This window comes from Arachis ipaensis, chromosome B8, assembly GCF_059453495.1.
Source record: "Arachis ipaensis isolate K30076 ecotype BB chromosome B8, ASM5945349v1, whole genome shotgun sequence".
NCBI classification, from domain to species: domain Eukaryota; kingdom Viridiplantae; phylum Streptophyta; class Magnoliopsida; order Fabales; family Fabaceae; genus Arachis; species Arachis ipaensis.
In genome coordinates this window covers 131,514,541-131,642,687 of record NC_142443.1, presented here as the reverse complement: position 1 = coordinate 131,642,687, position 128,147 = coordinate 131,514,541, and the positions used below count along the sequence as shown (strand labels likewise).

The 128,147-nt window shown below is 34.9% G+C and overlaps 8 protein-coding genes, 1 long non-coding RNA gene and 1 pseudogene across 16 annotated transcripts; 4 read left to right on the top strand and 6 right to left on the bottom strand.

Moving 5' to 3' along the window:
* The first annotated feature begins 14,271 nt into the window (after positions 1-14,271).
* Positions 14,272-23,950, top strand: LOC107613051 (folate-sensitive fragile site protein). Its single transcript, XM_016314887.3, has 11 exons — positions 14,272-14,560; positions 14,647-14,714; positions 15,623-15,704; positions 15,840-15,923; positions 16,403-16,442; positions 17,181-17,226; positions 17,655-17,713; positions 19,743-19,810; positions 21,621-21,704; positions 22,476-22,540; positions 23,517-23,950. The coding sequence occupies exons 1-11, from the start codon at positions 14,505-14,507 to the stop codon at positions 23,579-23,581; spliced, it is 717 nt and encodes a 238-aa protein (XP_016170373.1). The 5' UTR covers positions 14,272-14,504; the 3' UTR covers positions 23,582-23,950.
* Positions 23,951-43,988: 20,038 nt separating this feature from the next.
* On the bottom strand, positions 43,989-46,153 carry LOC107612921 (uncharacterized protein At5g64816). Its single transcript, XM_088496149.1, has 3 exons — positions 45,995-46,153; positions 44,902-45,206; positions 43,989-44,597 (listed from the first exon to the last, which is right to left on the bottom strand). The coding sequence occupies exons 2-3, from the start codon at positions 45,202-45,204 to the stop codon at positions 44,472-44,474; spliced, it is 429 nt and encodes a 142-aa protein (XP_088352275.1). The 5' UTR covers positions 45,205-45,206; positions 45,995-46,153; the 3' UTR covers positions 43,989-44,471.
* A 2,676-nt stretch (positions 46,154-48,829) lies between these two features.
* LOC107612920 (nuclear transcription factor Y subunit A-1) lies at positions 48,830-54,483 on the top strand. 2 transcript variants are annotated; one of them, XM_016314708.3, is made up of 7 exons: positions 48,830-49,157; positions 49,750-50,034; positions 51,267-51,382; positions 51,618-51,689; positions 52,139-52,303; positions 53,212-53,617; positions 54,128-54,483. In XM_016314708.3, the coding sequence occupies exons 2-6, from the start codon at positions 49,767-49,769 to the stop codon at positions 53,566-53,568; spliced, it is 978 nt and encodes a 325-aa protein (XP_016170194.1). In that variant the 5' UTR covers positions 48,830-49,157; positions 49,750-49,766; the 3' UTR covers positions 53,569-53,617; positions 54,128-54,483. The 2 variants fall into 2 exon arrangements, with proteins under 2 accessions (XP_016170194.1, XP_088353347.1); XM_088497221.1 differs by having other exon boundaries at positions 49,129-49,569.
* A 3,134-nt stretch (positions 54,484-57,617) lies between these two features.
* Positions 57,618-63,234, bottom strand: LOC107613529 (TATA-box-binding protein). Of its 4 annotated transcripts, none has more exons than XR_015896658.1 (11): positions 62,930-63,234; positions 62,367-62,448; positions 62,106-62,193; positions 61,794-61,865; positions 61,475-61,525; positions 61,143-61,187; positions 60,959-61,051; positions 60,384-60,485; positions 60,214-60,287; positions 59,733-59,843; positions 57,618-57,713 (listed from the first exon to the last, which is right to left on the bottom strand). XR_015896658.1 is itself a non-coding variant. In XM_016315570.3 (10 exons), coding segments are annotated over exons 2-10 (603 nt in total). In that variant the 5' UTR covers positions 62,444-62,448; positions 62,930-63,234; the 3' UTR covers positions 59,621-59,842. The 4 variants fall into 4 exon arrangements, 2 of the variants coding, with proteins under 2 accessions (XP_016171056.1, XP_020965525.1); XR_015896659.1 differs by having other exon boundaries at positions 62,672-63,232; XM_016315570.3 differs by lacking the exon at positions 57,618-57,713 and having other exon boundaries at positions 59,621-59,843.
* A 4,353-nt stretch (positions 63,235-67,587) lies between these two features.
* LOC148549874 (protein FAR1-RELATED SEQUENCE 5-like) lies at positions 67,588-69,059 on the top strand (annotated as a pseudogene).
* A 14,248-nt stretch (positions 69,060-83,307) lies between these two features.
* LOC107611529 (RAF-like serine/threonine-protein kinase PRAF) lies at positions 83,308-83,816 on the top strand. Its single transcript, XM_016313444.1, has 2 exons — positions 83,308-83,428; positions 83,542-83,816. The coding sequence occupies exons 1-2, from the start codon at positions 83,308-83,310 to the stop codon at positions 83,814-83,816; spliced, it is 396 nt and encodes a 131-aa protein (XP_016168930.1).
* A 2,160-nt stretch (positions 83,817-85,976) lies between these two features.
* Positions 85,977-86,804, bottom strand: LOC148549873 (uncharacterized). The gene is made up of 2 exons (XM_088495825.1): positions 86,115-86,804; positions 85,977-86,030 (listed from the first exon to the last, which is right to left on the bottom strand). Exons 1-2 carry the CDS (start codon positions 86,802-86,804, stop codon positions 85,977-85,979), a joined length of 744 nt encoding a protein of 247 aa, XP_088351951.1.
* A 7,258-nt stretch (positions 86,805-94,062) lies between these two features.
* LOC107624661 (uncharacterized) lies at positions 94,063-95,641 on the bottom strand. The gene is made up of 4 exons (XR_001616933.3): positions 95,341-95,641; positions 94,834-94,878; positions 94,565-94,714; positions 94,063-94,374 (listed from the first exon to the last, which is right to left on the bottom strand). It is a non-coding gene; the product is annotated as an uncharacterized LOC107624661 (long non-coding RNA).
* A 4,668-nt stretch (positions 95,642-100,309) lies between these two features.
* Positions 100,310-104,549, bottom strand: LOC107614426 (uncharacterized). Of its 3 annotated transcripts, XR_002352971.2 has the most exons (9): positions 104,371-104,532; positions 104,140-104,206; positions 103,920-104,041; positions 103,215-103,350; positions 103,024-103,103; positions 102,741-102,939; positions 102,084-102,197; positions 100,692-100,886; positions 100,310-100,610 (listed from the first exon to the last, which is right to left on the bottom strand). XR_002352971.2 is itself a non-coding variant. In XM_021109865.2 (8 exons), the coding sequence occupies exons 2-7, from the start codon at positions 104,198-104,200 to the stop codon at positions 102,097-102,099; spliced, it is 699 nt and encodes a 232-aa protein (XP_020965524.1). In that variant the 5' UTR covers positions 104,201-104,206; positions 104,371-104,532; the 3' UTR covers positions 100,592-100,610; positions 102,084-102,096. The 3 variants fall into 3 exon arrangements, 2 of the variants coding, with proteins under 2 accessions (XP_020965524.1, XP_016172124.1); XM_021109865.2 differs by lacking the exon at positions 100,692-100,886 and having other exon boundaries at positions 100,592-100,610; XM_016316638.3 differs by lacking the exons at positions 100,310-100,610; positions 100,692-100,886 and having other exon boundaries at positions 101,731-102,197; positions 104,371-104,549.
* Positions 104,550-111,147: 6,598 nt separating this feature from the next.
* Positions 111,148-119,021, bottom strand: LOC107613055 (carotenoid 9,10(9',10')-cleavage dioxygenase 1). 2 transcript variants are annotated; one of them, XM_016314897.3, is made up of 14 exons: positions 118,578-118,935; positions 117,144-117,214; positions 116,951-116,965; positions 116,498-116,609; positions 115,654-115,753; positions 115,244-115,306; positions 114,660-114,770; positions 114,394-114,578; positions 113,796-113,934; positions 113,411-113,528; positions 113,201-113,302; positions 112,738-112,989; positions 112,259-112,370; positions 111,148-111,327 (listed from the first exon to the last, which is right to left on the bottom strand). In XM_016314897.3, exons 1-14 carry the CDS (start codon positions 118,788-118,790, stop codon positions 111,304-111,306), a joined length of 1,617 nt encoding a protein of 538 aa, XP_016170383.1. In that variant the 5' UTR covers positions 118,791-118,935; the 3' UTR covers positions 111,148-111,303. The 2 variants fall into 2 exon arrangements, with proteins under 2 accessions (XP_016170383.1, XP_088352169.1); XM_088496043.1 differs by lacking the exon at positions 116,951-116,965 and having other exon boundaries at positions 117,136-117,214; positions 118,578-119,021.
* Between the last annotated feature and the right edge of the window lie 9,126 nt (positions 119,022-128,147).

The window sequence follows — 128,147 nt, the reverse complement described above, 5'->3', positions numbered from 1 at the left end:
GAACGGTTGCCTCAGTAACAAAGAGACACGCGCGCAGGAGGCACGTCCCTCCCACAGGTAGCCGACCTGTCGCCAAGCGCACGAAAGAAGAAGCAACGCGCCCCCAACAACCCTCGCGATTATTGCTGGCGCGTCGGGGGCACTGTTACAGCCTGGCCCAAACCATTTACGGGCCGGCCCGACCCGGGCACCACCCGACCCGAACGGTCGGATGTGAGACGCTCAGATGCCGACCCGGACACGCGTCCCTGACACGTGTCTCTGACAGCTTCGCTACAGCTGTGCAAGGGAGGCCTCGAAGAAGGTGGGCCTGTCCCTGCAGGGCCCACCTCTGACACGGTATATATGGGGAAGAACCTGCCCTTCCCCCAAGGTACGTCACATACCAATCAACCCTTATTCGCCTGCACACTTGACTGACTTGAGCGTCGGAGTGTCTTTGCAGGTGACACCCCCCTTTCTCACACGAAGTGCTCGGGACGTAGTCTACCCCAACCCGGCAACTCAGGATCAGGCGAGATCCCCTCCATCAATCAGGATACCAACCCGAACCGTCCGGTACCCGACCTACCGAACAAGAGGAAACATTTTTCTATACAAAAATGCTATCTGTACACTAAAATCAGCCACTAAAATCACCTACCAATGTATTTGTATATAAATACATGTGTGCTTTAATTTATTTTCAATGTATATTTGTATTCCAGTATGTATTTTATACTGATGACTGACTTTGGTGGTTGATTTTAGTGTACACGTAGCATAACTCGTTTCTGTGTTTGTAGCAAATTTGGGTGTAAAACGGAGATATTTGGGTGTAAAATGAAGATATTTGGGTGTATTTTTATTTTGATAAGTTTTGTATAATTCAAAACTCTTCCTCTCTTCCTCCTCATCTTCTACTGTTTCTTCTTCTTCATCTTCTTATTTCATATTCTCATAATTCTTTTTGGGAAGAAAAAATCAAACAAATAAAAAAATATATATAATTTTACAAAATCAAAAGAAAAAGGAGGAAAAACACGACGATGAAGATGAAACACGCGAAGAAAAAAGAGGAGAAACACAAAGAAGAAGGAGAAGAAGAAGAAAGAAGAGGAGGAGGTGGAGGAGAAACGCGAAGAAAAAATGACAGTTGTGGTTTTCATCGAGGAAGAAGAAGAAGAGTCATTCATAATTGTGAATGTGCGCTTTAGAAACGTCATGCGCGTGTTAACACGCTTTTATGGGTGAGCGTAGCTTCTGTTGGGTTTGGCCCAACTTGTAAAACTTATAAACCAAAAAGACTTGTATGTGTAGTATAATTGTTTTAATTTTATCTTTATTGCTAATTTTTTAACACTCAAAATTATCCCCTTTTTTTCCCCTCTCTCACTTACTCACCCTCACACTCACACTTAGGGGTGGGAGCCACAATCCTATTTGCATGTGCTCAATCCGATCGGATAGAGTTACCAACCCGATCCAGATAGGATTAAGCATATAGTGGGTTGATTTGCTTGTCAAATAGGGTGTGAATTGAGTATTGAACCAAAAACCTTTCATTAATATAAAAAAATTTTAATCACTAAGTCAAGATCTTTAATTGGAACTTTTACACTTTTGTTTATATAAAAATCAAATATGTTTAATGATATATAAATACCAAATTACAACTCCAATATCTCATCAAATTATTGAATATTATATTTTTTTATGAGCCGCGGATAGGGTCAGATACCTACAGATTGAGGATAAGTAAAATTAGGGTTGATATGTTATAAACCCGCGAATAGAGCAGGGTTCAGCTTTAGTGAAAAAAAATCTGCAAATAGATTTAAGGTTATGTCTAAATCCTACCCTATCACATCTATTGTCACCCATTCTCTCTCTCATCTTCTCATTCTTCTCTTGTCTTGTACATGATTGCTACCATCGTCAAAAGCTAAGTGATGACGACAACAACGATGGCCAAGAACAAGTGTGAATAGTTAGGCGTATTCTGCCCTAGCTCATGGTTCTCTTTTTGTACTGGGTTCTACATCTGCAATATTCTTAGATACTATCGCATTTTTTAAGAAGACGATGAGTAATCACAAGATCATAGTTAGAAGTAGGGATTGCAAATTTGTTGGACTCACGAGTACCCACTTTGCCCTACCTAATCGGGACGAGTAATTATCTGACCCGGTGCGAGGTGAATTTTTTGCAGCGCGGGATCGAATTTAGGAAATACTATATAATAATAATAATAATAATAATAATAATAATAATAATAATAATAATAATAATAATAATAATAATAATAATAATAATAATAATAATAATAATAAATAAAATAATTAATAATATTTCATCATTTTTAAATTTTTTTTTTAATTTATGTTATATATGTGACGATAGTTATATAAATTTTGAAATTTAATTTTATTTGTTAGATTTTAATAATTATAGAGGCAAGATAGAGTGGGTATTCACAGGAACAGGGGGTTAGGGTTTAATTTTTTATTATCCATTGGTAGAAGTGTGATGAATTCTATGCCAGTTATTATATGGCGGGACGAATTTAAACAGAATCGAATAGGACAAAAACTCACCCCTACCTGCATTATTACCCCTATCTACATTTTAATTGGTTTTACGACAGTAAATCCAACAGTACTCAACATTTTTCTTATAGTGTCTTCTTTCAACTATCTATTTATCTATTCAATTAAGGGGAAAAACTTCGACCATGGTCAATATGGTGTACTTGCACTTGAAATAAATTCAATTTAACATATTAATTAATGTTATAATATTAATTATATACCGATGATACTAAATTTAATAACTTTTTTTTACCAGCTACAAACATAAAAGAACACCACTAACTCAGTAACTCTTAGTTGGTAAAGAACAATATCGTATATAATTATTACTAAATAAAGTAACCTAACAAAACAGATGTTGTTCGAGACACATTCACATAATATAAAGGAATGGTTAACCACCAAAAAGTCTCCCGAAATATTTTGTCACTAACAAAATGACCCCATTTTTTGTATCGACAAAAATACCCTTTAATAATTTAAAAACGTGCATGAAACACTCATTCGTCAAGAGAAACGTTTTTCGTTAACGTGAATATCTAATGTGGCAAATAGAAAAGCATATATGGCAAACGGAGCTGCCTAGCTGATAACCTATTCCCAAATTTTTTAATCCTAATCCCCAATTTTCAAAATCAAAAAGTCATCTCTGTGAAGGTGGTTCCCAGCAATAGTAGATAGGGTATTCTCTCTCCTTCATCTTCTTCCATCGTGCTTTCTCTTTCTCTCCTCTTTATCTTTGTGCTTTTCTCATTCCTATTCTTTCCTTATCGATGTCTTTCTCTCTTCTGTGTAGTTCTTCTCTTTCTTTTGTACATTAATGGTGGCTCCTCCATTTTTTTGTGCGAGCTCCTTCTTTTTTTCTATGCCACCTTCCTCTTCTTCTCCTCCAAGCCTTTATCACCTTCTCCCAATGTCGTCGAAATCGAATTAGTATTCTATTTAAGCACTTGCAATAAAAATGGTGATTTTGGTATTAGAAATTGAGGATTTTTTTGTGAAGAAGGTTTTGGAAGTTTAGGATGAGAGTGGTGTTAGGAATTTGAGAAATTTAGAATCTCCATCATGAATCATTTTGAAATTGGGGTTTAGTTTAATTAAAATATGTAAAATTAGTGTTTTAAATTAGAAAAATAAATTGTGCATGTTTTATTCTTCAATCTAATATCTGTTTTTGTTCTTTTTTGTAATTTTAAAGAGGAGGTCAGTGATTGGCTGTGTTGATAGTTAGGAGTTGAGAGAGGAAAAGTGAGTGTAAAGAAGTGAGAGAAGAAAAGAAAAAGAGAATATAGAGGGGGATGGTGCTGCGGCGGCGGTGGTTTGCCGGCAGATATGTCACGGATGACATAGGTGTTGCGGATGGGTGAGTGAGTGAATTGGCGGGTGGGTGAGTGAGAGAAGAGAAAGGGAGGAGAGGAAATTGGGAAAAAAGAGAAGAGTGTGTAGGCAATGTCATCCTCTCGTTTGTCACATTAGACAATCACGTTAAAGGAGAATATTGCTCTTGACGGTGTTCCAAGATCAGATGTGGGCTAGTGGCAGCGGCGCTACTAGAGCGGCACCGACATCAGTGCCTAGTTCGCCGCCTCAGCAGGATCAGGGGAATGACGACGACTATTTAGACTGTTTCATTATATTTTATTTATTTGATTTTTATTTTTTTGTAACTTGATATTTAATTTACCATATTTGGTTTCTATTATTTAGAATTTGACTATTAATTGTGCAAAAAATAAATTTACCTAAAAAAAATTAACCACCTATTTTGTTTAAAATAAAAAAAAAAACTAAATTTATCAGGTGAAGAATCTGACAATAATTAGGCGAAAAAGAATATAGTAGAGCACCAAAATTATTGGCAGAAATTTTCATTCCGCCAGTAATGAACTAGTTTTTAGGTAAAGAATCCATTGCAAAATCCGATAATAATTGGTTACCGGCGAAGGTTATACCGTCGAATTAGTTTCGACAAAAAATTTGCCAATAAATATATTACCAACAGATAATTTTTGTTATTCTGCCGATACTCAATATTTTTTTGTAGTGGGTGTTTCGTGCACGTTTTTAAATTATTAAATGGTATGTCGATACAAAAAATGGGAATTATTTTTGTCAATAACAAAATATTTTAGGAGTTAATTCTGTCAATAATAGAATAATTTAGGGACATTTTTTATGGTTAAATTAATGGGTCATCTTTTTTTTTATCTTTTTGAAAAATCTAAAATCAAACAAGATATCTCAATTTTACATATTTTAATATTCTCATTTATCAAATAAATAATTTAAATTATTCAATTTGATAACTACATATATGCATTTGTGTGGTCAATAAAGCTCAAGCTAAGAAAATATACGAAGAATTGCAAAAAATTTTCACTCGATACATTTTTTATATTATCATATTTTTTATTAATTATTTTTATAATTTGATCTATGAAAAGATAAAAAATTTTATTTTTATTTTTTTTTCATTTTATAGAAAAATAAAAACTTTTTTAAATTTAGATTTATATTTTAGACTATACTTAACAATAACAAACAAAAAAATCCATGACACTTGAATATCATACTTCTTTAGTAAATAACTTACCTCTATTTTGTATTTAATATATTTTATTTAAAACATAATGATATTATGATGATTACCGTATGGATTAAGATGTCACAAATTATTTTTTATATTGAGATGAAAATGATATTTTTTATTATCATGGGATATAAAGGTATTAATCTCAATTATGGTACTTTTTTATTTAAACTATAAAAATTGGACTCTCTAATTTTTAGGAACAAAAATCGGATCATTCAACTTTTTAGAAACAAAAATCAGAGATTTATAAACTTTAAAATAAAAAATTTACAACAAACAAAATAAACTCTCTGATTTAATTATTAAATTTTTTTAAAAAAATTTCTTATAAAGTAATCGGACTATCCTATTATATAGTCCCATACTAAAAAAATAACTTACACAAAACCAACATAATCAAACTGCACACGGTCTTTTTTGATGAGATAATTCTTGTGAAAAGGCCAAGCGACTGGGAAAGGGTTGCCTCTGGTCAGGTGAGAGGTCACCATAACTCCTAAAAGGGCAAGAGGATTGGGTATTAGGGATACTTCTTGTGCTAACATGGCGCTTCTGGAAAAGTTGGTATGAGATTGTCTAAATAATTGTGAGAAGTTGTGGGTGCAGGTTCTGAAGCATAAATATCTCAAAAATCAGTCTGGTATGAGCGGAAACAATAGAAATTCTTCATCGGCTACCTGGAAGAACATTGTTAGTGCCTATGAGCATCTCAAGGAAGGGTTTCGTTAGAATATTGGGGATGTCCACAAATCAGTTTGGTATGATGAATGGACTCCTTTGCTTTGCAACCTGGTTCCTTATGTGCATATTTCTGAATCAGATTTCATAGTGGCTGACTTGTGGAAATGAGTGACTTAGGAGGTTGATAATCTTACCACGTCTATTCCGCATGAGATTAAGCAGTTTATTTGTGGTCTGAGATATCCTAGTTCGACTGAGTTAGAGCCACAGTAGGAATGGTGGCCTGCAGCAACAAAAAAGTATAGTGGAAGGAAGGGTTATAGATGGTTATTAGAGAAAACCTTAAATTGAAATGCCAATAGTAACTGGAATTAGTTGTGGAATACAAACATTTCAGAGAAGTTCAAATTTACTATGTGGCTCGACTTACATGATGCTCTACCAACTAAGACCTTTCGATTCAAGCGGCATTTAACTTCTTTAGATATGTGTAAGAGATGTAACAAGGCGCAGGAAACTATGGAGCATTACCTTAGAGACTGTGAACGATCAAAGGCAATTTGGCTATGTTGGATCCTAGGATCCTGGACTCGACGGCATAGGGTGTGTTTGGCAAACACGTTGGGGAGGAGAGAAGCCCGTTTGAGCTTCTTGAAAGTTTCACTTTGATGTTTGGCAATTTTTATCCTTGTGAACGCAGAATTGATTTTGCCTCTAAACCCACGTTTAGGAGAAGCTCAAATTTGTAGCTTCTGCATTTCACGTTTCACGTTTCACGTTTCACGTTTCACGTTTAGGAAAAGCTAAAATATTTCTTTTTTACCAACCCTACCCTTCATTTTCTTTTATAAGAATGATACTAGTAACTATTATCTTCACAGTCATTCTTTGTAGTTCTTCCTACTTCTTCATAATTTTTTAGTTCCATTTTTTTTCATCAAAATCGTTCAGATTTATTTCAATCACTGACAAATTGAAATTTTTTTATTTTTATTTGATTTTATTCATATGAATTTTATTTACGTTTTATGGTATTTTTTTTGTTCATATGATATATGTTGTTGGTTTTATGGAATTTTTATTATTTCTTATCTATATAATTTTTTTCTATTCTTTGATGTACTTTATTTTTGTTTTGTATTAATTTTTTTTATTTTTTATTCTGAATTTGTAAAATTTGTAATTGTAATTATTATATACTATGTTTATTATCAAAATTTTGAATAATATAAATTATGATCCTATAAAAAAAGGACAAAATAAATAAAAAATTAATTATAAGTAACAATAGAGTCATAAATAATAAAAATTTATAGTGTAAAATAATACTAAATTAAAGAGTACTGACGATACTAAAAAAAATTATAGAATATTTTCTTTTTGTGTGACATTATAAAATTTATAGTACTCTCTTTTATATTTTTATTTTTTATTGTATTTATTTTATTTATATGATAAATATTTTTTATATTATTTTTTATAGTATTCTGATTTTGCATGTATATAAAATTGATGTCTATTTTAGTAATTTTTCATCTAAAAGTGATTTTGAGTAGTATAATCCAAACAACATTTATTTTACTATAATCAATTTTGATATAAAGATTACCAAACATAAATCACGTTAACCCAAACTAACTTATCATCAAAATCAATTTTACAAAATCAATTTTATGCAAACTTTGGTTTGCAAACTGGAATCCAAACACACACATAGTCATTGAAGTAAATATCATATTAGGCTGCATACATCACAATTATTTTTAAGTATAACCTTCTCTCGAATTCTGAGTTAACGCAAGGGGTTAGGGTTAGGCCCTGTGTATTCAAATGATGCAATCAAGTTAGATTGAAAAAAGGTTACATGATGAGATGCACCTGTATCTGGATACCAAGCTGGGTCAGAGATAGTAAAGAAAATCTTGAAAATTTTGATCCAAAATCTTATGAAGGAATGTTTGTTGGATACTCCACCACTAGCAAAGCGTTTAGGGTTTACCTCAAAGAACATACAACAATTGAGGAACAAAGCTATAAAGAATGGGGAAGATAAGAATAGGGAAGATTCATTGGAGTTGGGAGATGTTGCTCTCTTTGGATCAAATTCAGATAATCTTATCTTCAATCATGCAACTCATTGTCCAACCAAAATGATCATCTCTTCTTTCTCTACATAATCATATGACTTATCAAGGTTGGAATCAAGGTGAGTTGGCTGCACCATCTCCCTTTTGCTTCGGTTTCAAGGAAACATGCTTAAACATGTGTTTTCTTGATGTTCTTCCTTAGGAATCATGCTTAACTTGACTTGAGGGTACATTGAAGAGTGGTTTCGAAAGGCCTTGGCTAACAATGAGGCACCTTTTGGTGCAGGGCTTTGGACTAATACACAAAAATATTCCCAAGATTTTTTTCTAGCAGACAAATCAGTTCTGGACTTACTTTCTCCATTTGTGCTTGACGAAAACTGATGAAGTGGCGCGTTTAGACACCACGTAGACTATTACGTGTTAGGGTGACGTAGATGGACGAATAAGTCCCTATCCTTGTCATCAAAACGACGTCATTTTTATCTATGGCGCCTCCTTGTATTTGTTCTCTGAAAATAAAAAAATCCCACATTGTTCAAATTCTGAAATTGGACGTGTTCCAAATGGCAAGTAGTGGAGGAGGCTTAGCCACCACGGAGGGAGATTCGTCCATGAAAACGCTGGAAATTTAGGTTTAAATAAGGAGGGTAAAACCCGAAATGCTTATGTGATCTTTTTGTAATTATCTCCAATTCTGTCACCATCGTGAATCTAAGAAGGTTGTTCTTTAGGTGTCCAAGGTATAAGATAATTAATGCTACTTTATTATTAGAATCGAATCATTTAGATATAAAATCTTGTGCACACAATGAGGGTTTATACATTACAGAAAAAATAATCCTATATTTGCAAGTTTTTTTGCGTGGGTTGACATGGTTTTTAACTTCAATACAAAGAATGTTAGTCTGAAAGAAGTTATTGTTGTTGATAATTTGGTTGGTGGTTTTTGAGTGTTGAAGATGCAAGATAAGGTGGTTGCATTAGAAAACAATAAAAATACAGCTGTGAAGAAAAACTGAAAAAATAATTGCTTTAATGTGTACTTATTGTTTAGGTTTATTGTGTTAGTTTGTGTAGTTGTGTTTAATTGTTCTACAAAATCTTATATTTATATGTTTCTTTTGAATTTATGAATGAAATCAAACTATTATGTATATTCTGTAATTTTTAGGGTGATTTTTTTTAGTAAATTTGTGTTGAATTCATAAGAGTAGTTGCATGTTTCAAAACAAACATAAATTAGAAGTGTATCTTCCAATTTGCTATCATAGGTAACTAAGCAATGAACCAATACTTGAATTAAGAAAAGACACAATTGAGTACCGTAATTGAAAACATATTTAGTCACATACATTCAACACTATAAATTCATGAAAGATAACAACAATAGAAAACGAAACTGCCAATTTAATGCAAGGCAGTAGCATGAGCAAGCATGGAGTAGTTTCTCATCACTTTTTCCTAGGAGCCTTGAATCTTGAATTTGGGATGAACTGGAATATTTTTGACATTGTACCTTTATTAGCAACAGCAGTGTTTCTACCGAGACTCCATCACTGTTTCTAGGAGGTGGGACAGGTGATGGTGTGCTTGGCTGCACTGGTGATGGTGGAGAATGATGTGATCTAATAATAGGCAGTTTAAGCTCTTGCATGTGGTAGAACATTAAATTCCAATGCAAGATTCTGTAAATTGCAAAACTAAAAAATATAGTTATTATATACTCTACTAAAAGAGAAACACAACATTGCAATTTTGCAACAACTCACCACATTTGGAATTGAGTTAATGTTAAGGTGAAAAGCTTGATTCTGACCAACATTTTCACCACCATTTTGAAATAGTAATAATATATGGTTTAATAGATGTCCAAATCAAACCACCAAGAAAACTAAAACAAAGACAAATTAGTCCCCAGAAAATTAAAAATAGTCATTTAAGTTTCTAGAAAATTTTAAATAATCCTATTCAGTCTCCTCGATCAATTTGGTTCATGTTATACGTGAGATTGTAGTGCTGATTAGAAAACATGGATCTCACCTGTCCCTTGGTTAGAGGTTCCAGAGCTGGTTCCAGTATCAAACCGTTTGAGTATGAGAGATCATGAATGGTAACGATTAATGAAATGTGGAATTCAATCAACGTTAGTGACGATGGTGATGTGAGAGATGAATGTTCCAACAAGATATGGCTTTTTCTGTAAAAAATTGAACATAAGTAGGTGTATGGGATCTTTTACCCTGATATTAAGTGAAATATATGAGAGAAGAGACACTTTTCATATCCCTCTCAAACGATGTGTTTCGTGCCACAGATACAAATGACATTATTCGGTTGATAAGAAAAGGGTTAAGTACTGAAATCGTCCCTAAGGTAAGGGGCGAAAATCAAATTCGTCCCCGACCTTTTTTTGTTATTAAAATCATCCTCAACGCTACAAAACATTATAAAATCGTCATTTTTACCAATTTTATTTTTTTATTACCAAATTACCCTTTATTAAAAAATTATAAAATAAAATAAAATAAAAAAAGAAAAGAAAGGCTGAGGGAGAAAGAGAATCGGGAGAAGGGGAAAGGGGGGGGGGCGAGAAACAGAGGGGGGTGGGGGAAAAAGGAAGAGGGGAAGGGGAAGGGGGGAGGGGGGACGGCGTCGGCGAAGGGGGGAAAGGGGAAAGGACGCGGGGTGGGGGTGGGGGGAAGGGGAAAGGACGCGGGGTGGGGGTGGGGGAAGGGGTGTGGGGGAGGAGGAGTGGGAAGGGGAAAGGGGGGAGGGGATCGCCGCCGTTGGAGGAGCCGCGTGCTGTCGCCGCCATCGCGCCAGTCACCGTCGCGCCTTCGTCGCCGCCATCGCGCCAGTCACCGCCGCGCCTTCGTCGTCGTTCCTCGCCGCCTCCACCTCCGCCATCTTTTCTCCTCGCCGCCGCCACCGGTCTTCATTACCGCCGCCGATCTTCGCTGTCGCCGCCGCCGCTCTGCTCCTCGGGGAAAGGGGGAAGGGAACGCGAAGGGAGAAGAGGGGGGAGGGGTTTCGGGAAGGAGAGGGGGAAGGGGAAGACTCCTCGCCGCCGCCACCGGTCTTCACGGACGCCGCCGATCTTCGCTGCCGCTGCCACCGCTGCACCGCCGCCCTGCCGCCTGTGATCCGCCACTCCTCTTCTTCTTCTTCTTCTCCTGTGAATTGGATTTTTGTTGTAAAATTTCTGAATTTTTTGTGAATTGTTGCTGAGTTTTGATTATTGTTTATTGCTGAGTTTTGCTGAGTTTTGATTATTGTTGTTGCTGAATTTGTTATTGCTGAGTTTTGTTGAGTTTTGATTACTGTTGTTGCTAAGTTTTGAGTTCTGATTTTCTGGGTTATGTTGTTGCTGTTGCTTGATGTTTTTGGTGTTGGTGTTGGTGTTGGTATTTGTGGTGGTGGTAATGGTGGTGGCAGTGGAAGTGGTGGGGGTGAGAAAGGTGAAGAGAAAAATGATGATGATGAGGATATTTTGGTCCAAGAATTTGGGGAAGGATGATTTTAAAGCGTTTTTGAACGTTGATGATGATTTTAATAATGAAAAAAGGTTGGGGACGAATTTGATTTTCGCCCCTTACCTTAGGGACAATTTCAGTACTTAACTCATAAGAAAAATGAGCTTATTTGTCCATTTGTGTCACCCTGACACGTAACGGTCCACATGGCGTCTAAACGTGCCATTTCATTATTTTCTATCGAGTACAAATGGAGAAAGCAAGCTAGGGACTGATTTGTCTACCGGAAAAAATTTTGGGAATGTTTTTGTGTATTAATTTTTTTTGAGATTGAAATATCAACTTTTAAAATCTTCAGAGACTGATTTGAGTAATTACTCATTGTTTTAATAAAATGTCCGCTTTTAATTTTTCTTGAGAACTAAAATATCCAATTGTAGTTTGATTTGGTAAAACTTGTACTTTTCAAAAGTAGTAATATCTATATTTAATAAATTAAATTAATAATAGCTTTTATTAAACACAAATAATAACAAAAAATCGATATTAATATAAAAATTAAATTTGGATAAATTAATAAATGATGTTATATTAGACTTTTTAATTTTGATACAAACTAATTTTTAAAAGCTAACTTTGAAAAACTTGTAAGCATAAAAATGAGCTTTTTAATTTACCAAACAACACAAAATGAGGTGAAGCACCTATTCAAGGAGACTTCTACTGTGGTGAAAGAATATCAAGGTCCTTAAAAGACCAGGATCTTTATGTAGTTTTTTTTTTAATTTTAGAGCTCATTTGATATTAAATCAATTTAAAATTAAAATATACTTTTTAATTTATTTGTACATGTGACACAACCACATTTCACTCTTTTGACCGTCAAAATGATCATTTCACCTTCCATACAAATAAATCTCTATTATATTTAATTTATTCTCCAGTTTTTTTTTTTTTTGACAAATCCAATTATAAATTAAAATTACATTACATAAGTAAATTATAATTAAAATAACCTTTCATTTATTAGTGACACACAACTTTATAATTTAAATAGTATCTTTCATATAATAATGACAAATAATTTATCATAAAAGGTATTTTATTCTCTTAAAATTAATTATAAAAAATTATTTTAGTATTTTAAAAGTTAAGTATAGTAATATTTTTATTTTTTACTATTATATTAAAATTTTTAATTTTAATATAATCAAACAATTTTAATTAATCTTATAAAAAAAAATTAGTCTTTTTCATGCTAATGATTAAAAGGGTATTTTAGTATTCTAAATATGAATTACAAGAGTTTTTTTTTATTTTTATTTTTAGATCATATTCAAACTTTTTAATTTTAACACAATCAATAATATGAATTAGGTTTTTTTTTTTTGAATTAACCTTCAAAGATTGTTTTGTTTTTTTGAACATCAATTATAAGGGTATTTTAGTCTTTTTCAAATTAATACTAAAAGTCTCTTTTTGTTTAAGTTTTAAAAAGAAAATATTAGTCATTTAAAATAATCTAAAAGAGTATTTTACTCTTATTAAAATCAAATTTAAATTTTCAACCCCAAACTATTTATTCATGTGAATTATCCAATTATCTAGGATAATAAACATAATAATACCAATATCTTTTTCCTTATTAGTCTTAAAAAAATGTATGAATAATATAAGCTGATATTTTTTTGGTAGGAAAACAATAATAAAAATTATTAATTAAGTTAATTGCATAATAAAAAAATATGAATAATTTTTTAACTAATAAAAAACAAAGTTACTATTTTTTCATGATACAATTTTACAAAAAAAAAAAAGGATAATAAATCAACTTTTAGTAAATTACACGTCAAATATTACTATTACATACTAAAAATATATATATTATCAAATATTTTAAAATAAATTAATTTATATTCATACTAAATAATATTTATTTAAATTATAATTTAAATTCTTGTGTAAAGCACGGAAAATGAAACTAATTTTATATGAAGAATGCATGTATGGCTAATATATTTTTTTATTAATTTTGAAAGGACTAAAATTAAATTATGATCGACATATATATAACCTATTTGTCCTTAATTAGTAATTATTATATTAATTTAAAATAAAAAAATGTTGAAATTTTTTCATTTTAAATATATTAAAAACAATTAAAGACTGGATTATATTTACTTAACTAATAATATTATATAAACAATAATTAGAGTAATTAAATAATATTACAGTATTTTTAATATTTATATTACTCATGATATATATAATTACTAAAATTTATCTACTAATCTCTTTGAATATATATAAATTACATAGTTTGTAAATAAGGGTTTTAGTCACCAAAAAAAAAAAAATAAGGGTTTCAAATTAAATATTTACTTTCGTTAATAATTTTGTTGAAAAATTCAAATTAATTATATATTTTTTTGGTACCAAACAAATAAAGCAAAACAAATAAAATTAATACTAATTTTATTTTATTTTTATCAATATAAAAAAATAAAGGAATAACTAATTATTTTGATATTTACTTATATATATTAGAATAAATATACTTTTTGTCCTTAAAGTTTGGCAAAAATTTTAAAAATACCTCTAAATTTTATTTTGTTTCAATTTTGTCCAAAAAATTTTCGATTTGTATTAAATATACCCTCGACAGCTAAAATTTCAAAAAAATTTAAGACCAATCTAACAATATAAAAAAATAATGTAAAAAATTTTTAGAGCCACAAAAATAGTATATTCTTTCTAATCCTTAAAGAACCACTTTATACTTTTCTCAGCATACACAAATCCCCTATTCAAATAATTTTACCAAGCCTATATCAAAGTCCAAACCAAGCCTATATCCGAGTGAGTCCTCTTTTTTTCCCGACGACTACACCTTCTCTTTTTTTTTTTTTTTTTTGGTCAGGAAGACAACACCTTCTCATATCTACTTTAGACCCTGTTGGGCTTCAGGAAACAGTTATAATTAAAACCCACGGGCCCAAAATCGCTTCCATCAGGCCAGCACCACTCCGGAACAAAGGGCAACCGGCGGCGAACAGAGATCGACAAAGGCAATCTGAGTCGTCGAGGGAGAAGAAACATGGCCTCGTTTGGTTCTCTAAAATCCACGATATTCGAAAGAGAAGAGAGAAAACAGTGCGTATTTTTTCTTCTTTGTTCTTTATTTCTGCGTCTTATTATTTTCTTGTTCTTTAGGGTTCCATAACGTGAATGTTTTTCAGGCAGTATCAGGCGCATATTCGAGGCCTCAATGCATACGATCGCCACAAAAAATTCATAAAAGATTATGGTATGATGATTCCACATTTCAAGTTATAACTATACAGCTTCTTTTCAATTTGACTATTATTATTATTGTTGTTTTGCTTTGTTCTTCTTGATTGAATTGTGAAAGTGTAGGAATGTGTTCATCTTTAGTGATCTTTGATACTGTCAATTGCTTTATAACCAAGAAGAGTTTATATTATTATGTGTATGTTTTTAAGAATTTAAATTGGTTGCCCAGTGTAAAAAAGTTTTATGAATGATTTGGTGCTTTATTTCCGTTACCTTAAAAAGTTTTACAATTCAAGAATTTTCTTGAATGCTTGTTTAAGATTCTCTTTTAGTGGATAGAAATTATTAAGCTTGATTTTTTAAATAGCACCCTCAAATAATTTTTGTTTATAAATGGACAAAAGGAATTAATCAAATCCTGAGCATTTTGATTTGGTTGGGTCCTTATGTCCTACAGGAAAATGGATGATGAACAATCTCCTCCTCTGAGAAAGAAAGGAGGCTACAATCATCCTGAAATTTAAGTAAAACCCTGTTAGTGTTCACAACTTGTTCTTATGTTTTTTCTTCTGGTGCCATTACCAATTCAAGAATAATGATGCTCTAGAGTTAAATTAGCTTGTTGTGTTTCTTCTTCTGTTTTCTGTGTTCTGTTAGTGGCAACTTTTAATTTGCTTCAATTTTCTGCTGGAAGTTTGATGTGAAACACCTTTCCAAAAAGTATTGATATTTGGTAGGGTATTGTAGTAAGATTTCTTCTATTGTTGCTGTTGTTTCCGGGAAGTTTTTGTAGCATTTCTGTGTAATGTAATCCTAAGTTCAAGTGCTCCAAGTTATTTTATTTTATTATCTTGGTACTATTTCCAACAAGAGACTTTTCCTTATCTTAGATTTTTTAATTTTTATTTCTTGACATTACAGTTAGTTTCTACAGGCAAGATAAACCTTCAAATATAAAGTTGCCTATCAAAACAGATCAAGACACACTAAGAGAAGGATACAGGTAGGATTATCATATTCACAGCTTATATTAGCTAAAACTGTACAGGCATTTTATTTTCTATCCTTATCATTTCTTCTCTCAACTTGTGTCATATATGACAAAATCTTAATTCTGTTAATCTAAATCTATTGCAAGATTCATACGCTCCGAGGAAGATGATATGGATTCATCATGGGAACAAAGGCTGGTGAAGCGTTATTATGATAAGCTTTTTAAAGAGTATCCTTTAGAAACTTTGATCATTTTGTGCTAAAACTGTATATACAGTAGGAATGCTGGTTTATTTTATTTTATTCTTTTTTCAATTACTTTTTGTTGGTTTCATATTATGAATTTGTTTTACTTATTTGTTAAAAAGATTGTTGAAAATGCAAATTTATTGAACTATTTCAACTTGAATTCAGATGGTTGCCTGTAATATGTCAACAATTCTTATACCAGGCCTTATATTTTTTATTAGACTACCAGGCCTTATATACACTTTTATTTTATGAATGTTTATTTTACAAATCTTTATTTTTTCCACAATGTGACCATGAGGGTTGTTGTGGCCTTGAGCTTGTTGTTCACTTGTTTGTTATTGATGAGAAATATTTATTTATTTATTTTTCTTTTACAATAAGTTTATTAAATATACCATGAGTTTTGCTGTGAATTTTGTTGCACTTGTTGGCTTGTTTACCTTAAATCTTTTCAAGATACTGCCTTGCTGACATGTCGCAGTACAAGAGTGGTAAGGTAATTGTCTGCAACATATATGCTAGATTGTTGTGCCATTATGGTTGTTTAGGGTGGTAATCCGAAATTGGTCACTCTTCAATTGATTAGATCACCATTGGTTGAGCCCTTGACAAAAATTTCTGTTTCTTTACTTCCCATATTTCATATTCCTCCATATGAGTCATTGTTTGTTTATCCATGTAAGCAAACAGAGTGCACAGAAGGAGTTCATGCTGATTCAATCTCATTGGACGGTTTTTTTGTTTTTTTTGTTTTTTTTTTTTTTTTTGAGGTGGTGTGGGTATGTCAGTGTATCAAATTTACACTTGGGTCAGAATTTATAATACGTTCCTCTACCTTTGTGCTAAGTGGCAGGGTGGATATCTATTAAGGTTCTTGCAAGCTATACATCTTGTTATGATTATTTTCATTGTAAGGTCCTCGGTTAAGAAGCTCCGTTTAACTTTGGTTTGGCCTTTTGATTGATCTCCATTTTGCTTAAGCGAAAAGCTGTTTATTGGTAATGAGGAGATGTGTAACGTGATAACTAGGATAGTTGGTGATAGAGGATATTTTGAGAATCTCGTCCTAGGATATCTTTGTAATATCCTCTCTTGTATAGATTGGGTTAATGTGTTTTAGATTTGCCTCATGTCTAGGGATGTTGATGAGGGTTTTTCTCAAGTCAAAATAATTTAAGTGATCTAAAGTACATCTCAAAGGATCACTTGTTGATGAATGGAATTTTCTTTGTAGATTGGTCTCAGGTGGAGGACAGAGAAGGAAGTCATGTCAGGCAAAGGTAATAATTATTCACTGGCTAGTTAAACTTAATATCCTCTTGCTCTTTGTCCCTGTCTTCCTGCAACTCATATATTGTGCGTTATTTCTATAGACTTCACTCAATTTTTTTTTACAAACGAACTCAACTATTCAAGAGAAAGAGCAAAACCCTCATTTTGTCATCCAAAGATACAAGCGTAATCACCTTATCTCTCATTATTTACTAGAACATTTTAATTCCAGTTTTTAAGCTTATCCGGGAACATTTTTTTATTTACAAACTTTCAAAACTTTGGCGGGACACGATATAGTTGTGCTGGAGATCATTTATAAACAACGTAGAATCATTTACCTTGTCCTTTTCTAGATTTATTCTGCTTGCATTGCTGCAGAAGTACTTGTCTTGGTTTGTTTTATAGTTCTAAACTTTCATTCACAACTTTTCAGGGCAGTTCATATGCGGTAACAAGCATTGTGATGAGAGAAATGGATTAGCCAGCTATGAAGTAAGTGCTTATTTATTGAATTTCTGTTGAAAACTCTGATAGGTATTTTCTTATGTGTGTACTAATGTGATACAGAATTAAAACCCATGAATCCTGTCTATGGTTGTACTAGACTCCAATCATAAGAGAGCTAGCTATACATAAATTGAAATACTTAAGAATAAGATATGATTTTAATAAGATGTTACCTTAAAATTGGTATACAATTATCATTGGTCTTAACGAACATTATCCGGACCTATTATGCATAATTTTCTCAATCATCCGATCTTGTTAGAACTGGAATAAAAATATGGAGAAAAATTTAAAATGAATCTGTATTATTAGGTAGCGTTTGGAAGAGAGACAAAGACTGAGACTGAGAGACAAAGATTGAAATAACTTTCAGTATTGTGTTTGGTTTAAAGTGGGAGACAGAGACTGAAATAAGAATGAAGCTCTAATTTAATTTGTACAAAGGGTAAAGTTGGAATTAATTAATTGAAATGGGAGTATTTTAGGTATAAAATGTTATTAAAGTTTTAGTCTCTGACCCCAAAAATTTCAATCCCCTGCGTCCCTACTTTTTGGAAGTACTGAAATATTAAAATTTTAGGGACAGAGATTGAAATTTTAGTACTAGTCTTTGTGCCAACAAATATGATACTGAATCCCAATCTCCCAATCTCCGTCTTAGTACCTCAGAACAAACGCTACCTAAGATTGGATTAATCTTAAAGTGCCAAGATCCCTAGAAAGACTACACTAATTTAAGAACAGTTAGAGCTTCTGAACTTTCAAAGGTGCTAATGAAATGCCAAAGACTCCTAACTGATTCCATTCTCTCCTGATTTGTATTCCCTATGTAATGTAACTAATTCCTAAGTATCAAGCTCCTAACCAGATCTATATAGCCAACTTGGTGGAACATGATTTGGTAGCTGTTCTTTTGAACCTATGATGAGCTTGACTCCGTCTTTGGGATTGTTCAAGGAATCAAGAGATGAAAACTAATAATGGAAATTGTGCAAGAAGGAAAGAAACTGAGAGGAGAGAAAATGTACTGAATGCTATATCAATAATGATAGCTCTAAATTTGATAGGGTATGGTATATTGTTACAATGTGTATACAACTTTGAATCTTCTATGCTTGCCATTAATTTCTCACAACAGGAACTTGCTCAATCATGACTTACCTCAAAGGAATCATTGAAACCTACTTGCCTTACATGTAACTTATCACTCTCTAAGATACTTGTAAATATTCTAACAGTTACCAATTGATCATTTTTCATTAGTTCATCAAGATGGAGATGAAAAGAAGATTGTTCCAATTGAGGGCTTAGTTTGATGAGCTTCTCCACAGATTTTTTGAAAGACTAGCAATTATTTTAATGTTTAGGTGTCATATTAAGATCTTATTTATCCTTAAGCATTCCTTTTTTTTTTTCCCTGAAAGATGAAGAATGTAACTTCTCAGAAAATATATTCTTTTTTCCTACTTTCCTTGTGGCTATGCTTTTACCAAAAAGTTTTACTCAAACATAAAAGAATAGAAGTACTTATAATTTAAACAAAAAAAATATTTTACAATAATAATAAGCACTGAAATAATAAGCACTAAAGGGATGGGGCATTCCTTAGCAAGCATTTGGGGAGAGACCCCTTGAATAGGACCTTGATTGGCTTGATCTAACTGTTTTAGTGAAAGTATGGTTTTAGATAGAGCCAAGTGGCAATGACATCAATGCATGTAACAAACTCTGACTTTTAGGATGGGGATAATGCTTGGTTTTTTGATGTTGTTTAGCTTGTTTCATGATATTATTCTATCACTGGCTTCTACGTAGACATGATGCATAGCCGTAATTTGCATATTACTTATTAGGCGCACAGCACCGTAATTTTTACCATTTTGTTTGGCTTGTTTTGTTAAAACGTTGTTTTATCCTTCATCGATCAATTCTATCACCGGGCAATGCACAGCTGTAATTTGCATATCACTTGTTAGGTGTCCCACTAAAATTTACCATTTATTTTATATTACAGGTTAACTTTTGTTACTTCGAAGCTGGAGAAAACAAACAAGCATTGGTTAAATTGGTAGCATGTGAGAGGTGAGTTGGCACGATACATGCTGGTTTTATTGGAAATTCATTTGTATTTTTTATCGTGTCGTTTTACATATCTCCTTCTGAATGAGGCTCCCCATCACATTTATTAAGTGTTTCTACCCTCTTAATTGTTGCTTATGTACCTTTTACATACTGATAATGATTGAAATTCCTATCCTTGGAAGTGATTGCTGGATTAGGATTGCATTGATGTCTAAATCTTTTCTCGTCTTCTGAATTTACCTTTAAGAATCAATGCTGATGTGATAAGAATACAATTTAATGCATGTCTCAAGAAAATTTACTTCCATATAGATTTTAAAATATTTGTTTGACACTACAAAGTTTGCTTTCTACAACAATACCTGAACAAGAAGCCATCACTTGAGCACTTCTTGGTGACATTCCGTAATAGAAACTGAGTTTTCCAAATGTAATATCTGCAGGTGCCCTTCAAACTAGTCAATTTGTCAAATTCCAAATCCCAAAATTACCATGACTCCCTGGACGAATAGTTGTTGGCTGTAGCTTACCTACTTTTGATGCATAATCATTTAAAGGTTGTTTCATAGGGTTTTTGTTCACTGTGATTTATGTGTCTGATTTGAATTCACTTGAAACTGGGCCTTTTTAAATGGGCCTGAATTTCTAGCAAATAAGATAGAAATGTGGATAACTTCACTAAACCAATATCAAGGTAATATTTAGAAGAGAATGATGGAAAGACACCATGAAGAAAACAAACACCTAGAAAATGAAGATATGCATATTATTGGATGCAAGAGTGCTTAATCCTCTCTCTCTTTGTAAGTTCCTCATTTCATCCTTTTTCTTCACATTTCCTGCCCCTTCCTTATACCTTCCCTAACTATCCAACTTCCTACCCAAAACAACAACAACGAAGCCTTATTCCTCTACGTAGGATGGACTACATGGATCAAACGATGCCATTATGCCCTGTAATGTATCATGTCTACGGGAAGATCGTTTATACTTAAATCTCTTTTGACCACTTCATTCAAAATCCTTTTAAATCTTTCCTTGCCCTAATCACTGGTCTATTTTCCATTTAGCAGTTTTCTCTCCACAGGCCCAAGCACCTAAGATGGATTCTTCAATCTTTTCAATAATAAGTGCTTCGCTGACTTTCTCTCTTATGTCTTTGTTTCCTATATTGTCCATTTGTGTATGACCACTAATCCATCTAAGCATTTTTATTTTGGCCACACTAATCTTATGTTCATGCATCAATTGTTGCCCAACACTTTGTTCCATACAACGTTTAATGGCAGGGCAATAAACTTTATACTTAAGTTTTAAGGGTACTTTTTTGTCGCATATAAATCCCAAAGTACTTTTCCATTTTGACTAGCCGACTTGAAACTTATGGTTACATCATCCTGTATTTTTTTTTATTGTCTTAAATAATATAACTGAGATGCTTAAATCTCTCGACCTATGGTGTGTGATATATTCCTACCTACTCTGTGACCTTTTTTCTCTTTGCACCATCAGATTTACTACCTACACTGCTCCCTGAGTAGTTCAAATTTACACTACATCCAAGTAGTTGTTGATTACATTACAAAATTGGCAGTTAGGGATTTGAGGTCTTGCAGCTTTTTCCAGTCTGAATATTTCCTCCTTAGTGTACATCTGTGTTACGAATGGGGTCTATCGGTATACTATCAGCCCTTTGGGTAGGAGTGTCTCCTTCAAAGACATTAAGAGCTTTGCTTGACATTTTTAATAATTGAAGGTTTTATGGAAGATAAGATTCGTTTCAATTTTTCACTTGATTAGTTTTTAATAGATGTGCAGAGAAACTTAACTACAAAAGGCAAAAAGAGAAGGAACAATTACAGAAAAGAGTACAAGAAGAGGATAGAAGAAAGAGGTAAGGAGGAATCTTTCTTTATTCGTTCACTTGCTTCCTCTTTTTCTTTTCCTTTTGTTTTAAATTCATTTTAACCTTTGGTGGTATTAAAACTGGATCAGCCGGTTCAATTGGAAAACCGGTCATTGGCCTAGCTTGGTTTTGCATTTGAACCAACAGCTGTCAAATGTATTGAAATAAGTGTAAACAGGCCGGGTTTGGGACCAATTCGGTTTATGAACCACTATTGTTGTGAATGAGTACAATGCACATACAAAATTCTGCATTAATTATATCCATGGCCCATGATTGAACCAGGGTGCTGTAACATGTCAGTGATATGCACCAACCACTTGGCTAGCCTGCTTTTTGAGATATAAAGTCTATTTTTCATATTAATTCAGAATTGAATTATATTTTATATATTCATTTAATTAATTAATTCAATTCAATTTAATTTAGTTAATTTTTATTTATGCAATTAAAGTATTCACCTAATGATCCACTGACTGGTTGAACTAATGACCCAGTGGCCCTACCTTAATTGTCTAGTCGGTTTTTATAACTATGCTTTGATGATATCCCAGCATTGCTGGACTAATCCTTTCGGTTCTTTGACAATTGACATACCCTGAAATACCATTGGACTTGATACTGAGGAGGGCCCTGATTAATTGGTGCTTTTCCCCTGCCTCCCAGGCTTGAGCCAAGCCCAATTAATCATCGTTATTGGCTTATTAATTCACTTGTTATTGACTAAAAAATATGGAGACTTAATCTTTTCAATTTCAGGAACCGGTCAAAGAGTGCTGATGATCTAGATGAGTTCCAAGAAAGCAAAGATAGAAGACGGAAAGGTTCAGTTTATTATTTTCAACTGGAATGCCATTTTTACCTGATGGTGGGATAATTTCGGTATATTTTTAGATGGATTGATATGATCATTTTAGCACTTTAAGCTCTTTCTTTGTGGAAGGGGCAGGGAATCACTAGAGGAACATAGCACGAATTGTTGTGCCTAGTAAAGGAATTAATGCATTTAAAAATGGTTTAATGGTTAACATTGCATCACTGTTACTGGGCCTTGTAACTAAAAAAAATGAATTGGTAGGGTTGAGTCTTGTCTTTGAAACGATTACTTTTTGTGCTGTATGGGTTTTGTTGACATTGGGTGAAGAGCATTCAAAATGTAGCTTATGGGCTTCATTCTCAGTTGTGTTTTGCCGCTCATCATGTCATCATTTGCTCTCATTAGTCATTACTTAAGTTTTATCTAACGAGCATGAGAAGCTTGGTATTAATTCCGGTTTTGCTATATCGATGGGTCAAATGTATGTTTTACTTTCTTTGATTAAGATGGTGAAACTGGTAGAATTTTGCATTCGTGGTTTAAGTAGGATGATATGGAGTTGGGGTTGCACCAATTATAGAGAAGATGGTGGAATTTTGTCTGAGATGGGATGGACGTGTTTGGAGAAGGTATGCTGAGTATTGAGGCTCCAATTCAAAAGTTGGATCACATGAAAGGTAGTTCTGTAGTTAGAGGTAGAGGGAAACTTAAGAAACATTTAAAGAAAATTATCAAAAGAGATGTGATTCAAAAATAACATGATTTATGATAAGGCACTTTAGCATTGTTTGATCTATGTATAACAGATCTCATATAGCTGGGATATGGCTTAATTGTTGTCTTGTGATGGATGATTGCTATACACTTTGCCTTCTTCCCTTAGAAATGCCTGTTTCTTTTGTCTTAACATTTATATGCTTCAATTTTCCTTTTTCTTTCTCTTCTGGTTCATAGCTATAATTCTTTTCTACATGCATTTACAGGTAAAAAGGCTGCCATTGATGATGAAGATAACTTCGACGAGTTTCTCGAGGAGATGTTCCCCTGATCATGATTGGCTCAGGAATGCAAGAGATACACAAGATTAGGCATTCATAGGACAGCCATTCTTACTGATAATCAGTAAAACCGCTCAGAGAATGTTGTGGCAACTATGATTATGTATATCTATAATATGGTAGGTAAATTTTTATTGTGCACGATACATTGAATGGCTTACCTATGTAGTGTAAATAAAGTAGCTTTGCAAAAGGAACTAATTACTTGGTACTGGGAAAAACCACATTTAGTATGTGTATTGAAAAATTTATGACTGCTGGGACCAAACAAGGGGAAGGGGTTGTTATTCCATTTGGGAGTAAGATATTCATCCATTTTATAGTGATAAAATAACTATTATTATTTACAAAGAGAAAAATCTTTTTTTTTTTTTAGTTGTTGCGAATATGTATTTCGAGTAAATGTTCAAAATGGTTTATGAATTTCAAATCGCTATTAAATTTAGTCTTTGATTTTTAAAAATGACCAATTAAATCCCTGAAATTCGAAAATGTGCATCTCTGTTAGTCCTTTGTAGAAGTGCTGTGTAAACGTTGATGATGTGGAGCGTGAATTGCTATGTGGGCGTTCCAGCTGTATGCTGATGTGTACTAAGGTTGAATTTGATTCAAATTGGTATCTGGAATTGCTTAATAATACCCAAATTAGTCCATTTTTAACTATAAAATCCTAATCTCCAAATTATTGTCTTCTCTTCTTCAACCTCTATGTTGTCTCCTTCTCTTCTTTGACTCTCTTTCTCTTCTTCGCCCAAATACTCAAATTGATTTCTCGTCTGCGTGAGTGATGATGGGTGGTGGTTGATGGGTGGTGGCGAGAGAAGCCAAAGTAGCTCAAGTAGGAACAACTCTGCAGGGAGACCTTATGGGCAGCAAAGGAATGCGCAATCGGGGAGGTAAGCACCGTTTTTTGCAATTGCAGGCTTCGAACGGTGATGAAGTACTCAACGACGGCAGAGAATCCTGGTAGACCATTTTATGGTTGTCCGAACTATGAGGTAAGGTTATGGCTGTGAAGAAAATGTTAAGATGGTTTCACTTTGAGTTTAGATTCACCTGCGTTTTTTACTCTGCACTCTGCAGTATGGAATCCTTTGTAATTTTTTTCATTGGGCTGATGGATGTGAAGAATCAGTTTGTGCAACACTCATTCCACAAGAAGTTTTGCATGAGTTAAATTGGAGGATGACAAGCTTGAAGAGTGATATTAAGACCGTGAAGATAATGACAATAGTGCTTCTCGCTTTTGTAGTTACTTTTGGTGTGTGTTTAGGTTTTAGCTTGTTGGGATTTATAGTCAACAAATGATGATTATGTTATCAAATTTTAAATTTCTTAAGTAGTATGTAATGTCTTGATCAAGATGGAATAAAATGAAGATGGGATTCACAGATGGGTCTGCATCATCTTCAGAGTCTGGTGGAGTCTTCAGTTGATCAGATTTTCAACTATCATCAGAAAAAGTCACTGCCATACATATTCATGCATTACATCACCGATAGAAAAAGAATAAAATCAATACATATACTTAAATGGCATTAATTATAATAAAAAAATATACTTTACATTGCAAGTTTTCTTCTTTCTCATTATCATATACCTCCTTCTCATAATCAGATGCATCCATTGAAGGGGGACAAAAAATATCTTCATCATTAATAGCATTTTTCTTGCTTTTATCATTGTCATTGTCAGTCTTCCTTTTTCTCCTATTGCTGGAAGGACCAACATCATCATCGTTGTCATTGCTTGAGTCCACACACTCAAGTGGCATGTGTAGCTTGTAGAAACTGTCCTCTGCAGATTCATAAGAATCAGATGAGCTATCAACATTTAAGTGAATTGGCTCCTTACTTACTTGTTTCCTCCAGTCTTGTGATTTTGTGATATATCTTCTAGGCATTTTTGTAGATGTGTTGAGTTTAAAGTTAATAGGCTTGGCTTGTTTCTTTGATGCACTAGGTTTCTTGGTTTGTGCATTATTGGTTGAGGGGGTGGGTTGAGAGAAGACTTTGTGAGATATGAGTTTAGAAGTAATAGGATTTGGTTGGGATAGAGATTTAGTGGACTTGGCCTGTGAACAAGGTTTGGAGACATTAAAATTGAGGGCATTGGATTTTGGTGGAATGGGCTTAGAGGCAGTAGGCTTGGGGGCATTGGGCTGGGTCGCAGTGGGCTTGGGGGCAGTGGACTTGGGGGCAATGGGCTGGGGGCAGCGGACAGGGGCAGTGGGTAGGGGATAGTGGGCTTGGTGTAGTGGATTTCAATTCAACTTGGATAAATGTAATTGGTTCTTCAAGTTGACTTAATATTGTGCTGGTTTTCTTCACAGCTTCAACACCTTCTACTCTACCTTCTTCCATGCTTTCTATTCCAACCTTCTGGCTTATAGCATGATCATCGTCATCTTCAGTCTCAGACAACTCTATTACATCAATTATATCAAGAACTGAAGGTCTGTGCTCAAAATAGATGTGGATGATGACGTTATTCTCATGGCAGTGCTTGATCATACTAACAAGGTCCTGGTCCACTTGCAATCTCCTAAGACCAAACTCCAACTCATCTTCAGGGTCCAAAAACCAACATGCTTCAGCCTTGTCATACCCCAATTCTCTATAATAACCTGTTACCGCAAACACGTCAAGATAGTCTTCATTGATTGCAACCCATTCATCATACAAGTCAGATGTGTAGATAAAACTTTCACCAGGATTTGTCTCAAACTTTCTACCATGGTGAAAAACAAGTTTCAATTGATCAGGCATTTGAAGGTTACAGCACAATGCACCAAGCAAACAGCATTAATCATTTTGTCGCAAAGCAACCATGTTGCAAAAAACAAGAAATCAACACTATATTTGTAATAAGAACGCATATATTTACTTCCTATTGACTATAACTTAAACTAGATTATGATTTATGTGGTTACAAGGTTCATATCAGAAACCCTAAACCCTAATATTTGTGCCATTAACAACTACAATATTCTACACCACTCACTTATGTATACAACAATTCATTCACACATAACTATCAAGAACCCTCAATAGAATACAAAAAATAGAAGAGAAGGACCAACATGAACTCTTACCTCTCACCGTCAGCAGTGTGTGAAGGTGATGCTTCGTCGATAAGTCCTTCACTGACCAGAGAGAATAGATTCTAAGGATGATCGCCGACGAAAAAGTGTGAGTGGGAAGTATGTGAGAATGAACGGACAGAGAAAAAGAGAAAGCTTTTTCGAGGTTTTGGTGGGAAACGTTGAAGTGGAGGGGGGACCAGCAAGAATTGTTTATTCAAAGGGGAGAAGATGTTGAACGATGTCATTTCACACACTTAGGGCATTCTTTCTCTCAACGACATCATTTAATGGAATGTCCACATGGCAGTTCACGCTCCACATCATCAACGTTTAGACGGCACTTCTGCGAGGGACTAACGGAGATGTACGTTTTTAAATTTCAGGGATTTAGTTGATTTTTTTTAAAATTAAAGACTAAATTGAATACAATTGAAATTCATGGACTATTTTAGGCATTTACTCTATGCATTTCAGTTCTTTGAACATCTAGAATATTTAAAAACAGCACAAAAAATAAATTAAAAAAAAAAAGAAAATCTACACATTAAGGTTGTGTATTATGCTTGACTACTGAGTTTGAGTTTTGATTTGATATAAATAGTTGTTAGTGGGATGTGTATTTGGAGGATGGTTATTAGGATTAGGAATTCATGGGAGATTTGCCTATAAAATTAAGCAAAGTTCCATAGTCAGTAGGACAACAGTAGAAGAACACACCTTTCCCGTCTTGTGATTTCCATTATCCATAGAAAATTTAGACTGAGGTGTCAAACATCATATTTGCAAAAAGAATTACTAAATATTTTTTGCAAAAGGAGAAAAAATATATATATTATTTTTAAATGTAGATATTACTTTCCAGACTTTTTGTTTTTTGTGTTGTAGTAGTAATGGTGTTTTTCAATAATATAGAAATTTGGTAGATTTTTATTTTGTACGGATACCATAAATTTGATTTTTAGATTTGTGGTTTTCTTTTTTGTTTTAATTTATAAAACCAACCTACCAATTTGTTTTACAGTTAAAAAAAAATTCAATCCACACAATACCAAAAATCAGTTCTATAGTTTTTTTTTTTAATTTACAAAATAGATCTATCAATTTTCTCCTGATCACCTAAATCGGACTCTAGGTTTTCTTACTTTCACAATTCCGAATTTTTAATTTGTGAATTATAATTTAAAAAAGAATAATTTTTTTTATATTTATAAAAAATATGCCAACAATCCATAACAATAGATAACACGTAATAAAAATTTATTACCAAAAAAATTAGCCTACTTTCGAACATAGGAGGGAGTAACAAATCCGTCCCTAACAAACATTATCATATCATATTCTAATGGAGTTGAGAGATTACATAAAACATGCATCTTTTGAAGCAAGTGTATTTGGGTATTATATATCAAAGCATTTTTGTGAACGTCAGAAACTAATCGTGAATATATATATTCGTCTTTTACATATTTTTCTAACAGTATAATTAATTATTAAAATAATCAAAATTTAAAATTTGAATAATCATTTTGTTTTCAATAAATTATTCAAATATTTTTACAATAAAATAATTAAATTTTATATGAATATCAAAAATTAATTATTAATTAGTCATCATAGTATTTCTATGAGATTCATATTTTGATTATTATACTATTTATGAAGTTTGATTATAATTATGGATGATATTATTTTCAATTCTAATATGCATAATTGATTTCTAGTGATCATATAACATGATTGATTTTTTTCATTTTCTTTACCTTTTGTTTCATGCTGCGGTTACTCCATATTTTATACAAATGGTTGATTAATTATAAATTGTTGGAGTCATATACTATGGTATAAAGGAAAAATTAAATTATTCTTATATTGTTGGGTATATTAGTATGAGAAGATGATAAAATCTTATATTTGTATAGTGATTTTAATGCACAATTAGATCGCTTTTTTTAGAAAGATATTTGTTCCCACACTTAGTTGTTATAGGGTTGATGACAATACTCTCCCAGAATACAATGAAACCTAAAAATTTCTTAATTAGCAATAGTAAGAAATTTTCAACTCTCTTGAACAAAGAAAATCTCTTAATAGTTGATTAAAATATACACTTAGTACTTCTAAATAGTGGATAAGGACTTGTTTATACATATTGCACGTAGCAATTATGATTAGTTATGTATACAAATGGTTGTATCTTTTTTATTAGCAATAGATACAATATTTTGAACATACACAATTCTTAAAGAGTTGTCTCCCTTTAGCCAATAGACACAATATTTTGAACATACACAATCCTTAAAAGATTGTGTCCCTTCAACCAAATGGTACTAAACGGTTACTAACCATTTATTAATATTAATAATATTAATAATAATATCAATAATATTAATAATATTAATTAATCAAATTTGTAAATACCCCACTATTTACAAAATTTAAATGTCATACAAGTATATGCATAAAGAATGTGTCACTAAGATTAAACATTCTTTTAGTGTAAATTTTAAAGTTCTAACAAAGTAATAGGTGTCTAATCGATTAAACCTATACTCCATATGCTAGTACCAAAAATCACACACATTACTTATACCCTCCAAGTTCAAGAGTTTACAATTTTAAGCACTTATATGGCTTGTGCTCGTCCTGGTTTCATGAATATTTACGAGAATAAAACCTCTAAAATTCTCGATTAGAGCGACACCACTCTTATATTCTTATAGGTGGAATCTTTTGATAGATAATATTATCATTTCATTAAGAGTTTAAACTCACCCTCCTAATTTATTGTAAATAGCACTAAATCCTATACTTTAGTGCTTCAATTGCTAAATAACTTATTATTACCCATTAAACCTTGAAACTAGTGGTCTACTAGAATAAGGTTGGGTTCCCATCATTTAGCAATAATAGGTTTTAATCTCATTTTAACAGTAGTCTCTTTGATTTTATCCCTTGACAAATCTTTAGTCAAAGGGTCTGCTAAATTCCCTTGAGATCTTACATAAGTGATGGTAATTACACCATCATCTATTAGTTGCTTCACAAACTCATGTCTCAAACTTATATGTCTATACTTTCCATTATAAACCTTATTTAATGCTCGAGACATGGTTGATTCACTATCACAGAAGATTGAAATGGCTGTCGTCTGCTGTGACCACAGCTTTATATCATATAACAAATTTTTTAACCATTCCGCTTCTTTACCTGCGGCTGATAAAGCTACAAATTCAGCCTCCATAGTAGAATGTGTAATACATGTTTGTTTTTTTGAGGTCCAACTTATTGCTCCACCACCTATGATGAAAATCCATCCTGAAGTGGATTTGTTGTCACTAAGATATGTAATCTAACTTGCGTCGGAATGACCTTCTAAAACTGCGGGATAATCACTATAATGTAATCCCAAGTTTATGGTTTTCTTGAGATAACCAAGAACTCTTGTTATAGCTTTCCAATGTTGATTGCTAGACTTTCCTGTAAACCTTGATAATTTGCACACAGCAAATGCTATATCAGGTCTAGTACAATGCATTGCATACATTAATCTTCCTATAGCACTAGCATGTTCTAATTGTGCTATAGGTCTTCCCATGTTTCCTTCTAATTTAAGATTAGGATCATACGGCGTATTGGATTCTTTAATTGTGAGATGATCAAACTTTTCCAATACCTTTTTGATATAATGAGATTGACTTAAAGTAAAGCCAACTTCATTCTTATGCACCTTTATGCCTAATATTGTATCAACTTCATTCAAATCCTTCATCTTGAATTTAGAAGTTAGATACTCCTTCGTTATACGAATTCCTTCTAATTTGTTCCGATTATTAACATATCATCAACATATAAACAAATGATTACTCCATAATCTTTAGTAAATTTTGAGTAAATACATTTATCCGCACTATTATGTGAGAAGCCATTTGATAACACCACTAAATCAAACTTCTCATGCCATTGTTTAGGCGCTTGTTTTAGCCCATACAAAGGCTTAATTAATTTGCAAACTTTCTTTCCATTTTCGGGTAACACATAGCCTTCCGGTTGCTCCATATAAATTTCTTCATTAAGATCTCCATTTAGAAAAGCCATTTTAACATCCATTTGATGTATATGAAACTTATGTATGGATGCTAATGCTATAAGAGACCTAATAGAAGTCATTCTTGCCACAGGTGCGTAGGTATCAAAATAGTCTAGGCCTTCTTGTTGTCTAAACCCCTTGGCCACTAACTTTGCTTAAAGGTTTGTAATGAACCATCAGTGTTATACTTTCTTCTAAATACCCACTTACATCCTATAGGCTTTGATCCTGGAGGCAAATCAACCAAGACCCAAGTATTGTTAGATAATATTGAGTCTATTTCATCATTTATTGCTTCTTTCCAAAAAGCAGAATTCTTTGAAACCATAGCCTCTTTGAATGTTTGAGGATCACCTTCTATGTTCATAATAATAGGAATCTTGTTTGTTACAGAATTTCTAGTTTCTTCTACCAAAAAAGGTGATAGCCTGAGAAGAAATAAAATCTGGACCCAAGTCCTTTTCTTTTCTTACTCTCAAGCTCTTCCTTGGTTCAATCAACTCTTGGTCGCTTAGACGTTTATTATTTTGATTATTTATTTCTTGTGAAATATTAGTATCATTAGAAGTTGAATCATTGATAAATTTATTTTCAATAAATTCTACTTCTCTTGATTCAACAACTACATTAGACACTAAGTCTAATATTCTATATGCTTTAAAATTTTGAGCATATCCTATAAAAGTCCCTTTTATGCCTCTTGGCCCAAATTTGGTTCTCTTTTGATCAGGAACTCGATAAAAGGCTAAACACCCCCCCTTTAAGATAATTTAAATTAGGTTTCCTTTCTTTCCAAATTTCATAAGGAGAAACCTTTCTATGTCTTGATGGTATCCTATTATGGATATGACATGATGTCAATAGTGCTTCATCCCACAAATTGTAAGGCAATTTTGTATTTAGTAACATTGAATTAACCATATCTACTAAGGTACGATTTTTTCTTTCCGCCAAACCATTTATTGCGGAGTATATGGAGCGGAAGATTCATGCACAATACCATGTAATTCACAAAAGTGATCGAATTTATTAAAAAAATATTCTCCACCTCGATCACTACGAAGAACTTTTATTTTCTTATTATGCATATTTTTTACTTCTATTTTATATTTCTTAAATATTTCAAAAACTTCATCTTTATTTCTAAGCAAATACACCTAAGTAAATCTAGAACAATCATCAATAAAAGTTATAAAATATCTTTTTCTTCCTCTAGTAATATTTCCATTTAGTTCACAAATATCACTATAAATCAACTCCAATAAATGTGTATTTCTTTCAGCTTTAGGAAAAGGTTTCTTAGTAATTTTGGGTTGTATGCAAATATCACATTTTTTATTAAAATCCTTGTTACTAAGATCAATATAGGTATTCTTTTGCATATATTCAATTGATTTGTAATTTAAGTGTGCTAATCTACTATGCCATAAATCACAAGAATCAACAACATACAATGAAACATTCACTTTATTGATACTAAGTTTAAACATGCCTTCAGTACAATATCCTTTTTCCTACGAATACTTCATTCTTAAGCAAGATCACTTTATCGGATTCCATTACAACTTTGAATCCTTTCTTACACAAGAGACTAACAGAAACTAAATTTTTTCTCAAATCTAGAACATGAAGTACATTTATTAAACTTAATTTCTTTCCAGATATAAAATTCAATTCCACAGTTCCTTGACCACAAACTTTGGCTGAGTTGTCATTGCCCATTAAGACCTCTCTATTGTTCACTTCTTCATATGTTTTTAATTGGTTGCGATCATTGCAAACGTGAACAGTAGCCCCTGAATCTAACCACCATTCAAGTGATTTTCCTTGTGTTGCTATGTTAACTTCTGTAACCATGCCAATATGCATGTTTTGTACTTTTTCTGCAACCATAGCAATTAGATCCTTCTCTTCCACTAAATTGGTCTTTGGTGCTTTCTTTTTCAGAAGTCTACATTCTTTGATATAATGTCTTTTCTTGTGACAATGATAACACTCTCTTTGTCTCTTCTTATCTTGCTTTAAATCTTTAGAGAACTTTCTTTTCTTCTTATCGGTGTTGTTTTCACCAATATGATTCACTTTAGAACTTTGAGAAAGATACACAGCATCACGTTTTCGAGTTTCTTCCTCTATATGTATATTCCTTAGTAATTTCTCAATTGTGAAGTCCTCACCGAGATGTAAAAGTTTCTTCCTATAACCATTCCAAGATGAAGGCAATTTTGAAATAATTGCTCCAACTTGTAATGATTCAGGGATCACCACTTGTAGATCACAAAGTCTCCTTACAAGAATTTGTAATTCATGAATTTGATCTATGACAGGCATAGTATCATTCATAATAAATTCAAAATATTTCATCATAATAAACTTATCTGTTCCTTGTCGTTCGGTATTGTACTTTTCTTCCAAAGATTTCTAAATCTCTAATGGTGATTGAATTAACATGTAGAGATCATAGAGTCGGTCGGATAAAGTATTGAGAATATGACCTCGACATGCAAAAGTATCTTCATCATGTTTCTTCTTCAATTGAACAATCTTTTCCTTCTTTTCTGGTGTGGAATTTTGAGCGGCATCGGCAATTGGTGTAGTCTTTGGGTCAATCACATATGCAAGATTGAGAACTGAAAGAAGAAACATCATCTTGTCTTTCCAACGGTTGAAGTTCGTTCCATCAAAGCGATCTAATTTGATGCACTCTTGATTCATGACCTTGAACGTAGTGTTTTGATCTTGTGCCATCTTCAAGAAATATCTCTCTAAAATTGTTGGGTATATTAGTATGAGAAGATGACAAAATCTTATATTTGTGTAATGGTTTCAAGGCACGATTAGGTCGCCTTTTTTAGAGAGATATTTATCCACACACTTAGTTGCTGTTACGGCCTGGCCCAAGGTCCCCGCGGGTCGACCCGACCCGAGCTCCACCCGGTCCGGCCACGCATCCTGTAACCGACCCGGACACGCGTTCTGTACGGCTCGCACACAGCTATGGGACAGCATCCTTTAGAATATGGGCCTGTCCCCATGGGGGGCCCACCACTGACATGTATATAAGGGGAAGACTAGCTCTCCCCCCGAGGTACGTCACACATTACACTACCTCTTCCGCCTGCACATTACTGACAAGAGCGTCGGAGTGTCTTTGCAGGTGACACCCCCCTCACCACGAGGAGCACGGGACTTCGGGACCTCGCATCCTTCGATCGGCAGTCCACGACCTGACGAATCCCTACCAACATCTCGGATCTCAATCCGAATCGTCCGGTAACCAACCTACCGAACAGTTGCTATAGGGTTGATGACAATACTCTCCCAGGATTCAATGAAAACCTAAGAATTTCTTAATTAGCAATAGTAAAAAATTCTCAACTCTCTTAAACAAAGAAAATTTCTTAATAGTTGATTAAAATATACACTTAGTACTTCTCTTACTGAAATAGTGGACAATGACTTATTTATACATATTGCACGTAGCAATTATGATTAGTTACGTATACAAATGGTTGTGTCTTTTCTATTGCCAATAGATATAATGTTTTGAACATATACAATTCTTAAAGAGTTGTGTCCCTTTAGCCAATAAACACAATGTTTTGAATATACATAATCCTTAAAAAGTTGTGTCCTTTCAACCAAATGGTACTAAACAATTACTAACCATTTATTAATATTAATAATATTAATTAATCAAATTTGTAAATACCTTGATAAATTATTAAAAGCATTTGATTTCCTACTTTCGCATTTTACAAAATAAACATTATAGAGGTTCTCAAAACTTTAATTATTCTTTCAAGCTATCCTGTCTAAGCCCCGAATAAAATTGGCTGGGATAAAATTGTATTAAATATATGCAATAAAATTGAAAATGCGTGAACAGAAATATCCTATGTTAACAGAAAAAATAATGGGCAAACAAAATTTTTTATGTAAAAAGTGAAATTTTGATATTAGCAAGTAAATTATGTCATACTTTTATGTTAACGGAGCAGGTTTTTTTATCACTTTTAGGCATTTTTAACACATTTAAAAATTATTTTAGAATATTTTTATTGATAACAAAAATCAAAAATATTTTTGTAAACATTATAATAATTTGAATGCATTTTTAGCTGTTTATTCTCTGATTTAAAAGTAAATGTGTTAAGCCACTTGGAGAATGCAGAGCGGGTAAGCTTACATGGCCATCCAAGTTATAGCAGCAAGAACAATTTCTTATGTTGTTAACTAAAAAATCAATACTATAAAGAAATGAGTTTTATTTTGGCGCCGCAAATGTGAGTGGTGACTTAGAAACCATAAGTATTAAGAAACAAAGCTGAAAGCTACTTTGTCTCTAAACATTTCTATGGCTTCAATCAAACGCAGTCAAGATTATGCAGAGAAAGTCAATGCCTTGTGAATTGATAAAAAATAAAGCATCCCTACTTGTACACTAAAATTAGTCGTAAAAATTAATTATTATTATAAAACATATGTTAAATATAAATAGATATTAAAAATAAAATAAATTATATATATTTATTTTTAGTAATTGATTTCGTAATAGTATTTTTGATATATATATATATATATATATATATATATATATATATATATATATATATATATATATATTGTATATTTTGCGCATATAAATTAAAAATTTGAGACAGGGACACCTAAATTGTATCCGTCACAATTATGTATTGTAACTAACATGATCATTATGAGTCATACCTAAATAAATAATAATACTATAATACTTCTCTTTTGTGCGTTCATACTTCCCGAGATGCCAACTCTTTAACATACCTAACCTAATTATCTTAATTATCTATGACCATACAATAATAACCAGGGGTAGAACTTTTGTGGTATAATTTAACCTTAATCAAACAGTCTTGGGTTAATTAATACACCTGCCAAACTATGAGAGGTCTTCACCGGTTTATGCCTGCGATTTTGTCCCCCGAGCCAATTCAATATTATTTTCTCCTGCTACACTTTCTAGGTTAGGAAATGTATAGTATGATCCTTATAATATGATCTTTGTTCTTGTAAAAATTGACCGGTGTATAACTCGTCCGTCGATAAATATTTGTAAATTTTATATTAGAATAAGGTATAAATCAGCAATGAGAGAATAAGAAGATAGGTATCTACAAAAGGTATTCCGACACTCAAGTCAGTAAGTGAGTAATAAACTTTGCAAAATATAATGTGTCAAATAAACATTTTACCTCTCTTTTATATTTTAGAATAAAGCATCGGCAATTATACTCTCAATAATTTGCATTAATAGAGAGTAATAATATATCAGTGCGTTACAATATTTCTTTTAGTGCCCATTATTGATAACTGATCTATAATGTATACTGACGAGTTATAGCATTAAAGACGAGTTATAACGGTCATATCACATAATTGATTTATAACGTATACTGTCGAGTTATAGCATTAAGGACGAGTTATGGCGGCCATATCACAACCCCAAGCTTAGCCTGACTATATTTTGATAAAGCAGGTTGAGCTTTTTTAGTTATAACTCGGCGGTCTGAGTTATAGGTATATATGGAGTCCCCAGATCAACTTACTTTATTAAAATAAAGAATAAAATAATTTAAATTTCAGACGTGATTTAAAGTTAACGTGTATTGAAAAGTGTAGTAGTCTTGTTATTGATTGTGCCTTTGGTTTTTTCAATGTAATTTTGAACAGTTGATTTAATAGATGCAATGATTAGGGTTTTTATGGAACTAAATAGTTTCTTAAATATGGCATTTAGTTTATGTTTGAAATCCTAAAAGGATTCATAAAGGCAACATTGATTTTCTATTGAAGCGTTTTGGAGTCTTAAAGACATGAGTAAAAGAGGTTAGTTTGTATTACTGCCACGGTTTCTTCTCCTTCTTTTCGTTGTTTTTCTAAAAGAATTGTAGGTAAGGAAAAATATAAAGTTGAGGATCACAACTCTTATAACTGGGTAAGTGGGAATGTGAGAATTTGGGGTTCACTGTTTGTTGATGAGGGTAGTATTGGTGAGATTGATTTGGTTTGGACTTGTTTGAATTTGACTTGGTAGATATCTGAGTAATTGATAGATTGATATTTGATTTAGGCAATAGTTGCCGTTGGTATATTGGTCCCTTATGTTTGTTAGGGATGTGATAGTAGAGTGAAAATATCTCATCTTTGTTTGATAACTGAGTTAGACAATGGTTTGTTTTAGATTGCCATTTATTGGTCCCGTTGCTGAGACAGGTTTGATAGAAGTGAATTGGTTGGACAAGAATATCGCGTTAGTTCATCTTTGTTTGGTGATTTGATTGATAATTAAGTTTGATTGCGCATGTGTAAACGATGCGACTTTGAATTGAACAATTATCGCGAATGGATAAGTGTTTGTCCTCGTTTGATATTTGATTGAATTTGTTGACTGTTGATAGTCATAGTTCGGAAGATAGTTGATATAGATCTGATGATAGTTGATACAGATTTGACAATGATTGATATAAATCTAATAATGATTGACATAGATACGAATAGATCCGGTAATAATTGATATAGATCAGAAAATAGAGATAGTAGATATAGATTGAAAAACAGAGATAATAGATATAGATAAAAAAATAGAGATAACAGATATAGATAAAAAAAATAGAGATACCAGATATAGATCAAAGAACAGAGATAACAGATATAGATCAGAAAATAGAGATAACAAATACAAATAAGAAAATAGAGATAACAGATATAGATCAGAAAACAGAAATAAAAGATATAGAATGAAAAACAGAGTTAATAGAAATAGATTGAAAAACACAAATAAAAGATATAGATAAAAAAACAGAGATAGTAGATATAGATCGAAAAATAGAGATAACAGATATAAAACGAAAAATAGAGATAACAGAAATAGATCAAAAAATAGAGATAACAGAAATAATAGATATAGATCGAAAAATAGACATAATAGATATATAGAAAAATAGAGATAATACATATAGATTGAAAAATAGAGATAATAGATATAGATAAGAAAACAGAGATGATATATATGAATCAGAAAATAGAGATAACAGATGTAGATAAAAAATAGAGATAATAGATATAGATCAGAAAACAAAGACAATATATATAGATCGAAAAAGCAGAGATAATAGACATAGATTGAAAAATAGAGATAACAGATATAGAACGAAAAACAGAGATAACAGATATTAATCGAAACACAGAGATAATAAATATAGATCAGAAAAATAAATATAGATTTGAAAATAAAGATAACGATATAGATAAGAAAATAGAAAGAATAGATATAGATCGGAAAATAGAGATAATAGACATAGATTGAAAAATAGAGATAATAAATATATATCAGAAAATAGAGATAATAGATATAGATAAAAAAAGAGATAACAGATATAGATAAAAAAATAGATATAATAAATATAGATTAGAAAACAGAAATAACATATATAGATCAGAAAATAGAGATAACAGATATAGATCAGAAAATAGAGATAATAAATATAGATAGAAAAATAGAGATAATAGATATAGATTGAAAAACAGAAATAACAAATATAGATAAAAAAATAGAGATAATAGATATAGATCGGAAAATAGAGATAACCGATATCGATCGAAAAATAGAAATAAAAGATATAGATTGGAAAATAGGGATAACAGATATAAATCAAAAAACAGAGATAACAGATATAGATAAAAAAATAGAGATAATAGATATAGATCGAAAAATAGAGATAATAGCAATAGATTGAAAATCAGGGATAACAGATATAGATCGAAAAATATAGATAACAGATATAGATAAAAAAACAGAGATATACATCGAAAAATAGAGATAACAAATATAAATATGAAAACAGAGATAACAGATATAGTCTAGAAAACAGAGATGACAGATATATATCCAAAAACAGAGATAGTAGATATAGATTGAAATATAGAGATAATAGATATAGATCATAAAATATATAATAGATATAGATCAGAAAACAGAAATAATAGATATAGATCAGAAAACATAGAAAATAGATATAGCTCGAAAAACATAGAAAATAAATATAAATCGGGAAAATAGAGATAATAGATATAGATCGAAAAACAGAGATCATAAATATAGAATAAAAAATAGAGACAATAAATATATATCAGAAAACAAAGATAACAGATATAAATCGAAAAATAAAGATAACAGGTAGTTAAAAAGAACTTTTGAATCGATCCGAATTTTTTAAACCCGTCGATTCACCAGTTTTAACAAAAATTGACTGGTCTAAATCGATTCTTATTAGTTTTATTTCTTATTCGATTCAATGTCTAATTTAGACAGGTCTTATTCAGCAATTTGTCAATCTTACCATCTAAATTAGTTTGATTTTTATATCTATGCTTTTTATGGGGTTTTTTTTTTTTTTTGGGTTAAATGACATCAAATGAAATTTGAACCCAAAATTTCTAAACAAAAAAAAAGACATATACCATGTGAATTACAGTTCGTTAGCCCTTTTTATTTCATTTAATTCTATAAATAACTAATCTTAAAATAAGGCAATCAATGATAACATATTTTTTGTGAGTTAATAGTGAAAATCGTCACTGAAAGATATTTCGATCTCCATTTTAGTTTTTGAAAGACAAAATTAATCAAAATTGTCCCCGAAAGATACACGACTTGGTCACGTTAAGTGCCATGTGGCATGATGACGTATTAATGTCACGTGTCACAAGATAATTGGTTGACGTGTTAGATCAGTGACACATGGCGTGGTGTCAGATCAGTGACATGCTTGACATGTAAAAAAGTTATTTATAATCAAATTAGTCCTTGAAAGTTCATACGTAAGTCATTTTCATCCCTAAAATTTTAAAAATTAATCAAATTAGTTCTTACATAATTTTTTTATTTTTTCTTGATAATATTAAATTTGAAATATTTTTTGATACTACTAATTTTAATAGAAATGTAATTGACAAACAAAAAATTAGTAATTGTATCTTTTCTTCTTAAAATTTTTTTCAATAAAATTATCTCTCCTTTAATTCTTCTCAAAATCTCTTTTATTCTTTTCTATTCTAAAACCTTTTCCTTTACATTATTACATTATTACATTTTGATACATTATTACATTTTTAAAACCTTCTCAAAATTTAATTTTGAGTATATATATATATATATATATATATATATATATATATTCCAGCAAAATGTAATAATGTAAGAAAAATGTTTTAGAATAGAAAAGAATAAGAGAGATTTTGAGAAGAATTAAAGGAAAGAGATAATTTTATTGAAAAATTTTTAAGAAGAAAAGATACAATTACTAATTTTTTGTTTGTCAATTACATTTCTATTAAAATTAGTAGTATCAAAAAATATTTCAAATTTAATATTATCAAGAAAAAATAAAAAAAATTATATAAGGACTAATTTGATTAATTTTTTAAATTTTAGGGATGAAAATGACTTACGTCTGAACTTTCAAGGACTATTTTGATTATAAATAACTTTTTTACATGTCAAGTGACACGTGGTGTGCCACGTATCACTGATCTGACACGTCAATCAATCATCTTGTGACACATGGCATTAACCCACCACGTCATCATGTCACGTGACACTTAACGTGACATGTCATCATCCAACTGATAGAAGGACTAACGTGACCAAATCGTGTATTTTTTGGAGACGATTTCGATTAATTTTATCTTTTAATGACCAAAATAAAAAACGAGATATATTTCAGGACGATTTTTACTATTATTTCTATTTTTCGAGGTAGAGTCCATGTATACTCTGCCCAAAATATTTTACTTCGACACAAATGTCAAAATGATATTTGTAAAATAACAATAAAACTGGAAATTTGGGATTCTTCAAAAAATTCAAGGCGTCAAAGTGCACCCGAAAAAGTATACAAATAATAAAAATTAGTCATTCATATTTAACAGATGCACATATCGTTTTTTCCCCTCTTTTTTCAAATATTCATCTACATTCTTCAATGTTCAAATGATACATCCGACAAAAGATCATCCATGATAGCGCAAACAGCACAACACTCTACATAAGCTATAGCAACTTCAACACTCGCCATCTGTCATCTTGTGTGTATATATATATATATATATATAAAATTTAAATTCTTTAAAATAAAAAATTGATAAAATAAAAAAAATTTAATTACTATTAAATTTATAATTTTTATAAAATATATATTTTAATATCTTAATTTAAAAATAATTAATTTTTTATTTGATCATTTTATTAATTTTTTTAGAGTAAAATATCATTTTTGTCCCAAACGTTTGGAGTAAATTCTATTTGTGTCCCTAACGTTTAAATCGTCCTATTTGTATCCCTAATATTTGTAAAAGTGATTCAATGTTATCCTGCCGTCAATTACACATCATGAGCGCTTTACTTTGAATTTTAAAAATCTCTTCTTGAAGTTAGAATACAAATGTTTGGAATAGAATCAATGATCTATTCCGAAAAATAGCTCATCAAATGTTGAAACTAATTCCTACAACATTTACACAGTTCACTTTTCTAGGGACATAATTGAATCTAAACACAAATAGTGAGTATAATATTAAAATCGAACACATCCAAGTGAGACCTAATTGAGAATGAATACATCCAAGTGAGAATAATTGAAAAATATAATCTGATTTGTTAGTATAATTGATAGTAGGATAACATTGAATCACTCTTATAAACGTTAAGAATACAAATAGGATGATTTAAACGTTAAGGATACAAATAGGACTTACCCCAAACGTTGAGGACAAAAACGATACTTTACTCATTTTTTTATTTTATTAATTTTTTAATTTAAATTTTAATTTATAAAAATTTTATATACACATAAAAATTTAATATTTTTATTATATATTTATATATAAATATATATATATATATATTAATTTATTTTTAATGTATATTTTTATATTTTAATATTATTTTATATGCGACGAATTCATGATCTACACGCGCCTCGTGGCTTCTGCCCGTGTCTCCCTCTGTCTAAGACCTGAGACGACGTTTCACTCCTTTTGCGGGTTAAACGACAAAAGAGCCAACAAAATTCCGCAAAACGACAATACGCCAACGCTAGTGTGGCATGGCCGTACGGACAGTAGGGATGACACGCCACACGTGGCATAAGATTTAAAGTAGGGCGCACTTGCGTCCTTTGTTTATTCTTGCGACACGTTATGGATGGTACTATGGTAGATACTATAATATTGGGAGTAAATACATGGATAGATAGCTCTCTTTAATTAGGCACCACTATTTGTTCTATAGTTTCAAGTAAAAAGATTATCTAGTTCAAATTTGGAAAAATTCTCTTTGATTATATAATGTGTAAATTCGTACCATTATTGATTTATGAAGTATGCCTCGGTAAAGATTCTATAAATGAGGGAACAACCAAAGTTGACCTAGATATATTCATCAAGATAAACTTGCTGACATTAGAAATAATCTCCTAAAAAAAACAAGAATTACAATCCTTCAAAAATGATAAAAAAATAATTGACAATTTTACGAACTATGATTGATTTATAAATTTTAATAATTGTTTTAGAATTAATTAAGAATAACGGGCACAATATCATACTAATACAAAAAAAGGAACACAAAAAATACTAATACCAAAAAGAGATCATGATTACTTGATTAGTAAAGGTTTCTAAGTTTTATAATCTTTAAGGTGTTTATTGATCAAATATTGTGATAGGTATATAGATAGATAAGGAAATCATATATTTTTTTTTTCTTTATTTGCATACGATATCTCTCAATACCACAAACTAAAGATTAATCTATCATGGATTAAAATTTTATTTAAAAATTTATAGTCAATGAATTGCTATATATATAAAATATAATTCAAATTTTTAATACTTAAATAGACTAATGAACGGATCACTAAATTAATTCAAGTTCGCTGAAATCATATAACTTTAATCTAGCAAAGAACGGCACCTTTTTTTTAAAAAAAAAAAAAAAAATCTTTTCTTTCTTTCTTGTTTTTGCCCTCGAAACTATATCTACTTGTGGCCTGGTGGGACTACCTTCGGCGTCAGTGGATTAACATAGCAATAGCATAATTGAATTTAAAGGAGCTACTACTGATCAAATTAAATACATGGAATTGTAACCAAAAATAAATAAATAAATAAATAAATACATGGAAATATCAACCGGGACCAAAAAGAATTATGGAATTGAATGTTCTGGTTTCATGCTCCATGGTATTCTGCTTCTATCATAACAAAGCATGGAATTTATTCTTCACACTTATCATGAATATGTCCCCATACGTAATCTCTAAGCATATGGACATGTCTAATTTATATGTCCAACAATTATAAAGAAAATGATATTGTCACTTTTTTATTGAGTGATTTTTCTTTTTTTTTTTTTTTTTTTTTTTCTATTTTCGTTATTTTATTTTCTATAGTGATAGAAGAAGCTTTTCATTGTGAGGATAATTTCATAAGAATATAGATAAGTGATATTATTAATTAAAGAATAATAATATACACTTTCAAATTATAAAAATCTTTGATATAGATGAACTCTTAGATAGCGTTTATTTTGAGGTATTGAGACGGAAATTGAGAGACTAGAACTCAATATTATATTTGTTGTTAAAATTTCAGTACTTTCAAAAAGTAGAGACATAAAAAACTGAAATTTTTAGAAATGGAGACTGAAATTTTAATAACATTTTACATCTAAAATACTCCTATTTCAATTAATTAATTCCAACTTTATCTTTTGTGCAAATTAAATTAGAGTTTCATTCTTATTTTGGTCTCTATCTCCCACTTTATACCAAATACAATACTAATACTTATTTCAATCTCTGTTTCTCAGTTTCGGTCTCTAAATTTCTATCTCTCTTCCAAACACTACCTTATGGCTTAAGCAAAACTGCTGGATTGTTACTTTCAAAATTTCAATTTTATTATTTTACAAAACATGTTTCTTTTGTAAAGTTGTCTTTATTTTCTAGGTTTTGGGTGTATTTTCCTTGTTATTGATCTTAGCTTCTTACAGTTACTTGGTCTTCAGTTAAAGAAGGTTCCTGCCATCAATTGCTGGATAGTTTTTTAGAGAGGTGAAAGACCAAAAAGAATACAGATTTAGTTGCATTTGAAAATTATTCGAGACAGAAATACAAAAACAATAGATACAGAAACTCATTTAGTTATAGAAACAGAAACAAACACACAAATGTTTTGTCCAAGAGACATAAATAAGAACGGTAAACTTCAGGAACAATAATGGGCAGCAAGAGTATGATCAATATATTAAATAATGTTCTGCTTGGACAGTTAGTATTTTTAGACAGAAGTTAAGTATATTTTTTGTCTCTAAGTTTACAATTTTTAAAAAAACCTCTAACGTTTAATTTCAATCAATATTATTCCTAACATGTTTAATTTGTGTCAAAGCTATCTCTAGATATTTTGATTTGTATCCCTAATATTTTAGATGTAATTAACGTGTAAAGATAATTTTGACACAAATAAAAAATATCAGAGATAATTAAATGAAATTAAACATTATGAATATTTTTTAAGAAAATTATAAAAGTCAGAGACAGAAAGCATATTTTATACTTAAGATAGAAATGAAAATTGAGCAATAGTATGGCAATGTTTCCACACTTCATGCACCGAAGTCTAAAGTTCGCGCAGCACTCACACCCATTCCCATTGTGGCAACATTACATTTTCCGCTGAGCATTTCGCGTTGCCGTCCTCGCTTTGCTTTGTTGCCAATCATAACATAATGCTACAACATTGAACGTGTGTGAATGCCACCAGAAATTACAGATAGAGCAGCAAAAGAAACAAGCATTTGATCATAAATGAACTATGATCTATCTAGTTGACTAATTTCCCATTTGCATTTCCATAGGGTTACCCAAGAAAACTGGGATTATAGAGTTAAAATGATGAAACAAAAACATGCAAATGTATACACAAACTTTTTCATTGCAGTAAATCTGACAATCCATCAGTTAGGAAGATTGAGATGAGAGTTTCAGGCATTCACTCTGGCACCTCCTAAGGCATATGTCATTCCAATTAGGTACCTGATGCTGGTTAACACAAACAGTGCGAGCGCAAGCGTCAGCGCACGCATCAAGGTCAGATACACCACAGACAGTGACACAAGTATCAGGAATGGGGTCCTTTGAGAACGAGCCAACCTTCTTCAACATCCTCTTCGATGTGCATACCCTTTCGCAGACAAAGATTTCATCGGAGCTCCTTTCTCTTCCCCTCGTGCTCTTCAGCCTCTGCTCCTCTGCATTCCTCTTCTTCACCCTAAAAGCTTGTCCTGCAACAACCAAAGGGATTGCAGCACCCAAAAGGGACCACCAAAATTCCCCCATCTCTAAATATACAATGTCAGCTACCTTGCTTCTAATTATAAAATTTCTAGTTCAACTCGTTCATCAGGATTATCCAACAAAATAACTAAACAACAAGTCAACAACAACAACAAAGCATCATCCCACTAGGTGGGATTGGTTACATGGAACAAACGACGTCATTGAGCCCTATTATATATCATGTCTAGAGTGATACTGTTTAAGCGTAGAGCGAATTAAATCAATTGAAAAAAAAAATCCCAAAATCAAAATCTTTAGAGCGAACTAAATTCCTCAAATTTATCAAACAAAGACAAGTACACCAAAGATTTATATAAAGCATATGTCACTGTTCCATCTATCCTAGTAGACTCATAATAATTTCTTTTATTACTAATAAAAAGAATGAATTATTACATTATCCTTGTCTAGAATACGTAAAAACATCGTAATTATAACAGTGAGAATGAAAGTTGAAAAAAATGAAAATGCCAAATCAAGTGAAGCATTTTAACAAACAGATAACGTGCATTCTGGGGAAGAGAACAAAGTAGTGCATATGCATTTGCATTCTCCACATAGATGCTTCAATTGTGCAGGAGTAAGTAATAACAATGCAAATATAATAATAAAAACAAGTTGCAAGAAAGGAATTAAAAGAAGAATAAGCAAACAGAAGTTGGAGAGAATATTATTATGTAAAACAGAACTAAACGCAAGAAATGGGGAATTTAAAAATAAAGAAAGAGAGGAAGTAGAATGAATGAGTGAGTGTGTAAGAGAAGAAAGGAAGAAAGGAAGGAAGGATTACCGGCGGTTGTGGGAGAGAGAGGAATTGAACCGTCGGCGAAGGCCAATCAGTAAAACGGTAAACAACTAAACACAGCTTTCTTTTCTTTTGGACTTCTGATTTTGGGGAAGGATGAAGAGTTTAGAGGTTTGACTTTTGAATAGTAATTTTTATTTAAATTTTTAATCCGAGTAAGACATATAAAACAGGTCTCTATCAAGTTTTGTTCGGATAAATTACTCTAACAAAAATTTGTAATAAATAAGTTTCAAGTTTTATAAAATATAAAATAAAATAAAAATTTTAATTTTGATGCGCCGTGGGTATAAAATAATTTTACACATGGATCTAATTATGTAATATCATATCAATAAAAATAATAACTTTTTATATTAACAGCGTAAATAGTCATAAAAAATGGATGTAATTCTATGACTGCGTAAAACGCTTTACATTATTAGTGCATTAAAATTAAATTCTAAAATTAATGTTTAATGAAATAAAAAATAAGAGAAAGTCTAGAGGCCAACATTTTTATTAAATATGGTCAGCACTTAACTATTAAAACAAAAATGAATAATTCTATACCATTAGATATTATCTCACATCATTAAAAATATTGATAATGGCTAACCGAGGACTACATATCACAAATTTTGCTAGCTCTAACACTCCTAAAAAAATAAATTAGTTTCACATCTAAACATTTATCTCAATTTTTTCAAGTATTGTTTTTTTTTTTCAAAAATAATTCTTTTGGAGATGCTCCTCCATTCAAACCAAACCAAGTCATGTGAGGTATAGACTATAGAGTTTAGTAATATCAATCATGTGTTATTACACAGATAAAATCATAAGTAATATGTTTGATTGGACAAATATACACTAAGATACATATAGAAAACAAAAAGTTAAATTACTTTTTTATTTTTATAATTTTATTAAAAATTAGGTTTTTATGCCAGTTTTAAATTTCTAATTGTATCATGCTATTTAAAAAATTTAACTTGACAGAATCTACTCAAACATATTTATTAGTGGTGTGAGATGAATATAAACATTTTTATAAAGTTTAGGATAAAGTATTGTTTTGGTTTAACGTTTGGAGTGAATTTTATTTTGGTTCCTAATATTTTAATCGTCATATTTTTATTATAAAACGTTTAAAATAATATCAATATTATTTTTTCAACAAATTTTTTATTAATAATTAACTAAATTGATGTACTATTAATAATATTTTTATTAAAATACTCAACCTATTCTCTCACTTTTATTTTTTTAATAAGTCCAAACTTTATTTTCTTACTCCTTTCTTTCTTTTCTTTTTATATTATTAATTCTCCAAAAAATGTTTGAGGAGAAAAAAGAAAAGAGTAGAAAAATAGGATTTGGATTTATTGAGAGAGTAAAAGTGAAAGAAGATGTTGAACAAATATAATTTTAACAAAAATATTATTAACAGCACATCAATTTTGTTAAATGTTGGTGAGCAATTTGATAGTGAGATAACATTATACTATTTTAAACGTTTTGGGATAAAAATAAAAAGATTAAAAACTAAAATAATATTCACTCTAAATTTTGGGACCAAAATAATACTTTATCTTAATGTTTATTATTAAAAAGATCTAAGTTCAAATTTAAAATTAGTATAAGAATTTAAAATCTAATTAAAAATTTAAAAATATAAAGATTAATAGAATAACTTAATTAAAAAAGTATAATAAGATAAAAACATACAAAATAATTATTGTGCCAAGATAAAAATAAACTATTTTGCAAGAATAAAATACATTAGAAAAATATTTTTTTGTTTTATTTAATATTGAAATTGGCAAAACAATTAACTCCAGTGAAAAAAAAAAAAGAAAGTAAAAAAGAAACATAGACAAAACAGATTTGTCCTTTAGTAAATTATCCAAATAAAGACAACAACAACAAAAAAAATATCCTAAAAGAAAAGGATTGTCGACTTATTTTTTTAGTAATGGAAGTTACTGTTTTGTTATCCTTAGTTATGAGAAAGTTGGGTGTTTTAATTCAATATGGTGGTGATTTTTTTTAATTGTAAAAACCAAATTAGAGACTCAGATTTGGGTGAATTAAAATTTTAAATGAAATTTGAGGATTAGATTTTTAGATTGATGAGTTTGAATTTGAGATTGCAGAAGGGTCCAATTTTTAAGTGGTTGATTTTTTTTATCATTAAACAAAATTGTGGGTCAAATTTATAAAATTTAAAAAATAGACTCTCCGATTTCTTCGAATATAACTTTGACAGCGGAATGAAAGTGTAAAACACACTAACTTTTAATAACTACGCAAAACACAACCATTTCTCTAATATAAAATTAAAAATATACTAATCCTACTAGTAAGCAGTTCACATTAATCAAAATAAGAGCAGTAATTTAAATTGGTTTTAATAATATTTGTTTTCAATAAAATTAAAACTAATAAAAAAATTCAGACAAAATAGTTACTAATATTTTAGAATATAAGATAAATTAATCTCTAATAAAATTTTAAAAGTATATTAATCATATAATTTTTTTAATTTTTAAATAATTTAATCTCTCAACCATGTTATTTTTTCAAAATACTAAGAACAAATTGCCAAGAAAAAATATTAAATGATAATTTATTTTCTAATATTCTCAAAAGTCAATGACTCACACATACACACACAACACAATTACACAAATATACCCAAACATGCTTCATTTATAATTTCTTATATTCTACATTGAATAAGGTGACACAAGGATGAAGCTTGATCCACTTTTCAGCAAAGTTTTTATAGAAAAAAAGGGGTTTCAAAGTGAGTGGCCATATCAATTCTTCTTGCATTGCACTCAAGTAAAAGTAATTAGATCATTCTGGTTTCATTCTTTTCTTTCTTCCAAATTGGAGACATCAGAGATCAGACATTGACATAGACCTTTGCGTGAAGTAGAAATAAAATATACTTCTTATTACATTTAGTTATTTAATTAATTAAAATTCATTAGAAAAAAATATTATTCATATAGGTTAATTCTCATTCTCATTCTCATCATTGCATCATGCTCCATTGTGAGTGAGAGAGAGAGAGAGAGAGAGAGAGAGAAAGAAAGGGTCTTCTTATCTCAATCTCAATGTAATTCAGTTCTGAAGAGTGAAAAGCATAGCTCCTACCATAGTAAGTTCTTTACCAAAACAACAAGAAGAAATTGTCTTCTATGCTTCAAACTCATGAGAACCTTAGCTTTGAATCGTATTTGACTAGAGAGTTCAAAAGCGCATTCTACTGTTCTGTGTTTTCTTGTTTTCCTTTTTTGTTTTAATCTTTGTCTATTGCTTCTGAGAAAATCGGAATTTTTCTGTTTAGTGGTTAATGTTTGATTGGGAAGAAAACATGTGAATATTAGTTTGATTTTTTGAGGTTTCTAGTGTAGTAACGGAAATTAAAAATGAAAATATAAAAAGGGTAATCTTTACTTTGTTCTATATAGAAATTTCAGGTTAGCAATAAATAAATCCGATTCCAGGTCAAGAACAAAGAGGGTAGGTTGATCACAATCAAGTTTCTTTGGGGTTTATCTGAGTAGAGGGTAGGTCTTCAAATTCGTTTCCTTTTCAACTTCATAGATGCAACATTCAATTCAGTTTAATGGAGTTAACAGACTGAGATTTATTTGTTTCTTTGTGTGTTTTGGGAATTTAAGTTTGTTTTTGTATATATATGATTTTAGAATGTTTAATTTGTTGTTGTATATTTGTTTTGGTTCCAGGGAATACTTGACTTAAGATGCCAGGAAAACCCGAATCAGACGAATGGCGGGCGAAGCGAAGCCAGCAGATTCAGTTTCAAGCTTCCATTTATGCTCAGCCCTGGTGGCGCGGCGGAGCCGGTGAGAATGCTCCAAAATCATCATCAGTAGATCAGCAGTTGAATGGTTCATCAGCCATGAATGGTGGCACAGTCACAACACAATCAGAGACTAATGAAGTTGTTGGTTTCAATAAACAGATGCAGTCTTTGATTTCTCAATCACTACCTGGAATTGATAACTCAGGTGTCTGTATTTTGGCATAATGCATAGATGTTCTGGTTTTGAGTAAGTATAACACTTTCCCAAATCGTATCGGTCCTGGATTTGGCTTCTCTAAAGTGAGTTTATTGGTAAAGTGGGAAATCCAAGAGGATAACTAACATTTCATCATTTGGTGAGTCCTATACATGATGAAAGCTATTGATTTACCATTGGTTATTCATTAACAGTTAACAGTTAACAGTTAACCCTTTACTTTATCACTTTATGAACATCAACATGCTTACTTTAGAGGAGCCATATTCGTCCCTTTTCTGTCCCATTAATCCCTGCTCAGAGTGTGTGTCTGTGTGTGTGTGTTAAGATCAAATGACAACGATGTCAATTTAAGTATATGTTACACTGTTGAATAGCTTTTTGCTTGTGTAATTGTTTTAAAAAGTTCAACTGTTGGATTAGAAACTTATATCTTATAGATCTATATCTAGAAAATTTCATGTCAATTCATAATCATTTGCTATACTTTTTATATCCTTAAAAATCAACATAATATATATGTTCAGAATATAATAAACCAATAGTTCTTCAGTTGCATGCTTATTGATATGCGATTTCTTGAAATTTGGTATAAATGATCTTTATATATTGTGATTTAATGGTTAAATTGTTAAAATATACTTCCGATTAAGTTATTGCCTATCTTCCACGTGGCAAGAGGTGATTAGTGAGAGGGGAGAATTATTGTTTTGGTAGACTTGAGTTGAAATAACTTCAGGTCAGTTGCAATTTTGCTACTGCAGTTTCTCCAACCAATTGAAGTTCTCACATTTAATAGGACTCTTTGTCATCAATGAGTTCCATGACCTTCAAATTAGGGTTTAATTGTCATAAATATAAGTAACTTATCTACTATATGTAACCTTTTTGAAAGGGAGGAATTTGTATCTCAAATGATGGTTTTTGGTTAGTTAATTGTCTTTTTGTCTTGGTTTTGGTCAAAAGAAAAAAACGGTTATCATTTGATCTATGTAGCCGGTTCCACCTATTGGGATAAGAATTTTGATTCGTTAACTGTCTTTTATTTTCATTTTTTATAAAAAATAATAATAAATAAAGTGCAATTGAACCTAAATAGAATATAGGTAGGGAATTGCATGAGGTGCATAGTAGAATTACCAGGAACTGAATTGTGCTTTTGCATATACACTGGAATGTATGAATATGATATTTATAGAAATTTTGATTGTTGTTCTCAGGTGGAGATGTTACCAAAGAGCACCAGAACATCAAACATGCTTTTTCCTCAACCCCATTTACCATGGGAAAACACCTTGGTCCGAATTCCGAGACTGAAAGCATTGGTCATTCAATTGTAAGACCTTTGGAACTAATTTTTTCAGTCATATGCAACTATGGCATGATCCTTTGTTTACTGAGTTTATAGTGCATAAATCTATTCCATACTGTTAATCTTCTTTTTCTTTGTTTCTCCATTTTCTTATTTTTCGGTTTACAGAATCTGGAACCATGTGTTTGTATAGTATACACATATATTATGTTGGTTTAAAAGTAAAACAAACATAATAGGAGTTCTGAATATGATGCAGGTTTTAACTTCACAAGCTTATTTTGATGCACATTATGGTGGAGGCTTGACACCCTATGGGCAACAAACTATGGTATACTATCTAGGATTTTCCGTACAGTGTTTACGAAAATGGTTATCACTCGAACACTCCTCTCTCTCTCTCTCTCTCTCAGATATTCTTTGCATAAATAGCAGACCATAATTAGGCATAGTTACCAAAATTGCTACATAACAATAATTATGCAAACAAGAAGACATGTCTTATCACTTGTTCACTTAGAAGTAATGCATTTCAGCAATGCTAAAACTGTAACAATAAGCATTGAATGCCTTTTTGTTCTATTCCATTCTGTAAGCCGGATTCTTCACGTCCTTTAGGCGGTAATCGCTGCAAATGTGTTACCTTTCAGGATGGTTTTCCTTTTCTCTAATGGATTTCTGTTCTAAGTTATATTCAATATTCTTATTCAATCAATTTAGTGAAATGTTACTTTATTGATGATTTATTTCTAGTCCTAACAGCTGTTGCCATGATTCTAGATAAACCCTCAGCTGTATGGGATGAACCATGCTAGAATGCTTTTGCCACTTGAAATGGAAGAGGAGCCGGTTTATGTCAATGCAAAGCAGTATCATGGTATTCTGAGAAGAAGACAGTCACGTGCTAAGGCCGAGCTCGAAAAGAAAGTGATTAAAGTTAGAAAGGTACATTTGATATCCAAATTTTGAAGAAAGTACCATCTTGAAATGAATGATTCTATTGCTACGAGAATGGGGAGCTTGTAGATTTTAGAACACTTTAGGAGTTTTGAATATCAGAAGAACGTAAAAGTTCTGTTACTCTTGATATGAGAGTTGAGTTTATGTATTAGGAAAAGTCACCTGAACATCAGTTTATCTTTAAATATGCTTCTCCGTTCCACGACGATTAGTAAGTGGAATGATTCTGCATAAGCATATCTGGTATCAACTAGTCTATGATGATAACATTTGGATCATACTACTTCTGTTACTTGTTTCGGATAAAATCTGAATCCATACTTTTCTGGGTGGGCAACTTATCCATTTTAAGATTACCTTCACAAAGCATAAGTGTGACCTAAACAGTTTGGACTTTGGACACATAGGATTTGAAATTGCTGATATAGGAGGTCCTTTATGATTAGATGGAAATTTTCAATTTTTTTACTTCAAATTATATACTGAGAGTCTAGAAGAGGAACCTTGGAGCAATAGGTGAGTTGTCTCCGTGTGATCTCAAGGTCATGGGTTCAAGCCGTGGAAACAGCCACTGATATAATTATCGGGTTAGGCCGTGTACATTACACCCTTTGGGTGCGGCCTTTTCCCGGATCCTGCATTAACACCGGATGCTTTTATACTGTGTGAGTCTAGCATTGTGTTTTTCTCTGTACATGATCATGGTCATTTAGTGCGGTAAATATCACAAATGACCATGATGCTTATTGAGGCTTCATCATTCCTCACACTAGTAGGTGTTTGAGTGAATGTTTTGCATAACTTTAGATCTTTCATTTGTGTCCAATAAGTGATATTTATTACTACTGATGGTTGTAACTTGTAACTTGTTTCACTAATTTCTTTTCTTTCAGCCATATCTTCATGAGTCGCGTCACCTTCATGCTATGAGAAGGGCAAGGGGTAATGGTGGTCGCTTTCTTAATACAAAGAAGCTTGAAGGCAACAACAACAGTGTAAACCCCTCAATGGAATCCGGAAGCTCGCTTTCCGCGGCTCCTTTACATTCCAACAATGATCACTATGTTGTGTCGCAGTCCATGGTTCACGACATGGAGAAAATGCAGAATTTCACCATTGGTTTCCATGGTAGCAATGGTCTGTCCTCAATGTACCATTCACAGTTTAATGGAAGAAATGAGGGACATTGCTTTGGTGGAGAAAGGCAAGGCATGCTTATGCATGGAGCCCCAAATGGGGCTATTGAATGACACCTCCCCCCAAGTTGGTGGTTCCCTCTGGCACATGATGACTCTAAAGGTAACCTGAAAACACTTTACAACCTTGTCTATTTGTTCTAAAGATTATTGTGGGTAAAAGTATTCTAACATAGTAGTATTTGATACATATACATGTATAGCAGACATGGTTTTAATCCGAAATCAAAAGCATGTCAACAACCTTATCATCGAGTTTTATTTTGATGCACTGATAGTGTTTTACAATGTCGTTCAATCACATCATTCTTTCAAATGACTATTCATTCAGTCAATGTAAAGGTAGTTATTTCTGCGGATGTGCCGTTACGCGATTGAATGCACATGTAAAACTGTTTTACACTAACAGTGCATAAAAATTAAATTCCTTGTCATTTTGAATATAGAAAGTTTTTAGTAATGGAAACAAATATAAGACATACCCATGATAAGAAGTTTTACAAATCTACATGTAAATAACTTTATACTTTGAAACTTTCCTTTACATGATTAAGAGTGTTGTGTGTTTGTCCATTATTGCTTTGAATCCTATATAAGGCTAATATTGTTGCAGATGAAGTTGGTGAGCTTTGTCTCATCCAACTTTGGAGGAGACCACCGTTACAATAGAGAGTTTCATCTCAGGCAACTCATTCTTGGCTCAGTTAAATGGTGAGATCAATAAGGAAGGTTCATGGTTCAATCCATGCCTTCTTTGGTCTCCCTTTATCTCAATTTCCCTTCACTAAATCCATTTGTAAAATGGATGAAGGAAAGAAGAAAAATAACTTTGATTTCTGAACTGTTTGTGACTTGGATGTGGACATATAATATTTAAATATGGGAGATATTAGAAACTTGATTTGAATGTTCATAGAACCGTACATTGACATCATTTGCGTGAAAATTTCATAATATTGTGTTTCTTGACATGCATCTCCCTTAATTGGTGAGTATTTAGTGGGCTATACTTGCATATTTATATGCTTGTGTATTTTTTAACATTGATAGTAATGATTGATGAATGTTATTAAATATTAAAAGTATACATACTATTTTTTTCAAGTCATTATCTATACAATAATAGAGTTGTGCTAAGTTAATTTATTTCAAATCATATTTATGAAATAGAAAAGGTTTTAAATACTAATGTATTTTTAAAAAAGTTATAATATGTACAGGAAAGCAAACTCAATTTAATTTTAAAATCTTATATTTTTATTAAAAAGTATAAATAATATTAAGTTTGTATGACCGAAAAAAAAACCATAATAATTAATCTCTCATCATTTATTTTATAAGTGGGATAAAAAAATATGAGAGAGAAATTATTTAAGAATGAGAAATTACACTTTACTTTCTAAAGTGAAAATTCAAAAGCTAAAGGATTCAAATTTTATAATTAACCATGTTCTTAACCCAAAACAGGTTTTCTTCTAATGGAATGTTTAACACACACAGTCACAAATGTACAGAATCAACAATCAAGTACAAAATAAAAGAATTTTGATTTTTTTTTTCTTTTGCATAACATACATTACTATGAATTTTATATTTCACTTTCTGAGTTTAATCCAAAATTTGAACTCGATACAACCTTTATGGAGGCCAACAAATCTTCTACCATGTCACTGCCTCGGTGACAAAGAATTTTGACATTTGAAACCAAGTTTAACGGCGTGTTTGGTAAATACATTAAAGAGAATAAAAGTGCGTTTAAAATATTTAAAAAATTGTTAATTTTTATATGTTATTTTTAATTTTATAAATAAATATTAATTTTTATTATAATAAAAAATTATAACATACTAAAATAGAGTATCATAAAAAATATTATATAAAAAAGTATAAAAAAAATTAAATATATTTAAAAAAATAACATTATAATTTAATATTATATTTTTTAATAATTATCTATCTAAAAGTAATTTTAACTAATATTATCTAAACAATATTTATTTTATCAAAATTAATTTTAGTATAAAATTGTCAAATATAAATAATGTTGGCATAAACTCACTTCTACTCAAAATCAATTCTACAAAATCACTTTTATTCAAATTCCAATTCGACAAACCTCAATATAAACATATACTGAATATTTATTCTCATAAATTACGTGGCTACATTCACAATTTTTTTTTTTTTCTTAACTTCCTCTCTCTCAATTGCTTCTCTCACAAGTATAATACGTGTAACTCTTATTTATTTATTTTTTTTTCTCTTATCTAGATTTTTTTTTAACCATCTAATTAAATGGATAATTAAGTCATTTATATATTATATATACACTTAATAAATTATTTGTGACATTATCCTTGTGTCATGAATCTCAACTATTGCTCTAAACATCTAATGTCCAAATCTGAAGAATCTCATCACATTATTCAGAAAATCTTTTTTGTTCATAAGCTTTCATGATCTCATCTATCATCTATGCGTACTATATCCATTTCAGATGGCTTCCCTTAATGTATCAAGATTCTAGGACCATAACTCATTTTTTAATTATAATATGACAGAAAATGTGCACTGTCTCCATTTCAGAATTAAAAGTTTCCTTGAATACATACACTGGAAATTAAAGAAACAATTTGATAGATTAGAGCTTAATTCTAAATATTATTTTAGCATTGCTATATATACAAGTTGTATGTGATTCATGTACTAAGTACTAACCAAGAAGTTTTCAATCGCAAGGTAGGTTCATTTATTAATATATTTTTTTTCGTATTGTATTTTTCAATTTAATTTTCATATTCGATTTTCTTTTATTTGTTTGTTTTTCTATTTATACAAACTCAAATATGTTATTTGAGTAATTTATAAATCTGTTGTTACTGAAGGTAAAATTATGTATTGTAATGTTGAGTAAGAAATTAGTTAACTCAAATTTAATTAGAAAAAACTCATTTATACATTTCTTGAATCTACCTGCCACTCATTGGATTCTTTTCCTTGAATTATTAGGTTAACCATAAAAAACCTCCCAAATTATTCAAACGCTAACAGAATGCATCCGAATTTTACTATCGACAAAAATGTCTTCAAATAATTTTAAAACGCGATAAAAATGTCCAACAATAAATATATATTTTAGAAAATGTTTGAGATTGAATTTTGATGCAATTTTTTGCAAGTATGATTATAAAAATGAGATATTATTATCCTTAAAATTTGGTAATTTTTCGTTATATATATATATATATATATATATATATATATATATATATATATATATATAAATTTTTTTAACAACCAATAATACTTTTAAAAAATCACAAAAAATATATACTTAGCAAAAATTACCAAATTTTAAAAATCATAATATATCATTTTTTTAATCATACTTACAAAAAATCGCATTAAAATCCAACATCTAATGTATTTTTTGAAATGTTAAATTTTTTGCAAAATTATCTAATATTAAATATGTATTTTCTCAAAAAATACATTAGAGATTGAATTTTGATACGATTTTTTGCAAGTATAATTAGAAAACTGGGATATTATTATCCTTAAAATTTGGTAATTTTTTTTAGTATATATTTTTTTATTAACAACCAATAATATTTTTAAAAAATCATAAAAAAATATATATACTTAGCAAAAAAGTCACCAAATTTTAAGAATAATAATATTCTATTTTTTATTATATCAAAATTCAATATCTAAGACATTTTTTAAAAATACATATTTACAGTTGGATATTTTTATTACGTTTTTAAATTATTTAAAAGCAATTTTATCGATAACAAAATTTGAATACATTTTTATTGGCATTTAAATAATTTAAAGACATTTTTAGTAGTTAACCCTTAAAAAAATATGCCTCCACATAGAAGCTATAGCTATGGACACATTACAATATTATAATTGTTACAATGATTTAATTAGGCAAGTTTGTTCTCATATAAGTAGTTACATACGGTCTAAATCAAAATCAAAATCAAATGTGTGCAACAATTTGTGGTTGCAATTTTACATACATAAATTTTCCTTTTCTCTTCTAGCTCTTCGATATATTTTTTTTTTTTTCACTTCTCTCACACTTCAAAATCATGTTTTGTTTTGAAATGTCAATTAGAATAGAACAACAATGTGCTTCACTTTACTAGAACATTCAAAACAGAGAAACAACTAAAACAAATGGGTCTTAACTAATATCAATCCAAATGTTTTTTTTGCCTTAGATATTTACATTTCCATGGAACATCATTCCTATAGTGGCACTTAAGAATGGCAACCATTATTATTGTCTAAAAAAAATACACGGGCTCGGAATAAGCCATGTTTAACAAGGATTTTTTTTTAATTATAAATTAAAAAATAATTATTTTTCAAAAATAAAATACGACTTATTCCTATGTACTCTTGTACTTTTCTATATTTTATTTTTAATATACAAGAGTACATGAGAGTACACAAGAGTACACAGAAATAAGTTGTATTTTATTTTTTAAAAATAGTTATTTTTTAATTTATAACTAAAAATTTTTTGTTAAATATGGCTTATTACAGTGTAACATGTATTTTTGAAGACGAGTGTACTTTGGTGTTGGACTGATGCGGTCTCAAAGGTTTATGATGCTCATAGTGGTTATTTGTGGCTCAGTAAGAAGATGTTTAGTTGGGAGAATAGGGATAATTGACTTTGGCTTTGGCGTCAACATGTTTCAAGCACAAATTTTTGGCCTGACTATGTCTTCGGGAGGCTCTTTCCTATTGCATTTCGTTTTAGGAGGGGCATTTCGCACACAGATAGTTGTCCACGATGTTTCTTAGGTCAGGAATCGGTTTTACATTGTATTCGGGATTATCCAAAAGCCCAACTTGTTTGGCAAGCTTTAGGGATCTCCGATCAACCAGTGGATTTGATGAGTTGGTTCTTATATAATAGCAAACAGCGCCCCTTTAGATTCCTTTCTGGTCTATGGTGGATTTGGTGTTCGAGAAATAACGAGATATTTCATTCTCACCAGCATTGGACCACAGACAAGGTGATTGGTATGGCTTTGTCCTTAGAAAAGGAGCTTCGAAATATTTTTGAGTTGCAACGACTATCTATCCCCTCAACCATTAATTGTGATGCTAGCTATACTGGCAGTGGTGCTCGAGTTGGTTTTGCTTGTGTTAGCAGAGATTGAAAGGGAAGGTGGCAACGAGGCTGTCGAGTTGGTTTTGCTTGTGTTAGCAGAGATTGAAAGGGAAGGTGGCAACGAGGCTGTCTGGGAACAATTGAGAGTCCTAGCATTTTGCAAGGAGAGTTGTTTGCTATTTGGAGAGGCTTTCTTTTAGCATGGGACTCGGGACAAAGAGACATTATATGTTCTTTTAGCATGAGACTCGAGACAAAGAGACATTATATGTGAGACAGACTGTGTGGAGGCTTTTACTATTATCAATAATTTACAATATTGCTCTGGATTTATTGATCCTTTGGTGTTAAAAATCCGAGATATCATGTCTTAAAAATGGCGTGCTGATCTTCGGTTGATCTTGAGAGATGCAAATACAATAGCAGACATCATGGCAAAGACTGCAATGAGGACTATTTCTCCCTAAGTGAAACTTCCATTGCCTTAAAAAGAGTTTGAGATTCTCCCCAAATAGAGCTTCCATTCCATTACCTTAGAAGGAGTTTGAGAGTAATATTCAACAGCACCGCCTTTCTTAAGCAGTTTCTTATTTTTTTTTTCTTTCTTAATTTTTGTTTATTTTCTTTTAAGTCACCAAAAAAATATACTATTTATAAATCTATATACTCTTTTGAAAACGATGATGATGATATGGATTAAAAACGTATATTTTAAAAATTTTAAAGAGTTCGGAGAAAAGTACTCCATAATTTTTATAGAATTCGGCAGTGGATCCGGCAAACTTGTCCAAATCCCAAAAAAAAAAAAAACGTGCATTTCAATAATAATAAAAAAAAAACGTGCATTTCAATAATCAAAGCTTTTTTTTTCGGACAATTTGTGGTTGCAATTTTACATGCATAAAATTTCCTTTTTGCTTCTAGCTCCTCGATATTTTTTTTTTCTTTTCCACTTCTCTCACACCTCTCTGCCTCTTCAAAATCGTGTTTTGTTTTGAAATGTCAATTAGAATAGAACAATGTGCTTCACCTTACTAGAACATTCAAAACAAAAAAACAACTAAAACAAATGAGTCTTAACTAATATCAATCCAGATGTTCTTTTTTTTTTTTTTTCTTTTGTTTTGATATTTACATTTCCATGGAACAACATTCCTTTAGTGGCACTTTGCTCCTTCCCTTGAAAAAAAATCTGTCACAATTGATCAAATACTTCATTAGGACCCTCAAAATAAAAAATAAACAAAAAAAAAGAGATGATATTTGTAAAGTCCAGTACACAAGCTAACATGCACTCCGTCTCTGCCCTTGGATGGGGTGTGGAATCTTCTTAAATGAATAAATACCACCACATCCAAAGGCGAGAGGTTAGAGTGCACACTTAGTGTACAAGGCAAACATGAATAACAAAACCTTTTTTCTGGAAAATTTGCTAGAAAGCAAGAAATGTTAAATTGTAGAGTCCAATATCTCTGCAATTAACCAATATTACAGCTACAATTCAAAGTGTAAACCAATAAATAGCAGTAATTATGTTAAAATGAATAGAACCACATCCATACCATTGTTGGTTTTTCCTGAACTCAGTAAGCACGGGATATATGTTCTCGAATGCTGTGTAAGTTTCATCTCTCACCTAGAATATGGAAAGAAAACAAAATAAATAATCTTGGGAACAAGTACATCAAAACCAAAATGAGAAGAACAGACAAAAAATACGAAGGAATATTACCTTGGCACCTGTTAGCACAATTTTCCCAGAGACAAATATAAGCAAGACTATCTTAGGCTGCTTCATACGGTAAATTAGCCCCGGAAACAGCTCTGGTTCGTACTAACACCACAAACAGCAAAGTTGAAGATTTATTCAACATTTTCTTTAACTTGATGACATGGGAATTTATTGAACATGCAACTTGTTTCATGAATACAATACCATTCATTAAGGTTCACTATTTCCCACCATGTTACTCATTAAAATATCATACACAAGAAAGAAATATAGCCTTCTGCAGCGTTCAATGAAACATTGAGCATAGCCAGACAGCAGCAGCATCACATTAATAACTAAACAAAACCAGCTTAAGGTTGTTCAATATCAGTTTTGCATATGGAGTTCAATACATGTCAGATCAACGCTCTCAATAGTTGGAGAAACTAAAATTTAGACAACATATAGTTCTCTATATATAATATCTCACAGGGTACATAATTCCATCTCGATATAATTATTTTTAATGTAGAAGTCATGAGATACCCAAAACCCATTAAAAAAAAATAATGTTAAATAATAAGTTAATAACTTACACTTGAGAAAGCACCATGGGAATATGCAAGACCCTCAAGTCTTATGGGGAACTTGACATCACAAGAGCCAACAATATTCTGAATCTTAAAATCCTGAAGCATGAAATGAGTCAACTAATATTAGATATAACAGTAGAGATTGAAAATACTTCGTAAACATAACAAGATATAACAGAAGTATTACCTTAAATTTGGCCGGGAAACCAAGCTTCTGGATAATTCGAGCGTACTAACGGAAGAAAATGCAAAATTAGACGATGATACAAATTTTTAGGAATAAAGAGCATCCTAACCCACCCACCCCCTCTCTTTCAATATGAAGAAAGAAGGCAAATGGATACTCATGCACATGCAACGAGGATGAAAACAAATAAGAACCTTATTCTACTCCAAACGACAGAATGAGCAGGGTTATAGCCAAACTATCACAAACAACATATTTGACCCGTCTAATTAAAGCTCCATTTCACGGATATTCAGTAACATACAGGATAAATAGAAAAAAATAATGCATACCTTCCTTGCGGCCAATTTAGACTGTTGCTCACTCTTCGCTCCAGTACACACCTAGCCATACCAATGGAATTTAACATTAGGAATGTAAGCTAAAGCTTAAAAGAGACAAATTCAACTAAAGTGACAAGAATCATCCAATCATGAATAAAATCCCAAAGCAAGAGCATTATTGAAATCATGGCAGAATACAATGAATCATAAGATGATCAATTAGCAAAAGTAGTAGCATATAAAAAAATTCACCACCGTTTTATTTGAGGACAGTGATATCCACTACCAGCATTTATAACAGAATACTAGGTTAGTTTAAGGAACATACCATCTTGCCAGAAGCAAAAATGAGGGCAGTTGTTTTTGGTTCTCTGATCCTCATAATCACAGCAGCGAAACGCTATAAAGGATGATAACACAACTATTAGCAGAGTGTACAAGGTTAATTATTGATTTTGGATCAAATATAAACATATGTTTATATGTTTCGAATATAATGTTTATATGTTTCGAAAAGCAAGATACATGGACAAAATGCATGTAGTTCCTAAGCAAACCATAATTATGATAGAGCAAAGTGTTTGTACAGCTTAGAACAATATGCATAAGTTAAATTCAACATCAACTAAGTGAAACTTGCCTTGGGATTGTACTCTGCATTACGAGCTTGAAGTGCAATCGTTTTAAGATCCAACTTACAGTCCAAATTGACCGTTGATACAATATTTCTGGGGTACAAATAATTTGGTTATCAGATTATAAAAGCAAAGTGATTACATATTCCAAGATAAACAACAAAACTTTAACACATAAAGTCAGCTACATAAACTAAACCTCATTAAAGTGTTCTATTGTAAATTATATACAAAGACAAAATTATGAAGATCAGATAGATACTCACTGAAGGGTAGGCACAATCCCAGAAGGGTGCTTGGTCAGATCCACTGGTTGGCTACCCTCCAATCCTTGGTCAGCCATGTACCCTAATAATTATATAACATTACACTCGGTCAGTACCAAATTTTCATCCTCGTTTTTTTTCTTACATAAAAGGAACTATTCCAACCAAAATAATTATTAATATTTAATATATACCCTCTCCTCCCCCACCCCCAAAAAAAAAAGGCACCCAGATCTTAAAATCTCCCCAAAATAAAAAAACTAGGAAAAAGAATGAAAAATCTAATAGCTGAACAAAATTCTTACCACAATACAATATCTTGACCCTTATTCATAACACGAGGAAACATTTTTACCGAAAGAACCCCCAGAAAAATGAAAAGGAACTCAGATCCCATATTTCCCCAAAAAGAATTGAGGAAAGAAACAGTCAAAATAGAAAACCTAACAACTATAGACAAATTCCCAAAAATTCTTTGTTCTCCTTTTAATTAAATATAAAATAAAAAGAGGGGTTGTATATATATATATATGTCGATTGAGACAGAGCAAGCGAGATCGGACCTTTGAGGGCAAAATTAGGTTCGGATTAAGGTTATGGGTAGACGAGAATCTACAAATTTTGAAAAATTGAAACTTAATTGAGGAGGGGAGTGTAAGAGAGAGTGGAGAAAGCGGGAAGGATTCGAAAGAACGGTTCTTTTATATGAGAAAGAGATGCGATGTTATATAGAGGGAGAGAGAAGATAGATTTGGGAACAAGATAGAGAAAGTGAAAGAACTAAGAAGGTTTTGTTCGTTGGCTGTGTGTTGCGGAAAGATCTGGAGAGCTGAAAGGGTAAGAAGGACAAAGTAGCCGCTCCAACCTCTTATTTATAGAGAGGTGTTACTATAAATAACCCTTTCACACTCATAGAAAAAAAAATAATAACCCTTTCAAATCGGTAAAAAATTTGTTCGAGTGTCATTTAAAAAAAATTTTTAATGATATTTAAAAAAAAAATTTTAAAAATAAAAGTAATTTTATTTTTAATATTTCATATAAAATTTTTTTTTATTTGTTAATTATGTTTGGATAAAATAAGATAAAAATATTTTTTGTTTATTTATTATGTAAAAAATATTTTTTTTAAGAAAATTTTTTTAAAAGATATAAAATGTTTGTTTGGGTGTCATTAAATTGATAAAAAAAATTTATTTTTTAGTGTGTTTGAAAAATTTCTAATAATAAAAATAAAAGCATTAGAAAAATAAAAAATATCTTTTTTGAAAAGTTATAATTTACATCTTTTTTTTAAAAAAAAATTTCTTTAAGAAAAAGATATTTTTTATATAATAAATAAACTAAAAAATAGTTTTATCTTATTTTACTTTTGTAAAAGATCTTTTAAAATAATATCATTTAAAAAAATTTTCGAGAATGTCGTCCAAATAAGTCCTTGTAGCTTTTCAAAAAAGAATTTTTTTTCATACTTTTACTTTTACTACTAGAAATTTTTTAAGTGCATGTTTGGGCAAATTTCTAATAATAAAAGTAAAAGCACTAGTAAAATTAAAAAAAAAAATATTTTTGAGAAGCTGTAATTTATATTTTTTTTAAAAGATCTTTTTTCCTTAAAAAAAGATGTTTTTTATGTAATAAATAAACAAAAAAGTACTTTTATATTGTTATATCCAAACATAATTAATTGATAAAAAAACATTTTTACATGAGATATCCAAACATAAAATTACTTTTACTTCTCTATAAGATCTTTTAAAAAAAGATAATTCGAAAAAAGATCTTTTCTTAAAAGTTCACCCAAACAAGCCCTAAACACACTAAAAATTAAAAAAAAAATCATTAAAAATTTTTTTTTATCAAAAGAATAACACCTAAACAAACACAAAATTACAAAACATATCCCAAAACTTCAAAAATTCAAAAATTAATACTTTCAAAAACATAACCAACTTTAAACATTCAATTCTAATCTCTTTTAGCCACTGTGCATGATTAAAAAAGAAAACAGAAGCACATATATGAGGCATAATCACAAATAATTGTATGAAATCCAAAGAAAATCAAAGAAAAAAACACAGAAATCACAAAATAATTAATGAAAGAAACAACAAGGTGGAAGCAGTGAGAGGAGACGAGAGTGGTGGACAGTGATGAGAGTGGAGGAGGGTGGGAGGGAGGAGAGAGAGAGAATCCGAGAGGAGGAGAGGCACCCAGCGACAACGGTTCTACCTTCTACGATAACTTTGAGAGTAGGAGATAAAAGAAGTGAGAAGGGACGAGGGTGGCGGGTGCGAGTGGAGGAGGGTGGCAGAGAGAATGAGAGAGAGGACAGGTAGAGAATCTGAGAGAAGGAGAGGGAGTGATGACAGCGAAGAAAAGCATTCATATTATATTTACTACATTATTTTAACAAGTACAAAATTCTAATAAAACCATTAATATATATAAAACAAACAAAATTAATTAATTTTAGGTGAAAATTCAAATGCAATTGACTTCATGTGAAATTGATAGCTGAGAATCGTTAAATGATTTGATAGATTTGACTAAATTGTCATCTAAAGGTTCTCAGCTATTAACTTCATATGAAGTTAACTCACCCGAATTTCCACCTTAATTTTATTATAAAACAATTTGTTACAAGATAAATGAGTCTTCTTCAAAAAAATTTTCTTTACTTCCCACAAATAGGGATCGCAAAAAAATTCACACCCGTGATGGAGAGATTAACAAAAATTCGCAAAATTTTCAGAAACAGAGACTCACTCTCGCGAATAAATATAGACGAAGTGAGATTAAAGTACCCGTCTATGGGGACTTGCGAAATCTCCACGAAAGAAAACTTACTTAAATGTTCTTATGTATATAAGTTATATGAATTTAATTTTGATGCAATATTAGTGTAAAATCGTTTTATACATGCATCCAATCACATAATACCATATTAGCAAAAATAATTATCTTTTACGTTAATCGCGTGAATAGTCATCTAAAAGAACAGTTATAATTGCACAACTGTATAAAATATTTTACAATGTCAGTACATCAAAATTAAACTCAAGCTATATAAGTAACTAACTAATTTATTTTATTTTAATTTATATGTTGAAAATTTTATGAGTATATTATTATGTTAAATTTATTTTGATTTGATATATTTGGTTGAATTATATAAGATTTTATTATGATTGTGTTAATTATTCTTAACAAAAAATTAAAACTTAAATAATCTCTAATTATCCATGAATATCTACAGATATCTGCAAATGAGAACCTGTGAAACTGTGACAAAGATGGAGTGAAAATGAAGGGCACGGATTCGGTACGCGGGCTCAGTTAGCGCACTAAAACGCCATTTTGGTGTTTGGCGCACCGGTCAGCCAGGGAGCGCCAAAATGAAATCTAATGCTTTTTATGGGTTTTTCTGCAATTTCATATAAAATAGGGGTCATTTTTACGATTTTTAAAATGCATACAATTAACTTAATTGTTAGAATTAGCTGGACACTCAGTATTTGGTTATCAACTATTACTGCCGCCCTATTCCTCCCCTTGTCCTCCGTCGCAATCGTACTTCTTCCTCCCCTTCCCCTCCGTCGCAATCGCACCCTCTTCCTCCCTTTTCCCTCCATCGCAATAACGTCCTCTTACTCCCTTTCCCCTCCGTCGCAATTGCGTCCTCTTCCTCCTCTTCCCCTCCGTCGCAATCGCACCGTCCCTTTCTATCTCCACCACCGAGAACGACTGAAGCCTCCCCACTCAGATAACTTCTTCTCCCCCCCCACCACTCAGTGTTAACGAGTCTGTTCAGGCAGATCCAAGCCCACGAACAGCCTCACCTCTGACGACGACGGAGCCTGATCTGCATTGTCGGTTCTCTTCGGCAGTTGATGGCTTCGCCGTCTCCATCAATGGAAAGAAGGTACCCGTTGTATTATCACCCTTCACTTGATTTACAAATATCCCCCTTTTTCTTCGTCATAGGACTGCAATTTTCTTTGGAGGACATCCCCCAATTTTGTGTGTTTCGCTAAATCACCGCATTGTTGCTGTTTGGCACAGGGTTGCCGGGGATGAAGATACCACTGGGGGCGTGCATGTCGCCGATGAACCAGAAATGTCTGACAGAGCAGAGCACGGAGTTGGATCGTTTGAGGGCGAAGGCTCTGCACGGATGGAGTCGGACAAGTACGACTTTCAGGAAGATGAAACAGAACACGACCATCATGCAGAGGCCGATGTCGACAATGGGGATGCGGTTGAATTGGAAGACAGTTTGGACGGCGCCGGAGGAATGTCTGACAATTATGCGGAAGACGAGTTTTACGCTGTTGATTCCGTGGAGTCGATAGGTTGGATTGATTTTTTGAACTTGAGCGAGGAGGATGTTTTCCGGTTTAATTTCACAGACGTTGACATTGCATTTGAGTTCTACCAGCAATATGCAAAGCACCATGGCTTCGGGGCGAGACGTTCCAGAAGCGAAAAACGCGGCGAAGTAAGGATACGGCAGGAGTTCGTGTGCCACCGACAAGGGTACCGATCCCCGAAGTTCTACTCGATGCCTAACGGGCAAAAGAGGCCGAGGGCCGAGACACGTTGTGGATGCCCTGCAAGGATGCTACTCCGCATGGACGATGAATCAGGACGTTGGCTCGTTGCGTACTTTTCAGACGCGCATAACCACCACGTTCTTGAGTTGCGACTTTCTTCCATGCTTCCAGGCCATCGGAGGATGAGTGAAGCGGACATCGAGCAGATGAACGACATGCGCAAAGGGGGCATTGGCGTCTCCCGAATCCACGGTTTTATGGCGAGCCTAGCCGGCGGGTATCATAATGTCCTGTACACAACAAGGGACATGCACAATGTAAATGCGAAGCAACTAAGGGAGGGTGGCCTAGATGCGGAATCGTGCCTAAGGTATCTCCGAGAGTGCAAGACAAATGATCCAGCACTGTACTACAAGGAAGTTGTTGACGGTGAGGGCGTGTTGCAACATTTGTTTTGGTGTGACGGCACCAGCCAAATTGATTACCAGGTGTTTGGAGACGTGGTTACATTTGATGCAACGTACAAGAAAAATGTTTACCTTTCACCTCTTGTAGTATTCTCCGGTGTGAATCACCACAACCAAACGGTTGTCTTTGCCGCCGCACTGGTGGCAGACGAGAAAGAAGAGACCTATGTCTGGCTGCTTCAACAGTTGCAAACTTTAATGAAAGGGAAGGCTCCGGTGTCCATAATAACCGACGGTGACAGGCAAATGAAGTCTGTGATCGAGCAGGTTTTTTCGGAGGCTCACCATCGACTCTGCGCTTGGCATCTACTCCGAAACGCCACGAGCAACATCGGAAAGCCCAAATTCACCAGGATGTTTAGGGATTGCATGCTTGGCGACTACGAGGTCCGAACATTCGAGAGAAAGTGGTTTGAGATGGTTGAGAAATTTGGCGTCGCCGATAAAAGATGGGTACAGGACATGTACGAGAGAAGGCACAGTTGGGCCACAGCACACATACGGAGAAAGTTCTTTGCCGGATTTCGAACAACGTCAAGGTGCGAGGGCTTGCACGCTGTGATATGACGGTATGTTAAGTCTCGATACAGCTACACTGAGTTTTTACGTCATTTCCAGCGATGCTTGATGTTCGTGCGTGCAAAGGAGGTGGAGGCTGATTTCGAGTGTGCAAAGGGTGACCCTGTTATGACCACCAACCTGAAACAGCTGGAGCGGAGTGCAGCCGAGAACTACACTCGTGCAATATTCTATTTGTTTGTTCCCATTCTTGACAGGGCTTGTGCAATGAGGGTGGTTGACTCTGAAGACAACGGTTCCTATTTTATCCACATCGTCTCTCGATACGGCACTCCGGGGAAGGATTGGCGTGTTGTTGCAACGTTTAATACGAGGGAGGTTCGATGCACGTGCATGAGAATGGAATGTTTCGGGGTCCCCTGCGAACATATAGTTGCGGTGCTTGTTCTTAACAATGTTCATGAGATCTCGAGGTCTTTGATATTGCCGAGATGGACCAAGGATGCAAAACTTGTGGCGGTGCAGTCGATAGGCGTGATTTGGGATTCTGTGCAACTGACGCAACACTGGTGCCTGATGGATTGGTACCGGAAAGTGTGCAAGATTGCATGTCACAGCATTGAAAAGTTCCAATTTGCAAGAGACACAGCCATGCTGATGCTGAAGCACTTCGAGAACGAAGATACAGGGGACACCAGTTTTCCACCCGAGGGGCCACCTACTGAGGGTGGCAGGGGCCCGACGCGGAATCCACCCAGGCGCAATACAAAGGGTAACGGTGCTCATGGTGGAAAGAAAATCCAGCGATGTCGTTTGTACCGGGAGGTGGGACACAACAGGACGACGTGTCCGGGCCGCCGCACAATGGAGTCATCCAGCGCAGTTGCAGATGACATGGATTCGATGGACACTGACATGGTGGGTTAGTCGCTTTATAGATGATCTAGTTAAGTTTTTTGCCCTGTTAAATGGTTCTAATCATTTGTTTTTCACATTGGTGTCAGCTATATGATAACCTATCCGGCGATCTGTATGCGACAGCTGAGATTCCTTCGTTCCAATGCTCCGATAGTGACACGCAGGCTGGGTTTGCTAACAGCGACTTCGCTGGGACCAACACGTCCGGGCCTGTCATGTCTCTCGCCGATTGAGCAAAGGGGGCCTACAGTCGTCACGATGGTGTGTTGCGTCATGATGGTGTGTTGCAACGGTAGGTTGGTCGAATCCTTTCACATTCTCCGGTAGGCTGTAGCCGTACACAGAATATTGTCTGCATTTCATCTGGGTACATAACCGTCTATATGTCGTCGACGTTAAAACAAGTTTTTGCTATGTTGGCTTTCGTTGGTATGTGGCTGTGCTCTAGATAGAACATATTTTAATCGGGATTGAAGAAGTGGAGGTGTGAAGTTGTGTCATGCGAATAGCTGCAAATCCACTGTCAAACCTGATGTATTATTAATCGCTCTTTGTCGACCCTTTTGTTGAATCAGACATGTTAGGGGCATCTTTATAGCGATTCTATGTGTAGTTGATATTTTGTATGTATGGTAAGTGGATATTTTGTATGTAACGTTTATGTGGATATTTTGGTTGTAACGTTCAGTGGATATTCAGATGGACGTCTCCTAAAAAAACTCCCTTCGTCCGCCTCTTTGCAGCAGACATTCGGAACTGGTTACGTCTCGTACTACCTTGTGTGCTAGTTGGAAAATGCATGTGGTTCCATCGCGGTTTTGAAATTCTTTGTAAGGGAACATGGCTTCTGGATGTAATTTAAAACACACGCTTAAAACACCGGACGTGTTGAATAAAATGCACTAAATGAAGCACGGCAAAAAATCTGAATCAATACTAAATGAAGCACGACAACAAATCTGAATCAATAAACAACCACTACTAATTCTCATTTTTAGGGTATTAACAAATCAGTGTGAACTTTCAAAATTCAAACATACAAAACGTAGGTGAAGTGAATCGAATTACATTCAATCTTCACATCATAAAATTACATTCAAACTTCACAGGCACTAATTGGCATACATTTCTAATATTGGGAGATCAGTCTATTTGCAATGCTACGCGCACATTAACAACAGAAATGATTATCGTGTTTATCATCTAAAGTATAAGTTAATGAGGGCAAGGTAGAATTGTATGCCTGGAAATATAATGTAGATTAAAGATACAGATGTATGGACATGCAGGTTGCATCATTGTATTTGACAAACTGAGGCAAGAAAACACCATGAATCGATCGAGTTACTTTGATTGGGTTGGGGGGCGGCGGCTGGGGGGTTTAGGATACAGGAGTTCTCAATATATATGCAGCCGGTAGTCCTGCGGCGCCAGCCGCTCGAAGACACACACATGGCCGTGTCTTAGTTGACATGTTGTTGCTAAGGCACACCAGCCCATTCCAAAACATTCGTTCGTCCTCCCGACATAGTGCGTATACTGAACGGTCCACGCGCCCCTCTCGTTGGTAATCGAAATTGGGCTATCCTCGTATACTCCCGGCAGAGGGGGGACATTCGGCTGGAAGCGATGACATATTTTTTAGGGTGAGAGCAACGAAATAATTGAATAGAACAATAGCACCAGAAATAGTTGCCTTTAAAAATAACTGTCGAGAGACTTACGAGAAAACGGGTTGGCAGTCTGTGCACGATTGGACTAACAAAGAAGGGATTGGTCGATCTGAACCCATCGGCTATGTGCCTTGACTTGGGGGCCGTCGGGTAGCTTATACAAGTGGAGTCCGTCCCCGGCTCGGCATGGGCCAAGTAGTTGATTTCCATTGTATGACTGTTGAAGAACATGACATACATGGTGTTTTGAGCTTCGTGATAACGGAACAGCACCAGCCACTGATCCCTTAGGCCGTAGTGTTCCCGGACAGCGTCCCATCCTCCATGAAGCACGATCCTTCCATTAGGTTCCATATTCCAGCCCACGCGATGATGATGTCCTGTAGGCGTGGTTAGGGTCAGCGGTCGCGGTAGGGACCGGCCATAATCCCGCGAGAACCGTAGCGGGAGCATCTGTAGCGGATGGTGGAAAAAAAAAAGGTTCACAATGTGTCACACATGGATGGATTGATGATTGCAGGTAGTAAAGGAATTGAAATTGGCGTCTATACCAGTGTATCAGGGTCGTTCACCGGGATTATCGCGAAGAACTGGACTGTATAGTTGCCATGTGCGGGGATTGCTGGAAGACTTCCGTTACGCAAGTTTTTGGTACAACGTAAAAGGGCATAAAACAAACGCCTTAGCCGAGTGCATACAGAAAACCCGCTAGAATAATCTTGTTACCTTCCATAGTTGATCTCGCAGTATCTTGCGTCATGGATGGCCATGTAGAAAAACTTTGGTTGGTGATACGAAAATAGCATTGTGTTTCTGATTCGAAGACGATAGTGTTCGTAAAAGGCTCGCCACCCTCCGATGAAGACGATTCGATGCGGATGCTCCTCCTCGACAACCCAGGAGATGCTCCACGACTGACCATTTGTGGTGCTTACCTCGACGGGGTTACTCATGTTCTCCCTGACAGCGTTGGAGAAGGGCACCGGCATTCTTTGCACGAGTAAGAAATCGATATTGATGTGGGCTTGCGTGCGGGGCCTGGGGATAGGGTAGTAGAAAAAAACAACTGAAAACTTACAAATTGATTCTCCGTGTTGGGGATTATGAATCTGAAGAAGCGGAAATCAGCGAGCGTCGGCATTGTGATACCTCGCCTGTGATTTCTTTGATGGTTTCCGGTTCTTTACTGCCGGGAGTTTTTGAGTCTCCAACAATGGGTTCCTTTCTTCGAAAAGTTTGCTTTTTTTATTTTTTTTGGTAAATGAGAAACGTACGCGCATTAAATAGGCGAAACAACTCCCACCTTTTTAAGTTTTTTTTAATAAATAACTATTAAACCTGATTAGACTGGGAATTAATGGGGCATTAACGTTGGTGCAATTACCAAGGGCAATAACCGGATTTCAAAAAAAGCGCTACCCACCGAATGAGTTCAAGATTTAAACATAGCCTTAATTAAATGTTATCATTCAATCATTCATTCCATTGCGTGGGTCAGTGAATAGTCACTTCGTATTGGCAGCCTTGCATTGGCGATGGATGGACGGATTGATGTAGGCGATGAAAGCAAGTAAGTTGTTCATAATTACTTTATTTTTTTGGTATCTTAACGGTTTTTAAATTTTTTTCCCTATAACATAACTTTTTTTTTTGTCATGCTGGAAAATAACTTTTTTTTTTACTGGGTGTTGGGCCAGAGAAACTGACTCGACCCAAAACCCAAAAACCGAACTCGCATAGCGACCCAACCCCTAATGCCCGACCCTATTCGAAGCTACTCTCCTCTTCATCCAAGGCAAAACTCCTCGCTCCGCCGATGTCAACTCCACCTCCGACCGAAGCTCGGAAGACTCGGAAAACTTGATGCATGGTGGCGATGACACGGCCGATCATCCTCAACGAAGATGCATGCTGGAAAATAACATGATATAACATAAAGGGGCCCAACATAAAGATACAATAACAGTAATAGGATATATGGCCCATGATATAATCAGCCCACGAAGACTGTCCGTCGAGTGAGGAGACCCAACAATGTCACATAACATAACCGGTATCAATGCATCCAACAACCAAAAAAATTGCAGTGGAAGGAAAAAAAACGTTGTATTCAGCCCCTTCACACGTCTCTTAGACACGGTTCCCCTGTCTTGGCCGCTTCCGCCGCCTTCGCAAGCAATGGACCGCTTTTCTCGTTGCATCTTCCCGTTAGCAGTGCAATTGCCATTTTGATCCTGATCTTCTCTTCGTCCAGCTGCAATGGTCAATGCGGCGTTTATTAGAGACACACAGTGCAATTGCATTCTACTTGTAGGCAAGCATTAACTTACAATTGGCAGCACCGCGTGGGTGAACCTCCGTCCCATTGCCATCCACTGCATGACCCAAATACCAGAGTCTGTACTGCTGCTGTTCTTTGGCACTCCCGGTGCGGCCATGATGTCCAAACTGGCAAACTCGGGAGCACTCTTAGAGTGTGAGTTTTTATACCCGTCAGTTGCAACGATTCCATCCAGCGCAGTCAGCTGACACAGATTCGCCAAGATAATAAAGATTAGCGTATTCGGATAAGACGCTGAATTAACCTATGTGCGTCGCTTACCATGCATTGTATGACACGTCTCCTCCTTGCCTTTGATTCTTTAGTTGCATTCGTGTCAAATTGGAAGACCTGCCTCTCCGACAAGTCAACCACAGCCAAGAACCAGTACTTCTCACAATCTTCTTCCAGTACTGGCATATAGACCTGCGATTGATGGAAAAAGCTGAATACGATAAGAGAGTCATAATTCAGTCCGCCCAGGTTCAGAACTTGCGTATAATAATCTTATCGGTCGGTAACTTACAAGGCGCAGGTCTTCCGTCGGGTGCATGTGGTCATTGCCGTATCGTTGCGCCAAGATTTCAGGGTGGACGCCCTCCATTACATCGGCCTGGTTACTCAGGGAGTATTCAGAAGTTGAAACAAGTCACCGTGCATGTCAACGGTACATGGTTCGTATTAAAACAGAGAACGTTAAATCTTAGGTATGCACTCAAATAAACTATCGAATTAGGATTTGGGCGTACCGCAAAATTCTAATGCAAGCACCACACCGCTCGAGGGTGATCTCCATCGGTTTCTCCCTCCGATGCAACCATGATCGTGATCAACTCCATTATCTGCAAATCATACCCAACACAAAAAAATCAGACTTCGCATGGAAATAATAAATCAGGGTCAGCGGAAAAATTCCATTAATTCGAAGAGAATACGATGGATTGCCACGTGCCTTCGGGGTTGGTTGCCGTCCGTCTAACAGGCATCCCATGTCAGAACGAGTTGCATGCTGCGACCCGAAGCGTACAACGATCTCCTTGCTGTCAACAAATCGAAGATGTTACACACGCCAGCCCAATTTAACTGCGGCCGTCTGGCACTAATGAGGGCACACTGTAACACCCTCACTATCAGAAGTCACGCTTCCGGCTGCGCTACTCTGATAGTAAGAAGTATTAAAACTAGACATGGGTAACAATATGCTAGTTTTTTTAGTACACAGCTTATTGATGCAGGAAGTAAATTTGGTGAGTTTGAAAATGTCGCAGGTTATGGCATTTAATTTTGTACTGGTGTGTTTGAGCACGTGTCAGGTTGCTAAGTTTTCGAACTAAGACCGATTGTAGATTATTTTCTTCCCTCGTCTTTGTTATTAAAATTTTGTAAGAGAGATAGGAATTGTATGTTTTATATGTATAATATATTGAGTTATTATGTAAGGAGTCTTGTATATGAATCTATGCCTGCTTGTATTTTTCTTAAGATAAAGTATTTATTTTTGGTTTTCTAAAAAATCAGCGATACAGTGTCGAGTCACAGGTTCCTATTTTAGTATTTAATATGTAAAGTAGTTTTAATACTTCTTACTATCAGAGTAGCGCAGCCGGAAGCGTGACTTCTGATAGTGAGGGTGTTACACACACGGTAGATTCAGTCGTTGATGTTCAGATCGAATACTTACGTGGGGTCGGCATGATGGTCGTAGACGTACTTACAGATGTCCATCTCGTGCTGAGAGATGGGCCATGCGTTGGTGGTGTTTGTTCCCTTCTTGGTCAGATTTGACGGGGGTCGTCGCGGAATCTGCTTATAAGTGTCGGCTGTCCGTCCGTGACTGCTTTCCGGCTTCGATGAGCTCTCGTCGGATGACATCATCGTGTTAAAGGGAAAACTGTCTTTTCTGTTTTGCGTTGGCTGCAGTCCATTGCGCCCTGTCGGGTTGTCGGCATTGTTGCTTCGTTGGGGCGATATAGTCCCCCGGTTACCCCCGTATACCTTCTCCTTTAATCGAGTGAAGAAGAATGTGGCCTTGCCACCCTTAGCCCCATGTTCGAGGCCGTGCGTGTTTGACCTGCACATCTTTGGGTACATGGCCCGTTTCTGATCCTCGTCGTCATCGTAAACAGACATGTCGACGTCTCCGCCGCTGCTTTTTGTCAACGACTGATGCAGTCTCTTCCTCATCGCTCCTGGAAGCATCAACTGTCTACGGTTGGGAATGGAGGCGCGTGACATCGGGTTGTTCATGTATTCCCTGTTGGCGACCGGTATTCTTTGTTTCTCAATCCGGTTTCCATCGGACGTTGCGTTGACTTTATTCGCAGGTCCCTTTTGCGCCTCGGTGATAGGCTCTCTGAGACCGCCCACCAACAACCGAATCGTCATCATTTCCGCTTCGACCCTGTCCATTCGGCATTGCGTGTTCTTCAATGGAAAATCGTAACAGATCTGTCAGATGGTTGGAGTTACCGAAATAGTTAGAGCGGAAATTGAGACGGGTGTTACCAACCTTTGTGTTCTCGAGCACCTCTCTCATTATTTCCAGCAATGCGTCGTTTGAAGTGTTGTCGTCTGGGTTCGGTGTTCTCTGGTCCTCCTGGCATTGGGCGCTTGTTAGTACGTTGTGGTATACAACTAACTCAGTAGAATCGGGAGCAGCATAAGCATAACTTAAAAAAATAAATAAATAAAAAGTCAAAACCAGCCAATGCACCACAATCGTACCTGGGCCGTGTCGTCGTTCACGTTGTTGGATGCAGCGGGTGTCCCATGTTCGGCCATTGTTAGTTGCAGTATTGGTCGTCGGCGTCCGATGGGTTGGTCCGCGTTCGTTGTGGGTGGGGATGGCAGTGTTTTGGCGATGGCTTGATTTGTGAAGAGGATGGAATCGGCTAGCTGTTGCCCGGTCAAAAAGTTGGGTCTGCAAACACCTTTCTTGGAGTATGAAGACTGTCAGCTCCATCGAGGCAGGATGCATCACATGTGTTTAAAATTGCACCGGTTAGGCAACCTCGGGTGCCGTCTAATGTTCAAGCCTTTGCAAAGTGCTTCCTAACATAGTAAGAGGTGACCTGCCATTGCATGAGATCAGTATCGTCTGCACACGGCGATACGATATTAAAAACTATAAAGTGTGTGGCATGTGAAGGATAAAAACTTAATATGCAAAATGACAAAAATTCTAATGAGAACATTTAACATTGTTATTATTACGGGAAGTGTAAGGCCAAGGGGCTGATTTTTTTTTTATACTTTTTAAGAGACACAAAACGTCACCGCCGTTTGGTATGTAAAAATAATTTTTAACTTTATTAAAGGGAAATGCTCCCATAAATTTTCATTCTGGTTTATAACCGATCTATTTTCTTCTTATTATGTATTCTACATAATAAATTAATAACGAGGTGTTAAAGTTAATAATCCAAAATGATAAGAATTAATAACTTATAATAATGTTAAGACTGAATTTTTTTTTTTGGAATATATTGTTACAAAGATGTTAAATACAATTTCTTGGAACTTTGATGGATTATACCAATACGGACCTAATATTAAAAAAAATAAAGTTCAGATATACGTGATCGTCTCACACAAGCGGCCGCTCCTTCATGAAACTAGCGAGCCCACCCCCACAATTAAAGAACGTTGAAGGGAAATGTTACTCGGCCACTCCCCTTTGAATGCCGTGACTCTGTGTCGGCTAGCAAAATCAATCTGATCCAACGAAATCTCCGTCACAGAGGTACTGTTAGCACCTGTTGCTGCCCGTCTATGAATATCTTCTCGTACTGTGATCATACGATCACCCATGATCGTCACAGGATTCCATGGAACGCCATACTGACCGGCAACTCCTAGTTTGATGTACGGGACGACACACATCGATTCCAAGTCAATCTTGCACCATATGGTCGACAGTCCTACATGCGGGGATCGTTCATAACCGATTAGGTGTGGGATGCCGTGGAGCACACGCATCGCCTGCACGTGCTGAATTGAGCTACGGTTTATCCTTATCTTGCTCAGACGAAAGGTGACTGCATCCAACACGACCACATGCGTTGCAACCGTGGCATCACGTCCACCCCAGTTGACCCACAAAGCCTTACCAAGGTGGAAGACTGAGCTCGCACCGAGATGACTGAGACGCAAATCGTTAATGTACTTGTGTTTCCAGAATCCATCTGCGGAATTGAAAATATTGCAGTGTAAAAACCTGTTTCTGAGATGCCTCTTTGAAATATGTACGACGTAGTAATTTTCAGCCCCCGCCCGATAACCAAATGTGTATCCGATAACGGCCTGTTTCCATAGGGTGTCCGCCGGATCGTCTAGTTGCCGAGCAACTCGCACCAGTGGGTTCCATACCATCAGTCCCGTATCAAAACCAGCCCGGCTATACCGGACACAGATCATGCCGTAGTCGGAGCCGATGACACTCCACCATCCGCGATGACCCAGCTGTTTTGGCATTGGGGCGGGTACTCTTCCACCGTCTAGACAGTCTACAAGACAGAAACATACTCTTGAACAGTACGTCTCCTGGTCACCCATCTGGAGCAACACCTTCTGGTGTTTCCCGATGTTTGCGATCGTGTTGTCCCTCCTAAACTTGTCAGACGACAGTCGGACACGCCAAGTTGTGCTTGCGGCTCTGCATGTCACCGCCGTCTTCGGGTCAGTCCGGGTGAATATCTCCATCAATATATCGTCCGGAAAGACCTGGTCACCTATCTCACCCAATGACTCCGCCAACTGAGTTGCCATAATCTCAACTACTTTCCTTCTCTGCTTTTTTTTTTTTAAATGTCGTGACTTAGAACGTCCAGAACAAAATGAAGTAAACAATTAAGGGATGCATGTAATATACACTTCCTCACTCTTGCTAGATTGTAGCGCTCTGGCGCGAGGCTGTGCATCATGATGGGTCTGTCACTCACGTCATATCAAAAAAACGTAAATGCCCCTTAAACACAAAAAAATATGAAACACCTCATTAAGTAACATCGTCTTCCAATGAGATTAGGTGACAATAAATTCATTTTATTCCAGTTACAGTCAACAAACGGCCATTGCATTGGGAAGACTCCCACAATAATGACCATGGAAAGCCTTTTTTATTTTTTTAAGACGTTACTATGGGCTAGTAGAAAGAATCCATCCCGCAGACCAACCCAATCTCCCCATAGACCCGGATGCAACCGGATCGTACAAGATATATACGTATGAATTATTTTTTTTTCATACCATTTTTCGTAGAGAAAGATTATACCATTCGGAGACAACGGGCCACATATTTTATGTTAATGGTTTGAACTTTGAATCGTCAGCTAACAACTCCATGGGGGAAGATGCCTTCGCCCTGTGGCTAGGGGCTTTAATCAATCGTTTCCTGCCAGGTTGGCGTCACAGGTGTCAGTCAACAACAAGACCGTTGGAATGCGAAGACATGGTGCCATTACCAGAGAGGTGAATATGAACCCTCGTTGCGAACTGCTATTTCAAAAGCCACTCTATCACTCTCCCCGTGAACTATTGAAGACACAATGCAGAGATCTTCCTCCATAAGCTCGTCCTCCGTCGATGCACCGACGCCTCGTTGTCACTGTGGCGTGACATCGCCAATCAGAACCGCTTGGAGATCTGACTATCCAGGCAGAAGGTTTTATGGATGTTCTGGGTACGGAACCAGCAGGAAATTCTCGTTCTTTCAGTGGTACGATCCAGAGCCGCCGGCTCGTTATTTCGATGTCATTCGCAGGTTGCTGGAAACGAACGAGTGCATTAGAAGCGGGAATACGGAGTTGAAGAAGACAAGACAGGAACTCCTAAACGAGCTGCGTCGTTTGCAACAGAGTGTGCATGAAACAAGGGCAGAGCTCGAGGCTGCCGTTGCAGCCTCTACGGCCATGGAAGACAACATGCTTGCGAGTGTCGCGACGACGAGGAGGCGTGGGGTTGTGATCATCGTGCTGATATCCGTGATCGTCTTGTTGGTTTTTTTTCCCAATCGAAGTCGCTAGCTGAGCCTATTTTATGTTTTTTTTTCACGTCTGGAGAACATAATTACTTCAAATGATTTGTTTAGCCTGAGTTGTAGTGTGGATTTGATTGCATTGGCACTGTGTTTTCAATCTAATTGGATAATTTTTGTTTCTCCTATGCATTCTACTAAGTATAATAAACCGCGATACACATCAATCCATTCGAAATGCACAATTTAAACATACCCAGAATACAAACAACGATTACACTTAGTCCATACGTACTCGCGACAGATTTACGGAGTGACAACCTACTTGCCGCATATTCGATCGAATCACACAATCGGCCACTCCCTTAAGGAACTAGACAACCCACTCCCACAATTATAACGCGCTGAAGGGACATGTCTCTCGGCCACTCACCTTTGAATGTGGTGACTCTGTGTCGGCTCACAAAATTAATCTGATCTAACGAAATTTTCGTCAGAACAGCACCGTTAGCGCCTCCAGCCCGTTTGCGATTGTTTTCGCGTACTGTGATCATATGATCACCCATGATGGTCACATGATTCCATGGAACGCCATACTGACCGGCAACTCCTAGCTTGATGAACGGGATGACGCACATCGATTCCAAGTCAATCTTGCACCATATGGTCGACAGTCCTCCGTACGGAGATCGTTCATAGCCGACCAGGTGTGGGATGCCGTCGAGCACACGCATCGCCTGCACGTGCTGAATTGACCTACGGTTTATCCTTATCTTGCTCAGAAGAAAGGTTTCTGCATCCAACACGACCACATGCGTTGCAATCATCAGACCACGTCCACCCCAGTTGACCCACACGGCCTTACCAAGGTGGAACGCTGATCCCTCGTCGAGGTGAGTGAGATGCTGATCATTTATGTACGCGTGTTTCCAGCTTCCATCTGCGGAATTGAAAACATTGCAGTGCAAAAACCTGTCTAGGACGTGCCTCTTGGACATATGGACGACGTAGTAATTGTCAGTTCCCGCCTGGTATCCAAATGCGTAACCGATGACGGCTTGTTTAAGTAGTTTGTCAGCCGGATCGTCCAGTTTCCGAGCGACTCGCAGCAGCGGGTTCCATAACAGGAGTCTCAAATCAGGACCAGTCGTGCTATACTACACGCAGATCACACCGCAATCGGAGCCGATAACAGTCCACCATCCGCGGGGACCCAGTTGTTCTGGCATTGGCGCGGCTACTCTTCCTCCGTCTACATAGTCCACAATACAGAAAGATTCCTTTGAACCGTATGTCTCCGGGTCACCAATCTGGAGCAACACCTTACGGTGTTTCCTGATGTTCGCGAGCGTGTTGTCTCTCCTAAATCTGTTGGAAGACAGTCGGACACGCCAGGTTGTGCTTGCGGTTCTGCATCTCGCCGCCGTCTTCGGGTCTGTTCGAGTGAAAATCTCCATCAAAAGATCGTTTCGAAAGACCTAGTCACCCATCTCAGCCAACGAACCCAGAAACTGATTTTCCATATTCGAAATTACTTTTCCTTTCCCTTTTTTTCCCTTCTTATGCAGTGAGTCAGACTATCCACAACAGGGGCAATCGAATAAGCATTTAAGGGAACCGTATAGTATACACTTTCTCACATTTGCTATATTGTATAATCGTCGACCGCGTAGAGTTGGGCATCATGATGGGTCTGACCATCTTGTTCCGCGGGTCGTCTTGAGCGGTCACTCACGTCACATCAAGAAACGTAAATGCCCCTTAAATACAATAAAATATGAAATAATGGTAATAATAATAATAATATTAATAATAACAATAACAAAAAAAACAGCTAGCCAGGACAAAGGTAGGCAGGTGGCCTCAAGAAATGTAGCGTGGTTTCCTCTCTCTCTTATAATAACGTGAAGGCGTAAATGTTAAGAGTAATGCTATGGAGCTGAAGTCTTTTAATTTCAGCAAGTGATGAAATGTGTTGGACACATTTTTTATGGACGCGTGTTAAAGTTGGGAGTACACGCGCAGACAAAATTATATTTTTAATATTATTTAGTTCACGTTAATAAAAAATTATATTTTTATATTTTTTAATGAGTATTTATTTGTGACGTTAATAATAATAATAATAATTAAAGTTTGATTTATTTAATTTTGAATATTGCATTGTTATTGTCCATGTTAATAATGTTATTTTTTATTTTTAGATTTTAATTTTTTATGTTAATAAAGAATTAAATTATATTCAGAAATTAAAATATTATTATTTGGTATGTTTTATTTTTTTGTGTTAAATATGCTATCGTAAGTAAAGTAAAATTATATTCAAAAATTAAAAAGGAAAAATAATTAACATTTGTATTTTGTAATTTAATAATTTTGATATTTTATTTTTTGTAAAAAATTTGAAAAATTCAGTAAATACAAAGTAATTAATGAATTATTAAAAGTTTAAAAAAAGAGTGAATTTATGAGAAAAAATATACATACATATACATACATATATATATATATATATATATATATATATATATATATATATTAGGGTTTATGGTTTAGGGTTTATGGTTTATGGTTTGGGGTTTAGTGTTTAGGGTTCATGGTTTATGGTTCAGGGTTTAGAGTTTATGGTTTAGGATTTAGGGTCCATCGTTTAGGGTTTATGGTTTAGGGTTTGGGGTTTAGGGGTTATAGTCTAGGGTTTATGGGTTAGGCTTTAGGGTTTAAGGTTTATGGTTTAGTGTTTAGGGTTTATGGTTTATGGTTTAGGGTTTAGGGTTCCATGGATTAGGGTTTAGGGTTTAGGGGTTAGGGTTCAAGGTTTATGGTTTGGGGTTTAGGGTTTAGGGTCCATGGTTTAGGGTTTAGGGTTTAGGGCTTATGGTTTAGGGTTTATGGTTTAGGGTTTAGGGTTTATGGTTTGTGGTTTAGTGTTTAGTGTTCTATGGTTTAGGTTTTAGGATTTAGGGTTTAGGGTTCAAGGTTTATGGTTTGGGGTTTAGGGTTTATGGTTTAGGGTTTAAGTTTAGGTTTAGGGTTTAGGATATATGGTTTATGGTTTATGGTTTATGGTTCAGGGTTCAAGGGTTAGGGTTTATGGTTTATGGTTTATGGTTTATGGTTTAGGGTTTATGTCTTATGGTTTAGGGTTTATGGCTTATGGTTTAAGGTTTAGGGTTTATGGATTATGGTTTAGGGTTTATGATTTATGGTTTAGGGTTTATGGTTTATGGTTTATGGTTCAAGGTTTAGGATTTAGGGTTGAGGGTTTAGTGTTTATGGCTTATGGTTTAGGGTTTAGGGTTTATAGTTTAGGGTTTAGGGTTTATGATTTATGGTTTAGGGTTTAGGGTTTAGGGTTTAGGGTTAAAGGTTACGGTTAGGGTTTAGTATTTAGGGTTTAGGGTTTAAGGTTTAGGGTTTAGGGTTATGGGTTATGGTTAGGGTTTGGTGTTTAGGGTTTAGGGTTTATGGTTTATGGTTTAGGGTTCAAGCTTTATGGTCCATGGGTCAGGGTTTAGGGTTTATGGTTTAGGATTTTGGGTTTAGGGTTTAGGGTTTAGTGTTTATGGATTATGGGTTAGGGTTTATGATTTATGGTTTAGGGTTTATGGTTCTATGGTTTAGGGTTCAAGGTTTAGGGTTTAGGGTTTAGGGTTTATGGTTAAGGGTTACGGTTAGGGTTTAGTGTTTATGGTTTATTGTTTATGGTTTATGGGTTAGGGTTCAAGGTTTATGGTCCATGGGTTAGGGTTTAGGGTTTATGGTTTATGGTTTAGGGTTTAGGATTTAGGGTTTAGGGTTAAGGGTTACGGTTAGGGTTTAGTGTTTATGGTTTAGGGTTTATGGTTTATGGTTTAGGGTTCAAGGTTTATGGTCCATGGGTTAGGGTTTAGGGTTTATGGTTTAGGGTTTAGTGTTTATGGTTTAGAGTTTATGGTTTAGGGTTTAGGGTTTATGGATTATGGGTTAGGTGATTTATGGTTTAGGGTTTATGGTTCTATGGTTTAGGGTTCAAGATTTAGGGTTTAGGGTTTAGGGTTTAGGGTTTAGGGTTTATGGTTTAGGATTTAAGATTTATGGTTTACGGTTTATGGTTTAGGGTTTATGGTTTAGGGGTTAGGGTTTAGGGTTTAGGGTTTTGGGTTTAGTGTTTGGGGTTTAGAGAAGGCCAAAATAATATATTAATTTTAATGGAATCTTTTTTTGCAATTACTTAAAAAATAAAAAATTTATTTATTAATTTCTTGAATGAATATATTTAGTTTAATTTTTTAAATTAGTTGGACCATTATCGTGTTATCATTACCGCCGCTCCCTCCTGCTCTTGGTTATCTTCTTCTCCTTCCTCCGCCTGGTTCTCTTTTTCTCCTTCCTCTGCCGTCGCAAGCTGCCCCTTCTATTATCTCCACCGCCAACAACGACTCAAATTTTCCTTTACCTCTCCTATTCTTCAGTTTTCTGTTTCTAGAATCTTCTAAGCTTCTTCTGTTTTCGAACTAACCGAGTAGATCGCCATGGAAACGAGTCCCGGCCGTACGATTAAGCTCCTCTGCAGCTACGGCGGCAAGAACCTCCCACGCGCTACCGACGGCGGGCTCCGTTTCATCGGTGGCCACACCAGAGTCACCGTGGACCGTTCCATTTGCTTCTCATATCCATTTTTTAGCATTGTTTCTCTCTCAATTTTAAGTGTTGCTCATTTTTTTCTATGATTGTTCGTTAACATGTTTATGTTTTGCGTTGTGCAGACTTGTTGGTAAAGGTAGGAGCGTTGTGCGGTTCATCTGTGACGTTCTGGTGTCAATTGCCGAACGAAGACTTAGAAACCTTGATCTCCCTCACCAATGACGAAGATCTGACGAACATAAGCAAAGAATATGACCGCGCTTCGTCGAAACTACCTCATCCGTTGAATACCAGAGCCGTGCTGTTTCGGCCAGAATCGTCGAAGAAGGTTTCTCCGGCAACATCGTCTCCGTTGAAGAAGTTGAAGATGGCACTTAACATAATCCAAAATATTTAACTCTGATTAATTTAATTTTACGTATTCTTAATTTTCTTATATACGCCCACATATATTTTTTATATACTAATAATAAACATAAAAAAAATAACATTTTAAAAATAATCTACTGACACAAAAGCTAAAAAAATATTAAATAACCAATTACATTAAATTATATTCGGGATAATCTTTACCATTGAACTAAAAATATATAAAGGATCTAATGCCTTCCTATTAAAAAGGCGCACCAATAAATAAGTTTTTGGCGTTTCGGTTTCCAACAGATGCCGGCGTACCAAATCCGTGCCCTTCGTGTTGATGCACATGAGGTGGGCAACTCTGTTACGCGCTGACCTAGGGTCTAGATAGCTGTAGACTAACAGGTGTATATGTCAATTCGGGGTATGGGACAATACACTGTGTATAGATATTTATGCATAAACAAGTATGGCACAATCTTTGGACAAACCGGTTGATCGGTACGATGGGAAGGGAACCGAATAGATAAAGGTATCTAGTGTATTATCCATTTTGGCTTTGTCCCATCTCCCAACGAATGCCTTTTGGCGGTGTACTGATGTAGGAAATAAAGCATTACGCCCATTGCAAAAGTTGCACGCAGTCCCATGCATGTACGATATAATTTTTAAAATAATGGGTGGAGGGGTGGGGAAGGCATGGTCAGATTTAGCGCCGTAATGGAAGCCTGTCGGTAGTTTTGGATAGAGTTAACCGCAATCATCCTAGAATAGTGATTGCAAAAGGAAATTTTACAGTATATATAGTGTCACTCAGAACTTACACTTTTGGATACGGAACAGATCATAAAACGAGGCCGCATACGAACGTACCTTACGGGTGAAAGATTTGTCGCGAGTGTGACGATTACAACGTATACCCATGACTCATCCCACAACACCCGAGTAACGTTATCATATACGCATCCGTAAACGGAGTACACAACCGTCGGATTTTCCAAGGGTCTTTGCAATTAAATAAACCCACCCATCCTTCTAAGCCACCATTATTCGAAAAACACCAAGAAAAAAAAAAAGAAAAAACAATGGGCGACGGAGAAGCACGCTCGAGCTCCGACGGTGACACATGCAACAGGTTAGACAAGTTTCATTTATGACTATTAGAATACAACAAAATGCAGTACGTTGCATATGCATGGTAGACGAATATTCGCATTAACAACCACGTACGGGGTACATGCAAGGACGTATGCGAAGAGGTCCACGACGCAGATACAATTGAGCACTCACAGCCCCCGCAAGCATCTGAAGTAAATCTTCTGCTCAGGTGTACTTCACACAATCTTTCAACAAATAATTGTTCGATTTTGGACATTTTTGTTTTTATAATATGTAGCTCCCCAGTGGACCCAAAGCTGACTCCGAAACCTCAGACGAAGCTCGACAGCCGGATGATGTTAATGCGGTCAAGGGTGGTCAGAGCCAGTCGGAAGAGGACTGGTCGTTTCCGAAGATCGGTCTCATCGTCAAGGACTTGATGAGGGGCCTCGTGGAAAAGGTTCAGGTTAGCATTTACTCTGCCTGTTTCAGGTCTGGGCAGCGAGCTCCCACCGCCGTTTGAGTGCAATCGATTCGTCGTTCAAGGCGAACGGCACGATACGACGGTGAGAAATAGTCCCGCGGTAGAACCAGGTGCATCGGGTAAGCGAAAATTGTGTTTTTGCGACACCCCCACGTGTAGTCACCTGCGTCGGTATCAATACGTTGCTAACAAAGTTACATTACTTGCAGCCAGCCAATCGATTGAGGACATACAACGGGCTGTTGCGTCGATCGAGTACCGTATATCCCAGATGGAGAGAGAGAGACAGGAACTCAGGACTCAACTGGCAAAAATCATACGGCAGCTGGCCAACGTTTTGCTGGACAGGTGAAGTCCCGGGTCTTAGGGGTCAGTGCAACAACGGGATGGAGACACCATAAACCGACCCCTCCCCTCCCCGGCAATGTATGTTTAGGACTAGTATTGTACTGTTTAGGCCCAACGCTAATATTGAACTGTTCTGGTGTGTTTGTTTTTTTTTTTTATATTCCGCTTGTCCTATTAGCTAATGAAGTTATGAAATAGTGCTTCTATCGAAGGTTATGCGTGTGACCGTTTAAATGTTTAAACACGGTGATATGCATCGGTTCGAATATGTCACTTATCTGATCCACGAAAGCGGGGATTTACAAGGCCACCCAACTCAAACACCTGAATCATTAACAATGAAATACATTCAACTTTGGTTACAACGAAACTTCATCTAAAAGTAAACAGACTAAAGAAATGCAACACCTCAAACTCGGCAAGGCAGTGGACGCACGACACACTCGATGAATCATTGGCGGCTCCCATGGTCCCGTGGGTCGGGCAAACGCTTGACCGGCAGACGACAGGCTTCCCTGGATACGACGGGTGCACCCCAATCAGCGGATTTGCGAACAACTGCTCGAAGAAGTCTCTGCACAATTCGATTTTTCCAGCAGCCAGTACGTTGGCATACATTTCAACCGCCCTGCCAGCGTCCGCCTCGTCCCCAACCCCTGGCGTCAGTAGCAGCATCGCACACATGTAGCGGGCTTGGACGTCGCCCGCATCAGTGGCCTCAAGCAGGGTGCCGACCCCAGCGACGTGTCGGCCCATCCAGCAGAATTCTCTAATCCCTACACGGAATATAGCGGCCGGATTTCCTGCACGGGCGCTTCTATAAAGGAACCCATCTTCAGGACGGTCCTCCAAGGCATAACCGAACACGACGGGTAGCTCCGCCATGGAGGCCACCTTGTACACCGCAGATGAGCGGGCTGCGTCCAAAAACACCTTGCAGGTCGCCTGCATGTTAAACAGATCCTGGATTGAGGCCGACGCAACCCTTGCTGCAATTCTCTTCCATATTTCACGAGGCAGAAGAGTCAGCGGACAGATGCGTGGTGGCACCCCTTTCCCTTTCCCTTTCATTCTCCCATATCCGGCCTTCTTTCCCATTCTGCCTTTCTCGGAGGTTGCACCAAATCTCAGCCTATTTGATTTAAGTTTATTGAATAGGTGGTGGAAGGGGAAGGTTACAGGAGGACCGTCGTTAGTATGGATCACCAGACGCGATGAAGGAAAACTGGGTAGTGAACTTATATACTGCAAAACGGCTCACCAGATAAGTCAGGTACCGTGCCACGTACGCCTTCATTTACGCCCACTGTAACCGATGCTTCATTTTTGGGTTTGGCACAGGAATCGAAGACATCGTAAACGTAATTTTAAAACCTGAACGCTGAAAAATAACTTTAAATTTAAATTTAAAACTACATTAAATTTGTTATCTCTTTTGTTTCCTTAAATATAAATCGTTTATTTTCCCAAAAATAAAAAAATGAAGTATTACTCATTTTCTATAAAAAAAAAAGAAGGTATTCGAAGCAGATTCCCAATTTACACTATATATGTATACGTGCCCGTTAATGACAAATCCTATCCCCCCCTAATGCTTCTTTCCCAGTTCTTCTCTGCTGTAACTCCTTCTCTCACCTCTCTCTCTCTATCCTTATCCCCCTCCTTATTTCTGCCACCATCCACTGCTCTCTCCGCTGTGTACCTCTGAGAAAATATCTAAGGAGACCGTCACCGACCACGCCGCTAGTCCCGTCTACCTCACAGAACAGCCCATGTCCAAGCTGATTGACATCGTCCGTACAGATAAGAAGTCCCTGGAATGTGACTTCGTTGAGGCCGAACTTTTCAGGAGGGATGAAATTTGGGAGGCAAGGCTTGAAAAAATCTCAGATCACCTCTACAAGGCCAGGTCCGCGAGGTTGAACTTAATGGTCAAGTTGCAGAAAGGAGGATCAACTGGAAGAAGAGGAGAAGGCACGGCGCCGGGAGGAGAAGTTGTTGCGCAGGGAACAGCAACATTGTGAAGCGACCGTTCGCCGAATGTATGACAAAGAAAACGAAATGATGGCGGAAAGTTCAAAGTGGCGTGACCTGGCACAAAAGGTCGTCGATGTTTTGAAGGCGAAGGAGAAATCTTTGTCCCGCCAGGCAGGCGTTCAACCGGTGCAGATTGAAGACAGTGACTCAGATATTTGACCTGGTGCACATAACATGGGTGATATCTTTATGTTGTTTTGGTTTTTTGTCAAGGCCTGAAGCCCTGAATGATCTATCTGGTTTGTTTGTTTGGTCCTCCTTTTGATCTTATGAAAAGCTAACTAAAACTCTGTAGCAATTATTATATCTACTTTCATCTGTTCGATATTAAAAATCTGTTTATACTCAATTGTTAATCGGTTTATTCTTCCTCGCCAGTGAGTATCACACGAAAAGAACAAAATTTCTGAGTTATTTTCATTTTGAGTGCCGTTGATTCGGAAGCTTAATATTCTATGCTTCGTAGCTAGTATAAATTCGTTTAATCCACATGCGGTTAACAATCAATATCTTCTCATCTCCTTGCTTGTTAGTAATAATTTGAATTGATTTAAATTGAAATAAATATTACCTAAACATACGCAAAACACACTTTTCGGCGACTCCCCATTGACTTACCAGTTTTGTGGGCGGTTTTTTATGAATTAAATGTGACGGTATCAGATAGTTCACAGTCCCAATCAAAAAACGGGGGATGAAAATCATCCAATATAAAACAATTCATCTGAGGGGTTGATACATAAATAGGGAATTATCTTGCGTTGTTAGGATGGAAGACCAGACGCGATGAGGGAACGCTGGGGAGGGAGATTATATACTGCAAAACGCCTTACTAGATAAGTCGGGTACCGTGCCACATACATATTCATTTACGCCCACTGTAACCGATGCTCCGTCTGTGGTTTTGGCACGTGAATCGAAGAGATCCTAGACGTAATCATTAAAGCTGACCATTGAAATTGAAAAGCAAACTTAAAACTATATTAACGCGAAATGTTAATTTAAGCTATTATGTAACTAAATTATTATCTCTTCCTATTTTTTTTCTTCCATCGAAGTACTTTAAATATAAATCGTTTATTTTCCCAAAAATAAACGAAGTACACTAATTACACATTTTCTACAAAAAAAAAAAGGTATTCGAAGCAGCTTCCCACTTTACACTATATATGCATACGTGCCCTTTAATGACAAACCCTATCCCTCCTATCGCTTCTTTCCCAGTTCTTCTCTGCCGTAACTCCTTCTCTAACCTCTTCGTCTATCCTTATCCCCCTCCTTATTTCTGCCACCATCCACTGCTCTTTCCTCTGTGTACTATCGAGAAAATGTCGAAGGAGACCGTCACCAACCACGCCGTTAGTCCTGTCGACCTCGCAGAACACCTGATCTCCACTCTGATCGACATCGTCCGTACAGATGAGAAGTCCGCGGATTGTGACCTCGTTGAGGCCGAACTTGTCAGAAGTGAGGAAATTTGGGAGGCTAGGCTTCGAAAAATCTCAGATGAACTCTTCGAGGCCGGGTCCGAGAGGGTGAACTTAATGGTCAAGTTGAAGAAAAAGGATGATCAACTGGAGGAAGAGGAGAAGGCACGCCGCCGGGAGGAGAAGTTGTTGCGCAGGGAGCAGCAACATTGTGAAGCGACCGTTCGCCGAATGTATGACAAAGCAAACGAGATGATGGCAGAAAGCTCAAAATGGCGTGACCTGGCTCAAAGGGTCGTCGATGTTTTGGAGGCCAAGGAGAAATCTTTGGCCCCCCAGGCAGGCGTTCAACCGGTGCAGATTGAACACAGTGACGGAGGTATTTGACCTGGTGCACATGGGTGATATCTTTATGTTGTTTTGGTTTTTTGCCGAGGCCTGAAGCCCTGAATGATCTATCTGGTTTGTTTGTTTGGTCGTCCTTTTGATCTTATGAAATGCTAGTTAAAAGTCTGTAGCGATTATTATATCTACTTTCATCGGTTCGTTCTCTACTTATCGTGAATTGTTTGGAGTTACTGATAACTCAGCCCCTCTGCCTATAAATCAGCCAAATAAAACAAGTCGTTTGAGCGGTTTAAACAAAATTAGGGAATCGTATTGCGCCGTTAGCATTTAACGTTTCCAAATCATGATCCCAGAACATTTTCGGCAACTATTTACGGGTGCGTTATGTCCTTGCAAATCAGTTTTACAACACCGGAATAAACATTCGGATTTTTTTTCATTTACCGTATCATACAGACAATTAATATCATACAGAAAATTAATATTGCTGTTAAATGGTTCAACAACTTATTATACATGCGATAACTATCTTGGTGTTCCTCTTCCTTGCGCAGCCGTGTGAGGATTTTTTTTTTCGTGCAGTGAAAATGAACATACTAAACGCCAGGGGATGATTTACGCTTTCATGGGCCAGGCCAACGCAATAACCTGAGCCCACTAACAACTACGTACTCATATCCTCCGTTATGCCCACAATGTATGGTTCCATGAGTTCTTTTGTGCGTAACGATTGGTTATGGCCTTTTAATGGAGACGGATCCAGGACAAAATTGTTTTAAAATCCAAAGTCTCGCTTAACACAAGCACAAAAAAAAAAAAACATTCCCATCTGACCCATGAGGCACGAAACTTTTTGGCTTGTAGAAGAAGACTTCATGGAAGGGTGATGGCACACAATCCTAAGGGGTGGAACTCTGACTAAATTAATTAATTAGATTGGATTCACCCTTTCATACTCGATTCACACGCTGTTTACTCTGTTGGTGTTCTCCTAACTCAGAATATCCCACTCTTCTCTGTTGGTGCCTGGACGAGAAAATGGCCGAAGAACACGCGAAATGTGACGTCGTTAGGGTTATCAAAGGGGCAGGAGAGCCGTCGCAACCGATGGTAGGTTAAAGCTTGCTCTTCTGTTCTTTCCATTATTTCTGACTCTCCTCTCCGCATTTTGTTCTATCTCTTACGCTGTGTCTTGATATGCCCATATCTGCAGCGTCTACCATTACCCAGTGGTCTCCTCCCCAAGGGTAGCAACCATATCTACATCACGGTCGCCGACGGGTCAGACCGTACTTACAAGATTGCATGCAGCCCCAAGGGGTTGAAAGAGATCACTCTCGGGAGAGGATGGCAAAGGTTTTATCATGACTACAAGCTACAACCCTTTAACATTCTGCTGTTCAAGCACAAGGGCAGAGACGACTTCAGCGTTCGCATATTTCAGGCACCGGGTGTGGAGAAGACGTATGCTGCGTCTGGTGATGACTCTGGCGACCTCACACCCCCCCAGGTGCCAACGAACCGTCCACGCACTCCTCAAAAGCCCCACCGTCGAACGGGGTGCATCAATGTTCCCAGGAGCGCAGCTGCAGCTGAGGTGGAGCAGACATTTCAGTCCGAGCACCCTTACTTCATTATGCACATCACAGAAAGGTTGTTGCGCGTCCACTTCCTGGTAATGACTTTCCCTCTCCACTATATATACACCTTTTACGTTGGCAGTATTTGGGGTCCACATTATCTGTTTTGTTCCCCTGTTGTTCCCTCTATTGAAAGTAATGTGGCGGCCTAGGTGGTCCACAGTAAGTGTTGTTGTTTTCATGGTCCTTATTTTGTTGGCCTCTGTGCCGTCGTAAGTGGTCCACGTCTTCTGTGTTGTGCTGTTGCTTAATTGTTAATGGTTGGCTATCTGGTGGAGCCGTGGTTGACTTGAAATTAATTACACAAATTTGTTGGTAATGCCCTCGTATGCTGTTTTTCAATATCCAATGTTTTGTGAAACAAGCACCCAATTGCATGTTAACTGTTCATAATGCCATCATCAATAGTTGCCTTTTCATTTTCTTGGCTTCATGCATGTTGCATTCATGTTACACATGCCTTTAACTTTAAGTACATCTCCTTCTCGTTTTTTGGTTTGCCCGGCCAAATGTGCCACACTTTGGAGACGACGTCAGCGATGATGTCATGGTCACTCTGAGAGCGGGGGAGATTTCCGTCCGGGCGGACTACGCCAGATACAGGGGCAATAGAAGCCGCAATTGTGGCACCATCGGCGGAGGGTGGGCTGATTTCTTGCGCAAGTGCAACGTAACTGTGGAGAATCTGGCCGTCTTTGAGATCTCCAGGACCAACCCGGACGTGGAGCTGTTGGTCCAATTTGTTGATTTTGAATGAATCCAACTGGGTTGATGAACTAGCTGACCATGTTATTTTGGATTGCCTTTTCTGATTTGGCAACAACTATTTTTGTGCTCTGATTGTTGATGTGTTGCAACTGCTAGACTTAAATCTTTTTGTACATGATACAATCTTATGACCGGTGTAACTAAGAACTTTTCAAAATATCAGTGTTCCTTAGATTACTTTACAATTCCAATTCACACAGCACCATGGATGCTCTCTACACTAATTTGCAATTTCAATTCATACAGCACCATGGATGCTCTAGAATAATTTCCAATTTAAATATAGAGCGTTACAAAATAAAGTCATATAGCGGCTGGATATGGTCAAATTGGAAGTATAACAGTCCAAAACAGTTTTCTATAGCTACCCATTGTTTGTCCAAACATAGAACATCACGCATGATCTTCTAAGAAACTAAAACACCTGCTGCATCACCAAACCTTTGCCTAATTTGAAGACCCACGTTCCCACTGGATTGAGCTGTGAGCGCACTAAAAATAATGAATGGTTACCAAATTGTGCCATGTGAATCATAACCCTCGTCCAAGGCAACGTCCGATGCATCGTCCCATGCCAACTACAACGATACATTCAGTTAGCCATGAACTACGAATCGATGAACAGTCAATACATTAATTGAAAAGGACGACTAAACAAATTTGTTGCCAAAGTCTTACCTCATCCTCCTCAGACGAGTCCTCCCTTGTGCCAGTTTCACCTTCGCCCTCACCACCAAAGTATGATGCACCCTCTTGTGTGTTCATTCTGCTGTTGGGATTTAAGTGGCAGGAAACTCGATTATGCCCTGTCTGGCGACAAAGACCGCACCTCTTCACCCCCTTCACCGTTTCCTTTCTTTGCCTCTTTCGACACCGCACCAACTCGTGCAGTGAAAAGGACCATACTAGACCATTTATCTAGTTTTAACAACACTTTTAATAGCCCAACACTTGAGCCCAGCATTGGTTTCAGAAAAAATGTGCATCTCAAGGAAAAAAATTAGTCCAGAGGCCCATCACGATTGACCCAAGTTCAACCAACTGTGTTCTAACCTAACCCGCCCGACCCGTAACACCATCGGCCTCTCCTTCGTCATCCTCTCGCCCACCATCCCCGCGCCGCTTCGATCCTTTCTTGTTGGACGTCTCCGGCAAAGCCATGCATCTATCCGAAACATCACTCATTGTTATTCGACGGTGATCGAATCCAGCTCCGGCGAGGACACTATGCAGATCTTCATCCTCCGAACCAACGAGTCGCGACAGAGGCCGCACTTCAGAGAGCAGGCAGCTCTGCAGTGTGACTCCGCGGGAGAAAGCTTCCTGCAACTCCATTACTCCATTGACGGGTCAGTGACGGATACGTATCCATCGCAGCTTATCTTGTATGCGTCAAACGACGTCCACGGTGCTTTTCCTTCCCTCCCAGCCCTCCTCTATCATGTCTGATTTAGCGTTAAACAGAATCACTAACAACCATTAATTTAGTTCTTAAAACATGATAAACTAATTCTACATAAACCCAAATAATTTTTTATTGTAACAAAAATAACCAGCTACAAAGTGAGATTTGCAAACTAACCCCTCTGACACACCTAAACCACTAACCAATTATAGGAGGAGAGAGAAAGAGTAATCTCTACCATTGGATTGAAAAAGCAGAGAGATCCGACGGCCAACCTCAAATGGCGCACCGATCAGCCAAACATAAACATCATGTGCACTGGTGTGCCAAAGAATTTCGGCACACCGAATCCGTGCCCGAAAATGAAATAGAAGACATTTTACTAAACAGGAACAGGAGAGCTTCTCCCGCGCCATAAAAACCCATTATCATCCCTACTCACAAACGAGTTTTCCTGAACCAGTAAAGTGACTTTTCCTGAACCAGTAAAGTGACCTATCCATGTTACGGAAGCAATAACTGAGAATGTCTATGAGAATAAAATTTGGTTGAAGACCTAAAATGCCCACTAAAATTTCGTTGCAACTACTTTGGGTTTCATTCAAAAAGGAAGTTATGCAATGTATTGCAATTTTTATTGTCCCACGGGCCATCTTTGTGAATTAGAGTTTTAGAAGATATTTTGAACCAAAGAAAAAAATTTTAAAAAAATGATGAAAAAAGAAAAGAAAAGAGAGAGAAAGTTTGCACTTAATATATGAAATACAGACACCAAGGTTTTGAGAATCGGATCGGTCATCGAACCGCTCTAGTCACTGGTTCATTAGTTTACTGGTCCAACCGTAATTCAACCGAAAAAATCGTTTTAGAATAAAATAAATAAATTATAAACTTGGCTACTCTTGCTGCTTCTTCAATCTCAACTTGGTCAGCTTCTGAATGTTGTCACAAACAATGCCGGTTCTTGGCTCAATAGTCCTTTTGCTGCCTCAACCATTTTAGCTTCAAACTCTTAACATCATTCCCATCTAGCAAAACTTGTCCTACACACAATTTCTTCAATTAATTAGTGCCACATAACATACCATACCATATCATATGGCCTTTAACTAATATGCATAACTTCAGTTCCAGATTTTTTAACAAGCAAGTAAAACTACATACTAAACTAAGAATGCATCTTTACCTAGCCATCACTCAAATTAAGTGAGAAATTTTAACTTTTAAGTTTACCTGATGAACGGTCATAGAATCTCTCTATGAGGGACACAACGGTGCTCTTTTCGGGGCCGCTGCTGAACAATCCACAGTGCAGATGAGTAACCTTGCAGTGCTCTATTCTCCCCCAACATATGCCAACACCACTATGATTTGAACAACAATCTGCAAAAAAAAAATAAATAAAAATAAAAAAGGCAGCCTCAATAACAATCACAACACCACCCCAGATGAAAAAAAGTTAAAAGAAGCTCCCAAGATTAATACTTTGGTGTATTATTGACCTGTTCAACAATGTTGCCTGCTTGAGGAGCTTCTTGGCTCTAAACCTGCAACCAGCAGAAATTACAAAATAGCAATGACAAAGTTAAAAACATAACTGAAATTACAAAGAGCTTCTTGGCAGGCAAATTATTACTCAAAGATGCATTGTTATCAGCAACTGCTTCTTGATTAATACTTCCATCCATAATTGAAATCAATACATCATAATCAAAGTTAAAAACATCAAACAGAACCAAAAATAAAAAAGATTACCAAATACCAGAAGCAGAACAAAGATTACCAAATACCAAAAGCAGAACAAAAAATAAAAAAGAATCAACAACAAAAATTAAATACCAACAGCAGCAATGCAGCATAACAAATCACTGATCACAAATTTTAAATTCAAAACGCTGATCACAAATTAATTAATTTCAGATTCAGAAATCACAAATCACTCATCAGAGACATTCAAAATCAAATTCATAACACTGAAACAGCTCAAAATAAAAATGAAATTGACTAACCTTCCACTGACAGCAAGACGACGACGGCGACACAACGGCGCAGCAGCTGGAAGCCTCGAACACCGAAGTCACCGACGAAGACAGGACAACGTGCCGAGTTAGAAAGTCTAGAAGAGAAGGTCTGGCCGTATAGATTTGGGACAAGGGAAGGAGGAGGCCGCGGAGACGCCGACAACCACGGACGGCGGCGGCGGTTCCGTTGACAAAGCTGGGTTTTAGGTTTGGCCGTTTGGGGAACCCTAGGGCTTGAGTGTGTGTTTCGAAGGAGAAGGAGGGGTGTTTGGCGTGAGGGGGTGTATGCGGGTGAGGGACTCGCGTGGAGGGGTGGGGTTTTTTTCATTCTTTTTTTAAAAACAATGAAACGATGTCGTTTCTTAAGAACCGGTCGGTTTCCGGTCCGATCCAACTGGCCGGTTTAGCAGTTTTTCAACGGTTTTGATGATGGCGGTTTTAGGAAGAGGATCCTACCGTTTTTCACGACGGTTTTCAATTGAACCGGTTTGACTGGTCGGTCCGGTCCAGTTTTCAGAACATTGCTCACTAATCTATCTATCTATCTATCTACTTAATATACTAAAATTGGGTTTTCCTCTAGCTAATTGAAGTGAAAGGTCGATTCTTCATGAATTCATTTTCTCTTCTAAGTTTATTTTAAAAAAATATCTTTATTATAATTATACTATAATTATCATTTAAGTAATAATGCATAATTATACTAATTTAAAAAAATATCTTTATTATAGTTATATAAAATTAATATTTAATGCATTATTAAACTACTTATCTATTATCAATCGAAAATAATAATAATAATAATAATAATAATAATAATAATAATAATAATAATATGATATGATAATTATATGATAATGGCACTAGTTATTAATAACCAATTTATATTTCTCTAAATAAATTTATTTTAGAAAAATATCTTTATTATAATTATATTACAATATTACAATTAGTATTTGATGAATAATGCATAATTATATTGATTTTAGAAAATATCTTTGTTATAATTATATAAAATCAATATTTAATGCATTATTAAACTAATTATCACTCGAAAATATTTTTAATCATTTTAATTATATTGATACAATTCTAATTCTTATTCATTATCCAATGATTTTATTAATGGCAAGTTGTTACCTTAATGGTGATCCATTTATGATAATGATAATGATAATGATAATGATAATGATAATGATAATGATATGGTATGATAATGATACGAAGTTGGCCCGGTTACTCTATTTATGAAAAAAAACAATGATTCTAATAATGATATGATATGATAAAATTATATAATTTTAACAAAATAAATATATGATAACTAACGTAAATAAAAAAAATTACCTTAATAATAACTAATTTACATATTTATTTTTTTTAAATAAAGCATATATATAGAGTTTTTTTTGTGGTACATGAGTTTAGATCTGAGAGTCAACTCAATTTTTTTAAATTTATTATTCTTCTTTTACTACTTCATAGAATGTATTCTTCGTTTTTCATCGAAGTCGATCCTTTTAAGGTACAATTTATAATTTTGTATAGTATTTCTTTTATATACTCATTTTATTATGTTATTCTTTTGATAATTTAATGATTGTTCTTACTCCAACTTATTCTTTTTGTCTAATATTCCAGTGCAATTGTCTTTTGCCGCAATCGTTTACAATGCATCACATCCATGAAATACCTCATCGAGTTGTATTCACTGATTCGGATTCTAACTACATGGATGTAAGCGTCCAAAGAAGAGGCAAGAAACTCTATTTTAACGAAGGATGATTGGATCTACTCACATATTATGACCAACCTAATAGAATATGGGTAAAATTAGTTTTCTTGAGAGGAGATCGATTTTTTATTGAGGAATTGTTTCCACGGAACTTTGTACGCCAAGTTCAAGTTCTATCCCCTCCATGCTTTCTACATTTGTCCGGAGATCTTCGAAGTGGATATGCAATTTCAACGATTGATAATATATTTAAATTTTCTTATTTTAAGTTTTTCGTTATTAAAATAATTTTATAACATATTGTGATTTTTTTTCAGAAATTACCGGCCTTCTTTTGCATCATTGCAATGCCATTGAGGGGGAATAAGGATCAGTTTAGTTTCTCAGTGTGGCAATTCTATACATTGTCTTATTGCATGAATAACCGATAATGAAGCTTATTTAACAAGATGATGGTTTGAATTTTCACGAATTCTAAATGTCCAAACTTATGATGTTTCAGTTAGTTATCGTTACAAGAATGACTCTAATCTATACGTATCTAAGGAATAGAATAAATTAAATATTATTTAAGTAATTTAGTTCTAATATTGGTATTTGATTAAATTCGTTTTACATTAATTTAAATTTAAATTGTTGACTCAATTTATATATTACGACTATTTTTATTGGATATGTTATTTTTAAATGTTTTAATATAAGATTTCTTTTTTTCTAATATTTAAGTTTATTTTTTTTCTTGGATATATGTCATTACAGGTTGAACATTGCTATTTAACTAGAGTTAATACTCAAAATGGCCCCTGAAATTTGGATGCAGACTCAATTTGACCCCCGAAATTTTAATTGACTCAATTTGTACCCCAAATTTGAATAAGTGACTCACGTTAGCCCTTTTGTTAATCTTCGTTAATGGCACGCTTACCTGGAACATTAAGTGACACGTGGGCTTGACAGGTGGGCTTATTAAGTCGTTTTCTCTTTGGTGGGTAATCTCTTTTCAAACGACAGCGTTTTCCATTCTGAGGTTAAAATTCAACAACACCAATGATCAAACCACTCAAAACAGGGAAACTCTTCTTCTTCATTCTCTCTCATGCACCATACTGTGGAAGATCAATGTCGCTGCTAGTGTAGCTTGTCGCACGCGTTCTCGTTTGCTAGCACGAGAAAGAAAAAGCTGCGCATTCTATGTTTGGGTTCAATGTTATGTTTTCTGTCTTCTCTTGATTGGAGTTTACAAGCCATTAATTTGTACTCTATTTGATACTCAAATAGATTGAGTCCACTGTGAAAGAAGATAGTTTTAGTTATTGATCCTTTTCTGTTAGGGTTTTTTTCTTTTAAAAGACTGATTATGATTAACGTTAACTGTGTTAACTGTTACAGAGAAGAAAGGACATCTAAATTAGAGTTGAATCATTTGTTTCTAACATATTTATACTAAACATGCTAGCAATTAGTGGAGAGTTATGAGTACTCGCACTTAGTGTTGGAATTATGTACTATAAAGTACATAAAGAGTACAAATTCAACTTGTTTCAATTTGAGATGTTTAGTTTTATTGTTAGCATTTTACTTCAACTCTTCTAAACGATTCAATAGCTGAGTTTTTTTTTTTTTGAAAATATAAAATGAGAAAATCATGAATGAATAAATGGATTATGCTTGTCAATGTGATAATGCGGAGCTGTTAATTATGGACAACAAAAAATTGTGTAGCTGTTGTTATACGGATAAATTTTATATAGGAATTTTTATATTTTCTGTTCTGAAAAAATATTGATTGGCATGTTAATGTAGAATCATCTGATGCATGATATGAAAGGCCTTGGATGTTGAAGTTAATTTGTTAATTGTTTGAATTATATTTGTAGATGGGTGATTTGATAACTATTGTCTATCATCACGGAGGCAGCTTTGTTACAAAGAATGATGGCAGTGTAGTTTACGAAACGGATAATACGGGTGAATTAACTGGACTAGATGAAGATAGATTGGATGTATTTTCACTAAAGGATTACTACAAGGAGCTCGGTTATGCTGATATTGTTGAATATTAGTGGCTTATTCCTAGGAGACCTTTAAAGAATGGACTGAGAGCACTTTCACATGACAAAGAATTGTTAGAGATGTGCTATCTTGCAAGAATGAACCAAGGAAGAGTCCACTTATATTTTGAGCATGGAATTTCCCAACCTCATGATAATGAAGTAGCTGAGTTAATAGAGTTTATTCCCATTACTCCTGAAGAAGACAAGGATGCACCTATCACCATACAAAATCCAACAGGAAGCTCAAATGATGTCTCAACTACAAAGTCCAATGAAGAACCAGCAGTCCAGACCCAACCTGAAGTACTAGTCCAGGACCAAGAAGATCCACCAGCTCAGGCCCAACCCGAGTCACCAACCCAGACCCAACCCAAATCACCAACTCAGGCCCAACCTAATCCACCAGCCAAGCACAACTTATCTAAACCCAAGCCCACCTCAACCAAATCCACCACCACCAACATCAAACCCAAACCCAAACCCAAACTCACTCCAAATTGGAATAAAATTTAACACTAAACAAGAATTTATGGAAGCTGTGAGGGACTTTACCATTTAAGAGGGGAGGCAAATAAAATTCAAAAGAAATAAAAGCTACAGGATAAGCTGTCGCATAAAAGAAGAGCAACCAATGCAAGGAGCTAATTCTAGGACAGCGTCAAAGTTTACTGAATTTATGAATTTTGTCCCCACTCCGGGCTTCAAAGCACCAAGGAAGAAATAGACTTTAAATTATGTCTTTTGTGGATGAATTGATAAATGCAATCCAAAGTGTGTGTTTTGAGGTTATTTTGTGGCTGTTTTGTAACTAAAATTTACATCAATGGTTGTTTATGCCTTTTATTATGTCTTGTATAGGGCTTTGTTTTGAAACCTTTTAAATAGCCCTTTTGTTTTGTGACTATAATGATGACAATGGTCATTGGCATGACCATGGTTGACCTATGATATCAGATTCAAGGTTTATTATTATAACTTATTTTACAATTTAGATATTTAGTAGATAAATTACAAATTAGTTTATTATTAATATTTGCAGATTTGTAATCAATCTTTTGTTTATTCTTACCATTTTATTTTTACAGGTTTAGTCACAACTTTTAATTTACATAATTATACCTATTTGTAATATCCTTACTGAATTTGTAGGTTTAGTCAAAACTTACAATTTACAAAACAGATTTGTATTGAAAAAAACATAATTGTAGTGACATTAATTCAATTTTATTCATCACTTTCCTACACCCAAGGCATAGCCAATGGCTATAACTACAAACAAAACAATAAAAAAAACTCAAAATACTATTCCATACTTTTAAAATCCTAATTTCAGCTTCTATTGCACTAATCTTCCAACCCACGTTCATCTTCCAATACTCAATGCTATTTTCATTTTCACGTCTGCCAGTCATGTCTTCTTCCACGACATTTGTCGACACAAAAAGTCCACACCATCTATTTCCAGAGGTCTATCACAACAAGAACCACAATAAATTATACATGTATTACAAAAAGATGTACATTCAAGAAGGAAGCAATTCAGAACTCACATTATAATTTGGACATCCAAAAAATGGTCTTTCTGGATTTACTTCTGTTCCAGACCAACGAAGAACGGGACGCATTCCACAACCGCACCAGTGTGGAACCTTTCCAGATCTAGCTCGATTTGGATTCCTATCCAAACTTCCATGTGAATGAGATCTGTTGCAGCTTCCAGAACATTGGCTGGTACTCCTCATCATCTTCTCCAACACCCAAACAACGTTATCAATTTGGGAATTTGACACTTGCTAGGGTTTTATATTCATTAAAAGGGGAGCTAAATTGAGTCTAAAAAATTTTTTCCTATGTCATTAACGTTTAATAAGGCCACCTATCAACTCTGCGTGTCACTTAACGTTCTAGATAAGCGTGCCGTTAACGGAGATTAACAGAAAGGCTAACGTGAGTCACTTATTCAAATTTGGGGGGTTCAAATTGAGTCAATTAAAATTTTAGGGGTCAAATTGAGTCTATCTTTAAATTTCATGGGCCATTTTGAATATTAACTCTATTTAACTAATTTTGAAACTTTTTTTTTGTCATGTTGTAAGTTAAAGGAAAACCTGGAACTGGAACAACAATTAAGTTATCTCCGTGTGACCTTAAAGTCACGAATTCAAACCGTAAAAACAACTACCAATATAATTACCAGGTTAGACTACATACATTATACCTTTTGAATGCAGTCATTTCCCGTATCCTACGTTAACGCAGGATACTTGTACACCGGATTGTCATTTTTTAGTCATGTTGTAAGTCATTGGATGAATGTAGGTTCTAATGTTTGGATCAAGGCAACTAATACAACTTAGAGCAATTCTGACTGTGATGCTTGGAGTAATGATCCAAATATTCTATGCTACAATTGTGAATCTTGTAAGGTTGGATTAATAGAAGATCTTAAGAAAGATTGGAAGATAGTAAACTATAATCAATGTTATATTCTTGTTCATCTTACTCGTTGTCTACTCCATTGGTGGTTGTGCATTAAGAAATAATCGAAGGGACAACTACAATAAGAATGCAAAGAATCAACACCATCGATTTCAACCTTTTTTTTTTCCCTTCACAAAATGATGAAAAAATTTAAAATAATAATGCAAACCAAATGTCAGGAAGCCGACTAATCCTACTTGAGACCAACTATCTCTGCTAACACAAATTTTTTCCATTCCTAATTGAAGCCACCGGGAGAAAAACAAAACCCAAAAAAAGAAACACTAGCGTGTCACTCGATCAACCTGATCTACCTCATGTTGGTATATGAAATCTACTGGATTACATACGATTTTTTATTTACAAGTAAATCAATTACAAATGCTACAAAGAACAAAACTATTGTTGAAGATACAAACAATTATTGTTGAATATATTAGAAAGGTGAAATGTAACATTACCATATGATATCAATCATGTTTGATTTTGGGGTTGTGAAAAGAATTCCTTGGCATTGTGAGCTACTTCTGCCTCCACGATTGCTTCTAGAACTATGTCGGATCCTTTCACATCAGCTGCCAATACAACCAAAAAGTTTGTTTCAGATATCATTCTATAACAAAACTACACATGAAAGTCCACCTTGATAATAATAATTAAAGAAAAATGAACGAAAAAAAATTAATTGGGGTAAAGAGCAATCATTAGCCACTCAAATCATTGACAAATAACAAACAATGAGACAATGAACTAAAAGGCATTCAATGCATCCCCAAATGGTCCACACAAAGTTATTAAACTCTCAAGTTAACTTGTAAACTCTTACAAGTTCATCAGTTTAGGCTCCAACCAAATGTACGACTTTACGGATAAACCGTCAAGATTTTATCAATTAGAAAATCCACTTGACCATGTCAAGCGTGTATTTTCACCACTGATTGTATACTCTTGAAAGTATCCACTCCAGTGCCTGAACACATACGCATATATGTACGTGATCTAACATGGATAGGATGAGATATTCATCAGACAACCCCCAATACATTATGCACAAACTATAAATATTTTAGCTAACCATAGAAACAAACTAACAAAATCTAGCAACAACTAAAAGTTACCGCTACGATTTGGTAAGAGTCCAGCGCTTTCAGCGGAAATTGGCAAGACAGTATGCTGCAGTTCAGGTTTAATCTTCTGGGGTTCAGTACTACTTGCAGCTAAACTGTTCTTGATGATAGCAGACTCTGCCAATCGGGCATATGTCGTTGCTTGACTTTGCATGTTGCATGAATTTGATGAGGCCAACAAAGGTGAATCCTGGAAAATATTAGATACCATGTAAGCACATTTTCCTGAAGCGGCATATAATTTATTTCAAGTTCTATTTGTGTTCAATATAACCTTGATAACAGTGGGTGTTGAGTTAGTGGTAGCAGGGGGTATGGACTTATTCTCTCCAACGTCTTCGGCTTTTTTGGTGCCTAATCATCGACGACAGAAGATAACAAGATTGCGCAGAATTTTAGCAAATCAGTACAATTTTAGAATACTAAACTACAATCCAAAACAGAAAAATTCAAAAAAAACTATACCATTTGGAATAGATGTCTGGTCAGGATTATCCACAAGCCTGCGGGTCATAGGGCCGGGATTTATGAGTGATATACTTCTAATTTCATGACGAATAGCATCGAGCTGTGCCATTGTGTCCTGCAGTTCCTTGTGAACCTAACGACAAAACAGGTGAATACAATAGAATTTAGTTTTTGCTCATTGAATGCCATTACCAAGCTGTGGGATGATTACTCAAATTCTTCAATACAATGTAAATATGTGCCTAACTTTTGCACTACTCTTGTATTATTAAGAAATTCAAAGTAAATATCAAGCATGAAATCACGATCCCCATCTACACTTAAGGGACAGATTTTTCTTTCTTTCTTTCTTTCTTTTTATTTTCCCTCTTTTTTATTATTATTCTGGTTCTGAAATTACCTCCTCCACTGGTTTAACTTTCTCCAGATTATTGTGAGAAACCAAATGTAGCGCATATGTGACCTAACAAATCTAGTAAATGCTAGTTATAGCTCTAGGTTGGAGAAAGGGGAGTCGATGTGACCAAACTCCATACATCTAAACTTGTAGAGTTTAGGTAAACATGAATTATAAAACTCAACTAGCAAATGTGTCAGAGTTTTACTTGTAAAATTGTAAACTTGATATCGGACCTAAACGTATATGCCCATAAGAGTTTACGAGTTTTCACTCAGAGAGTTTGGTAACCTCATGAGGAGTACCTGGCGAGCTTGGGTTTGCTGCATAACGCTGTCAAATTGGCCGCGAGCCAATTGTACATATCCAACAGCGCGACCAGCTAGCCTCCCAGCTGTTCTGGCTATGATTGGCAAATCTTTTGGGCCTATTACACATCAATTTGTCAGAGAAACAATTTTCAAATTCCTACAATCAAAATCATCATACAGTAAAGAGAAAATAAGACCAGCAGCATGAACCAACCAATTACAGCAGCAGTGACTCCAATCAACAGAAGTATTTCTCCATATGAGAGTCCCAGCATTTGTTACTGTCAAATTTTCAAAGTCAAAGATTAATTAAATTAAATCTCTGTAAACTAAAATCATAATTTGCATATCCGAAAAACCAAACATAATAAACAGCATTTATGATTAACATTGAACTATCTCCATTTCATTGGTTACCATTTCATGACAGATTTAATATTATTACCTACGGTTGACGATACATACGAGAGAGGCAGAGGCAAAGGGGGTAGCAGCAGTGATGGGAGAGATGTGTTTTGAAGAAATTTGGAAAAGATAAGTGATGGGCAAATGTTTGGTGATAGGTGGATTAACTTTCACAGAAATCTTGCATAGTATGCCCGGGAATGAAGATTCCAATGTTGTGTAGACCCTGATATTCCCACGAGTATCAAATAATTTTCCAAAAGTGCACCTAATTATTATTAACTCAAAATTAACAATTTTAACACGTTTACCCAAGAAGCTAAGAATTGCTTGGCAGAACCTTATAAGGATGCTATAGTGATTAAGGTGCTAGGTAAACATTATAGCTACACTGCATTGTCTCATTAAGATGTACGATTTGGGATCATTTGCGTTCTATTAATTCAGACCATAATAGACCATGGATGGCCGTTGGTGATTTTAATGAGATTGTGGCACCAGATGAGAGTACAGGTGCTTATTTTTCTTCTCACAGAGCTAGTCTATTAGCTACTACTCTGGATGACTGTGAGCTCTTTGATCTTAAAGTGACTGGTAGGAGATATACTTGGTATAGAGCAGTTCAGGCTGGCAGGGACTTGGCTAAAAGATTGGATAGAGCTATAGTTAATGAGGCGTGGATGACAATGTTTCCTGAGGGTTATTCTGAAATTCTTAGCAGGCTTCATTCTAATCATTGTCCTATTTTAGTTCGTTGTCATGGTAGCCCCAGAGTGAAAGGTTCACGTCCTTTTAGGTTTCAAGCTGCGTGGGCAACACATCCTTCTTATAAACATGTTATTAGTAAGGCTTGGAATCAAGAGTTTGGAGGCGTTACCGAAAGGCTTAAGATGGTTCAACAGGCTTCTTTGGACTTCAACTCAAAGATTTTTGGAAATATTTTTATGCGAAAAAATAAGCTGGAATATCAGATTGATCAGATTCAACGGCGTTTGGAGGTTACCGATGTGTTATCTCTGAGAATTAAAGAAGCTGAACTGAGGGAAGATTACAATAGGCTTTTGTTGCAAGAGGAACTTTTTTGGTACCAGAAATCTAGAGAGCAGTGGGTCAAGTATGGGGATAGAAACACTAAATTCTTTCATCTTCAGACTTTGGTACGTAGAAACCATAATAGAGTACATGGATTATATGTTAGAGATGGGTCTTGGTCTACTGATCCAGATATTCTCCAGGAAGAAGCTCTCTCTTTTTACAAGAATCTCTTTGGTACAACGGAAGAGGTTGAGGTTGATTGTTTAGGGGATGTTCCGATGCCCACACTAAGTACTGAGGCTTGTGCTAGGTTAATTGACCCTGTCTCTTTTGCGGAAGTCAAGTCAGCAGTATTTAGTATGAGCCCTTTTAAGGCTCCTGGTCCAGATGGCTTTCAAGCTTATTTTTTTAAAGAATATTGGGAGATAGTAGGCACTGAGATTTGGAATATTGTTCGGAGCGCTTTTTTGGGAGAGTTCTTAAATCCTAGCATCATGGAAACTCTGATTGTGCTTATTCCTAAAATTGATAACCCTACCTTTATGAAGGATTTCAGGCCTATTAGCTTGTGTAATGTTGTTTATAAAATTATCACAAAAGTATTGACTAACCGACTTCGGCCTTTTCTTCCAGATATTGTTAGTCCTTCACAAGGAGGTTTTATTCCGGGTCGTGGTGCTCCTGATAATATTATTGTGGCCCAAGAAATTCTGAATTTTATGAAGCACACAAAATCCAAGAAAGGTACTCTTGCTTTTAAAATTGATCTTGAAAAAGCTTATGATAGGGTGGATTGGAGGTTTTTGGAGAGTACTCTCATTGCTTTTGGTTTTCCTATCATCACTGTTAATTTGATTATGACTTGTGTCCGTGCATCATCTCTTTCTATTATGTGGAATGGGAATAGATTGGATAGTTTTGCTCCTAGAAGGGGGCTTAGACAGGGCGATTCAATGTCTCCTTACTTATTTGTGCTTTGTATGGAAAGACTTGCTTGCTATATATCTCATAAGGTGGTCGAGGGTGTGTGGAAACCAGTTTCTGTCACTAGGGGTGGCCCAAAATTTTCTCATTTGATGTTTGCAGATGATCTCTTACTCTTCTGTCAGGCTACAAAGAGTCAGGTCCAAATGGTCATGCATTCTCTTAACATTTTTTGCAAGGCATCTGGCATGAAAGTGAATCTTGAAAAGTCTAAAACTTTTTGTTCTAAAAATGTGACTGCTCGTAGAAGAGATATTTTTACTAGTGTTTCTTCAATACGTTTTGCTTTGGACTTAGGAAGATATCTTGGAGTTAACCTTAATCATTCCCGTACCAGTAGGGCTTCTTTTCATTCGGTGATTGAAAAGGTGAGGGGAAGATTAGCTAATTGGAAAGGAAGGCTTCTAAATAAAGCAGGGAGACTTTGCCTGATCAATTCTGTTGCAGCATCCATTCCTGTCTATCATATGCAGGTATCTTTTTTTCCAAATTGGGTTTGTGATAAATTATCTTCTATGATGAGACAGTTCCTTTGGAAGGGTCAAGTTGATGGTAAAGGTCTTTCTCTTGTTAATTGGAGGACCGTGATCACTCCAAAAAAATTTGGTGGCCTGGGTGTTAGAGATCCTGCGTGTGTTAATATATCTTTACTTGGTAAATTGGTGTGGCAACTTTTTCATTGTCAGGACAAGCCTTGGGTTGCTCTATTGAGGGCGAAGTATATGAGGAATGAGGGAGTTTTAGATGGCCCTGTCCCTTTCAATGCTTCTCATGTTTGGAAGAGTATCTCAAAGGCTTTTGGTGCTCTTAAGGATGCCTTCTCTTGGTGCGTTGGGTCACTTGATCAATCTTTTTGGTTTGACAATTGGAGTATTGAGGGTCCAATTGCTCAAGATGTCCCTTTTGTACATATATCTGACTCTGATTTAACTATTAGAGACGTTTGGAAAGATGGTCAATGGAATCTCCATGATATTTTCTCTATCATTCCAGAAGATGTCAAACAGCGTTTGAATGCTTATAATCCGGATTTGAATGCTGGAGAGAGTTCGGGTTGGTCGTGGGGTGTGGCATCTTCTAGACTTTACTCAGCTAGGAGTGGGTACAGTTGGCTAGCCAAAAGAAAGTTTGACTGGAATGAGCATGATAATTGGTTGTGGGTATGGCAACTGCATATTCCTGAGAAGTACAAGTTCTTGATTTGGCTCAGTCTTCATAATGCTATTCCTACGGCAGAGTTTCGTTTGGGTCGTGGTTTAGCTTTATCTAGCACCTGTCATCGATGTCAGAATGGTTCTGAATCAATTCTTCATTGTCTTCGGGAGTGCCCTAGTGCCAAGGAGGTTTGGAACCTTTTAGGCCTGTATTCAGATAACTCGAATTTACATGATTGGCTCTATAGAGGTGCAAGGAGTGAAAATAATTTTCTTTTCTTTTCGACCATATGGTGGATTTGGAGAAGCAGGAATCATGACTTATTTAATATAGATGATTCATGGAGTGCTAGTAAAGTGGTGAGTTTGATTCGTAGTTCAGTAAGGGAGTTTCACACTATTTTTGCTATGCATCAATCTCTGTCTCCTCCTTCACTTTGTTTGCATTGGGTTCCACCTCCAGTTTATTCTGTTAAATTGAATTGTGATGCTAGTTGGTTTCCTCCTTCTGGCTATGCTGGTTTTGGTTGTATCATTCGTAATCCTGATGGATGTTGGTTGAAAGGTTGCACTGGGAAAGTCGAAGTGTGCAGTGTTCTTTTTGCTGAATTGTATGCAATTTGGAGAGGCTTACTTCTTGCTTGGGAGAGTGGATTTCGTGAGGTTATTTGTGAAACAGACTGTTTAGAAGCTCTTTTCTTGGTAAACCAAAGAATGCTTGGTAAGGATATTCCGGAATGGGATTTGGCAAAGCATATACAGGAGGTTATGAATTGGAATTGGAGAGTCTCTATTCTTTTAATTCAGAGGACTGCAAATAGTGTTGCAGATTGTATGGCTAAAGCAGCTGCTTCTGTCGAGGACATTCACTCGAATTGGAGCCAACCATGGAGTGAGCTTCAACATCTAATAGATTTAGATATGACCCTAGCCAATTAATTTGGTTTTGTCTGTTTTTTTTTTCTTTTTTTTTTCTATTTAGTCACCAAAAAAAAAATTAACAATTTTAACCTAAAAAAATTAACACTCTTAGTAGAAAAACAACACTTTGTGGTCTAAAAATTAAAATTTTAAACTCAAATTCATACATTTGAACACACCCAAGGTTCTGAAAACTAGACCGGTCATTGAACCATTTTAATTATTGATTTATTAATTTATTGGTCTAACCGTTTTAATTGTGGTCTAATCAAAAAAACCGTTTAATAATAAAATAATAAATAAATATAGTCTAACAAAATTTAAAATGTCTTCCAAATATAACACAAAAATAGCAACACAACAGAACTAGAGCTCATTAGCAATCAAATAATCATTCAATAAAAAATTAAAGCACGAAACATTTAAATAATCAATAATCAAATAATCATTGAACATGGCATAAATAAAAAACGCAGAAGAAGTTAGCAATGAACTGACCTTCGAAGCCTAGGGTTTTTTTTCTTTGTTAAGCTTCTTCTCTCTGAACTCGAAGGAAGGAAATTGGAATGGAGAAGGGTTTTTCTTCTGAGAAGTCTGAGAAGATGGGCAGAATCGTGACGGAGACAGAGGCCAGGCAACGAACACGACTCAGAAAACGGTGGTGGGTTGGAAGAACCTGTGGCGACTAGACGAAGACGATGGTGCCTGAGCGCGCGATGGACGGCGGCTGGAGCGCGACGGAGCAGATGAATACCAGGGACTAACGCACCGAGCTCGAGGAAGAAGAAGCTGCGATTCTTGAAGGAGGAAGAAGCACGGACGACCAGACGACGATGGTAGTGCCTGGGCGCGACGGACGGCGGCAGTCCTTGCGGCGGTGGAGGAAGCTAGGGTTTCCTGTTTCAACTTCCTCTTTTGATTTGGGGAGAAGCTATTAGGTTAGGTGTTTGGAATGAAGACTGAAGGCAAAGGGAAGGGAGGTCATCCGTGCGGGAACCAAAATGACACAGTTTCATCCAAACCGTCGGTTTCGGTTCCGGTCTGACCGACTGGTTTTCGGCCGGTTCAACAGTTTGTTAGCGGTTTTTTATTAACGGTTTCACATTATTAGCCGGACCGTTAATTATTGCTAGTTCATGGTTTGACCGGTTCGACCGGTCCGATTTGGTCCGGTCACGGTTTGATGCACTAACGTGTAAAATCGTTTTATAAGTGCATCAAATCACATAATGTCATATTAGCAAAAATAATTATCTTTTACATTAATCGTGTGAATGGTCATCTAAGAGAACAGTTGTAATTGCACAACTGTATAAAATATTTTACAATGTCAGTGCATCAAAATTAAACTCAAATTATATAAGTAACTAACTAATTTATTTTATTTTAATTTATATGTTGAAAATTTTATGAGTGTTATTATGTTAAATTTATTTTGATTTGATATATTTGGTCGAATTATATAAAATTTTATTATAGTTGTGTTAATTATTCTTAACAAAAATTTAAAACTTAAATAATCTCTAATTATCCATAAATATCTACGGATATCTGTCACTCTTGCTAAAAAAATAAATGAAAACCTGTAAAATTGTGACAAAGATGGAGTGAAAATGAAACAGAAGATGTTTTACTAAATAGGACCAGGAGAGCTTCTCCCGCACCATAAAAACCCATTATCATCCCTACTCACAAAACGAGTTTTCCTGAACCAGTAAAGTGACCTATCCATGTTACGGAAGCAATAACTAAGAATGTCTGAGAATAAAATTTGGTCGAAGACCTAAAATGTCACCAAAATTTTGTTGCAACTACTTTGGGTCATTCAAAAAGGAAGTTATGCAATGTATTGCAATTTTTATTGTCCCACGGGCCATCTTTGTGAATTAGAGTTTTAGAAGATATTTTGAACAAAATTTTTTTTTTAAAATGATGGAAAAAAAAAGAAAAGAGAGAGATAAAGTTTGGACTTAATATATGAAATACAGATAGACACTTTGCTGAATTACTGTATCCGTGTATCAGACACATTTCGAACACGACATTTGTCCGATAAATGTGTCTGTTATGTCAAACAGTGTCTTAATAAAAAATAAAAAAAATTTTCTGAACACGCTTGGACACACCTAAATATCATCATGTGTTAACGTGTCAAGTCTTATTCTTAACATATATTTTTAAAATAAATTTAGATATAATATATATTATTATTTATTTAAATAAAAATATTTTAAATACTTGATATAATTAAAATAAGATATTAAAAATAATTAAAGATTTAATTTATATTTTGATATCAATAAAATATTAAAATATCATTACGATTTATTTAAAAAATACTTTATATTTTATATGTATATATACTTCTATGTCTTATAAGATTTTAAAATTCACGAACATCGTCCGTGTTCATGCATCATAGGACTTAATAAATCTTTTTAATTTTTGACACGGGGGCTTAATAAATCTTTACTCTGGAAGTTGAGAAATACTCAATGAATTGGTCCCTCCCTCACTCCAGTCTCAACAGCAGAACAACTAATAAAATATATTTCATACATGTTCATTGACATACATAATTTTTCTATACATTTCATGAGGATGAGGTGAATATTCACACACATTTTTTGGTACCTCATATACGCCCGCTTACTTCTTTACCTACTTGAGCTGAAATAAGATATTCACATTTTCACTAATTTCTGCTCAAGAAGATACAAAAGTTGTGTCAAGATGGATAATTTCTTTATTAATTTATTTATGATAGTGTACTGGTATAAAATAAGTTGTTTCAACATAACACTGGATACATAGTATAGCAGATACATGCCTATATATTATGAGATAGCACATAGTGAAGCTGTCAACACTAATCAAAGTTACGCCTGTTCTTGCAGTTGGTCCTGCACATAGATCCATGAAATGAAGAGTTAGCATCATGAACTAATCATGCATACAAAGGTTCGGATCGCTCGGAAGGAAAGGAAGGGAAGGGAAAAGTTCAATAAACTCTATTTTACTCTTCAAACCCTTCCCTTCTTTCACATTCCTATGAACTTTTACATTGAAAAAAAATGTACATTTCCAATAATATGTTTCTAGTATTAAATTCTTAATAATGTAAAAACATCCTGTAAACCACACGCCGTTATATAGGTTTTAGCTGTATTTCATAGTTCCTTAGCTTTCACCTTTATACCATCCTTTTTAGAAGGGAAAAAGACATGGGAATTTTATCATGTCTCCAAATTTCCCTCTACCACCCTATTTCAAAGCTCCCCTAAACTGGGGAGTCTCACAGGATCACAAAGTAAATTACGAGCTTATTAAATTATTTTACAAATAAGAAAACTTAAACTCAATTCTTCTCAGTCCTTATGCTTCCTTTTCCCTTTCTTCCTAACTCTCAGTCTCCCACATACAACATAATGCTTTAGAAAAAGCTAAGCATTAAGCAACAAGGTAACTAACTCCTTTCGGCCTGTTATTGTTGAAGTACCCAGGTAGTTTGGTAAAGCTATATGGAGGTACAAAGGAAATGATTACCAGATTAGATTAATCATATAGGGGCATAAATTATATTAATCAATGTCAAGCATAATTTAGGACTTCTCACTAACTTGGAGCTATGACTTCAGTCACAGGCATTTCTGTGACTGAACCAGTAGGTTTGACTGATCTTCATATTAATTAGTTCATATCAGATAAGCCCATAATTTGAGAGACAATGTAATATCCTATAGAATACCTAAATGAACACTACGTGCAGTGGGGAAGAGAGAGAAACGAAATTCAAAAAAAAAAAAAAAGTAATATGAAGTGAGTAACACTAACCTCTGTCACAAAGAAGGCGTGGAAACCATAAGGAACTCTATGCGGCAGCTCAACAACAGCAACAGGATCTGCTGACATTGTTTTAGCATCGATGACATGCACGAACGATTTTCTGCAGCGTTGTAATTTAATTTAAATTCGGGCAATTAGGTTTTTATTCTTTCGATAGAGGAGACTAAGAGAAAGCCATCTCAGAGTAAGTATATAAGAGATGAGCGATTTGTGACGACTAGTCATAGTAGCCATAATGGCCATTACTGTAGCAGTTTTACAATTCATAGAGATTCAAAGTTTTACATTGACTATCAAAGGCTCAAGAGAACCCTCCTTTTTTATCCGAGCTTGGAACAAGCTTTGTAAAAAGTTTGCAACAAGCTCGACATACACAGGATCACAGATTCTCATATAATTCATTCACATTAAAAGAAAAAAAAAAACTGCATAAGTAATTATTTGAAATGTCAATGGAAAAGTCATACCCAGTATTCTCATCATGTACAAAACAGATCAAGTATCCATCGTCTTCTTCAGAAGTTGTCCCAGGGATACGTGGGACAAAAACAGCCTCGGAACCAAACCTCCCGGGTCCCAAGTCGTAGAGACCCTGAACATTTCCTCCGACTTCAAGCTTTGTTTTCCCAGAGTCCGGTTCGGCATGCAAATCAAATTTAATAATTCCAGTAACTTTTGCAATGCTGTCTAATGTGGTTCCATATACATATCGTTGCTTCCTGATTTTGACAAAGAAAATAATAAACACAGGAGAGGCAAAACAAACATAAACTTAGTTATCTTAGAACATAATTTGAAAACCATATATCGCAGAACTATTATAAACATTGTCCAAGAAGCACAAAGAATGTGTCCACAAAACCGTAAACCCTTAACCGAATAGAATGACGACCAAGAAGAAATAAAATGGTCAAAACTTTGGTATCTTACCTGCCAGTGTAGCTTTCATTCACCCTGGGAAAATCAACAGCAGATGCAGATAGTTTCTTTTGAGAAGCTTCGCCAGATTTCATGTTAAATCGCATTTCATACCTTAAAAAAATTGTCAATATATAGTTAATAAAGTTATATACAATAAATAAAAAGTTTAAGTAAATTTGATTCCAATAATAACAGGGTGAAGAAAAGAAGTCTATTTACAGTTCATTTGAGAAATTTTCAAGCTTTTCCTTGACAGTTCCGCTGACCATGTCCAGATCTGGATTCTTAAGGCGGCATGTGATCAAAACAACCTCATCCTCCTCCTCCCATGCATTAGCTGGTTTTTAAAAGAATAAAAGAAACATAAGGTTGTCAAAAAGGTTGAAATCAACCAGCCAATCAATGAAATGAAAGCACAGATAACAAGTTGGTTTCACATCCTTTACTTGTATATTGTTCATCCCCATAACCCATCATAATGGACTCATCACTTAAATTGTTAGCAGAGAATTTACCTTTATGATCATTGAATTTTTACTGAATCATAATTGCAGAATGTTTATCATTATCATATATTAAGTAGAAGCAGAAAATATAAACATACCATTGTGGAATATGAAGCAGTTTGGAAGCTCGAACCACCTAATATGCTTCTCATCCTTAGCATACCGAGGTAGGACCCCAAATCGAGCTTTCTTGGTCGAATCAAATGTGAATATCAATGTCTTATTCTTTACCATTTCCTGAAAAATGGATTTTGATATGGTATGTTCAGTGTAACAGTAAAATTAAAGAGAGTTTATTCAAAAGCTAAAACTATTGGGTGTAAACATTGAAATAGCTTTTATCTCAAATAGGTTTTCTCTCATAGAAAAATCTTTTTAAATCATGGGATCACTTTTGCAGTGCAAAATTATAATCTAATTAAGTATGGGAGCAGAAGATTGACCACAACAACTTCGGTTGCTCTATGACCATGTCAGGAACAAACAGTGCAAATTTTTTTTAGGCTTGCCATTTTTCCTAGTCTATCACAATGTTGAAATTAGAAAAGCAAAAAGTTTTTTATCCTTATAATTATAATAATCATAAATAAGACTCATTTGAGAATCTAAATACCATGCTTGGCATAGTTGAACTATAATTAACTAATTCTTGTTTTTCCCTTTTTCAGAATATATGAATAGAAACACTCGAAATACCTTTGGCCTAAAATACAGAGGAAGATCCATAAATATTGCATAATTTTCTGTGATGGCAAAGTCATGCATCATGATAGGCTCTGCTATTGTTATGGGTACAGGATCATGCATAAAACCATCCTTTGAAATAACTCTGTACGTAATATATGGTGGTGTATGTGAATAGCCAAATGTGAACATCTCGCCTGCAAACAGGATATTCATTTAGTTGGAAATTGGAATAATTATTCCCCCAAATCATTCAACTTAATTGAAGATGGCTTCACCAGTAAATGGGTCAACTTTTGGATGAGCTGTGAAAGAATGGCCCAATCTCTTGTCATAATCTAACAAACCAAGTGTCTGCAAATCACCATCTTCAAAAACTTTAATAGCATCTGCATAAGTTCAAAAGGACCATGTCAAGGTGTTTATTTTCCTCTGGATGAAACAATTTAAAAAAAAAAAAGAAAGGGGGGGGGGGGGGTTGGAGTATTTTACAACTAAAATTTTCAATATAATTGAAAAAAATAAACACTGAATTTTTAAAAACCTCTGATTATCTTTCAAAAAAAATATTTAAGTGTGAAAATTGGTTTTTTTTTTAGAAAAGGGGGGGGGGGGGGGGGAATAGTACCAGTAAATATAACGATAACTATTTGAATCCTCAGGTACAACAAAGTCATTAATCGAAGTTCAGTGTCTTTCTCCATGAAGGAAAAAATAATTGCTTAGATGATCATGGCTGAAGGATGGCTGAAAACTTAAGGGTTTTCTCAAAACCTTTGTTGAATCCATATAGTGACAGTTAAGATAAAATCAAGAGGTGCATAGTCTTCATAAGCCTAAAACATATAATAGCTGTACTTACAGGGTTTATCAGCTTCTGAGAGTGCTAGAAGCTTTCCGTGATGATATATAAGAGCTGTATTGGCTGGTATACATTAGAGTATGATTACAAGTTAGTTTCAGATCTTCCAGTCATGGTTTATAAGAAAAGAAAATGAAGAAATACAAAACAAAAAAAGAAAACTTAACAAAGCACATTTATCAGAAACCATCAAGGCTGACCAAAGGATAATGCACTATCTGGTCATTCTAGAAAAGAATTAAGAGCTATCTTGAAATTTGAAAGATCGGTTAGAAGTTTACAGTATTTCGTAAAGTACCGATATTGAATAGATGTCCATGCATGATGTAGCAAGCACGTAATGTTCACGTCCAAAATACATTAAAATCATGGTCTGAATTGGACAGAACAAGATAGATAGCACAATTTACCTGTTCCATTCCCAAAAGACAAATCAAGTACTTTCAATTTAGCTCTCAACATTTGCATGTTAACCATCAACAGTCCAAACAGACCCTTGAGATCTCCAATCTGAAATATGACATTTAAGAGTATTTAGCACTTTCTTGTAGAATGGATTTTAGAAGTTGAATGGAAGACTTGACCTTTGCACCTTTAATACAAATTTGGATCCTCTAAAGTGAGGATTTCACTTTTGAAGGTAAAATAAGAAGTTTTACCATTGAAGCAATAAAGTAAAATAACTTCTATTCTTAAACAATAGGGTGAAATCCTTCACTTTATCCCCTAAAGAGAGATCCTCACTTTAGAGGGATCCTCCTCATACAGTCAAAAAAGGATCGAGAAAAAGTAGTAAACAATTGGAAGCATATAGTTTGACTGAACTGAACTTTCGTATGCTCATATTTAAATGAGAAAGAAGTTGATAGGTTCTAGGGGAAGCAATATCACAAAAGTGAAAGATATTGACAACTGACAGTATCAGAAGCACAATTGATTCAATCAAAGAGTGAATTAGATAAATATTAAAGCAAAATAACCATCAAGAACAGATTTGAAATAGGAAATGTTTGCAATGAGGCCCCACTGGTCATACTTAATTAAGAACTACAAATAATACAACTAATCCCATGCGGCATGCGGGCATTCATGTCTGCCCACTAAAGCAGTCACTCACTTAATCAAGCATGCAACTCAGGAAGAAGTGCATGCAGAGACAGACTAAAAAAGAAAATATTTAAATAAAATAGTAAAAGTAATAATGAAAAAAAAAAGAAAACAATGACAACAAGGCTAGTGCACATGGTATCATACCTTCATAAATTTGGCGCCTCCAAAGTACTCTTCCTGTTTAAGACGAGAAGTTTTCACAAAACGAGAAACATATGTTGCTTTTCCATCTTTGATACGCAAACCATGAATCATTCTGAAATTCAATGATATGTAGAACAACATTGGAGGGCCATAGTGTAATATAATCAGAGAAAAAAAAGAGTTTACAAGATTTTGACTTGAGCTTGCTAAGGTATAAAACAATTCATCTGCCTCTACCAACAGCTCAAAAGGCACACAAATGGTTTTATACTTATTAAGTTTTTCAGCCACAATATTTCGCATTTATTTCAATAATAATAATAATATCCACCAAACAGAGCATTCATCCTTGCAGATCTAGGATCAAATATCACCACTCTATTTACATGAAATATTATTCTTGAAGACACTTGAAAGAAATGTAAGTTTGTATGAAGGAAGCAAATTACATACCCATCTCCATCAAACCTGCAAAACGAGAGAGGAGGGTATATTGTATAAGCAGTGCTAAGAATAAACACATTTCAATCCAGATAAGCTGAGACACCTCCAGTTTAAAACTAAATCTTCCCATAAAAATAAATATTGCTAATGGAAAATCAATAAGTTGAAGCTAAAACGGATGAAAAACAAAGAACAAAATTACCAGTGATATCCGGCCACAGGAGAAAACTTCGGATTAGGTCCAACCCTGACAAACTCACCATTCAAGCAATCCTACAAAAAGACTTACAAATAGTAAGAAATGAGTAACAGCAGTTGATACAAGAAAAGGTACTGATTATAGACATTTTACTTCAGCAATCAGAAAATAGAAATAGTAACCAGTTTTCAAGGGCAGAAAAGCAGAAAACCCAAAAACATAAAAGAACTATTTTAATCATGGCTAGTAAAGCACAAGAAGGTCTATGAATTTGAACTGAGGCAAAAGATGCTACAATAATTGAAGGACTGTAGTTCAAATGACTAACATTGGAATAGACCTACGTCAACATTAACAATTAATGCATAGTATTTTCCTCCTCCTCAAGGTTATATGGATTTCTCATTTTTGGCTTTCAATTATCTATCAGCGTGAATATATGAAACTTTCTTCAGTTGCACTTAATAGTTGAATAATGTCATAAGATGATGATTTCCAATAATTCAGCCAGTTTACTATGAGAAAGTGGCAGCTTCAATGCTTATTAACTACTAAGCACCAAGTCCTGTATAAATAGTCCTAAGAACATAGCATAACATGCTCAGTAAAATCAATTGACAAAAACTAACTACACAGCGAAAAATACTGAAAGTTTATCATTAAAACAATTCAGTTATTGCACTGATTTCTATAATATGCCATAGAGACACACTCATTAAATACATTGGAGTCCCTCTTAAAATTCCCAGGAAGCTACTTATGTATATATCTTCCCTCATAACATGGCAAGATCCAAATCCTATATTTATTTATTTTAGTTAACTGGATCCAAATCCTTTACAAAAAGTTACAAGCTAGGATAAAATAATAAATAAATAAACAGAAATGTTTTGATGTTTTCAACAACCATTATTGCAGAGGTCAACAACTTCTATTATCTATTTAGCTTTGGAAGACTTACGCAGGAAAGTTTACAAAACAAGAGAAAAAATATTAAATCCAAACCTTTTGTTTATCCAATTCTTCCTACGTCTTTTTTAAAAAAAAAATTAAAATAATTATTCAACCATACTAGGCATACAAAGAAAATCAGCCACCAAATCAACCACTCATAATTAAAATGTAAAATACATATTGAAAATATGTAAAACAACACATGTATTTATACACAAATTATTGGTGGCCGATTTAGTGGCTGGTGTTAACATAGCATTTTTTTAATCATTTTGTTCATCATAGATATAAATCCCTTTCCTTTCTTCATATAGCTTTGGTTTCCACAACCAAACCAAACCAACATATGAAACACAAACACACAAGACTGTTAAGCTACGCTGTACAAATTAAATACAAAAAAAAAAAAAAAGAGTTACTGGCACTAATTATTCAAAAATTGCAAGAAAGAATAATCATATGATAATCTTGATAGTAACTAACCGGGAGGTGGCCGGTGAGTGGAAGATCCTTAGTCGGAGGGGTTTCATCGGGAAGAGGTGCGAAATTACCAGTGAGGTAGTGATGTGGGAGTGAAGTGTCATACATCAACTTCACTAGAAGCTTCTCCAACAAGTCTATCACTTTTGACGTGAAACTATTGCTCGGTTTTGGTTCAACCGAAACTATCCCGTTCCTCTTCTTCTCTTCCTCCATGCTTATCTGATCCTCTCTCTCTCTCTCTCTCTCTCTCTCTCTTCTTCCCCCTTCTTATTCTGGAACTAACATAAATATATGGTGGAGTTCTTGTTTTGTTGAGTGTCTGTACATACTGACATTCATAGGAGAATTCACCAATCGCCACTCATTTTAGTTGAGGTTAAAAAAAATGAATTTATTAGATAGGAATTCTCGATTTTAGAGGTCACGATAAAACTGATAAATAATAAAATAAAACAATTATTATTAAATTTGTCATTCTTAATATTTATGATATGAATTTCACTATTTTAATTTAAGGTAGAATTTTTAATTCTATTATTTTATTAATTTTTTATTTTAAAAGAGTTCGGTCCAAAATTTTCATATGCTATCAAAAAACGAAAAAATTTGTTTGAAAAAATCATCTTTATTATATTTAGACTTTTAGGACAAAACTAAACTCCTATCTATTTTTATTTTGGACAATTTGCATCTTATCAATTAGAAAATAATAAATCAATCTCAAAAATTCAATTTCGTTAGACATATAAACTCTTTTGTTAATATTTTCAACAAGACTTAACAAATTTTGTTGACATGTCACGTTAGACTTAACTAAACTGGTGCACTGTATTATAAACTGATTTAAAATCAATTTTTTATTTAACAAAGTAGTTTGGTTCAATTTCTAAACAATTTAAAATAATTTAGTGTAATTTTAGTTCAGTTTATGAAAAAACTGAACCGTGAACACTCCTACTTTAAAGTTAGACTATACTTGGCTGAGATAGATAGTAACAATTAGTTTGAGACAACTAAGTCTCAGCCTAATAATCATCAAAACGACATTGCATTGTGAGGAGATGAAGGATGTGACTCAAAAGGCATTTGACCCTTTTCTCCATCAAGTGTTTTCAGAAGTCTAAAACAACTCTTACTTCTCACATAAGATTACTGTGAATCTTTACCAGCGGGTACATTTTTCTCCAAAATGAGGCGATGAAGCTATGAAGTGAAGCGTTGTTGACAGCACTATAAAAGGTCGACAGAGCTACTAACAGAGACCCAAACGCAGAGGTGAGTCAGCGTGGTTCTCTTTTCTCAAAACTTTGTGTATTTTTTTATTTTTAAATTCTGTGTGCTCCCAAATTTGTCATGTTATGGTAGTTTTAATTATGTAAATTAGTCTTGTAATTGTTGACATTAGTGAAAAGATTAAATTTTTAATTTTAGTTTCTTTTTGTGTTTCTATTTTTGCATGTAGATGTCATATGAGATTGTTCTGGTTTTTCACCATGGTGTTTGGTTTGAAAGAAATTCTAATAGAAAAATGTATTACATGAATGAAAAAGTGCATACACTTCCTTCATTAGATATAAAATTATGTGAACTTTAGAGATTTTGAACAGATGTTTAAGGAGTTAGGGTATGTTAGCTATAAAGAGATGTATTAGTATGATACTAGTGTACTTAATCTGGAGTCTGTATTGCATGTTCTTAAAGGCGATAAAAAGATTAATGAAATGTGTGAGAAAAAGCAGCAGAATACAAAAATTAATCTACTTGTGATGTGCATTCTCAATTTTTTTAGTTATTTGATGCATTTTGTAATTGATTCTACTAATTGTTATTACTACTAGGAATGTTTCGGGGATTGGTTATAGCTCTGAAGGAGATTATGCCAAAGGCTCATTGTAGAAATTGTATTTTTCATATATGGAATAATTTTATCAAGCATTATAAAGACAACAAACTAAAAAATTTGTGTGGAAGGCTGCAAGAAGCACAACAACGAGGGACTTTTAAGTATTCAATGGAGTTGATAAAAAATGTGATCAAAGATGCTTATGACTATCTTGCAGGGTTACCTGGGTGCATAGACAAAGGCTTATTTTAGCCACCATCCGAAGGTCGACAACATTACAAATAATATATGCGAAGTATGGAATGACAAGATTATCGAATATATATATAGAGAGGGAGATTTCCAACTCGCTTTAAATTAGCGCTGAGGTGTACACTTAATTGTACGCTGATGTGGACACACAATCAGTTCAACTCAAATTAGTATCCCAAATTTGATTAAAACACCCAAATTGATCTATTCACACTTATAAAACCCTAACTCCCAAATGTTCATCTTTGTTCTTTGTATTCAGCTTTGTTCTTCGTCTCCACTCTTCTCCTCCTCGTTACTGTTGTTCATGTTCTTTGTCTCCACTCCTCTCCTCCTTGTTGTTGTTGTTGTTGTTGTTGTTCGTCTTTGTTCTTCATCTCACTCCTCTCCTCCTCGTTGCTATTGTTCATCTTGTGAAGCTCTGAAAAGTTGTTCTTTGGGCGAGGCATGATGGGCGATGATGATAAAAGTCAAGGAAGCTCAAGTAAGAACAACTCCAGTGGGAAAAATTACAGTAACCGGGGGATTCGAACCAGGGGTAAGAACGTTGTATTATGCAATTGTAGGTTGCGTACTATGATTAAGTACTTAGCAACGCCAGAGAATTTAGGAAGACCTTTTTATGGGTGTCCCAACTATGAGGTAAAATGCTATATTTGATGGAATTCAATATTTCTTTTTGTATTATTATAGTTTGAAATTCAGTGTAATTTCTTTTGTTGGACCGATGGATACGAAAAACAAGGTGTGGTTCAGGTTGCACAAGAAATTTTTAATGAACTCAACTGGAGAATGGAATCTTTAGAGAGTAGTATTAGCACATTGAAGATGCTTATGTTTGGTGTTTGGTTGTTTTGGTTTTTAGTTAAAAAATAGCTAGAGTGTGAGTGTGTCCATGATCATTATGTAATGATTTATGATTATAAATAAATGAAGTTAAGTTTTTCTAAACTTTGTATCTCATTATCCTGGATGAAGGATAATGTAATGACAAAATAAAGCTAATAAATATACACCTTTAACTAGACCAACTGGTAATATATCATTATAATTACAATAACCATGACAATGGTATTGTCTTAACAAAAGTACAAAATAGTGTCAATATGCAACAGCATAATGCAAAATACAAAATATAAACTAGGCCAAAAGTTTATAACTAAGGCTATATCACCATGAACAAACACTAACAAAATGCAAGTTCAGACTTAATCCATCACAATGCAAATCAAAAGCAACAACTAAAGCAATAACACTAAATTATTCTTACTATCATAAAGTAACAACTAAAGTCTTCATGACATCATTAGGATTTCTTTCTTGGTGCCTTAAATCTAGTTGTTGGAATAAACTTCAACAAAGCACCATCTTTTCAAATATTCCTACACTTGCTCCTTCCATTATTTCCCTTGAAACCACATCAACAGCACCAATATTTGACTTTAGAGAACTGACTGCATCAACAGATGGCCTAACAATTAGAAGTTTGTTTTGTCTAATTATCTTTCGCTTGGACAACTGTCGATCATAACAACTAGAATCAACTACAATGCTAATATTTACAACATTAATAGTAATAGTTGATCATAATACTCAATAAAATTATTCAAATTGTGACTTGTAAATAATTTTAGTAACATAGATTACTTTAGCACCACCTTGAGCAACAACACATTGAATAGCAGCACCTTCTACAGCAGTACCTTGTTAGGCACCAGCTTCATCACCAACTTAATCATCAACTTGAGCATTTTATGGAGGCTTCTTCACCAGCTTCATCATCAGCTTGTTCTGCAGCTGCTGCAGCCTCCTCTGCCCTTAGCTTTTTTGCAACTTCGCACAAAATTATGTTCATGCCCTTTGTAGTGAGACCAACATCGCCACAAGTTCCACTAAGTGAACTTGCCATATTACCTCTTTAATTTTGTAGATTTTCTCTCTTGACTGCCTCCAACAGGGGCCTCGTGCATCATTCTTTCTTGCATAGAGCTTTGGTCTCCCACAAGATTTTGGTCTTGTCAGCGGTAAGCAGTGAGAGTATTCTGACTTGTCCCACATCACTTCTCCTCTGACCAGGTTGATATAAAACTCATATGTTTTATTGTAAGATTCCATTGTCAACCATGCATGAACATAATTTTCAGACCGACCATTCATATATGCAATAGCCGCGTGATAAACCCCAATTTTGTGATTTATCTTGTGTTGAATTTAGGAGATTTTATCAACTTATCTCACATTTATTCAATGAAATAGTATGATTTTGTAATTCTCCTTAATTTGTGCTTAAGAGTTAAAAACATGCTTTTTAGCCCTTTAAATTGCTAATTTTAATTCACTTTAATTCCATTCGATACCTTGATATGTTTATTGAATGATTTCAGGGTCATAAGGCAATGATTGGATGGAAGAAGTGAAGAAAAAGCATGCAAAGTGGAGAATTCATGAAAAAATGAGGATTTGGTGGATTCAAGGCCACGCGCACGCGTCATCCACGCGTACGTGTGAGAAGGAATTTTACCAAGCGACACGCACGCATCACCCACGCGTACGCGTGACACTGGTCGCGTGACCTCATTAAAGGCAATACATTGGGGGCGATTTCTAAGCTCATGGAGGCCCAAATCCAACTCCATTTTGATGCTATCGAACCCAAGGATTGAAGGGAAATGAACCAAGTAGTCATAGTTTAGTTTTTCACCATGTTTTAGGTTAGAATTCTAGAGAGAGAAGCTCTCTCTTCTCTCTAGAATTTAGGATAGTTTAGGTCAAATTTTCTTAGATCCAAGTTTTAATTGTTGTTTTGATTTAGTTTCCTTTACTATTTCTTGTTCTATTATCTTAATCCTCTTAGTTTTTCTTGTTAATGCCTCGATGTTGCCAATTTTAGTTTATAAACTCTCTTGTCAATTTCAATTTTCTTTTAATGCAATTTTATATTTCCATGGCTTTTTATGTTTATCTTAGTTGCTATTGTTGATTTCTTGTTTGTGTTAGTTATGATTTTCATTAATTCTTATAATTTATGATGTTTACATTTATTGCACTCTAGGTGTTTGATAAAATATTTTCACTAGTTATGGAGTAGTTTTCTATACTCTTGGCCTAGAATAAAGGAATTGAGTGACCTTGAGTCATTGGGTCTAATTGGATTGGTGATTTAGGTCCATTGTTGATCAATTCGATGTCCATTGACACTAACCTACTATTAAGCTAATTAATGGCTAGGTTGGGACTTATGGTTGATGTTAATCAAGACTATTTGACATACTTCAAGCATAGAAGTAGACTTGATGGGTTGGCCCCTTATAATTGTCAATATATGGTTGTTAGACAAGGATGGTGATCTCAATTTCTATGCTTAGCCAATAGTTCTTCTTGCCATTTAATTTTCATTATTTTCACTTTAATTGCTTTTCATTTAATTTCTTGCATGCTTACTTACTTTCTTGCCTTTTAATTTTCTTGTCAATTGCCATTAAAACCCTTTTGTTTCTTCATAGCCAATAATTGAACACTTCATTGTAATTCCTTGAGAGATGACCCGAGGTTTAAATACTCTCGATTTTTATTGGGGTTTGTACTTGTGACAACCATTTTTAAACTTTGATTGAGAGTTATTAGTTAGTTTGAAACTATACTTACAACGAAGTGATTATTTTTATTGAGAAATTCTAGATCAACATAAATTTTCACATCAAGTTTTTGGCGCCGTTGCCGTTGCCCAATTTTGTGGTTTATCTTGTGTTGAATTTAGGGAATTTTATCAACTTATGTCACATTTATTCAATGAAATAGCATAGTTTTGTAATTCTCCCTAAATTGTGCTTAAGAGTGAAAACATGATTTTTAGACCTTTAAAATTGATAAATTTAATTCACTTTAATTCCATTCGATGTCTTGATATGTTTGTTGAGTGATTTCAAGTTCATAAGGTAATTATTAGATGGAAGAAGTGAAGAGAAAAGCATGCAAAGTGGAGAATTCATGAAAAAATGAGCATTTGGAGGATTCATGGCCACACGCACGCGTCACTCACGCGTACGCGTGAGGAGGGAATTTGCCAGGCGCACGCATGACGTTGGTCACGTGACCTCATTAAAGTGAAAACGGTGGGGGCAATTTCTGAGCCATCCAGACCCAAGTCCAACTCATTTCTAAAGTTATTTGAGGCAAAAATCAAGAAGGAGAAAGGGGGGAGCAATTAGGTAGTGTAGGAAATATGCCTTAGGTTAGCTCTAGAGAGAGAAGCTTCCTCTTCTCTCTAGAAATTAAGGTTCTTAGGTTAATTTCTCTTAGATTTAGGGTTTAATTCTTGTTTTCAATTAGTTTTTCTTGCAATTTCTTGTTCCTACATCTTTGTTCTCTTAGTTTACATTGTCAATTTCGCTTTTATGCCTCTTTTTAGTTTATGAACTCTTGTCAATTTTAATTTCATTTAATGCAATTTGAGGTTTTATGTTCTTTTCTTGCTTGTTTGAGTTGTTATTGTTAATTTCTTGCATTTGGTAGTAGTAGAATTTATTATTCCTTGCAATTTTATTATGCTTACCTTTTGTGCCTTCCAAGTATTTGACAAAATGCTTGGCTTAGGTTTAGAGTAAGATTTTGAGCATTCTTGGCTTGCAAAGAGAAATTAGGCAATCTTGAGTCATTAATACGCAATTTAGATTGGTAATCTAGAGTGATTAGTTAGTCTTGTATTCATTAACATTACTTATGGATTGGGATTAACTAGTCCTATTTGACTTTCTCTCAATGTGAAGATAACATTATACCTTCTTCCGATGTTGGAGATAACGAAATAGGATTAGCTCTTGACAACTATTGTATGATAATTAATGACTATGATAGAAAGCCTTGATTCTTAATCCTTGCCATGAATGCCTCTTTTTAGTATTTGTTATCTTTAGTTGTTTGATTTATTTTCTTATCATTTCTAGTCTTATTATATGCAAATCACCCCTTGAACCTCATAACCGATAATGTGCATACCTCACTGCAATTTCTTTGAGAGACGACCCGAGATATAATACTCTCGGTTATTTTATTGGTTTGCACTTGTGACAAACAAAATTAAACTCTGATTGAGCGTTGTTTGTTGGTTGGAAACTATACTTCGACGAGATTATTTGTGTGAAATTCCTAACCAACGATAATCCTCTTTCACCGCAATGGCATGACGACAAGGCAATCCTAAAAGAAAGATAACTAAGTGAATATATTGCAGTATTTAGAAAAATAAATCCAAAAAGACTATACTGCCTGATTTTCGAAATCAATTACCACATTGTGTGGCTCACCATGAACTTCAAACGTGACTTCCGCAGCATCACCAGACCACATAGGTGTTTGATATCTGCTGAAATATCTCTTCTTTGCAAGTCTGCTTTGTTGTATGGGAAGTAAATGGCCAATATGACTGGCCAGTTTGAATTTGTTTATGGACATGCTTTTCATGGCAATCCTCCTAACTTCCTCTAGCAGTGTAAGTATTGGCTTGGTGGCTGAGTTGAAGACTTCACACATATTGTTGCATACATTGTCGTTCTTTGGGATATCTTTGTACTGCGCTCTGGTCCAGGATTGTCTGGGGATCTTGTACACAATAATGATTCTAGGTGCTTGTCCTTCCATTGCTTTTGGAAGTTATGCCACAAGTGCTATGCACAAAATCTGTGATGCACATTGGGCATAACTTCCTGCAGTGCCGGTATGAGTCTGTGCAATTCACAAATGACAATGGTAACAGTTCAGAATTTACAAGTGTCTAATGCTCAAAATAGACCCTGACTATACATTCATTAAATCTAAATAGTCCCTAACAGAACAATCATTAAATCTAAACAATCCAATATATCTTATATTGTACTTCTATATAGTACATTCATACCTTCTGCATGTCACTCATGAAAACACTAGTAATGTTCTTGATAGTATCTGATGTCTTCATGCAAAAGTTCCAAGAACCACTTTCAAGTTGTTGTACTCTCAACAACAACAATAGCCCATGTTATGGGGTAGATGTGATTGTTTAAATCTTACTCCACAGCACACATCAACCATCCTCCATAGAAAGTCTTCAGAAAAATGTATCCAAACTAATCAAAGGTCTACATCTATGCACAAACCCTTTCTTATAATCATGAAGACACAAAAATTCTGGAAGATAGGGTCTCTCTCAGGCTGCGCATTGACACATAGCTTCACAGTAAATCCTAGATTTGACCTCAATAACTCATTTGCATAATTCCTAAACTTGGCATACTGGATTGCTTCATCACCTCTCACAATATTCCTAACATCTCCTAAACATCTCGTAATATTGGTCCTAGACAATTGAACTTCAGTTTTACTATTAAAATAGTCAAATATCTCACAATGTCTAAAAATAGATTACTTCTTTACCTTTTTTATTAGGATTTCAGTAATCCACTTTCTAGTTACACACCTATTTTTTGTCTTTTTTTCACAAATATGGTCATCATTAAATGCCTTAATCTACCAACATGCATGCCTCTTGTTATAAGAACAATAGACCAACCAAGGATACTCTTCATTTTTACAAATAACTCTAGCTCTAGTAGTGTCATTCTTTGAATACCTTACTCTTCTTCCCTCTTATAGAGTATAGTTTGTAACAACCCTCTTGAAAGCTTTCTTAGTTGTAAATTCCATCCCTAATTCCAATCTGACATGGCCAAACATGGCAACATCAATGAAAATTGGATTCACAACCGAATCTTCCTCGTCATCAGAATTTGGTGGAATTCTCAACTCATCTAACTTTCAAGAGTCACCCAAAAATGAACTTGCTTATCAGATTACACTAAACTAAATAAATAACTCCAAACAAATATGCTTTGGCAAATCATAGATTATACTAAACTAAACTAAATAAAATACAATAAATCAGTCCAAAACAAATATAATTTAGCAAAACGTAGATTAACTACACTAAATAAATTACCAAGACTCTGCTTATCGGATTCATATTCTGTATCTTTCTCAAAGTTCGAGTCATCAGTTAGGGGGGATTAAGACTTCTTCTTGTACAACTTTTTCTTTTTCCTTGCCTAAAGTATTGCCAGTTTGCTTCTTTCTTTTTTTAAATGTCTCTGCGTCAGATTCAGTGCTAGATTCTCAAAATCTAGGTGGAAAATGTTCCTTGTAAAGGCTATCTTTTGCAGATTCATATGAATCAGATGATTCACCATCAGCCCCAATTATTGGCTTTCGAGGTGCCTTCTTACCAGTAGATCTTGTAACAGATTTTTTAGGTGACTTTGTTGAAGTATTAAATTTGAAGCCACCAAATTTTCTAGTTGGTTTGGTGGTGAAATTTCTCTGAATAGTTTGTATAATTTTTGTGTTTGTTTTTTTTTTTTTCCAAGTTGGGAGAGTGGGTGTAATTGAGTTTGGTTGAGATAATGGCTTGGTGCTGATGGATTTTTTTTTTTGGGAGCCATAGGAAT

What these genes read in the sequence shown, in the direction of transcription:
- LOC107613051 (XM_016314887.3), top strand. Translation starts at nt 14,505, where the DNA reads ATGGCCTCGTTTGGTTCTCTAAAATCCACGATATTCGAAAGAGAAGAG. An exon ending in AAAATTCATAAAAGATTATG is followed by an intron (nt 14,715 to 15,622) that starts GTATGATGATTC and finishes TTGACATTACAG; the next exon opens with TTAGTTTCTACAGGCAAGAT. An exon ending in ATGGATTAGCCAGCTATGAA is followed by an intron (nt 17,714 to 19,742) that starts GTAAGTGCTTAT and finishes TTTATATTACAG; the next exon opens with GTTAACTTTTGTTACTTCGA.
- LOC107612921 (XM_088496149.1), bottom strand. Translation starts at nt 45,204, where the DNA reads ATGGGGGAATTTTGGTGGTCCCTTTTGGGTGCTGCAATCCCTTTGGTT. An exon ending in TTTGTGTTAACCAGCATCAG is followed by an intron (nt 44,598 to 44,901) that starts GTACCTAATTGG and finishes TCAATGTTGTAG; the next exon opens with CATTATGTTATGATTGGCAA.
- LOC107612920 (XM_016314708.3), top strand. Translation starts at nt 49,767, where the DNA reads ATGCCAGGAAAACCCGAATCAGACGAATGGCGGGCGAAGCGAAGCCAG. An exon ending in ACCTGGAATTGATAACTCAG is followed by an intron (nt 50,035 to 51,266) that starts GTGTCTGTATTT and finishes TGTTGTTCTCAG; the next exon opens with GTGGAGATGTTACCAAAGAG. An exon ending in AAAGCATTGGTCATTCAATT is followed by an intron (nt 51,383 to 51,617) that starts GTAAGACCTTTG and finishes AATATGATGCAG; the next exon opens with GTTTTAACTTCACAAGCTTA.
- LOC107613529 (XM_016315570.3), bottom strand. Translation starts at nt 62,443, where the DNA reads ATGGCTGACCAAGGATTGGAGGGTAGCCAACCAGTGGATCTGACCAAG. An exon ending in GTTTCCCGGCCAAATTTAAG is followed by an intron (nt 61,052 to 61,142) that starts GTAATACTTCTG and finishes TTCATGCTTCAG; the next exon opens with GATTTTAAGATTCAGAATAT. An exon ending in TTGTGCTAACAGGTGCCAAG is followed by an intron (nt 60,288 to 60,383) that starts GTAATATTCCTT and finishes TCCATATTCTAG; the next exon opens with GTGAGAGATGAAACTTACAC.
- LOC107611529 (XM_016313444.1), top strand. Translation starts at nt 83,308, where the DNA reads ATGGAAACGAGTCCCGGCCGTACGATTAAGCTCCTCTGCAGCTACGGC. An exon ending in CACCAGAGTCACCGTGGACC is followed by an intron (nt 83,429 to 83,541) that starts GTTCCATTTGCT and finishes TGCGTTGTGCAG; the next exon opens with ACTTGTTGGTAAAGGTAGGA.
- LOC148549873 (XM_088495825.1), bottom strand. Translation starts at nt 86,804, where the DNA reads ATGGGAAAGAAGGCCGGATATGGGAGAATGAAAGGGAAAGGGAAAGGG. An exon ending in ACTGCCTTGCCGAGTTTGAG is followed by an intron (nt 86,031 to 86,114) that starts GTGTTGCATTTC and finishes TTAATGATTCAG; the next exon opens with GTGTTTGAGTTGGGTGGCCT.
- LOC107614426 (XM_016316638.3), bottom strand. Translation starts at nt 104,200, where the DNA reads ATGCTGGGACTCTCATATGGAGAAATACTTCTGTTGATTGGAGTCACT. An exon ending in CAACACCCACTGTTATCAAG is followed by an intron (nt 102,940 to 103,023) that starts GTTATATTGAAC and finishes AATATTTTCCAG; the next exon opens with GATTCACCTTTGTTGGCCTC. An exon ending in ACTCTTACCAAATCGTAGCG is followed by an intron (nt 102,198 to 102,740) that starts GTAACTTTTAGT and finishes TTGTATTGGCAG; the next exon opens with CTGATGTGAAAGGATCCGAC.
- LOC107613055 (XM_016314897.3), bottom strand. Translation starts at nt 118,790, where the DNA reads ATGGAGGAAGAGAAGAAGAGGAACGGGATAGTTTCGGTTGAACCAAAA. An exon ending in AAAAGTTGACCCATTTACTG is followed by an intron (nt 114,579 to 114,659) that starts GTGAAGCCATCT and finishes TCCTGTTTGCAG; the next exon opens with GCGAGATGTTCACATTTGGC. An exon ending in GAAAATTTCTCAAATGAACT is followed by an intron (nt 113,303 to 113,410) that starts GTAAATAGACTT and finishes AATTTTTTTAAG; the next exon opens with GTATGAAATGCGATTTAACA.